The following is a 143239-nucleotide window of genomic DNA, read 5'->3' on the forward strand; positions in this document are numbered from 1 at the left end:
CCCGCTCCCGTGGGGAAGGGGGAGCGGGGCCGGCCGGAGGAGGGGGCTCGCCACGGCACGAGCAGGGCCGGGCGGGCTCCGCGGGGCTGCGCGGAGCGGCAGCGCCGCGGGAACCGGCGCAGAGCGGGGTGCAGCGCCATGAAGCCGCCGTGATGATCGAGGGCTGCGCGGCGGCTGGCGGAGGCTTTGCCGCGATGCTCCGCGGGCGCGGTGGCGCGGAACGGGCCTGCCCGCGGGGCAGGGGCCGCTCCGCACCTCGACGCGGACGGAGCTCCCCAAAACTTCACCGCCTACTCCGCTGGCGGCTGCTCCAACACTGGATTTATTTATTTATATTTTCTTTATTTTTTTTAGTTTTTGCACGGAAGCGCCGAAAGCGTTTCGGGAACCGGCGGGTCACCTCCCCGGTACCGAGTTGGGGGCGGCCCCGGGGGCTGCGGAGGTTGCGCGGGAGCCACCGCCGGGCTCCTGCGGGGCAGCGCCGGGGAGGGAACCGGCCCCGCTCCGCTCCGAGCCCCCTCCGCGCACATACACGCACTGACACACTGCCTCACACACCTCCTCCTCTCTCTTCCTTTTTGCTCCACGCAGCGATCCTATATTCTCCCGGCTTGTCTCTTTTATTCTTTTGTACTCAGGCGTGTTGTCCTGGCCAGCAGTGTGAACGGGGGCTTTGTAAAACGGGACAGATAAAAATGAGCAACATCATATTGTTTGACAGAATGATCCAAAATGATAAAGTGCCTTCTCCGGAGGGGGTGAAAATGGTGAATTCCTAAAAAACAAGAGCGTCGTTTCTCTCCTCTGCCTCCCTGCGCTGCTCGCAGTAGCCTAAAGGGATCTGCCGCCTGCACCCGCCCGGATCACGTCCAGCCACTCTTTTCAATGGGAAATCCTCTTTTTAAAAGCTTTCATTTATTTATTTCTAAATAAATAAAGGGGGGGGGGGGGGGGAGCGGCTTCGGCTCGGGACCCCCCGTTCTCCTCGCGGGGAATGAAAAGCACGATTTTCGAGAGAAAGGCTCGTTTTGATTAAATCTGACATGCTGCTGATAACTCCATGCTAATGTGAAATAATTAACATAATAGCCATAATTAAAAGCACGCTAACAATGCCATAAATTTATCACACAATTTTACTAGCTTTCTGCCCCTAACTGCTCTCTCATCGTTAATTAAACGTGTTGCCTTTTACAGAATGGATGTTTATACATTTCCAATACAAATAAATCCGAAACCATTTTGGAAACATGACCAATTTCGTTTTGCACTGAGGTCTGCCGATTTTACAGGCAGTTTATTACAATTAAAAACAAACAAACAAACAAACAAAAAAAGGTGCAAATAGACGCCTTAAAATTTAATAACTATAATGTTAAAAAATTAGGTATATTCGGAAATCTGTATCTTTAGCGCAAAGCCCGGCCGGGGGGTCCAGGCCCCGGTGTCCCCGGCCGCTAGCCCCGCTCCGGCCGCGGCCAGGGGATGTTTGTGCGTCCCCCCCGCCTTGGACGTGTTTATTTTACAGAGATTTCTCCTCTGTAGCCCCTCTCCTGCGAGCCCCGTTAGCCCCACACATTTATAACGAACCACAATGCAAGTTTAATCCAGGTCAGGTCAACGATTTATATAACTCATTAGTGAAAGTAATAGGCTTAAGTAGATGAAAGGGGACACCTTTGGTTTCTCCTTCCTTTAAAACGATTACAGAAGCAGAAATTGCCCCAGCCCTTGCCTTTCCTCCTCAATCCTCCCCACCCCCGAGGCTCAGCCTCCGGATTTATTTTTAACTCACCTCGCAGCCAAGATCTTGCTTTGCTATATTAGAATCAAATTGAGTTGTAATTAATTTCTCCCTCTCTGTCATAACTAACTCCATCCTCCCTTTCCCCGGTGCTTGCCGTGTCTCTATTTGACTCCGTATCGATCCGGACGATACAGTTTGTTTTTCTCCTGTTGCTAAATCTATCTGTCTATATGGGCGCCCACTTTCTATTTCTGGCGGTGTCATTATTGTGGGTTTTCGCCTCCGCATACTACGCTTTAATTATTTTATTGTTTTGCAGGGCGTAGGTCCTGCTCACGTTCAGCCCTTGAACTTCGGTGGGTTCGGGGGCTCCCGAATAAAGTTTCCTGATTTTTAGAAAAGGTTTCTTCCCCTCTCCACTCCGCCCGGGTGGCCTCCTAAATACGTTCAAGGGTGGGCTCCCAAATACTTTCCTAAACTTCGCCACCTGAACCCCTAGGAGCCCCAGCAGCGCCCCCGGCCTGCGGAGAGGCGCGGAAAGGGGCCGCTTCGCCGGGCCGGTCCGCTCCGTCGGCAGCAGGGATTGAACAAGGGATTAGCACAATAGAGCCCTAATCGAGGGGAAACGTTTCTTTTCACGCTAAGCACCGTAATTAATGGTATGAATCAATTAATTTGACTTTTATTGTGCCGAAGAAAAGCGCAACAAATGAAACAGGGGGCTGCGGAGTTGTTGGGTTTTTTTTTTCCTCCCTTTTTCCTGGGAGACAGTGCGGAGCGCGGGGAGGACAGCGGGAGTGTGTGAGTGTGCATATAGGTGTGTGAGAGTGTATCTGTGAGCGGCTGCGCGGGTGCGGACCGCCCCCCCGCCCCGCTCAGGGTAGCCAGGGTCACGGTCCGCGGGGCGCTGAGATCCGCCGGGAAACGCGTAAAAACGGAGCGAGGAAGGGAAACCCGCAGGGTGCCGGCTCCACGGCCGCGCAGGGAGGCAACCGGCCCTGCTGCCCCGCGGGACGATCCCCACATCCTCCCCGCGGCCCTTTCCGCGGGGGACCGGCCCGGCCCGCCCGAAGGCTCTGCGGCCGGAGCGGCCCGTCGGGCCGGGCTGAGGTTCTCGGGGCGGCCGGGGCACCGACAATTCCGAGGGTCCCATGGGGACTAGGGAACTATTTGCCTTTCCTAAACCAGAACCGCTCGTGGGAATTGTTTCCCTCCTGGCGTATTTTCCTCATTTAATTGTATTCACCGAAATCTGACAACACGTGCGAGAACTACAAGGGTATCAGCCGTACGAATTAGAAAGCAAAGCCCCGTGAGCCACCCGCGGCCGAGGTCCCGGGTGGGGATTTCTTCTCCTGGGCGCAACGGGACAGGGGTGGGTGGGCGGCCGGGCCGGGTCCCCTCCCGCCCCGCCGGGCGCCTCTCCCCGGGTCGGGGCTTACCTGGGGCCGCGTCAATACGGTCCTCACATTCACACACACTCCCTCATTTCCTACTTTTTCATATGCTAACGCCCGCAATGATTAAGTCGTTAACACCTCTGGAAAAAAAAAATAAAAAAGAAAGAGAGAACAAAAACAAAAAGAAAAAAAAAGAAAAAGAAAAAAAGAGAGAAAAAAAGGAACTGGCTAAAAGCTTATTTATTTATAGTTTCCCTTTGTTATTTTACGTCTTTTTTATTTCTCCCTGCTACTAACCTAATAGATTAATCAATAGCCATTCTCCGATCTTCCGTTACCAGCTGGTGCTGCTGTTAAGAAAAAAAAAAAAAAAAAAAAAGGAAAAAGAAAACGATGGAAAAGTGATTTCAGAGCCCAAACTTGGTGGGTTGAAGCGCTATTGCGGCGACGCATCCGCTGAGCCTGCGCTCGGCCGGGGCGGCCGCTGCCGAGCGCATCGCGGCGGCCTCCGGGCCCTTCGCACCGAGAGCGGCGGCAGCAGCAGTAGCAGCAGCAAGAAACCCCCGGTGCCGCAACTTTTCCGCGCCGGGCCGACGGGTCGCGGTGCCCGCGGGTCCCAGGGGCGGCGGGGGCCCGACGGGGCGGGCGGGCCGAGCGGAGCCGCCGCTGCTCTTTGTTGACAGTCCATGAAACAACTCGAGTTTTGCATGACTTCACAGCGGGGCGCCTGACGTCACGCGGTCACGTGGCGCCGCCTCCGAGTATATCTTTAACGGGAAAGTAATCTATCAGGCAGTCCGGACCGCCGCGCTTCCAAAGTGGCGAGCGAGGCCCCGCGACGCCCCGGCCTCCTGCCCCCGCCCCGCCCGGCCGCCGGGAGCTCCGTCCCCTCCCTCCGCCAAGGGGAGGAAAAAAAAAACACCAAACCACAACAAGAAAGAGGAGAAAAGAAAAAAAAAAAAAAGCCAAGGGCGGCGGAGCGGTGCGCGGCGGAGCCGCGGCCGCGGAGCGGAGCGGAGCGGTGGAGCGGCGGGTGCCCGCGGAGCCGCGGCGGCCCCATGCCCGGCGCCCGCGGGCGCCCATCGCAGCGGGCGGGAACCAGCGTCGCCGCCTGATCCCCGATGCCCGGCGGCGGGAGCAGGGCGCGCAGCCGGAGGTGACCGGGCGGCCAGGGCAGCCCCGCGCCGCGGGACGCCGCGGACGGGAGAGGAGCGGGAGCGGCCGCCCCATGCCCCGCGGGGACGGGGCCGCGGGGGGCAGCCAGGCCGCTCGGGTCTAGCCCCAGGGGCCGGTCGGAGGAGCGGCGGGAGGGGGGCACGGGGGGAGCCCGCCGCGCCGCCGGGTGCGGGCGGGAGGCCCCGCCGCCGCGCCCTGTCCGCCGAGCGGGGATGACCCTATCGGGCGGCGGCAGCGCCAGCGACATGTCCGGCCCCACCGTCCCGGCGGCCGAGGATGTGGATATCGACGTGGTGGGTGAAGGCGACGACGGGCTGGGCAAGGACAGCGACGGCGAGGTCGGCAGCCCCGCCGCTCTGCCGCGCCTGCCGCTGGACGAGGCGGCGGAGCTGGCGCTGCCCGCGGAGGCGGGCGCGGGCGCGGAGAGCGGCAGCAGCAGCAGCGGCAGCCCGGCCCAGGCGGCCCTCGGCGGCGCGGCCGAAGGCGGCAAGGGGGGCGGCGAGGAGGGGGCGAGCGGCGGCGGCGGCGGGGCATCGGCGGGACAGAGCAAGCCCAAGAGCAGCCTGGTGAAGCCGCCCTACTCGTACATCGCCCTGATCACCATGGCCATCCTGCAGAGTCCGCAGAAGAAGCTGACGCTCAGCGGCATCTGCGAGTTCATCAGCAATCGCTTCCCGTACTACCGGGAGAAGTTCCCCGCCTGGCAGAACAGCATCCGCCACAACCTCTCCCTCAACGACTGCTTCGTCAAGATCCCTCGGGAACCTGGCAACCCGGGCAAGGGCAACTACTGGACGCTGGACCCGCAGTCCGAGGACATGTTCGACAACGGCAGCTTCCTCCGCCGCAGGAAGCGCTTCAAGCGGCACCAGCAGGAGCACTTGCGGGACCAGACGGCGCTGATGATGCAGGGCTTCGGCGCCTACGGCCTCGCCGGCCCCTATGGCCGCCCCTACGGGCTGCACCCGGGCGCCTACACGCACCCCGCGGCCGCCGCGGCCGCGCTGCAGTACCCCTACATCCCTCCCGTGGGGCCCATGCTGCCGCCGGCGGTACCGCTGCTGCCGTCCAGCGAGCTCAGCCGCAAAGCCTTCAACTCCCAGCTCAGCCCCAGCCTCCAGCTGCAGCTCAACAGCCTGGGGGCCGCCGGCTCCATCGTCAAGTCAGAGCCTAGCAGCCGCCCCTCCTTCAGCATCGAGAACATCATCGGTGTCCCGGCAGCCAGCTCGGCCGCCAGCGCCCAGACTTTCCTGCGGCCACCCGTCACCGTGCAGTCGGCCCTGATGGCCCACCAGCCGCTGGCGCTGGCCAGGACCACCGCTGCCATCGCCCCCATCCTCAGCGTGCCTACCAACATCATCGCGGGGCAGTTCCTGCAGCCCGCAGCCCCCGCCGCCGCCGTGCAGGCCAAGTGGCCGGCGCAGTAGCCCCGGCTAAGTAGCCCCAGGCGAGTTCCTGCAGCCACCGCCGGCCGCCCCCTCGGGGGCTTCGCGGCCGCCCTCACTCGGGCTTGGAGCAGCGGGCATCGCCCCCCCCCCCCGCCGCTTGTACATATTTGTATCAAAAATCACTGACGTTGCTTTCGGGGGTTTTTATTTTTCTAAAGAGGCGAAATGATAGTCGCGATTAGGAGCTGCGAACTTTCACTTTTTTTGAAGGTTCCGACGCTCTGAGCGGTTTTATCCGAAATAAACGAACAAACAAACAAACAAAAAAAGTATCAAAAATAAGCGGGGAAGATTTTAAATATTAAACGAACTACGAACAAAACAAAGAATTTTTGAGAAAAAAAATAACAAAGGAGGAAAACGCTGTCATTCTATTATAGAAGTCTGTTTATATATGAATGAATATATGTATTCTAAATGTTATCCCTTCGTGTTGTACACAACTTTGTAAATAAATTTTTAAACTGCTCTGCCCGTCTTTGTGTGAGAAGCGTATCTTTGCGCACCCACCCGAAGGACGAGCTGCGGGGCCCGCGGATGCTGGAGAAGCGACGGGGTGAGCAGAGCGGTCTCGGAGATCGGGGTTCCGCCAGTCTCGGTGCGGTGCGGACGGGTCTCCCACGGCGGGCCGGCCCCGCGCGTACCTTCTGCCGCTTCGTGATGCTCCATCCGCGGCCGCGCAACGGCAACGATCGGCCTCGCTCGTTCCCGGGGCGGCCGCCGTGACGGGAGCAGCATCAAAGCGATTCCTTCAAAATTAAACCTTCCCCGGCAGATCCGAGTTTCCATCAACCGTGCCGTGATTTTTCCCTAAACACGTTTATTTTATTTTCTTACGGTGATTTCAGCTCTGCAGCCCGGCGCTGTGGGATCCTGCCCCTTCCCGGCCGGAATAGGTACGCTTTGGGTTGGCTTTCGTGGCTAATTATAAGGGAAATTGTTTTAAATAAAAAACGTTGGGGCGATCTAAGTAACGTTTACTATTTATTTTGCTGGGTGGGAAAGATAACTGAAGCCGCGCCAGTGCGGTGTCCGAGCGCGGATCTCTCGTTCAGATCGGGAAAATAATTGGTGTTAAAGAAGCGGCTCCGTTCCCATGCAAAGGGAACGGCCTTTACCAGCTAATTCCTAATAACCAAGTTTTAAGGGCAGCTGTCAAAATATGTACATTTGTGTGCATTTTCGGGCTAAAATAAAGAGACTGCCAGGATGAAAAAAAAAAAAAAATCTGTAGCGCGTTACAATATTTTAAACCCTGCTTTGGGGGTTTAGCCTGGCGAGATCTCGGGCATTCAGTCTCTCCTGTTCACTGACGGTGGTTGGTACTTTTTTCCTTTTTTCTCTCCCTCGCAAAACATTGAATTTTGGTCGCCTTTGGAAACCTTCGTGGATTTTGCTTTTCTGCCCAAATAATGCGCTGTCTTTGTTAGGAAAACCGGCGGCGTGAAATGCAGGCGGGATGCAGCAGGCACCGGGTTTCGCATCGGGAGGAGCTGGACGAGGCGCTTATTTCACCTCTAACACCTGCTGGGAACAGCGGATTAAAAAAAAATAGTAATAAATAAAAGTGTCCTTGCCTTCCCGGTAAGCAGTAAATATTATTTTTTCCTAAGTAAATATTTATACCTCCGCATACATGGACTAAAATAAAACAAGCAGCTTAGTGATGAGATAGTTTGAACTTTATAAATAAGGACTCGCTAATCATCTGACACTAAAAGGGAGAACGGGCACCTGAAGCGAGCGGGCATTCGGTGTCAGGCAGGGCCCTACATGGACACCCGGAGAAACCCAGCGGATCTAAATTTGTTTGTACGTGGCGGCTATAAAAGTAACAAGTTGTTTCACAGTTGTGTCTGGCTAATCGGTTTTACACAAACAGCAAATGGTAGGTGATTTGTACAACACGCGCGGAGGTTATTTCTATATTTAGCGGATACCCCTGGGAAAGAGAAAGGAGCCTCTGCTTGAATTCACTTCTAGGCTCAAGAAGCTGCTGATCCAGGGCTTCCAGAGGACACCGGATAACAGGAGCTCATTCCATTCCCCAGCCTTTGTTACTTATAAAATTACTCGCTCATATTTCCCCACATAGCAGCAATACCTCGGGCTCGGCATCTGCGCGCCGGCGGCGGTGGAACCGGCAACTTTCCTACCCGCCGCCTCCCTCCGCCGCGGCCCCGGGAAGCGCTTCTCCCCCGGTTACTTCCGTCCTCTATTTCTCTCCCCCGGTTTCTCCCCGATCGCCGAGGAGAGCGGCCGGCTGGACCCTGCGGTGCCGGAGACACCTTTCTCGGGGAAGGCGCGGCGGCGGCTCCCGGGACCGGGCAGCACCGGGAGGCCGCGGGGCTCGAGAAGGTCCGCGGCGGCGAGCTCACCGTCTGGCCGCTGCCTCCCCGCAGGAGCCACTGGGGCCGCCGGGTCGGGAGCGGCAGCGGGGCCCTGCGGGCAGGTGAGAGCTCCCGGTGGCAGCGGCGGCGGCGGAGCTGCAGTGGCGCACCGGTGCCTGCAGGGGGCGCGGCGGCTCCCATTGCACCCGCGGGGAACGGGCGCGCCCCCCGGGGGCCGGGAGCACCCAGGGGCACCGGGAGCATCCCCGGTGCCCGGAGCCGGCGGGATGGGACCGCGCTGGGCGCGCTTTTGCAGTGGGTCGCCCGAAGGAGCGCCCCGGCGGGTCGCGCAAAGCTACCGGCAGGGCTCGGAAGTCCGGGGGTACAAGAAATTGGTCCCTAAACGGGGGAGGGTTTGCAGTCAGCCGGCGAGCAGCTCTCACCGCATGGTGCTGCCCCGCTGAGAGCGGCGGCGGGCTGGGGACAGCCGGGGACACCATCTCCCGGCGAAGTTTCCGCAGCCGCTCGCTTTAGCCAAACAACAGAAAGTCTTTTTCTACTTCTTTCTCTTCTTTTCCTTCCACAAACTTGTCGGACGCATATGGCAAAACTTGACACGCTCGGTGACAGATGCCTATTAGTATAAGACGTGTCATGTCGGTCCCTGGAGTGTATTGAAAGTAACTGGATCCTAAGCACCGGGAAAATGACCGTCCTCGCAGCCTGGAGAGTTTACCCAGAGTCATCCCCCCCCGACTCCCCCCGCGACCCCTCATTATTTATTACGATTGCGGACCCGCTGCTCTCTCCGCCTGGGGAAGGTGCCGGAGGATGTACAATAGGGTGGAGATACGATCTGGCCCTAATCCTCTTAACCAGCACGTTGCTTGAAAAAGGGATGAGATGGGCTCATCAGGACCATTTCCTCGGCTGATGAGAGTCTCCCGGGGAACCCTCTCGCTTTCGCAGCCGGCAGGGCCGAGCGCTGCGCGGCCGCGGGAGTTGCGCTCCCTCCGCGCTAACTGCTCTCAACGCCGCCTATTTATAGCATAATTGATCTCTCCCCGGACACAGAGCGGGGCTGAAAGTTACAGGCTAATGGCTGTTGAAAGACAGCGGCGAGCATTTGAAAAGGCAGGAAAATGTCTTTTGCAGTTATTTTAAAATGTATATTTATCGCTTGTGGACGTTGTTGCTCAGGCAAGAGTTCCAGCCGAGGCAGCACCGGGGCCGATGATCGTGTCCCCAGGGGGTGAGGCAGCGTGGAGCTCCGGGGGACAACTGGAGACCCCGCTCCGGAGCCGCGGCAGGGCAGAGCTGAGGCCGGGAGTGCCGGTGTCAGGGGAGGAACCGGTCTACCGGAAGCGTCCTGGAGGGCTACGGCGGGGAAAGGCCCCTCAGAGACCTTTCCCTCCGGGTGCTCCGACACTGTCTGTCCCGCGGAGAGGTGGCCGGAGGAAATAATCCACTAGTGACACCAGAAACCTTTGGGACGCGGGCAGCGTTTGAGGATGGCCCGAACTTCGAGGATGTACCTGGCGGGTACCGGCTGGGGTCCACGCCAGCAGTACCGGGGGAATTTTGCCCGGGTAATCGCGCACCGATCCGCAAATCCCCAGCGCCCCCAGAACTGGGCTCCTCGCCGCCGGGCCGCTCCGGTTCCCCCCTGTCCCCACCTCGCCGTCCCGGGCTCCATGTCCTGGGCCAGAAACAAAGGAAGGGAGACATGGATTTCAGTTTGGGAAAAGGCCATCCCTTGCACTTCGCGGGGCCCTCTTAAGTCTCCCACGCCGGGAAAAATGCCACAGGGATTTGCTTTACGAGAATAGGGGTTTTTCTTCCCCCGCTACGGGTGTGGGGCAAGGCGGCTGTTCTCGGGGGACTGGGGAATTCAACAGGATTTTGCCTCCCGTGGCTTCTCGGGCAGTTTTGCAGGAGGTCCCTCGTGTCTGAGATGTGCTGGAGGCCCGTCCTCGCCGCTCCGGGGAGCTCAGCATGGTCCGGGGAGGCGGAAAACCAACCTGGTCGTTTTGGATGAGTACAAGTGATTCGGAAAGGCAGCGGCTGAGGGAACACAGGGAGCACAGCGCACAAGTTACGCCGCCCAAGCTCGCGGCTCCGTGGCTGCGGACAGGGCTCAGCTGGCCTTCAGCGCATCCCCCGGGGCTGCGTTTGATACGCACCCGCTTAAACCTCCGCGGATACACCGTCCGGAGCCGTGCGCACCCCTGTCATCCCTGTAGCCTCCCTGCCCTTGATAGCACCTAGCCGGGAATCCGTGCAATTGGCCAGACACTCGCCATCCAGTTTTCTTGAGAGCCAACACTTGTATTCCAGGGACTTTTGTTGAATTACGTTTTACTAGTCCTAAACCATTAAGCGTTATGTACTTAAAAGATACAAAGCATAGGTATTACACCCACAGAAAGTATTGTAGTCAGTGAATGTTCAATGTAGCAGGTAGAGATGAACTTAGCACGTCTTCCAGACTGAACTGGGAACAGACTTTCAGCCATAAAATGCACTTAACAGTCTATTTAATAGTGGCGAGGTCCTTGAAAATGCAATATCCATGCTAATCTTGCCTTTTTCTAAATCAGGAATGAAAAATAGGTCAGTAAGGTAAACCTACCACTTCCATTTAAAATGTGACATTTAATCTATTTAAATAACTAAGTAAACTTTATTAATTCAGGGTTTGGTAAGCAAGCTGAGTAAGTAGGCACCTCGCAACTTTATTGAGACGATGAAATGTGAGAGGGAGCCTCCCTGAACTTCAGGATTTATAAAATCCCCGTTTCCTTGAGCTTCAGTAAAATGAGAAAAGCCGGGACAGGCGAAATGCGCTCCGCCTCTCGTCTGCAGTAAAGAATGAAACGTTTTCCGGAGGACTCGGAGCATGGCAGGAATTCAGGAAAATAAACCCAAACCTCCCGCCTTTCTAATTACTTTATTAAGTGCTAGTATTTCAGGAGAAGAAAAGGGGGGAAACACACAAACAAACAAACCCACACAATTTCCCTGCAGGTTGTGGTGGTGGCTTCGAGCACATTTAGTTCTGCTCCTGCTTTGGAAAGCAAGATGCGATAGCGCAGGGTTTCACAGCCCGGCTGTCCGGCCGCACTCGCACCTCCCGCCTCCCCCAGCCCGACAAAAGTGCCCGCTGAATTCCGGGCGATTTTGGAGTGTCGGGAACCCAGGAAAAGGTCAGATGGTGAATCTACAGTCGAAAAAGGCTCTGGAGTTTGTTTCCACATCACGGCTCAGCTCAGAAACGAAATCCTAAATGAGTTTGGAAAGCAACTTTCGCCTCTGCCAGGGCTCCCATCCTCCTTTCTCGTTAACTTTCTCGTTAACCTGACCGCGTTTCTCTTCAGATGTATGGAATACCCGGGAGATATGTGCCTTCCCAGCGTTCGGCTTTCCATCAACCCTCCGAGCCGGGCTGGGGGAGAAGAGCCAGATCTGCTGAAGCCTCGCGAGAACGCCAAGGGTTAAGAAAAGCCGTTTATCTGCTCATTATCGGCTTCTCTTCACTACCGAGCACCAAAACCAAGCCCCGCTTGTCTCCAACCCCGCCGTATCAATGTGTCCTTAATGCCTTTTCCAGTCATTGATCTGGTCAAAGTCACCGCAGAAATACTAGTGACAGGGACTCAATTCCAGGCGACGTGACCAATGCAAGGATTTAGAAAGCATTCAATAAAAAAGCTTTCCCGGGGAGTGAATGATTTCACCTTGCAACACAGAACGCTCAGCTAATTGAAATAATGCACTTGAATGTGCAGCCGTGCACATTCCACACCGGCTCCAGGGCTAAATTATCAATAACCTGCAAGGTAAAACCTAAAAAAAACCTAAAAACTCAAGAGTCAGGAGCCGGCTTTAGGGAATTCCGGGCATGGAAAATCCTGGAGTAAAGAGTAGGAGAAAAGAAGAGAGAGAGTGGGAGAGGAGAAATGAAAATAGGGACATTATCGCTCAGGCCTGGGCTGGGAATTCATTTTGAATCACACATTTCCAGTGTCTATGCCACAGCCCGGTGGGGTCCGGGACGTGTAACTCCTCCTACCTTCTAATTTCCTTTGTAGTTGATGGATTTTTTAGGACTATGCTTATTTTACAGACTTGTCTTCTCCAGAGATCCCTTAGAATCTTAATATCCTAAAATGGAAGCATTTTCTTTAGCAGCAATATGATTGAATATAACAGATTTTGGTAAAACAGGTAACATTTGATTATAACAATCCACCATTTTGAATAGAATGATGGCTCCAAACACCACGACGGGCCAGCAGACTAGTGAGATTTTTACATTTACCTACGTAAGACTAGAAACTTCCAGTCTTTTCATGCCCTCCTGCCTGAGGTAACACAGGTGACAGTTGCTGAGAGCACTGAAATCATGGCAGGTGTGAGAGGGATCACGATGTCCAAGTGATTTGCACTAAATTGAAAAATGGTTGGGATAGAGGAAATCAGTATTCTATATGGTACTAGACTAGAACTTTAAGGAAGAAAAGCCATCTCTGGTGGTATGAAACACCGTATGTTGCCTAATATTTAGGTATTTTGAAAAGAACCCACACATCAAAAAAAAAAGAAATGAAGAATTTTGTTTTTCTATCACCTCTGTTTACTTTGACATTTCTATTGTAAGTGATCAGATACTTTGTGACTGTACTTCCATTTTGCAGCAGTTGGGTTTAAAGCCTTTACAGCTTTCAGTTCTGGGATTCCAGCCCAAGGTAAGAACCATCTGGAAGGCCCACAAAAACCTCAGTAGGTGGGTTTAGTTTTAAAAATCATCCCTTTTCTACTTAGTTTCATAGGCCAACCTCAGTTAGACACACAACCAGAAGAAAACCACAGTCATCAGACAGAGACTGTACTTTTAAATATCAGCAAGGGTTTTATAAAGATGATCTAGGATCATTTATGTTATGCTATATACTTTGTCAAGTCCTTAATCACAGAGGGTGAAACTGAAGGGCTGTAAGAGAGGCCCACGGTGCCCAAGATCCTTCTTCTCCAGGTTGGTTCCCAGATATTGTCTCCCAGGCATAAAGAGTGAGGAGCTGCTTCCCAGTTCTCTGGTGCAGTTGGACAATGAGTCTTCCAGCTGCTTCCTTCCTTCTGGAAAAACAAACAAACAAACAAAAAGCCCACAAACAAACAAACACCCCCCCCCCCCCCCAAACAAAAGGTTAATTTGTAGCCTGAATAAACAGCCAGTTTTTCTGTGTGTCAAGACTACACTTTTCAGCAATAATACCTCAATATTATACCTCCTCACTTTCCTTAACTGCTGCGATAGAGACAGAAGCATGACCCTAAGGGATGCATGTGAGCAGGGTAAATTAAAAAAACATCGAATCACAGATTGTTAGAAATTGGAATGAACCTCAAAAGATCATCCAGTCCAATCCCCTCACTGGAGCAGGAACACTTAGATGAGGTCACACAAGAATGTGTCCAGGCAAGTTTAAATATCTCCAGAGTAGGAGACTCCACAACCCCCCTGGGCAGCCTGTTCCAGGCTCTGTCACCCTCACTGAGAAGAAGTTTCTTCTCAAATTTAAGTGGAACCTCCTGTGTTCCAGTTTGGACCCACTGTTCCTTGTCTTACCGTTGGTTGTCACTGAGAAGAGCCTGGCTCCATCCTCCTGACACTCACCCTTTACATATTTATAAACATTAATGAGGTCACCCCTCAGTCTTCTCCAAGCTCCAGAGCCCCAGCTCCCTCAGCCTTTCCTCACATGGGAGATGCTCCACTCCCTTCAGTATCTTTGTTGCCCTGCGCTGGACTCTCTCCAGCAGTTCCCTGTCCTTCTGGAACCAAGGGGCCCAGAACTGGACACAATATTCCAGATGCGGTCTCACCAGGGCAGAGTAGAGGGGAAGGAGAACCTCTCTCGACCTGCGGACCACCCCCTCCTAATACACCCCATGCAGAGCATCCGGTTCTGACAGCACCAGCGGGGTGAAGCTGAGCCCGGAGCTGGCGCCGTCCGCTGAAGCTAAAGCTCCTCGTTAAGCTCTCATTCCCCACACCCCGAGCGGGTTCTCTCTCCGACCCGCGCCCAGCCCGTTATCCCCGCAGGGCCGGTGTCCGGGATACCCCCGCGGCGGCCGCAGCCGCGCAGCCGCAGCCACGCCCCCTCACGCATGCGCGTTGCGCCGACTCACGGGGCGGGAGGCCGGAAGCCTCTTTCAAGGCGGAAGCGCGTGCGCGGCGGTTGTGTCCAGTAAGGAGCCGCGGGCTCGCGCCGTGGCGGGGCGGGAAGGGGTGCGTGGCGGGCAGGGAGGCGCCGCCCGTCCCCTCAGGACTCGGCTCCTGTCCCGTTCCCGCTGCCGTGCCCCAGGGTGACCGGGAGCCTCGCCAGTGTCGGTGCGCGGGGCGGGTGTACCGAGCCGCCCTTTCGTGGCTTCTCTGCGGGTGCGGTTGTGGGCTGAGTGAATCCTCCGAGGCTGAGGGGAGGCCCGGTGGCCGCGGGCGGTGAGGGCGGCTCGGCTGTGTGAGCGGCTCGGCCCGAGCGCCAGACCCTCCCCAGCTCCGCAGCCTTGTGTCCCTCTCTGAGGCGGCGGGAAACAGGGGGTGGGTGAATTAGGAAACTTGAGGAATAAATACGCCTTCTGAAGAGGAGTGGGGGAACAGTAGGGTTATAGAGCGGGTATTCGGCAAATGCAATTCTTAGTTTAGTATTGGTGTTTTTGAGGAAGGAAAGGATGCTGTGAGCTGTGTGCTGACATCTCTTTTAAAATGAGTTATACGTGACTGAGTTATGTGAGTTTCCCCTTGGTAAGGAGTGGGTGGTTTGTATTGGAGCTATTTATCTGGATCTATCTAGTAGGCAGTGTGAAAGGATAATTTTTTTTTTTTTTTGAGCTGTGATTTTCACCCTGTGCTTATAGGTGGCAACTTCCTTGAGAGACCCTCTAGTGTTGCCCATACAGAGGCAGAAGGTAAAAAGTTTGAGACTGACCAAACCAGCTTTATCATTTCCTGAAAAGTCTTATTTGTTTAACATTGTTACCCGTGGGATGGCAAACATTAGAGATCTGTGCTTTAGCATCTAACAAAACCATGGCTTTTGCTTCAGGAGGTATGGAATAATTATTAAAGATAAAAAAGAAGTAGGAAAGACTATTTATGAACCACCTTTGAGAGAAAGAAGAAACTCAAGACCCCAGAAAATGATGTTTACTCCAGATGTAGGGAATGGCAGAAGTGGGAGGAACAGAGATGGAGGAGTCTGTCTGTAGCTGAAATTGGTGTTACATAGGAGTTAAGAAGATATAATTAATTAAGACTTATTCTAATTGGAGATAAAAAGGGAGAGCAGATGTGGGAATTTTCTAGAATGGAAAGGCTGCGTTTGTGACACTTGATTTTGGAAGTCACACAGGACTGGTCTTGTTGGGCCCAAGTTTAGGAAGCATGAGAGTTCACTTAGGGTAAAATGATCTACAGAATCAGCCTCGGTGTGTTTTATTTAGATAAATGTGCACATCCTGTGGTTTAGGCACAGGTGTAGCTTTGAAAGCATGAAAATATCAATGATCACGTTTCTACTTATAGATGATGATCAACTGCTGTCAGAGATGTATATTATTAAAGTAGCTTTTTTTCCCTTGGTGGTGGTGTTGTGTCATACCTTTCTGTGAACAGTAAATAAATGTGGACTTAATTTGAACAGAATAACCTAAACATGTCTTAGATGTTACTTGTCTTACTAAACCAGCAGTGCAGTACTGCTGCAGTGTGGGATTTCTGTGCCTATTTTTTTCTCCTTTGGCAGTGGCAAGTGTATTAAACTCACTAACTCACTTAAATCAGATGATGCCTCTTCTGCAAGGAAAGTCTTTGGCAGTTGTACCAGGCTCATCTGTTCCTCTGTAATGTGTCTGTTGCTGACTCTGGAGGGAATGGTGCTGCTACTGCTGATTTGGCAGAACGGTCTTGAGATTTACTGCTGTCTGTCACTGTCAAGACTCAAGTAGTTACTACTTTGATTTTTTTTTTTAACTTGGACTAAAATATTTTTGATCCTCTGGGTCAAAGTTTGCGTATTCTATCATTAGTGGGTTTTTTTTGCATAAGGCAACATCGTTATTTTCCTGTTTGTTGATTTTGGAATTTGATGCATGAGGCCTTTAATTTGGCAGATCTAGCAACATTTCTTATTGTTATTATGTCCTTATGATGGTCAAACAGGCTTGGTGGGAGATCAGTCCCCCAGCCTTTTTGGGTAGAAGGACAGAGAAGATCTCTTGAGCCTGGTAGGTTTTTCTGGTGGATCCTGTAGAGAAAGGCAGCTGATGGATTGTGTGGTTATGCTTGGGAAGAAAGAGGTAGAATTTCAAGCCCCTTTTTGAATATTGAGGAGACTGAAGTAAGATTTGGGTCAAGGATGTGTCATCATTAATGCCATGTTTGCATTCCTAGGTCAGTGGTAGGCATTAAATTTTTGATTGTGTACTGGCTCTTGACTTTATTCCAGAGGAATTGGTTAGAATACATGATAGAGAGTTTATGATGGACTTTATGCTTTTATGGTGGCTACAGGAGAACAAACCTGCTCCAGCATAAGACCTGCCAGTACATAGTTAACTTTTAAATAATTTTTGAGTATGTTTAAACCATCAGAGAAGCCAGATCTGCACTTTGGATTATTTGACTGTGGCATTCTTAATCAAGAAAATAAATTTGTGTAGACTTCTTTCAAGAAGTTTTTCTTGTTTAGTGGCAAATAGTAGTTTGTGAGCTGCTTAACATACACGACTGGCATGAGTATTTTGTCTGCTGCTACAATATTCTCTACTGCTCTCTTGTAGAACCTTATCTTGTCACTTAGAGATAAAACATGCTACGTGTTTGTGTAACAAATTGTGTGGAGCTTATTAAGGTGATGCTTAAGGATGGATGTGTATGTACAGCGCAGTGTCGATCTAGTATCTGAATTCTCTTAAGTTGTTTGAAATTTTTTACCTTCTTGCTGTTGCTTTTATGCATTTTCTCAGATGCCTTTTCAGCGTCTAGCTCACAAGTGGGAGAAATTGCTTCTGGGCAGCCTTTGGCTTCGTGATTAGAAATTCTTGAGTACTGCAAACCCCTCCTGGTTGGAGCATGCTTCCAGACACAGGGCAGGAACAGAATGATGCTGGTTGGGGGGAAATCCGGAACTGTCAGTAGTGCCGTTAAATGCCTAAGGAATAAAATCATGGACATTGTTGGAGTGATGTTTATGGTGTTTTTTTCAGGTACCTTTTGGCTTATTACAAAGACCAGCTATGGAGAAGTGGAGCTTAATGACAATTACTGTTTTACTAGCACTTATTGTACGCTGGACTGTATCGCTTGGTTCTTATTCAGGTAATACATGTGCACGGTCCATAAAACAACCACATGAAGGTGAATTATGCAGCTTGTGATAAATTAAAATAAACTTGCATGTAAAATCATAAATAGGAAGCAATGTGTTGTTTCAAGTATTGTCAATTTTAGTGCCTGTTTCCATAAGGTTCTTGTAATACCTTGTTCATATTTTTCTGAAGTGTGCGATGATTAATGTCACAGCCGCTTGGAACAAAATTCTGAAAAAACCCACCACAACTTTTTTTTTGGCTGTTGGGGGGTGATAGTCAGTAATATTTTAGGAGGAGCCAAAGAACAGCTGGCAGTTCACATCTGTGTCTTTGTTGTTTCAGTAGCTGCAGAATATTACTGCAGTCCAATTGTACATTTTAAAAAATCTTGTCCTTTAAGTTCCATAACAGATATAGCCTTGATTTATATTTAGATAAAACTGTACTGGTGATAATGAAGATGGTATAAAAGTGATGTGCAGTGAGTGATTATGCTCTGTGTTGTAGCAATACTTCCTTCAGGTTGTTTACAGTGTGAGCTAGAGCTATATTCTTTTAATAAGATGAGTTTTTCTCCTCCCTGTCTCATAATGCTTGCAAAGAACTAGGAAGTTTTTTCCAAACTTCTCAATGCCATTCCTACAGTTAGCATAAGTTTTCACAAAGCTTGCTCTCTGCAATTCTTTTTTTTTTAATGAGTCATTACTTTCAGTTCCCATCAGCTGAAAGAATCATAAGCTCAGTCAAATTCAGCTCTGATTTTCTGTGAAGGCAATTGGGAACCTCATCCCCTGAGTCGCTGGAGCTGCTCAGTAGTATTCTAGGGATTTTAAACTGGTAACTCCTGGGTTTCATTTACTTGCAGGAATTTGCTTGCCAACAAGTTGCATGCATACCTTCTTACACAGCTGTCTTATTTTGAATTTGCTTTCTGAAAATGCCATCATAAGAGACCTGTTCTATAGGTAACCGAGGCTCTCTTCTATCTATCTACAGGCAGAAAAACAAACACCATGTCTCTTGTCACACAATCCTAAATTTCTGTTGCAGTGCAAGTATTTACAATTACCTTGCTAACTAGACTTTTTAAAAAGTTGATTTAATTTCTAACCAATCAATATTTTGAAAGAGAGTCTTAAAAAAATACCCGAACTAAAATAACATTTTTAAAATCTTGTTTCATACAGAACAATCATGTAACTTCTTTTGGAATAGCAAAAGCTCAGTCTGATCCAACCCAGCAAATTATTAAAGCGTGTGCTTAACTTCGAGCACTGGCTGGTTGGGAAAAAAAGAAAACCTGAATGTTAAGAAGAGCTGTCAAGTGCATAGGTACACTGGAAACTTTTTATGCTTTGATTTCCTTCAGATGTAATAAACCTTTAATGACAGGAGCAAGAAAAAAAAAATGGGACAGGGTAATATTTAAACTGACACAGTCCTGTTTTCTGCGTTCACTGCTGCTCCATGAGATAGAATTGAGCAAAGGATTAGAAGTAGTTGTCATTCTCTGAAGCAGAGCCTGGTAGAAATGCTCAGTCATCACAGCCTGAAACCATGCATGGTGTGGATGGCCAGAAGTGAGGGGGTTAATTTTGCCCCCGCGGACTGTGCAGTGTTGATTTGCTCTGTAGTTTCAATTCTGTTGCTTGCCATCTAGCACGCTTTTGGATCTGCCTCTGGGATTACGGTCATGATGGTGAGAAAGCAGATAACTAATTCCTAGTTTTGGAAGTTTACCATTTACGATGGCCTTAGATTAGTTGGTCTCGGAGAATTATTGGGGAAAAATTAGACTTCATAGATTAATGCATAATTTTTTTAAATGCATGGTCAAATTCCTGTTTAATGAGTAGAAGATAAATACCTGTGTTGAAAGGCAGCTTCAGGCCCTTAAAGATGTCTGTTTCTAGGTAACAATAAAACTGAATAAGACCACTTTAAAGTATTTGTGACACTTTAAAAATATTATACTCCACTTTTATTGATTCTGAATTGTTTGGCTGTATATTTGATGCTTACCATAGATGTAAATTAAATATGCTTATTCAAACTGATGTGTCATCAGTCTCTGCATTTGGCTTGATGTAATCAAACCTTTGGATTAAGATCTCTTTTGGCCATTCTGAAGCCAATTGATATAATTTTCTTTTTTCTTTTTTTTTTTTTTTAAGGGGAGAATCTGAAATATGTGTTTATATATTAATATATATATGTGTACATACACACACGTATAGCACATTCTAAAACTGGAATAACACCTATTTTTGTATTTATGTAATCCTATGACAGGTTCTTTGTTCCGCTAGATTTATAGCTACAGGATGGATACTGATATGACTCTGATTCTCAAGTGACCTCAATTATTTGGGAAACTTTTAGTGTGTCGTATAGCGGAGATAATCTACTCTCTGTGCTACCTGGGAATAAATTAGTGGAGATAATCTGTTCTCTCCACTACCCAGGGATAAATAGTACATATCTGAGCTTGTGTGACTCCCACAAGCATAGATCATGTGAAAAAGTTATAGATGGCTTTCCTATATTTTAAAGAAACTCTTAAATCTCTGTCTGACTAGTGTCAATATTTTACTGGAGGTACTATCAGTTCAGTTTCTGTTCTCAATAAGTGCAGATTAGTAGAAGTAAATAATCTCTGATAAAGATACTTAACATACTACCTAGATCAGAGTTGGGCTTATGTTGAGGGAATTGTTTATGAGTTGACACCTGAAATATTTGCATTGATAAAGCTTTTATTTTTTTTTCTGTGAATTAAAAAAAAAAATCCCCAAGAGACTGATGTATGCATGTGTGAAATGTGTCCTTTAACATAATTCACTTTGCAGAACTGCTATATAACACAGAGTTGAAAAATGTGTGAGAGAATTCCTGTAAACCGAAATGGAGCAGTTATTACTTAGAAGGCTTTGTAGATTACAAGAAAAAATTCTGCTAAATCTATTCTGTGTACTGAATGGCCCGGTTTAGTAAATACCTTATCTTAACTCTTTATGAAGCATCGTGGGGAAAGGGACAGATGCAGTGTCCTTGCTAGTGTTGCAAAGCAGGCAACAGAGGAAAGGGAGAGGGACTGGGGGACTTTGAGCAGGTCTGAGGTCGAAGTATATTAAAAAATAAGGCTGGTTTTTAATTTTAATAGCAAGATACAACAACATGGCTGAAACACAAGTGAGAACATTGTGAATTATTATATACTAAGGAAGTGTAGTAGTTCACGTGAAATCAGGATAAGATGTACATTTTCTTATTTCGGAGAAAGTGCCACATTTTTCATCTGCACTTGGAAATGATTTTTTTTCTGTCAGTTGAGGAAGCAATTCTTCACAGTGGAATATCTTGATAAATGCTTATTGCAGAAATATCCAGAAAGCCAAAAGAATGCATAGCTTTTTTTTTTTTCCCCCTTTTAGACTGCATCGCAGATGAGGTTTCTATTTTGTTTTCAAATATCACAGAGGAATGGAGAGTGAAATAAGTAATATATTAATATGCAAATACAGATCTGGAGAAAAAGAAATCTGCATAAACAGAATAAATTCATTAATACTCTGTCATCTCTTTTTAGGTGCAGGAAAGCCACCTATGTATGGAGACTATGAAGCTCAGAGACACTGGCAAGAAGTTACTTACAATTTACCCATCAGGCAGTGGTACGTAGTGCAGTTGTAGTTCAGGTTACAAAGGGGTAAATGTAAAGAAACTTTGCTTTGTGTGTTACTTTAGTATACCTTTAAGCTCTCTGCAATATTATCTACTGTTTTCTGAACTATTCTCAGAACCTTTTTGTAGTAATATAGTGTCACCCTGTTTTTAGGCTGAGGTAGCATTTTCTTTGCAAAAAAGAAAAAAAACCCTAAAATTTGGAAGTGCAACTTGCTAGCTGTGAGCTTGTATAACAAAATGCCTGGTAGATCTCTCTGTTGTGAGGCTCTGGCTTTGTTCTGAATTGACTGGAAAGATCAAGAATCAATTTTTTAGCAGACTTATATGAGAGATCATAGAAAAGCTTGTTCTCCTGGTATCGAGAAAAAAAATCAGCTTCCTGAGTTCCAATTCTGCAATGCATGAAACCTCTTATGATTATCAGCACTGACAAAATCAAAATGAACTCTGCTGATCTTCTCTAAACTAAAACACAGGGTCATTCCAGTAAGTGCAAAGACTTTAATTCTTGTGCTGGAGGCACTGGTTGTTTTTTACACCTGCAAGTTCATTGTACACACTCATGTTCTTAATATAGATTTTGAAACGTGGGTGTCTGGAATCTATATGTAGGATAGTGGACTTGATTTGTACAGATCACTTAAAACACTAGGAAAATTATTCCAAATGTTTTATTTATTTCTATGTCATTCCTAATATTCCTTAGAGTTTGCATGGAACAGTAAAAATTATATAGTCCATATATGTGCTACAACACAAATTAGAATATATGGGAACTCCAAGTCATCTTCCAATGGGCATGGTGGCATTCTGTTTGTCTGTTGGGGAACAGACTGATATGACAGAATAAAATATGAATTCAGTTGTGTTTCTGTAAATAGATGTGGGGCAAATTCTAAAAGTATAGTGCTCTGGGGAACTTGCAGATGACTCTCTATTGTGACTTCAGATCATCCCATTGTATCCGTATTATAATTTCTCTTCTGCATTTTTCTGGGATATCCAAACGCCTCATTGTGCCAGAGTTGCGATAATGCAGAGCTGACATAAAAATAGAGTTGGCAGCTTTGATCCACTCCGCTATGCGGAACTATATGTACTTAAAATGAAGAGTTACGATAGTCATATTTGGGTGTATCCAGGGGCCAGATGAAACTGTATTGCAGGGTGGGTTTAGTCTGCAGGCTGCCAGTTGGGCATCTCGGTTGTCTTGTATTTGCTCTTCATTTTCTTTACAACAGAAGTTTTTTGAATCGGATCTGCTTTGAGAATTGACTTTCTCGTACAGTGAAGTCATATGCAGTCTTGGGCGTTTGGAAAAGAACATCCCAGCAGACACGCAAGGGATTACATTCTGGATACTGAACTGTCTTTTCCTTTCTGTACTATAGAAATACACAGTGTGGAAAGATGTTATGCTCCAGTATGTGAAAATAGTGTTCAAATATGAAGTTGAGATTCTAATAATCTCTAGTGCTGTTATTTGTTTAGTGTTTAGAAAAGCTGTCTGTGCAACAAGCTGCTAATTTGTCCAGGTAAATACAGAGAATAGCTCTTTGAGGACATAGTCTTGTAAGATTGCTTTATCTTTTCAGACTCAGTTGTCAATGTTCACAGGCACGTATGAGTAATGCAGCTGCATTCTTCATGCTTATTTTCTCTGATCCAAACCAAAGATTTATTAAAAAAAAAACCCAGAAAACAAAAACCCCCACAAACAAAAAAACCCCAACAACCCCCCCCAAAAATCGAAACACCCCTTCTGCAGTGAACGGTGGTATGGTTTGTACTTAGTTTCCTTGTGTGAGATTTCTCTGAGCCAGAAACCAGAATTTATTTATTTATTTATTTATTTATTTATTTATTTATTTATTTTTATATTATTCTTTAGAGCCTTGACATTAATTATTTAAGGCTACTTTCTTATTATACTGCTAATTAAAACTGAAGGCCTTTTTGCTAAATATTACTGGGTATAGGTATTTTTTTTTTTTTTCTGTTGAAACTATGAGTTTGTGGAAGGTAAACATTAAAGGAACAAACAAACAAAACTGGAAAGTTTACTACTAAGTTGCAGTTTATTATAGTCTGCACAAAGAATCTGAACTGCCTTGGCATGAACAATCTTGAATTGCAAGATAAGAAGCAGAGATGCAACTGAAAGAAATATGATTCATCATCAGTTCATAAGATACTTCAGGCAGCTCATAAGGAATTCAAGAAATATCATTTACTGTAATAAATGTCAAAAATTGGCTGCCTTTGAAGAGTGGACCTGGAAAAGCCAAGAGCTTGCCCCTTGGCAGTTAGAATAGACTACAGCCAGTCTGATTCACTCTAAGATATAAAGGGTCTGATGCCTTATTTTTGTAACTTCTGTTTTCCTTGGATAAAGCCTTTTGTCTCTTATTTGGAAGAGGTGACTTAGTTTTAACAGCTGCCAGCCTTCCATAGAAATACCAGTGCAATGTAATTACAAATGGGAAAATCCTTTTCCTTCTCTCCCATGGTCTGCCTGAGTTTTGAGGTAGAACCAGGTGAAGTGTTTGTGGCTGATGTGTCTGATTGAGGTTTGTGACCTTGTGTTGACTATTTAGGGGGTGTTGCTCTGCTAACTTGGTCTTGCCTTCTAAGGAACTTTTTAGCCCTGACTCCTACATTTGTGCCATCACAATTTTACAGGGACGCCTGCTGTGGCAGTTTTCTTCCAGCCCTCTGCTGCTTTTTGTTTGTCTGCGTAATATCTTTATGCCACCCTTTTCCATGCCAGTTGCTTCCCAGCAGTATGACTTCAACTGATGGTTTTTCAGAACTTTCATATCAAGGTCTGTTAAGAAGCAATTCACAACTTTCCTACATTACAGTCTAAAAGAGTAGCAGATATAGTTTAACTCTTTAGAAGTCATTGTCAAATATTGAACGGGCTGTCGAAGTCCAGAAAAAAGAAATCTAGGATTAATATAAGGAAAATAATTTCTTTTGAAATTTCCTTTTAGTTGCATTGTTCTTATTTATTTTGTTTGGCAAATTGGCTGCTATCTTCTGGAATAATTGACATGCATGAAAAATGTAGGTTGGGTTTGTAGAGGGAGGTGAGGACCTGCAAAGCCTACCTTGTAAACAAATCCAGAGCCACAGCAGATGTGTAGAGCATTTTTGTGCAGGCTTTGTCTTAGTATTTGGGGTTTTGTCCAGTTCTGTTCACATCCAGAATTATTCCTCTCCAGGTAAGTAAGCACTAGCAGCTGCTTTTAATATGTTTTGCAAACACAAGTGAGTGTATCCTGAATCAATTTTGCTTTTGTTTTGTTGCTTGAGTTCTTTTCGTGTGGAGTAAAATAAAACAGATACAGAAGTTGCTAACTTCTATATTGGATTTTGAATATATTGATAAAAATATTTGGTTTAATATTCAGTCTTTTCCTTGGTCTGAAACAAAGCTGGAAGTGTAGATCCTTCTTTATTGTTGTTATTATTCTTTTTTTAGGTACTTCAATACGAGCGATAATAACCTACTGTACTGGGGACTTGATTATCCACCTCTTACTGCCTATCATAGTCTTCTGTGTGCTTACATGTAAGTTAATTATTTTAAATATTTACAAATACAAACCACCAAATTCACCTTTTTTTTTTTTTTTTTTTTGGCAGCTGATGAAGTGGAAAGTATTGTTTGCTACTTAAAGCTAGGGAAATAGATTTTATTTTTATCCCTATTGCTTAAAACTAACACTCTTATTTTTCTGTCTTGTAAGTATTGCAAGGGGGATCAAAGGGATACATTCTACTTTTTGCCAGGTCCTTAAAGTTTTGCAGATTTAGCTGTGACTTAGATGTTTAACTTTGTCTATAAGCCAGTGTTGGCTCAGTGATGTGCAGAGAAATGTGCTGTAGGAATTGGGTGCATTGCATTGGGAACCTCTCTTGTATTGAGAGCCCAAGTGACATTTGATGACTGGATATCATGTAAATAGAATTCTGTTATTGGAATACTTTTTCCACAAGGGCTTTACTGCTGTTGGAATGGGACTTATGGAATAAGAATGTAGGTTAAAGTGCACAGGCAGAGTTATGTGGGGCATCTATGTGAACTGTAAATGGTTTATATTTAATACTTGAGTATGAAAGGTATTTACAATTGTTTTTTTTAAAGTCAGTGGAACTAGACTGAAGGTGGTTATCTTATCCTAATAAATATTGTATTCCATTTTTACTGTTTTCAAATATAGTTTTTGTTTGTTTTTTTTTTTCTTAATTGTGAAATAGCAGCTGAAGTCTATAATGTAAGTTGATCTAGTGGTGAGGAAAATCTTTCATTGATCACTATTGCTCTTTGAAATATTTCTTCCATTCATCTTAATTCTTGGAATATGCTCCTGTGCATGTCATCTTTATTGCTGAGAGGAGTGTAAAGGGAAATGAGAACTGTCTACATTTTGATGTGTCTGTACTTTGTTTTACAGCGCAAAGTTAATAAATCCTGATTGGATTGCTCTGCACACATCTCAGGGGTATGAGAGTCAGCCGCATAAGTTATTTATGCGTACAACAGGTAGGAAAATTATATTTCCTTAGCATGATAGTACAGATTTGTCTTGCTTGCTAATTTCGCTTGTTTAATATCAAGCAGCTTCTCTGTCTTCACCAGTTTATTCTCAGTTCTTTGACTGGGGTAGCTTTGCAGGTCCACTTGTGAACCAAACTCCCGTGTTCTTCTTTCTTCTGCCATTATTTGTGATGCTGATAAATATAAAATATACAAAGAAGTTTTCAACCCATTTGACCCAGTAAAAACTCTAAAACAAAGCTACTTTTTTTTTTTTTTTTTTTTAGCATAGACCCATTTTTTAATTTCAAAAGTACTGTGGTCTTCCCTTCCCTTTTGATAAATATGCTTTTCATTTTCAGCTTAGCTTGGTTTTTATTGTAAAATTGTTTTGCACGTAGACTGGCATTTACTGACTTCAACAGCCTTTTGAGGTCTCAGGGATCTTTATTGTGAGCTGTATACTTTATCTGAAAGGGGGAGATACTTGATATCTTAAAGATGTCCCTTTCCTTTCAAATGGTCACCACATTCTAGAGATAAACTTACGTTAACAAAAAAATAAAAGTGTATTTTACCACTTTTATACTAAATTCATCTTCCTGTGATCACCCTTCTGACTATTTGATTATTTTCAACTGCCTCTGCAACGAAAAGGATAAAACAAAAAATTGTAGATAATTTAGTTCAGTAGCTGCATCAGTAGGACAGCAAATAATGTGGTCCGTGAACTCTTTAGGCAATGGCAGATGCCATATTAACCTTTTTTCATTCTTTTCATTTTTTTCATTTTAAATCTATCTTTTGCTTTTCAGAACAGTAGAGTTCCACAAAATGCTTTCTGATTGCAACAGCAGAATTTGTTGTTCATCAATAGCTTTTCTGTACTTCGCAAACCTCACAGTCTGGTCTCTAGTAATTGATTGAATTGAAAAAAAAATCACTAGAACTTAATTACCCTTGTAATGTTCTTTATTAATTTTGAAATTAACTCACTTGACAAACCACCAATGGATCTAGGAGAACTGATAAACTTTCTAACAACAGCCATTAGAAGAATGCATTAAAATAATTCAGAATGGTCAATGTCAGCAGTTGATATTACACCTTTATTTTCAGTGTCAGTGTATTTGTTTTGCTAACGCCTTGGGTATATTTGGCTTAAGCCTGCAAAATGATTTCTTGCTGAATAACTGATGTCTTTGAGTGTTTTCTTCCAAAACCCATGACATCCAAAGCATATTTTCCCTTTTGGAATAATCGCACATTTTCTGAAAGTGGTTTATAGAAACAATCTGAGATTTTTCTCAGACTCTTAAGATGGGCTCAAGAATAATTTACCTGGTAGTTTTAGCACGAGTGGGAGTTGACATAATTCTGTGCAGGTGAACCTGCCGGTTCTGTGTTCTTATCGACCCTCTTCCATGTATTTGCTGTAGGAAGATGATCAGAGCCAAAGAACTAGTTTGAGTCTATTTATCCACATCACTAGTAATTCACACAGATACACTGGAGATCGTTCTAATCTAGAGCTTCTTAATTACTTGTGTCTTCAGACTATCTGTTCCATCAAACAACTTGACTGGATCTAGTCATAGTTGATTTCTTTTGAGAATTAAGAATGCCTTCTCTCCTTTCGGCATGCGAGGAACTAGAGAGTGCTCCCTTCTTGACTGAGGCTGTGCCAGAAGCCAAAACAGCTGAACATGTGGAAGCAGCAGCTTTGGGACATCAGAAATGATAGCATTAGAAACATTAACAAGATCAAATTCTGTAGACCTCTTTCTTTTTGTCCTTTGAAGTGGAACTACCCAGTTTATTCTAATGAAGGACTTTCTGATATTTTCATGTTTATTTGCCTGTCCAATTGAAAAAAAACTATCTTGGGTGTAACTGCCAAAGCTGAGCTACCTCTAAAACAATGAAACATACTGTAGTGCAATGTAAGACAATAGAAAATCACGTTCAACTGAAACTACAGTCAAGTTCAGTTGAGTTGAATGATTAAAGTGAAGGTTTCAGTGGGGCTGCAGATGCAATATTCAAAATATACAGATGCATATTCAAAATGTAGGCAACTAGTCTTGCTCTAACGCTGGGTAGTTACTATCATCCTAGGTTTTTTACACCAAATACAACCAAGATGTGGAGCATTAAGAAGTTAAAACTGTAAGCAGAGTCTAAGATTCATCATCCAGATGAAACTATGCAACTTGAGTAGCATTAAAATGAGGTATGTGGGAGAAGCCTAACGTAAAGTTGATTTTTATTTTTCAGTGTTTGTTGCTGATTTGCTGGTTTATATTCCTGCAGTTATTTTCTATTGTTTTTCCTTGAAAGAAACATCTACTAAAAAGAAGGCAAGTATCTGGTGTGTGTGTAAATTAAAAAAAACCAAAGAAAACGTACTATTAAAACAGGGTAGAAATGTAACAGAATGAGAGTTAATTAATGTATGGAACACCACAGTGGCTTCAATTGACTTACAACTAATGACAGTCAGTATCTCGTATTAAAGGCTTTTTAGTTAAAAAGATTTTAAAAGCCATTAACTTAGAGCAATTATTGTAATGCTTTCAATGACAATAACAAGACTCTCTGAAGTTTAGTAGCTATGAACTCCTGAATTTCAGTTATTTCTGAATTTATTATTTGGATAGTAAACCACAGATTTGTACTGTAATGTGGGGGAATTTAGGAACTGCTTTGCACACACTCCTAATGGGAGAACCAAAACATTTTGGAATGATAAGTCTTCTGATTTTTGGATTGGTTCCAAGCTTTAAGATGGGTGTGTGTGGTCTTTGAGCTGGTTGGCAAAGGGCAGGCTGGTCTCCATTAAATATTTTCTTATTTATGGAAAGTCTTTATCCTTTTTTATTCCTCAAAATATTACCGTCAGAATATTACTTGTAAAGTAGATTCCTAAGTGTAGGATGCACCATGGAGGGGCATTTTTTTGTACTGGAGTAGTAGTGGAAGTTCCTCTGTCTGGTATCTAACTTAGAAATAATAATTTTCTCCTCTTTTTTTTTTTTGGTCCTTCTTTCCAGGTTTCCAGTGCTCTCTGTATACTGCTTTATCCAGGCCTCATTCTTATTGACCATGGGCACTTCCAGTATCCTTGTTCTGCAGTGAAATGAGTTTTTAATTTACGAACACTGTTGTTTTGTACTTGTCTTTAGCTGGGCAGAATGTTACTTTTGTATACAAAGTCATCTGAGGGGCTTCTGCCTGCCCCAAAGCAGAGATATTAGAGAAAACCATAAGTCTGAAATATATTGGAGAGAAATAGTTGATATTGGGACAAGTCAATCCATAGATGAACAGCATTTTTTTCCGTGCCTCAGACTCATATTTCTGTCAGTTGCTTTATTGTAGAAAACGTCAATGGTGCTATGACAGTGAAAAGAAGGATGGCTTGTGCCCCTGTGATTTGTGTTTGGAGAGAGAATCACATCAGATCTTGAGATGGCAGAGGAGCATGTCAAGTGTAGTTGTGTAGAATGCTCAGTTGTATAAAATGTGCCATTGTGTCGTGCATTTACAAGTACTTGAGAATGGATTCACTTCCGTTAATGCCAAACCATTTAAAAGCTAGGCATTTAATATGAGTTAGGCCGTCAGAGTTTACTAGTCAATATTGGTGGCAGATACCTTCACAGGTATTTTTTAATAAGATTTCTGGTTTTATACTTGTTTTGCACATGAAAAAGCAGATGCTGTTAGTTGACTACTCCAGGCTGTGCTGCTCAGTGCTGTTGAACCAGAGGGACGCGACCCTGGAGTTGTGATAAATATAGATATTTAAATATTCCAAGGAGATATTAAATCTCAGCATCTACTAAATCAAGCTTTGACAATCTATTTGCTAACTTGTGGTTTTCTTCCAAGAGTGTGCACGGTGAACTTGCAAGATGATATATCTTGGAAGGCAGATTTTGAAGGAAAAAATATCATGGTGCTATTGGATATTTGAGTTAGAGTTCAGGAATTCTGAAATTCTATTTTTGGCCTGACTCTTTAAAGATGTAGATCATCTGGAGACATCACTTATAAAAATGGGGAATGAGAATGAATGCAATTCATCTCAGGTGGTCAGAAGAAGGCACAGAGTTACAGTTTTCTAATATGTAAGAGATGTATAAAGAGGAAGGTAATAATGTGTTCTATGTGTCCTGTGTTGGATAGCGTAAGAAGTAATGGCTCTGAAGTTACCATACGGCGTATTTATTAAAGAAAAAAGAAAGGAAAAGTCTTTTGAACCTTAATTACCGTGAAATGCTGGAATAGACTGTCTGTGGATGTTGTGGAATCTGCAGCATCAAGATCTTTAAGAAAGGTTCAGCAAACCTCATGGCAGGAATGACACAGATGTTGAAGCAGACAGATGTTCTGCATAGTCTCCTGTGACTCTTAACATGAATAGCTTCACTATCTGTGACCAGCTCCCGAGAAGTCAATAGATTTACTTAACCTTAACTGCTGCTGCACATCTCTGCAAGATCCCAGCCCTTTGGTAGAACAGCTTGTTGATGAGATTTCAAATATATGTGGTGATTTTGAGTAGGAAATTTGAGTGGACTAAAAACAACATAGGCAATCTGAATGTGTATTTTTATTGTCAAAGAGAAACCAAAATATTGTGAAATTTCTGACAGTGCAAGTGTCTCTTATTTGGTTTCTCTCATTGTGTAAAAATAACAGTAAAAGACAAAGCTAATCTTCTGTTGCTATTTAATAGTAAGTGTAGCTTAGTCTCTTCAAACTCTACTGAGTTGGGAACCTGTAAGTCATAAGGAGGTAACATTGCTTTCAGTAACTTATTCATTGTTTGTACAGTATTAGCAGCTAAGGGGCCTGGCATGTATGAGAGCGCATTGCAAGTATAACAGAATCACAAAATCCCCTGGAGTCCTTGAACTAAATAATATAGAATTTAAATACTGATGTATCTGAGTATCCTGCACATATAATTTTGGAGGAGAGACTCTTGAAAGGTTTATCCTAAATCATGTAAATACCAAGAAATAAAATGTTTACCCTGATGTATCTTACTGTCACCAAAAGCTCGGTTGACTCAATATACATGACATGTATAATTAACACACGCTATTTGTCCGCAGATTTGTCTGTGCAAGCTTTGAATCAAGCCTTGGAAATATAAAAATTACACTTCAAATAGAAGTAAATTTATTTCCGTCTCTGAACAGTGTAGTCACAATTAGCAGCGTGTTTTTCAAACTAATGTGAACAAACCTCTTTTGCGTGCTCTTTTATGCTTGTCCCTCAGGGCATTCGTTGCTGACTTCCACTACTAAGATGTGCATCTTGTCCTTGACATAAAAAAACATATACAACTCAGTGAGCCTTGGCTTTGCCTTGTGGGGTGTCCTTGCTTTGTCTTATGACTGGGACCTTTTGGGGTCAGTGGCGTTTTGCTTGGCCTTAAATTATAAGCAGATGGAACTCTACCATTCTCTGCCCTTTTTTTGCTATTTACTTGGAAAGTGCTTCAAGAAGGGACTGAAAGGAAAGGGGTAAGTGACTTTAAACCATTTTATCTTTCTCAAGAATACAGCGCGGCAGCCTGGCATTGAGAATGGGATTCTCTTTGTTTGCACATGGGCGTTTTTGAATTAGTTTCTAGTGGAAGATACTTATCTTGTTGTAATGTATTCCTCTCCTGCAAAATAAATATTTCTTGTTGAGATTTACACTAAATATTTCCACTGAACAGACAGCAAAATTGGTTAAGGTGTCCTTTCTCAGCGCTCTTCGTCCTGTAAGCTAAATTAAATATGGGCTGCTGTGGGCAACTGGATTTGATTGACAGCAGTAGCTCTGTGGTTCTCATGGATTTGTTCTCACTAATCTGGGGATGACAAACTTTGATACTGGCAGCTCTTTCTGTTTAGATTTGTTGCCTTTGATGCTGTATCTTTTAAAAAAAAGGTTTATACTATAAACTAAGAACTGCCTTTTGTTACCAACATTTTTGTTACATCTTTTCTGACATAAGCTTTTTCTCTTGATTGCAGGTTAGTATTGTTAATTAAAATAACAGGAACGGTGGTGATTTCCTTTGCCGTGTGCTGGCTCCCGTTCTGTACCGACATGGAACAAATCATGCAAGTACTCAGAAGACTCTTTCCCATTGACCGAGGCTTGTTTGAGGCATGCATGTTTTCTTCTCCCCCGCCCTGCTGTACATGTTCTGTATTCTTAGATCCCTTGAGAAACCTTCATTGTGACCTTTAGAGATTTCATGTGGGAGACACACCACAGAACTAGTAATTTGAGATGGCTTCTTCAGCAGTCATTTCTTGCCAGTTATTTAATCCAGTATTTAACCCCAGCTCAGCTGGCATCTTCCAGGATATTATATGAGTAGACAACACTTATCCCATCATCAAACCCATACTTCAATCCATACATTTTTCCATTGAAATAGATTCCATAGTAATTGACAGTGTCAGAAGATGTAACCCTTAAAGTTAACAGCCTCAGTCTCTGTCTTTGGTTCTGCTCAGCTTATTTTCAACAGGATTAATTATGAAAAAAAAAAAAAAATTAAAATAGTATTTTGGGTGTAGCCTAGAACTTCCGTTTTGACCCACCTTGTATTTTCAGTGCAAGTTTCTGCAATATTTTCCAGAAGCCTTAGGCCAGTTCTGCTTTTACTTTTGCTCAAGCTATCAACATTTGCACGCTGCAAGGTGCTGAGTGCCGCAGCATTGATCCAGCAGAGCAATTCCTCATTTACCTAATGCTATCGCCACGGGAGTCTCGCTGGTAAACCAAAGGGTGCTCATTTCCCAAGTAACAGTGAGTTGTTGCTGTTATTTTGCTTAATTAGGACAGGAGTCTTAATAGTACACTTTTACAAGCAAATTCTCAACTTCAAAATTAAAGTACAAACCCTCAAACAAACAAACAGAAACAAAAACCCCCATCCTTCCTTCTCTCCCCCCGTCCAAACCCCCCCAGTTACCCTATTCCTTGGGAATTCCCTGGAATTTATAAACAGTTTTGATCACCACACTTTATTCAGTACCAAGTTTAAAAATTAAATCTGTAAATAACAATAACCAATGAGTCCGAAAGTACTTAAGGATTTTAGTCTAATATTAGCCCAGATATTTTCTGAGTTGATCAGGGGAGTGACTTGCTGGATGCTAATCTAGATAAAACAAGAAATTGTCCACGTAAGCAATGTACAGTAAATGTATATCGGGCTGCATGGAACAGGTTCTTTGAATTGGTTCCCATTTCCAGCAGCAGTAACAAATGCTGATGGTTGTAAAATCGTATTGACTATTAAGGAGGCGTCCTGGGTGTTTGCTGGTGCTGCCAGCCCCTCTGTTGGCCTGTAATCCTCAGCAGGTTTGAAGCGCATACTCCGTATTGCTGGTGAGCACGTGAGGAAGATGGCTCAGTTGTTGGTGCTGGTGGCTTTCTCGCTGTTCTGTCTACACAGCTGTGATTCCAGCAGCTGCTCGGGGATGAGTTTCAAGAGCATGATAGCTGTAGTTACAAATTTAATTTTGAAAGTGATCCTAGCACAACTGCTAATGTCTTTAGACTTCTTGATTTATTAGAGGTTAACTCTGTCATTGCTAGCAAGCAGTAAGCACAGCTAAATACATTCGGGGATGTAATGAAATGTGACAGTATACCCAATGCCTTTACATTTGAAAAAAAGATTTATATATGCTAGCATTTAGTCAGGGACAGAGAGTTTCTGAGCCTTATTTTCACAAAATGTGTGATTTCACAAGTTCAGGACTAGTCTCTTGTGCTGAAGAACCATTTTGTGGTTATTTTAGAACATGTTTTATTTGAGTCCCTTGAAACGTTTCATTTTTGAGGATCAGAATAATTTTAAGTACATCTAAGAATATGATGTGTATCTACAGGTGTCTTTTTGCAGTATCATGGTAAAAACCCACCAATCCCCCACCTCCCAAGCCCCACCGTTATCAAAAACGTAAATTTAATTGAATGTAATTAACACTAATTACCTTTTTCCTTTTTTTTTTTTTTTCCCAGGATAAAGTAGCCAATATTTGGTGCAGTCTCAGTGTCCTTATAAAGATAAAGAACATAATATCACCTCAAACTCAACTAAAACTCAGGTAAGACAACTGAAGTGTTTTAGGTAGCTTTTTATCTTCATTATATTTTTGCAAAATGAGTAATTTTTGTCAAAGCTTTATGAAAAGTGGTGTTTAAAAAATGTTTTCTTTCCTGTACTGTACTTTTCTCCCAAATGATAGAAGTTTCCCCAAGTACTGCTAGCAATATTTATGACTGAAAAAATTCCTGCTTATTTATATAGTGATTTAAGCTTGCTTTGTTAAAACTGAGTTAAAATTTGCATGCTTTCCTCTTGAGAGAATTACCCCTTTTAGTGCTCTGAGAAGTCAGAGGTCACACTTCTGTTTTTTGAGTACGTGAACAATTCCAGTTGAGGTTTACAGGGTCTGAAATATTAATGGAAATGCTTTATTCCTTTGCCAAAAGCACTTCTGTCAGTGAGGACTGTTCAGTGCTCTTGTGATTGAGTCTCCTTGAGTGTTTTTATACTTCTGCATATTACAAGTGAATTCCTAACTTAGATAGTTTTCAAAAGTGATTATATGATATCATGGATGTAGTTGCACATGTATTAAAACTGCGTTGTGTTTTGTTTTTACAAAATTCTTTAGTTTTGCGGTAACGTTCCTGAGCCTCCTTCCTACCTGTATAAAACTGACTGTCCAGCCTTCTCTCCGAGGGTTTAAATTTGCTTTGGTAAATGTACATTTTTAATTACTCCTTGTTTTATATCCACTTGCCGTTGCTGCAGCGTGCAGAGCTGCATGTGCCACTAAATGCCGTTCTGTTTCTGCTGAAAAGATGAGATAAAAAGTGCGTTGCTATCACATATCCAAGGGATATTCCGGCTTTTAAATCCAGACTTTTCCCTTAGCCTGAGTTTTCTTTCATTAATGCTGTATTTTTATGATCTTGCTCTGAAGAGTCTTGAGAAGATTCTGTCCACATTAAAACCTCACATAGAGTTGGAATTTCTCCTCTTTTAGTTTAGCTTCCAAAGTGCTACTTTTTCTTACTGCACTGGCTGCAAAATTCAATGAAAAAGTCCCAAGATGGACATTGTAATCTCATTAGCAGTGGGAAGAGACAGTGATACTATTTTCCCAAATATTTGCCTTATCTTAGTCATATTATACAATTGCATTTAAGCACATTAACCTGACTTAGATGCAAAAATCAGTTTTCCTTGAAATCAAAATTATATGGAGCTGGTCCTAAGGTTTCAAGAGTTAAAAGATAATTTCTATTTTTAATTTTATGTGAGTACTGTTTGAGAGTTTATTGCAACATTGCTTAAAACTAACATTTATCCTTTCTAAGAACTGGCTTGTATTTTGCAGTGTGTTTTTATTTGGTGGGGAAAAAGGACAGTTTGGTTACTTTGGTGTGTGGGCTGCTCATGATGATGATGAGCAAAATATTATGTCAAAAAGGTGGGTAGTTCTCACCAGGACCAAACTTTGCCAGGGCTTATGTATGTGAATATTGTGTTTATTTGGTAGGGATACTCTTGTCAGTAAAGTTAAGCAAGAGTGAGGGCTCTTTATGTAAAGTGTTTTCTGAATAATTCTGTGTAAACTCTCAAACAATGTATTTTTTGCATGCGTGGCTGGTTACAGAGGCAGCTCTGTGTAGCTGTAAATTGCACTGGAGTAAATGTAGCAGTTAATTAGAAAAATCAGATCATTTAGCTCATATATTAATGTAAAGTTAATGCCAGCAGAGAAACTAAAATGGTGCTTTGCATTGCAGTCAGATGTACTAATATACCTCTGATTTCCTTTTCTAAGGTTAGTTGTGCATTGTCATTTTTCCTGTTCTCCTTTCAAGTCCATGAAAAATCTATTCTTCTAGTGTCAGTGTAAGTAAATGATTTTTCTGTGGATATATTTTGATCTTCTTTTCCTCATCTTGTTATCACATGCTGCTTTCTCACTTAGATATATATCTGATTTTAAAGCCTCTGTACGTTTGCTTTTCTGAATAACTTATGAATGACAGTATATTATACCATCCAGACGTGTGGGGCTGTGCTGCTTCACTCAGCTTGGTGTTGTGGCTGCACGTCCTGGAGCACGGTGTTAAACTGGGTGACTGCAGCACCAACCATTAAGCTCTGTTTTCCCATCCCCTGCCCCAAAGGAGGTGAGGGCAGCGCAAATCTCACACGTGCCTGAAATAATGTTTGGTAAGGGAGGATTTGGAGGGGCAGCCCTCTGAACACGTTCGTGCCTGACAGAGAGGCTCAGCTGGTGGTTGGAGAGCTTCTGTTATCTCTGGTAGTTCCTGCTGCAGCCCGGTGTGGGGCAGAACATTTGCACGCCGGGGCTCAGTGGGGTGCGGGCTTTGGTTCCCGGGGTTTTGTTCTGCCCAGCCCCTGACAGGTGGGAGGGCAGCATCCATCTGCAAGGCGGAGGGGACAAAGTGCTGTTGCTGCCGTGTTTGCAGACCTGCTTTTCCTCTTTTCATTCCAGACCAGTCTGCTTAATCATAAATGAAATCCCTTTTATGGCTACGTGGTTTTTACTTGTATCAACTTTCAGGTGAGTCGGACACTACAACCATTATTTTAAAACCACATTTTCCCCAATTCTAGTAAAGAAATGTATTATTTTTCCTCTTCTCTTTACATTTTTTGGCGTGTAACTCAGAACGTGCACTCACTTCTGCGGCTAATCCTGTTTTAACAGTATGTTGCCCCTTCTCCTGAAGGACGGGCTGCTGCTGGCCTATGCGGTGACAACGCCAGCGTTCCTGTTGCTCTGCGGGGCTTCCTTCTCCATATTGGACAAGACTTCAGCTGAGGACCTGCAGCTGAAACCGTTCTCCCTTTCCATGAAGGGATATGTTTCTTGGTTTAAATCACTTCCCAAGATTGTCAGGACTCTGGTAAGCAGTTTTAATTTGTATAACTCATTACTTGCAGCTATTCGTGCTACTGAAGCATCTGCATAAACCAGTTTTATGTCTATAACTGTGTATAATGCCCCAAACAGGGAAAGAGGGAAAGCCACACTATCTGTGTAGAGGTGCACTATAATGCGATATATATATATATATATATAAAATGCAATGTCATCTATGTATAGGTTGAAGAACACAGAGCACCCAAGTAAAGCTTATTTGTTTGAGGTGTTAAATCACCATTAGCTAATATGCCATTCCTTATCTTACAGTTTCTTCTTTCCGTAACCCTGATGGGCATCCTGTCTCTTGTGTGTGCTGCAGCGCATCCGCCACAGAGGTTACCAGATTTATTCCCTGTATCCGTATCTGTTATTTCTTGCGTACACTTTTTATTATTTTTGGTGTATTTTAATGTTGTTGTACTCTGGGACTCAAAGAATAGTAGAAGTCAGAAGAAAATCAGTTAATCAACCTGTGAAGATCAAGGACTAAACTGAAAAGACGGAGTATTTTCAGTGACCAGTGTCTGGCGTTGCAGGTAAACCTATTTGTGATGTAATACAAGTCCTGTAACCTAATGAAAATCAGGAAACATGCATATTTAAACTCAAGATAATGCAAGACTGTTTTAAAGGAGAAGTATTTTGAAGAGCACTTGGAAAAGTGCTCTAGTGTGTTTTTTCAGATGTGTAATACTTTTGTTACCATTTGTGAACTGAAAATACCTAATAAAGGACCAAATTTTGATTTAATGCTAAAACCTTGTCGTATCAGCAAAACAGCAAATTGTTTTGTTAGCATTAAGTTTAGATTTCCCAGCATGAAAAGCACAAGCAAGTGCAGTCGTGGAGGTGAAGTGAAGCTCTTGAGTGGCAGCTCTTGTCTTGCTGAAATGTTTTGTGACACCAACTGTCCCGTGTAGTCACTGTCACCCATCATTGTTTCATACAACAGCAACTCTGCAGCAGCTTCAGTTCCCCCACAGCCTTTTGCTTTCCTTCTAACATGTGACATTTTCCAAACCAGAAACACCGGAAGAATTGCGTCAGCCGCAGAGATACGCAGAGCTGGAGGTTGTGATGTCTGGGAAGGTTCTTGCGGGTGCGGTGGGTTGGAGAACATTTTGTTCTTTGCTGCAGATCAGTAGCTATTATTTGGTTTTAATGCTGGTGCATCTTGTGACTCTCAACAACTGTTTCTGGTGAGGTTGAAAAGCCAAAAAAATCTTAGTTCTACTGAAATAATTGTGCACATACCAGGCTCTTCGAAGAAAAAAAGAGAAACACCTCAAAACCCACCACTTATTGCACAGTAATTTGCAAATGTATAAACTGAGGTAAGTTGCAGTTTCTCCCTCTGCACAGTGCAGCCTCCAATGCCAACAGTTCAGAGAATATAAATTGATTGAATACATACATAACAAAGCATGTAGCAGATCATGAAGCAATTCATGGTGCTGTAGTTTAATTAGGAGTCAGTCTTTTTTTTTCATTCTGCTCTCCCCCTATAGATATGTGTGTGTGTGTGTGTGTGTGTATATATATATATATATATATAAATAAATAAAAGCAAAGCCATGACTGTTTGAAGCCGTGTCTCCTGACCTGACCACGCTCTCACATACCAAACTCGTGGCCATTCGCACATTCTGGGGCTCTGCAGCGTTGGTTGTGTGTGAATCAGCTGTTCGGGAACTTCCAACTGTGAGTTATGAATCCTGCACATGAAGTCTCTACACACTGAGTGTATTAATTCAGTTTTTCCAGCTTTATTTGTTGTGGAAAAAGTAACCACAGCTGACATTGCACCCACAGCAGCTACGACAAAATAAAAAGGTGCTCCTGGATATTAATGGTGACATTATCAGGAGTGAGTACAGTTTAGCAGTTCACCTACACTGTAACAGTTAACTATAAAGCAACAAAACTTAAATATTTTCACAAGTTTAGGATTTTTCTGTGGGTGTGACTCCAATGGAGGCATGCAAGAGCTCTGCCCACAGCGTGGCCTTGCTTTTGACAAGTGTGGGCTGAATGGCGTTGATGTGTATCAGGACACATAAATAGGAATCTTTGTCTCCAGAGGCTGTGAAAGCCAAACCCTCCGGTGTTTTCTCTGAGAGGAGCTGTGGCAGCTTGAGAACATTTACTGCCAGTGAAATAACGGGTGAAACAGCAAATTAAGATCAAAGGAAGCAGAACAGCTTCGGGTTCTAATTACCCATTCCTCATGAGGTGGTGGTGCAATCCCTCCCCCCATATAAAACACGAGTTTTGGGGGTCTCCTGTGTCCTTTGTCCTTGAGTGGCTGCAGGGGTGATGAAGTGAGAGTCCTGGGATCCACTCGCTGTGGAACTGGAAATGGTTCTAACAGACCAGCTGCTTCTGAAAGGCAAACACCTGGTACACCCAGAGGTCAAACAAACTGTGCTTAAATAGCAAAGGCATGAATGAGGAGCATTTGCAGCTAAATCTTACTGTATTACTTTGTATTTCCCTAAAAAATTATTATATACCAATTTTAATGGTATTTAATAATTGCCACAGTGTGTAACTCAGTGTTGTCCATCATCACATTTAATGATACTTCCACAGAAAGTTTTGTTTTTCTAAGACTACACCGAACAGCTTGGTTTAGACTGGGGCTGAGTTCCTTTGCAGATTCATAATTATTTAATGTCCAGCTCCAGCCGTTACAATCAGGTTCTATAAACTCCTGCTGCTTCAGGCTCACCTGCCCTTGTCACCCAAAGTCATCAGCTGGGGAACCGGGTACGGACAACAAACCCAACAGGCCAGACAGCTCCCGAGAGGCTGCGGGAGATGGGAAATAGGAACCAAACACTTACTGACATTTTTTCCAATCAGATTGCACAGGTATTAAAGCGCAAAACCATTTTTATTAATTAGTAATTAATTAATAACTCCCAGTCAATATTAATAACTCACAAGGCTTGAGTGTGCATATGTTTAACCACACACTGGAACACATTTGTCACTTTGGTTCTCAAAATTTTAGTTGTAAAAATGTGTTTATCTGTTTGAGTAACAATTCTTGGCAGTGGGGGAAAGGATGTTCAGGTGTGTGAGTTCACATTGAACTTGTTTTCTCTGGCAAAAAAAACCCCAATCAAACCCCAGACATTTGACTGCACTCTTTCAACACGAGAGGCTGCGCCCCACTCACTGATTTGAGACATGGGGTGTTCGCCAAGTTGTAGAGGTGGCTAAGAGGAGAATAGAAAAGAAACTGGTTTATAACAACTCTCCTCATACATCATTAAGTACCAAAACTAAACCAAAATGTTGACCTAAAAAGCGGATGTTGTTAGAGCCGTGTGTTTAATGCTGTGGACTTGAAGCCGACAGCTTTCTGTGGTGTGTGGTGGGTTGTGGATGACAAAAGGTCCCCACCTGTGGCAAGTGAAATGTGTTCAGCGCTCGGACCAATTCCCGCCCCACAAGCTGCCTCTTCTTTTGAGCCCAATTGTCATTAGAAAAATAATTTTTTTGGGGGGGGCTGTCACAAAACTAGATGCTTTCATTGAAATTATGATTTGCTAGCTTGGGGGGGATAATTAATTCATTAAATGAGAGTGTGCACCCCCTGGGCCCACCCCAGCGGGACACATCCCACTGGACACCTGGGATCCAAAGTTCATCTTTTAACATGATGATGTCCCAGGCAGTTCTTGCAGGGAGGGTTACTTTACCTTTTTTAAAAAAATGAAAACAAAAACAACACAAAAAACCAAAACCCACAAAACACCTCCCCCCCTGCAACATGGGAACATAATCGATACATTTGCAGGAAGAACGTACAGAAAATATAGTTTATTTTCTACACAGCAGTGAGTCTAGACCAGCACTTCGTACACGTGCTTGCATAAACCAACCATGATGTATTATTTACATTGAGATTATCTGGTTGTGCACATTGTTAAGTTTAAATAGATGCCAGAAATTTTATCTAGATGTGCACCTGCCTGGCGCAACGAGCAATCCCAAACTGGTATTTGCTGGGGAGATTGGTTTACAGACATTTCTTCTCTCCTTTTAAGTCCAGTCAAGCAGATGTAGAAGTTTGGGCTGATGAGGAATGCATTTTTCACATAATGCCTGTGTGGAGATAAGGAATGACTAAAATAAATAGCAATTAGGCAACAGCATCATCATGCATGTGATCTGCGCAGCACTGTCTGTCTGTCCTCTGGCCAGTACCAACCTCACTGCTTTAAAGAAAAAACACACACAGACGGTCTCCCTGGAACCACAGTAACATCTTAAGATGTTTTACGGAAATGCTGTAGTTTTTAGCTGTACAAAAAATTGAAAAATAGTTGCTAAAAATCATTTAGCTATCACAACCGTATTTTTTTTATACAAAAGGAATGCAAAAGGCTGGACAGTCTTGGTCATGCTTGGGAAGGGATAGAGAACCAGAAGTAAATGTGGGTTTTTTTTGACTTATGGCACAAACACACTATTCACTGACTACACGATACCCTCCAGCTATAAGAACATGAACTAATCGAGATGTGAGTGAACTAACATCAAATTGAAGCCTCAGACTTGTGGGCAGTGTGAGTTTAGCTGAAGCTAAGAAGCCACTGCAAAACCGAAACTGGTTATTGGATAATCCACAGAAAGGCCACTCTGCTTTCTGCAGGACACAGAAATTATGAATGGAGAAAACGAGCTGCTAATGAGGACACACTGCTCTCCTGTCCCATCATTACTCTGTTCCAGCCTTTGGTGTGGTCACTGGTTTGGGATGAGTAAGGGGTAGAAAGCATCTCTGGCCTAAGCAGCTGATGATACCAGAGGAACATGAGCTTGTGGGCAATCAGGGCTTAAAGCTTTTCTTCTTTTTGCTACTGGGTTACTTGTGATTACAAAATATAATTTAACCTTCATTGAGAAGCAAAATGCCTGTGCCTGAGCTCCCCCTGCACTAACTCAGTTATAAAAGCTGTAGATCTGCTTTTCCATGTTCTTCAATTACAGGATAGAACACTTGAGCTTTCCAAAGGAGAGAGCTTCTCACACTATACAGGGAATTAATATAACCTGCAGATATTCTCGTCTTTAGAAACTTCTTTTTCTCACTGGAAAAATATGAGCAACCAGTTTTCTCATGCACCACATGCAATACATGATGACGGACATTAGTGGCTAATTGGGCTTCTCCTTATAACACTGGAACAAAGACCAATAGCTAAAGGAGGAAGAATGTAAAAATCCATTAATAGCATCTTAAAGTGTCCTGTTAGGATATTGTCTCATGCTTTCTGCTGCGGGAACACTAAGCGAGCTGATGTGGACCCCACAGCCCCCTCGCCCAATTCCAGCACATAGTCAGGCACTTCAGAAGGTCCAATCTGAAGTACACAGATTTGCTTGCTTTTCTAACACGTAATTACAGCTGAATTGCTATTCCTGAAAAAATACCCAGTTAGAAACTGGAGGAAAAATGCTATCGGGGGTTTTAGATTGGAACAGTGTTTCTATAGATTCAATTTGTTATTTTGTTTAACAAGCCAGTAACAGGCAATGCCACATGCAGAGTAAACACCTGCTTTCCCATCAAGCTTTACAGACAAGTGCAGGCCCACATGCCGCTCACTCTGCAAATGCTTTAAACCCAGGTGCCCAGCCCGTGTGGTGACACTACCTGTGCGTGGCAGCGGTGCAGGGACCAGGGGCGGCTCATCGCAGCCACGGAGCGACTTCAGGAACACGGAGCTGCTGCCGGTCTGAACGTACTCTGTGGAGAATCACAGAACCGTTCTGGTTGGAAAAGACCTTTTAAGATCATCAAGTCCTGCCCTTAACCCAACACTATCAAGTTGACCTCCAACTCATGTCCCTGAGAACCACCTCCCTAAGAAACATCAGTTTTGATAAACAGAACAATGGTGTTACTATAGAATTTGTGAAAACATGAGTTAAATAAGTTATTGCAGTGGTTAACAAAATCCCTTTTACTTCTACAGTAATTTAGGAGAAGGGCTTAAGCATTTGTGAGTATGCACACATGTGTTACATTATTACCAACAATGACAAAGCAGAACAAAATGTATCATGAGCATTAGAAGCTGGTCCTTCTTTTTTTTTTTTTCCTATTAATAATAAAAGAATAAATAAAATTCCATGAGGACCATATCAGCAGATTCAGCAGAATCCAATCAAGGACTGATTGCCTAAGAAGAACAACCTGTGAAGGGATGGCAAAAGAGAGACAACCCCACCTGAGCCCGCACTGGAGCAGGGCAGGGGGAGGCTGAGCAGGTGGCTGGAGGAGCAGGGGACAAAGGAACTCCGGGAATGAGAACACCCGGGACAAGGGGCCGGCAGCAGGTGCGCCCCAGGCCCGGCCTTTCCAAATGGCTTTTCTGCAGCAGAGGAGCAGCACTGGTCTCTGAACCCCTAGTGTCTCCTAATGGTTCCTATTGTGTTTTGATTCCACCACCGCAAATGGGTGAAGAGATTTCAGAATTATTTACTCTAAACATACCAAGAACAATATTTACAGTGGCTTATAGCTGAGAAGATTCCTACTCTGAGGAAAGGGGCTGCACAGAAACCCAGACAGAGAGAGGCACCCAAGCCATGGGTTGCGGTGGGGAAGATTCTCCTCAGTCCTCATTTGTCACGCTGTGATTTCATCGGTGTCACAAGCTCCTGTTCAGGATGTGACGCACAAGCCCTGCCTGTGGATCTGACACGAGGCAGAGCTGACCCAGGTCGCACCAGCAATCCTGTTCTGAGATGGGTCTCATTCGGTTACTCCAGAAAACAGGCACCCAGTTCAACTTCGCCTCAGGTACAACTTTTCAGCATTATACCTAATAAACACCATTTGTTTACATGAATTATCATAAAAAAATACCACTAACTATTGCTTCAAATAGGACACTATCTAGTCTTGTATCACCAGTAACAGAGAAAGTCTGAGATTTAATTACAACTTGGTTTCTTTGTCCTAAATGCAACTTCCTAATTCGGTCTTCACGAACCTCTTCATCACTGACCTTCATTCTGACTACGCAGTACTTGGAGAACTTGTACGTGCCAAAGTGACCGTGCCAAGGTCTGCATCTCACTCTGAGAAGCTGTCTTAAAAAACATAAACTGCCCAGATTCACATAAAACAGCTTTAAGTCAAGCCAGCTTTCTTTCCAAGCATGCATCATTATAGCACCTTTAGACAAAACAGCCCTATTTACAGTAATATTTATATAGATGGCATTAAAATTTAAATATTCAAGTAAACAAATAATATGATTTACTACTCATATGCTCCAAAAACTTAAAATGCTTGTTGTAGCACTTCAAGCTTTTTGTTTAGTTTTGTGGGTTGGCAGCAGAATCGTCCCAAGTTTCTTTCCCCCTCCTTTTCCACCGCCGTTCTTTTCCAAGTTGGAACCGCTCTAAAACATTTACAGATCTAAAAAGCTGAGAGGAAAAAAATGTTCACCTGTCAGGTGATATAAAACCAATCTTCTACTAAATGTGCCAGAATAATTTTTCTCCACCTCAACCACAGTTAAAACCTTCAGTCTATTCATTACTGTCTTTTTATAGTATTTTTATTTAATAAAACCTATTAAGACTACCATACAAATCTCTTTACTTATGCTTTTATCTTTTAACTGATCAATTTTTATATTGCTGACATCCCTTCTTCACCATTTGCTCATTTAAAAATTCATAGTATATGAGCTATGTCTCTGGAGAAAACGTCTATAAAATTTGTTACAGCTGGCAAATGTGTATGAGTCAGTGATAGCACATGACTAAATGCTTCACAGAAAATAAAATTTGTTTCTGTAGTAAGCAGAACTGTTTAAATGTTATTTATTTTTATGTTTCAAAGAAAATATATTGTGAAGTGCTGCATTGATTTAATACGCAACAATGTCTGTGTACACGCTGTACAAGGAAAATTTATGAAACCTTTGCACAACTCCTTTAATTGAATTTTCCAAATCTCTCACCACACACAAATAATCAATATCTTCTGCAGAGAAAACCAGTCAGAATTATTACAGTCTTTCTTTTCAATTTTGTTGTCATCAGCACATACAGAGCACCTGGATATTTGTAATGTCTGGATAGCAAGTTATTTACACCTCTTAAACATATAATTGCTACTGAGTCCAAACTAATGTTTTTTTTCTTCTTTCTTATTTAAAATAATTATATTCATGGGAGAACACAGTATTTATTCTCATGGAAGAGTTGCTACATGTAACTGTTGAAAGAACTACAATTCTTTTTAATTTTTCATTAAGCTTAATACTCCGAAGTCTAGAATCACCAGAATTAAAAACTAATAGCTATTGCATCTGTACAAAGGTGCATAGGAAAACAGAGTATAAAACACAAGTGTGAAATTCATTAATAAATGTGGCTGACACCTACATACAAAACGCAGGTTGACAGTTCTATATGTATATACATCTGAGGCCTACAGTCGTACGTCTCATGTGCATTTCTGTATCTGCCACAGAAGTTAATAGCTTAATATTTCATCTACATAGCGGAGGATGTTAAATCACTGGAGAGGTTTGTGATTTGCCCCCTTCATTCCATCCAAAAAGCTCATCATGTCAGTGACCTCAGACCCAGACACTTCTCGAATCTCAGGTTGTGTTTGGAAACACACACTCTGAAGGTGCAGGTACAACCCTACAGAACAGGGACCTGCTGGGGAAGAGCACGTGGGTCAAACAGAAACCCAGCCCCAGCTCCTTCACCTTTCTGTAGCCAACTTGTCCGGGGAAATCACCGGCACTGCAGCTTTTGGATACCAGGCTGAGTGGTTTTTGTCACCTCTTCCAGACTGTGAAGGGCTCTGCAGGGTTCCCAACTAAAACAAGACCCTCTTGCACGCAATGAGAGAAGACGGACAGGCAAACTTAGCCTGAGCAACAACAGTTTAAATCCACACAATACAAATTAGAATACAACACGCTCCTTCTCTAGGTGTGCTTCGGGGAAATCTCACAATTAGCTGTGACTAAATGCAGGAGGGCAGGATCGCTTCTCTGGGTTTCTGCATAGGAACATTCAAAATAACGGGGGGTTGCACTAAGTCCTTGTGCGCACTCGCACACTCAGCATTCAAGGGTCTTAATTCAAGGGTGAGAACAATCGCCCACTGGAATGATCTCCCCGGGGAAGTGGTGGATTCCCCAACATCAGACGCTTTTCAGATTGAGCTGAACAGGGTGCTGGCCCAGCTTGTCTAGACCGGGTTTGTGCCAAGAAAGGTGGGACCAGATGGTCCTTGAGGTCCCTTCAACCTGGGATCTGTAATTCAGTTTTGCTTCATGCAGTCCCATTTGCAAGTGCTCACACCCAGGTATAAAGTAACTGAGATTATCTTTTCCCCATGTCCAGTGGTAGAAAAGCCTTATGAGCAAAAATACTGTTCTTAAGAAAGAGGCAAAAAGGCCTTTTGCAATAACCAGGTCCAGCCCCTGCGTCCACCTCGTCACCTCCCTGCCAAGTGAGTGTTTGCTGTAAGCACAGGCAACCATGGTGTTTGTTCCATTTGCTCTCAAGGAACGGAAACTGTGGAAAGAAACTCATTTTCTGAATAAATTTACTTGTGAGTTCATTCAGTTCACTTAATATATTTCTGATTAGCCAGTTCACAAGACTTACTTTTCCCAGCAAAGGTATAATGACTTCCCTGCAAGTGAACACAAAGTTGGGCTAAGAAATAAAACTATGTTTCTTATGTTAAGCTTTTACAGTCAGAAAAATCCACAGATATGTTCCAGAAAATATACATCTGAAGTCTGATGTACTCCCCTTTTTCACAGAAGATCCCAAAGGAGGAGGAAGAGGAAGGATAAGCGGGAGGCAGACACCCAGCTATGTCTAAAGGTTTATTTGAGAATGAGGTAGAAATATCTTGTAAACTTGATTTAAATGGTGGAATATTGTACTGTTACCATTTCATCTGTATGGGAAGGAACTCTGCTTATTGTGTCTCTATTTTGCAGTGTTTCTGAAATGGGATTTTATGTTTCACCGTACACAGTCTTGAATAAAACTGAGGAGGTGAGTGCGAGCTCAGTATTACTTGGTCATTAACCTGCCCAGCTTTGCTTTCATTAGTAAATGGTGTTAAATGAAAATCCATCTGGTTAACCCTGCCCCAGTCCCTTGGAAAGCCAGTGCTACTGCTGCAAACAGCACAAACTTCGGTCAAAATGAAATGTTTAGAACTGAACAGAATAAGGGTGACCGTAGTGGGCCAGGGCCTTGGCAAGATGAACAACACCATAGAAAATAAAGTAATTTTTATTTCATTGCAAGCTAGAGTCTGAAAATAGTTTTCCTTAACACTGCAAGTATTCCGGCTTCTCTAACACTCTCTCGTTTCTTACTTGGACAGCAGACAGTCATGGACACGATTTATGGCAGTGTTTTTATTTTTAAGAAGCAAAGTATTAGTATAATTTGTAATATTCCCTTTTAGAACATTAACTTCACTCCTTGCAACTCTGAACCTATTAACTTTTCCTTTAAAATATGCATATCGCAACCTACACATTCATTCTCAGCACACACAGGCATATTTTGGACGGCAACATACCAACTAGATTTCATCTCTTGGCAGCTGCTTTACAGTTTGCTTACATTCTATTAAAAAACATTTTGTTTACTGGAAATGCTAGTCATGGACACACAATGGCGCCATTTTTTATGCTGGTCACACAAAATGATATACTGAGTTCTACATAATGCCGCCCATTGAGCAAGGAATGTTTTGTATTAAGTTGTTTTAAGTAGAGGTTGTTTACGTAAAGTAAATAAATTTCATGCCTCACCATGTGATGATAATGTGACATTCCCTCTGTATCAAGCCACAGAGCAGTCATAAGTTTTAAGTCTTGAGCATAACTAATTAAAAATAATTATGAAAAAAACACACGCAAAGCTAAAAGGCAAAGTAAAACATCTCCGAGTGCTTTTCTTTTATCACATACTTCTTCGCCTCTCCTACTACTGTATTTTCAAGACTGTAAAATTGAATTTATTCTTTATTAAAGCACAATTGACATCGAAACTCCATCAAAATTGCTCTGCTTAAACTCATAATTCTATTTTCTATCCTACTTTCACAAAATATCTCATTTCTCACCTAACAAGACTGATCACTAGATATATGTTTAGCGTTGGGGGTAGTTTCTAGAGCAAAGATGGAACTATAAACGGATATCGTGGTGAGCATTACCAAGCAGCGCACAAAGGCAGCACTGGCTGTTTCAGCCTGCAATGGCCCATGGCGCTCAGCATTAGCCGCGCCAGGCGGGGGCTGCGATCGCTCCGACAGGACACGGGGAGCTGTAAATCACAAAGAGCACATTGCACAAATGAGCCAAATTCCTTAAAAACCGATGGCACTCCTTTTCATTTTGTGGTAATCTGCTGGAGCCGAGGAAACTTAAGTTGGATCCATTTTCTTTCCTTTAAGAGAATTCCCCACAGCAGAAAGACGTTAGGCCCACGTGAAATCAGACGCAAGTAAAACCAAAGAGCTGCTTGTGACACGAAGGGACAGCAGCAGAGATGCCATCACGGATTTTAATTCTGATTTTGCTCTGTTTTAAAGCAGAATGCATGAACATAACAGAAACATCAGAACATCCGTGGTGAATGTTTGTTGATTTTACTGGGTGTGAGAGGACAAATAAATCCTGTGTGTGTCCTCCTGCCACCTTCCCAGCCAGACAAGGCACTCAAGTGGCTGTGGGGGCCATACCACATTACATGCCACCAACTTCAAATATTTTCATAGCACTAATTATGAAGAAACCTAATAGTTAGGCCTCCCCAGTCCCCCAGTGTGCTAAATACCCCACAACACATAGAAGGTGGAAAAGGTTTTGCTGCAAAGGCTGCAAGCTACTGGGCTTATACACTGAAAATGCAGAGGGAGGGAGAAGAGTGAGGAAGAACGAGGATAACAGGCACAAAAAAAATGTAGGTAAACTCTCTAGGACTTGATTTTACTTATTTCTAGACCATGGTTCAAGTGCAAGACCATTGATGATTTCTTCTCCTTGCCATGTTTTATGGAGGAATACCCATTACAATGAAAATAGCAGAATAGATGAAATTTACATTTGAGTAGAGCAAAAGTTTTCAGAAGAAACACATTTGATTATCATAATTTCCACCTACTAAAGTTACTCAAGTTATTTCAAGTGAAAAGAACTAAGAAGGAATCATCTAAAAGGACTCATCAAAACCCAAGAGTTATAAAAAGCTTCTTACCTCTTGCAGGAAGTTTTCCATGGTTTCTTTTCAACAGCTGCAGTTCTTCTGCTTGACTCACTAGTGAAGAAATAAATCTGAAATTAATCAACGCAGTCCTAGAGATTTCAAGGAGAATACTACCTATGTCTCTGTTTTCGCTTTCAAAATATTTGGATCTTTCTTCAAGTCATGGCAAAAAATCCATTTACTTACATAGTTGTGCTCAAAAAAATTAACAAAACATTTTCAAAATGAACATAAGTTTGAGAAGCTGCGCTTACGAGTCTCATACCACGTTTTGTTCCCATTTCTGTCTTCTTGTGCTGACACGGGGCTTTGTTCCTAATTCAGAGATGGGGAAAGAGGATTCTTTCCCATTTTGAAGGCACCAAGAAGTGAACACAACAGAAGATAGGTCTGAGGTGATTTGGACAGTCACTGCCCTATCCACAGTGTAGGGTAGTAACGTAAACACAGCCTGTTTTCAGGAAACTTCATTTTGGATAAGAAAGCATCTGGTTATATGCATTACAGTGGGAACCAGTACAGTGTATACACATGCAAAATGAAAACGGAACGAGCATTGGTATACAAATTAGGAAAGAAGCGGTAATTTAAACAACAGTAGTCGCTGGAATTGTGTGGTGCATAAATTCCAGTGCTGGTACTCATGGTCTAATGCTTTGGAGGAGTCACAGCGCATTTTGGGAAGAAAAATTCTCTCGCACCTGTGGCTTTACAGCCCACCTGTTTCCAGCTGCGAACAAAGAACCAGTCCCAGAGCTGGTTCCACTGTTTTACACTCTGCAGAAAACAGAGCAACCAGAGAGGTTGTAGAACAAGGTCAGCCAGCAGAACATCACATTTGCTGCAGGTTAAGAAACTGTTTTATCATCTTCGTATGCTTGTCCAGAGACTGGACCCAGGGACTATGTATATGCATATTTATTCATGTTCCGTGCTCAGCTGGAAACTAGAGGCTGGGCTGAAAAGTCTACAAGAACAATGTTATTACGCAAACCTTTGAGGAGAAGTGGTGGTAGGTAAATGCAGTCTTAGACACATGCCTGTACTGAAATGTATCATGTAGGTACAGATAAAAGGGGTTGCTGTTGTGAAAACAAATGAACAAACTGTTGTGAAGCATAAAGACTGGTGCCTACACTCATCCCCTTTAACTCTGAAAGGAATGACCTGGAAAGGCAGATCTTTATTTCTTGTCCCTGAAAGCAAGTGGTGGTTGTGGTTTGGTTTGTTTGTTTGTTTTTCTTTTCCTGCTATTATCCACGCCGTAAGTTTTTTGCATTAGAATATTTCCCCATCAAGTTGCAGAGGCAGTTGGGAAGAGAAGTACGAATGTAGTTTTCACTGCTAAGGCTTCTCATGTCCCAAGAACCTCTGACATGGATTAAGGATTAAAAATTTCCTCAAGTGGACACATATAAATTAAAATCTTCGGCTTTCTTGGTGCTTTGGAAAAATATTACAGATGTGCCATCTGTAAAGTGCCCTAATCCCAACACAATAAGCATCTGGTATGTCCATCATTTAAAGACACATGAATAACAATTTTTAAAGCCTGGAAAGCTCTATGCAGCCTAATCCTCCTAACAGGCAAACAAACAAAACAACTTCCTTGCAAAAAGAGAAGAAAGGCAACGCAATCAAAGTGCAAACGTTTAGCCTAATCGCTAGCTAACTACCCACTAAGTATCTAACTATTTACATAAGAAAAGGTGTTGCTCTTGCACGTTTTTCCTCCCCATCTGTGCCTGTGAGCTGGAAGGTCGGGCTGTTGGGGTTTCCTTTCTTTTATGTCCCCGGCTGGATACACAAGGACATTTTAAGGTGCATTTGTCTTGAAAAAAGAACTCACAGGTCAGAGTCCTGGTGTATAACACTCCGTTAAAACACAGAGTGGGGTATAACTCTAGGAAACGTTTGGAGTGATCATCGTTAAATTGTTATATAGGGGATAAATATTATTGAAAATCCTCCTTACTTAGCACTTGCGTTTTCTGCACTTCAGCCCTCAAGTCGCAAGACGAGTTGGAGACACCAATAATATTTTCAAGCTCTCTACTGCCCTCTAAAGCCTGGAAAAAAACCATAATTAAAGACATGGTTAAATCTCATTCCCAAACTACCTGCTTAGATGTCTACAACTTATTTTAAAACATCCGAAAGAAAGAACTTTTGGAATTTTTATCAAGCTCTAAACGGTGCATGAGCCTCCACCTCACAGAAGGTCAAAGGACTAAAAATTTGAGGGGTGCAAGAGCACACGCTGCTCTTGAAAACGGCATCGGGTGCCTCGGAGTGTTACTTAAAAATCTCCCGTTATTTACGCTTCATTCCTAAGTCTTCAGCTGTTTAAACAGATTAGCACTTGATCCCCAGAAAAGCAATTTGGGCACATGTGCAAGCTTGCTAGAATATGTTAGTAAAATCTGCGAGCGTGTAAGATTGTATTGAACGCACTCCTCAGCATCTCATCATAGACCTAAAAACATACACTATCAGTCTCATGAGAAACAGAAAAGATTTTTCAATAGATTTTTCTAAATAAACATTTCAATTAAAATATTTTGAATTAGTATCAGTGCTTTTTGTAAATAAAACATTGTCAAACCACACATGCAAGTAAAACAAATCAATACACTTTGAGTACACTGAATTATTTCTCAGATATTGATATACAGCAATGAACCTTGTGCTAAACTTATCCAGGAAACAAAATGTGAATAAAAGAGCAAAGTGATTTGCATTTTAGCGTGTATTAAACAGGCTACTAAATGATAATACATTAGTGGGAAATTAAATAATGCAATCACTTTAACACAACTGGATATTTAATCTTCAAAGACATAAACATCTATGAGGTAATAATTCATATTTCAGCTATAAATAATAGTTGATACCTACTTCATATGCTTTTATTTGTGTACAAGATGAGGAGCGATACAAATTACAAAATGGTGTACTTGGAAAAGCAACTCCTCTAGTTTAAAAAAGTAAATCTACTAAGTTCTGGGGTTTTTTTTTGTTTCATTTTCTGGATTTCCAAGTCAAACCTGCCTGGTTTCAAGTATTTTATTTGCTTCCCTATTCCTTAATACTCAGATGTTTCATGTAAGATTTTAATTTTTATTTCAAATCCTGTATTACAAGTAGATTATCAAAAGTAAATCAGTGTAAACCAGACCTGTAGGTTTGTCAGCTTTGCTCTTATCTTCAGAATTCTAACCAATGAACTTTTCACTTTGGACTGCAATTCCACAAACCTACGTAAAAAGTTAAACAATTGCAATTAGCCACATCACCACTTGCTGAAAATCAATGTTTACAACATTTCCCAGAGTTTTTTCCCATCTGTGAACAGATGGGCTGTGCAACCTGGTTGTGTCATATAACACCAAACATAACTTGCCTTTGCTTAGGATTTATATACAAACTACCAAAAATACATGTATTTTTACACAATTTTCAGGAGAGGGACTCAGGTTCAGCAGGATTAGAAGATTTTCTTGTGATCCTGCAAGAAGACAATGGTAAAACCAGGAATTTAACTAATTTGTTGCTAAGAACAGGAATTTAATCAAAAGGGCTCCTCAAACCCACAGACTATAGGACCGTACAAGGAATCATGTTATTTGTTCACCTTTGTTGTACTATCTCCCCTTTTAAGCCACAAATGTATTTTGCTACCAGTGTAAGGATAGTCAGCTTACAGTTTTTAATGTGTTTTGCAATGAAACTTAATATACAATCAGATTAGATCTAAAAGGCAGGCTTTAATGCATGATTAAGGATTTCCACTGAATATGTGTTGAAAAATGAATGTTTAGGCTGTTTTCTCTTTGAACCATTTAAACATGCAAATCAAGTGGAGACAACAAAGAAATGATCTATTTACTGCTTCCTCCCACACAAGGGAGAATCATCCTTCTAAGAAACCTCCCAAATTTAAGAATAGAGCTACAGTATGAGAAAACCTTCCTACTGTTATATTTGAACACGGGAACAGAAGGCCATGCAGAAAAGAAAATGCTAAAGTCAGTGTACTGTACAATATGCTTTCCACCTCTAAAAATAAAGTGTAAGGAAGTTCACACAAATATTACTGTGTAGGTGTTAATTTATAAATGTGTTCTACTGACATGTTACTAACTGCTAGTCCTCTGCAAATCTTGCCATTTAAAAAAACTGCATTGAATTATCAAATGCAAACATTTACGTGTCAATGAAGACTACGATTACTCAAATTGTTCTGCAATTCAAGGTTAATGTCATTAAGAAATGAGTCTATATGTGTTGACCAAGCGATTTAGTGAACCACAAAAATCCCTCAATCAGTTGACAGCTTTCCACTGGTATAACTTTAAGATTTTATTTTTTACTATCTAAAAATGCCATCCCAATTCTACTGTCTGTCCAGCTCCATCACTTAGAAGACACTACACTGTCCTACTCTGAAGAAATTTCAAGCTAATGGTGAGGGAAAGCATCCATTACAAGAAAAAAACAAAACCACAAACACATTCAGAGCTACAACTTCAAACATAAGAAACATCTTTCGTTGAATAAATGTCACAAATACTATTTTTTAGTCAAAAATAAATGCATGCATAAAATATTTAGCCCCAAGAGAATATTCATCTGGGACACCAGATACAACGGTGATACAAATATTTAATACATACAACAAAATACACGAGTAACAATCAACATATACTTAAGCAGGACAAGTTGAAGGATGAGCTAAAAAAGCAGGACAGCACAACAGGATAGTAAGATTTCAAGAACAAAAATAGAGCCAGTGTTGAAGAATGAGAATAAATTTTTGGCGCAGAAAATTTCAGTTCACTTTTCAGCTGAGATCTGGCAATGTTATAAACAATTAAATACATTTTTTGTAACAGAAAAGATCAAACAAAATAAGACATTAGCAGCCTTACTACTAACACATTTTATCACTTCTCCTACTCGTGTCTGTTAAATTTAGGAAAACAGTTTATCAGATACTTCATCTGAAACATTTAAGTGCTTTACTAACTGCGGACTGCCCAAAGTCCAATAACGTCAGGGAGTTTATAGCTTAAAATAAGATTGTGGTAGAAAATACAAGAATTTAAAATATTTTACGAAGCAAACACGCCTGTGGAATTACAAATTTTTTTTTAATCATTATTAATTTCTGTATGAAATATTAACCTTTCATAAGTGAAAATCACGGCATTCACAACGCACTTAGTACACTTACGCATCCTGCTCTGTTTGAGGCTGCCCTCTTCTGGGTAATCCGCTCTCTGAATCGTTCTCCTCAGTTTTATCTCCTAGGAGGTTCACAAGAAAGAAAAGAAACAATAAAGATGAAAATAAGATATCAAGTATTTGAAGCACATGAAAAAGGTCTAAGTATGAACCCCGACTGTTCAATGATCTTTTAGGAAGAGGAAAAAAATCCCAAAACTCAAGTACAAATCAGGACAGATTCCCTTGTAATGAAACTCACTTAGTTCACTACAATTTACTCTTTTGTAATTTGACCTCTTATCAATTCACATTATATTAATATTTGTGGAAACCTTAGGATTATAGTATTAATAACTGGAAGTTAGTATAATAATTCTGACACATAGTTACTGTGTTCTACGCAGATTTTTGTTTTAAATGCTGTTAACTGCCTAAACACAGTGTATTAGCACAGAGCATTATCAAGAAAATACTCTAACGACGGAGCAATGAAACCTCCATTTTCCTTTAATAAAAAGTCCTTGGCCCCCAAGTCCATCTTGTAAACAACTACAAAGAGATACTGCAAATTACTTCCAAAGGCTCTGACATGCTATATTGACAATATAATATTCTAGCTCATCATATCATGGGGTGTAATAAATCATATGCCAGTTGCCATTATTCTGCATGGTGAGTCATATTTCTCCATCAGTGCACTGATATTTTGAGCAGTTGCCCGTTTCTGTGAAGGAACAGGAATAGGATATTACCACAAAACTCCATTCCCATGGATTTGTTAATAAAAACAAGGCTCACATGTGGGGTTGGTAATTTGGTGTCACTGTAGGTTGGACATTCTTAGATGACCAGATTCCAAGATGAGTATCTAACACAGATGCTTTCCGAAAGCAGGTGGACAGGGGGATGTTTTTGGTGACGCCGATCAGGTTAAGAAAATTAGTGCTGCATTGAAATAACATCTTTGGCTCACTGTCATTTACTTGAGATTGTCAAACAGTCACTTAAAAAGCCCTCCTTACATGTGGTGTTATGTATAGCAATATACCCCTAATCACAAGACTTTCTGAATTTACATCTGTTCACACAACCTATCACGGCCTATACGATTCAGATAGAAATAATATTGGAAAAAAACAGATTAAAATTTTATGTTGTGTATCAGTTACTACTATTTTTAAAGTCAGTACACCCTCCGACTAGTGTATCAGGAGGGTGATGTGCCGGTAGAGACTGCATCCCTCCTAAGAATTTCCCCCTCAATGGTCACATTCTCAGTCTCTCCTTTGCTGCTGCTCCCTTTTCTTGACACAGTTCTATTCTCCTGTGCCATGGATTTCTTTTGGACCTGAGACTCTAATTAAAGATACAATGGTGGAGGTGATGGCATACATACAAAGAGGGAGATAATGGTTTTGCCCTTAAACAATGAGATCATTAGTGCATTTGACAATTAACAACTTAAAATTGCATACCAGTAATTCTGTACTTGTAGCCAGACTCTACTCGTCTATCCAAAACCCAAGAAAAATCTTATTTTTTCTGTCACCAAGTTTACAAGGTGCTTTAATTTAGTTCTTATCTACTGTCCTTCCAACAGATATAGACACATTCTTACAAACACTTCATACCAAACAGCTGTTAGCTTAAGGTGAAATTCACCTTTAAGTGAAATATTTGGAGGAAACTACAACAGGTCTTCACTGTGGCCTTAACAAATGCATTGATCCTAGAACAGACCCTCAGCAATGAGGCACTTTGTACATCTCACTGTAAGACGCCTCCTTTCTGACATCAGACTAAAAAAAAAGAGAGGCTACACTAAGCATTAAACACTTTGATTTCTTCTTGCTAGATATAAATTATTACATACAACTATCAGCACTCAAGGATAGATTAACATTTAATTTTAATATTTTGTAAAACATTTAAAAATGTCTCAGAATGACAAGGTGCTATAAAAGTTTAAGCTGTTCCACTACAGCAGCTAAAGGTTAAGACCCCAAAAGATTTCATTTTAAAACCAAATACTCATAGAACTTGCACTTTAATCAGTCATCAATTATCAAACAGATACTACTTTTAGATCAGTACTATGGAATGGCAGCACCCTGGATTGATTTGAATAAAAATAAATCAATTTAAAGTAGATGTTCAAAATGTTAGCCAACAATGATGAGAAACTAGTGAAGATTTAGTATTGTTATTTTAGAAATTTATGTCATAAAAGGGTTGTGAGATTTTTGGGTAGCTGGCAGTATGTGAATTATCAGGCTGCCCAATAGGACATATATATAGGACAGCATCATAAGGACACACTATCTTGTGATTGGGTTGGTTCATGTCTTCTCCTAAAATAAACATCACTTTTGAATAACCTTAGCATTCTGTAGGTATTTAGTCTTTTGTGAGGCGCTCCTTCACACTGTTATTCAAAAGAAAGTCATGTTCACAAGACAGGTAGTTTCCATCTGTCCCCCCAGAGATAAATGCCTGCAAGTTTGTGTACTTCACACAATGTGGAATAAGTTTTCATAGCTCATGGTATGGATTTTGTAATAATTTTCATTCAGTTGTTTTCTCACATATTGGTCTAAGAAAAATAGAATCTAGATTATACTCTAACAGGTGATATGCATAATCTATTAAAACACTACAACACTTAAAATAGAAGTGTCTTTTCAGAAGAAGAGAAATTGTGTGTTTAAAAGGATGACCTGAAACCTGTGATCTAAGAGGAAGTCTTATATATTATACCACCATCTTGTAGCTACATGAACACAGGGAAAAAAAGGATGGCTAGTACTATATTACTGAATAATTATCCATCTAAATGTCAGCCAGGATCACGTGATCAGTCTTTTTATAGGCAAAAAGAATGTTCCCCGATGTCCATACTTAATATCAGTATGGAAATACAGTACGTGCTCACCTTTCCCATTGCCATCCCACCAGACAAGCATTTTAATACAAGACATTTTGCCCCCTTTCCTCTTTCACCTCGGAGATAAGGCATGTCATGCAAATGCTGAACGTGTTTTAAAACTCGTAGTAGATCTTGAAACGTTTGTGTATTATCATGTGTTGTGTCACCAAAGTGGCATTGAATAAAACTAAAGGGAAAAGGTCATTAAAGCAGGTAATTACAAACAGTAATGCTCTGAAATTGGGTCCATCTTCAAACACCCTGTACTTTGAAGCCCTGATAAAATGTCACTGAAGATTTCTGGATGTGAGCTAAGTGGAAGCGTGGAGATACACACTGTGCCAAATAATCACCTTTTTAGGAGTCAAGAGGAAAGAAACCATTAGTTTTGAGAGGAGGAATTGTTCACAAGACAGGGCAGGTACTGCAGCTGATCATGAATTTCTGGCAGACAGAGGCTTGCTCCCTCCATCCCAAACCAGGAAGCACATAACCCAGGCCTTTGGCTGCAAATCTCAACACAGTTCCCAAAAGGCCACAAAATTAAATACCCATCAACAGCCTATATATTAAATTTTGTGAAGGCAAGGGTGTTCTAAAATACAGATCCTTTCAAGAGAGCAGGTTTGCACAACTAGTTGAGATGCTATCAGTCGCTGAAAGAATGGGGAGAAATCCGTCTAATTCTTCCTGCAAATGCTTCTTGGAATGTCAATAGTTGAAACAATCATTTTCGTACTGGTTCCAGTGGTAAACGCCCAATTCAAAAGCATTACACTGGTGTAGAACAACAGCCATTCTGGGGAGAACTGGAGTCAGCACAGAGCTTGCCAGGAAAGTTGTGAATGTTTCGACTGGCAGCGAGTGCTCATGAAAAACAAGACTGTGTTAAAACTATTGGACAAACAGGTGATGAGGACACAAAGCCGGGTCATAATGAAGATGGGCAGCACAATAGAGAATCAGGATATAGCAGCTTCTGTTTCTTTTCCTAGCATGACTACTAATTAGAAAAAACAAACCAAAGCCCCTGCACACAGGCCTGTAACTATGTGTAGCTATGCTGCCACCAAAACACCTGACACTGCCGTGCTTCCTCCAGTTCTCTGATACTTTTAATGAGGAAAAAGGATGTCAGGCTCAGATTGTAGTATTTTCAGCATGAAGCCTTCCAGTAATTTCCATTTTTAGTTCCTCCAGTTTCGACAGAATCCCAAAATTTCATTATAACATTCTTTTAAAACAAAACAAAAATCCCATTTTTCCTAGAGGAAAAAGCCACTTTTTCAGATCCCTCATGAGAGCATATGGTGCAATAGCTACTGCAAAATCTGCAGACATCTAGATAAATTTCAAACAGTGGTTATTCTATCCTGCTCAGAATATTTCTACTCATCATAATTCATGAATGTTAGTGAGGCCTCAATTACTGCACATAAATTCCAAAATATATGGGGCATAAGAAGCACTTTAACCCAACAAAAAGGCAGAACAAGAACTGACGGCTCAAAATTAAAGCCAGACAAATTCAAAATCAGACAGGAGATTTTTTTTTTTAATAGCAAAGGTAACTGAACAAGGCATTTGCTAACAAGGGAAGTGATGGATTTTTATTGTTATTATTATTATTGTTGTTTTTTACATAATTTGAAGTCTTCAAATCAAGACTTAAACAGCTTTCTAGGACTTGTACTGCAAAGAAATAAAAGATCTTGGGCTCTATATGGGAAAGATAACAAGAAAGCCTCTTTGTAGTATTTTTTTTTTTAATATGAAAAAGTCACAGCAGATGACCAAATGGTTCCTTAACACTTAAAAAGACCACAACCTATACAGTCATAAAAGTGGATCAGCCTACTGAAAATATACTTCTTGAGCAGTCACAGATTGCCTCAAAAACTGTGACTGTGTAACTAAGTGGCCATATATCCTAAAGTAAACTAGAAATAATATAATTATCAGAAGGCATATTTTTTAGAGCTAATGACATTTGGTGTTACATTAGCTAAATGAAAAATTGCCCTCAAGGGCCTTACTATGAAAAACAATTAAAAAAAATATGCAAAAGAATGCAAAGCTTCCCTTTTAGCTTTGATTTGATAAAATCTATGTAACTTTCAATATTTATAGAGAAAGGCTCAGAGCTGAGAAATGCTCTGTGTATGTATGAATGCATGCACGCATTTATTTTACTGGCAAGAATGGCTAAGCCTGTCCGTCCACTGGAAACCTGGAAGCACATAAACCAGGACTTGCATTGCAAAACTCAGTTCTCAAAGGGCCACAAAATTAAACATGCCTCAGCTGCACACATTTTTTCTTTCCAGCTTTCCTGACCAGGAGATAGTCCAGACCTCAGCTGCGGATTATAAAATCTGCCTTGGAAGTGTAAACTAGGACTGCCTTGCAATAATCTGAAGTGGCACACAGCAACCTCAGAACAACTCCACCTATAATCCAAAGAAGAACAAAGTCACTGTCAAATAGTATGTACCAGTCCTGCTGATGAAAGGTGGGATTTAGAAAGCAAGTAAAGGACATTGTTAGCATAAACATGCCTAATTTGTGGGATTAATGCAATTATTGACAAATATGCCAGTGTAGGGGTGCTTTTTTGCTGAGCCAAAGTCAAGCATTTTTAAATATTGATCAACAGAAAGCAAAACTTGTTTCATAAACATCCCCAAGATTTATAATAAAAATACTCAAGTTTTAAAAATCAACATTGGCTTTTCCAAAAGACATGAAAATTCCTTAAAAGGAAAAAGAAATTGAACATACCACAAGAGACATAAGTTACTAAATCAAGCCAGTAACCAGAAAAATATTGCAGTAAGAAAGACAATGTTCAACTAACCATTTGATGGGTGATTTGTGAGATTTTGTGCATTATGGCTCGTGGGAGACGAAAATGGACTCATTTGGCATGTTCCTGTTGTTGGTGAGTAAGACTTCAGATTTTTCTTTTTGGTCTTCAAAGGTGTTGCATCAGGTGGCTAAAACGTAGCAAAAGAGAAAGAATCTAGATTAATATTGGCAAAAGTTAAATTACCTACGTCCATTTCAACCTACAACAGTTGCAAATTTCCCTTCTGGAAACTAAACACACACTGCCTTCTACCTTTCCTATCAGCAAAGTTACATATTGCACCCCAGAAGAACCAGCTGGCAATTCCAAAATCTTAACTGGGATTATCTGGGGCACAGTTCACTCTCTAGATTGGATGCTGAATTGAAAGTCTGAGAAACTGGGACTTCACTGCACTGCTAATATACAGAAAAAAAAACCCAAACAAAACAACAAACCAAAACCACATTTTCTTTGCACATAAAGGGCTTCTGCTCTAGTAACAACTTGATTCCAACTGAGAAGAATAATTATTACTGTCAAAAAGAAGATGTACACAGAAATAGGACACTTAAAGGAGACTCTATTGGCACCAGTTGCGCCCTAAAGTCATCTCACACTCTTAGAAACCACCGATTATGTGGCTACAGGATTTTCCAGGTAGCTGAATTTGAAGTTTTAAGCAATATGCTTATTAGAAGACTGACAGTACTTCACTGTTACTTAACCAGCTGATCCAGTAATTAAACAAAAGATCAGAATGTACACCGGGTAGCGAGCTGGAAAACACAGCTTCAGATTGCTGGGTTTCCTATTCCTGCCTAGATTTGGTTTCAAGGAGATAAAGTCACTTGGCTGCTTCCAAAGCAGACTGGCCACCTCTAGAGAGGAGAACGCGATCAGTGCACAACTGATTTCATTGTATTAACATGTAAAGAAAGAAAAGACATTCTGGGCAAAACTACTTTTTCCAGCCCCTTTCAAAATTTTCTTGAGAGCTGAAAGGGCTGTGTAAATGCAGTGAAACAGCCTTATTTTTCCTAGTTTAGTGATTTTTTTTCCCCCACCCTTGGAAACATAGTATCATCAAAGCAAATCTTCAGTGTCTTGTCACTAGTATTTTGCCACAAACAGGTTAAATAAATGCTTCAAATAATCTTTAAATTAAATACTAATTAAAGTAAAGTATCAATGCTACTTTAGGCATTTAAATGTCATCAAATCTCCTTTGAAAAAGAATCTCCAATCTGCTTACACTTTCAGGATAATTTTCCTGCTTGAACAGCAGTCACCTTGGCCACCATATTTTTGGATATGAACTAAGACCCCTGGGAGCACTTAGCTGGAAAAAGTTACTGTAGTACTTAAAAGGCCAGTATTTATTTGGCAGCAAGAATTTATCTTCCAGGAAGAAGAGTCTCAGTCCTATTATGCAATTTTTAATTGGTACACTTTAAATCTTTGACATGCACCTGTTAGAGGCATTGTATGAACTAAAAATCACAGTATAAACCTCTGTTACTGAGATTCCAGTGAAAGCTTTATCATTCAGATGGGCTTTTGTTAGGCTTTTGGCTGCACAAGGACCTGAACGCAGGTTACCATCAAGTAAATCTTTATTTTCATCTTACGGGGAGGGGGCAGGGAAGGAGGAGCTTTCAGGCAGAAAAAGAATTGTATGTCATTTCAGCTGGACCACTCATCTACAAAAACATCCCTACAGCCCAAGAAACAGATGCAAAATTACAGTCACAGCTGCATTCTGAGCAGAACAAGTTGGGTAATGGTACACTAAGCCGCTAATTAAATTGCTAATGATTTTTTTTTTAGTGCCACTGTGGTATTTTGCTACCTTTGTTTAAATTTCAAAAAGCAAACCAAAAAACTACATAGAAAATTCTTAAAATGGCACATTTCTATTTTGCTAAATACCAGTGAGACCTCCAAATATACGCTGCATATAAACACATCTCTTCAAAAGGCCGCAGACATGGAGATTTATTTGGAGCTCATTTGCTGGCCAGCTATTTCGCCCTATGTACTTTTCTAATTTTTCCTTCCTTTAAACACTGCCATCCTCACAGCTCCTCTGTCTTGATGTCTGCAGCACCACCCACTGTTGGTAAGAGCAGATAATAAACTGACATATGTCATGACATGCTGGTACTGGGAGGATACTATAGCTGCATTTACAGAAAATAATAGCAACAGTACAATTTTATTTTTATTGTGATAACTGTGGTGAAATTTATAGCAGTGTTAGTACTTTATTGTTTCATTATGCCAGATTAGCTGAGGGAGGTAATTATGTCCTTGACATGAAAATGCCTTTAATGTTTTCATTTCAATTTTGCAGTTTATAATATGCAGATTACAGCATTATCGTAATTCCATATTGTTACACATACAATTACAGGGCAGAACATTTGCTTCCAGGATGATGGAGCTAATTTCTAATAAATGATTTCACCACGGATCTTAGCTCATTCAGCACTTGGGTAAATAGTGATGGCACTAAAAATATGCATATTTCTCCACTAATTTTCAAGTGATTCATGTAGATATACATTACTTAAAGCCAGGCAGTTTTATGACAAACGGAATACAATAAGTTGTATACTAATATAATGTTTATATACATATGTGCATATAGATAGATGTACACACACATATAGACGGCCCAGATAATTCCATACACCAAAAAATACTTACATTATCATTTCTAACAGTGTCCAGCTTTAATGCTCTCTTAACTCTGCAAGAGAAAAACATGGACAAGTTTTATGGTCATCAGGAGACAAAGACTTCTGGTAGTAAGGTCTATAATCTGCAATTTTAAAGATATTTTCCTTTCTTATGCTTCACATTTTTTCATACTACACAAGAAAACTAATCGCATTCAAAGCAAATACACTAACTCATTAAAATACAGTGTAATACTGCGTAACAAAAATGTTGCCTGTTTACAAGGACAAAGTGTTTGGATATGAAAATCCAATTCTCCATTTTATACTAGAGATAAAAATCAAGACACTGAAGCGAAATCGCACTGTATATTTGTCTCTTTCTCAAAGATGATTAACAATGAAAAAATGCAAAAGTATTATCGTTTACATACCTTCTGAGCAAGGGCTGAAATTATTTTGCCATTAGTAGGAATAACGCATTAGGCATTGAAAGCACAGGTACAGCCAAGGTGAAAAAAGTAGTTCTTCCCATCATTTCAGCTCTTAACATGATTCAGTGCTACCAGACTATGACTTAACTGGGGAACAGATGCTCTATGTCTTTACAGGTCCCCAAACCATAAGAAACTATTTTTTAGTCTTCTTCCCTATACGGATTGAGGAACACGCCAAGCTCTCTCTGCGAAATCTGCTCTGCTGAACTGGATGCCCAGCTGTTAATGGCAACGCTAGAAGAGGAAAGCTGAATATTTATAATACTTTATATCGTACAGCTGTCTTCTAAAGAGCAGTCATCAAAATTTTATTGAATGCAGACTAAATACTCAAAGGAAAGAAAGGTCAACATAAATTAAGACTATTTTTCCCAGAGACACCCGAAACTTTTAAAGTACATTCCTAAATCTTAACAATAGCTTAAAGCATGATATAAAACAATGAGGAAAAAATTTAAAATCTTCATAAGAACAATCCCCAAGAAACATATGTATTATATCAAATTAAATAAGATTTAGAAAATAAATCATATTTCAAGAACTTAGTTCACAGTTTCCATCTTGAAAAAGAATGTTTTGACTTGTAAGGGATTAAGATGACTTAATTCCCTTAAAAATTTATGTTACTATTCCAAAACCATAAATTTAAGTTTTGGAAAAATAGAATGAAAGCACATCTTTGAAACATAACTCAGGTAATGGTCTTAGATGAATAGCGTTTCACAACTGTCTCTATTAATAAAAGGAGAATACAAGCATTCTATCTTTAAAAAGCCAGTAAACAGGTAACATTTAAATTAAAAAAGCATCTGAAATTCTTGCCAAAATGCAGTCAAAGCTTTCAGAGTTTGATGGAATTCTTTACAGTGTATTTATCTTTTAACTAGAACCCCATACTGCTTAAGGAATGCAGACTCCATTATATCTTCCACCCCAGTGGCAGCAGAGAAACATTATATTTATTAATACATCTACTCTGAAAGGATGCTCTAGGGGGCAATGCATTTGCATGTTATACTAAGGCATATTACGATGGAAGCTTTTATGATAGACTTCAAAAGAAGCTGGAAGCCAAAGTAAAGCAGAATCTGGACTCAAGGTAGCTGTAGGATGAAGATAAATGAGAAACCACATGAAAATCCCACTAAATTATATACATTTAGAAGATTTCTTAGGGAGAAGGTTGTGGACTGGTCAAGGCTATGCTCTGTGAAGTCCGTCAAGTATTGTGTACAGGAACAGAGTCGCAACCAGCCTGAATTTCTCTCTGCTGGCCTAGAAAATCTCTGCAAACATCCCAAGCCTCGCTCCAGGTGAGCACCTCAATGTTGGAAGGAGCTGCATAGACAGTTTTGGCTTTAGGAGCTCAACTTTGCCTTGTTTTTCCCAATTGATCCTAGCCAGCAGCCTGGTTTGCTTCTGGATTTCTTTTTTTTAGTGATTGTCTTTCTGATGGCACAATGTGAGAAGGTAAATTAGGACCACTGAAACAAAAGTTAGCCAGACATCTAACATGAAGAACCAGTTGGACAAAGTGTCTTCTCTCAGGTCTTTCAAAAGATGAACATAGAGAAAAACCAATACACGCATCTAGGTGCAAAGAAAATGCCTAAAGTATTTTAGGAAACAGCATGGAGGAAGAGCACCGGCTCCGGTTCTGTTCATCTTTTTTATATGGCTGGACAAGCCTTGCTTTGGCTATGGTGTAGAATCAAATGTTAAAGCATGAACAAGAACATGAGATTGAAAGACAAGGCATATGAAATGACAGTACACAAAAACTCATTTACCCGAGTTTCATACCCTGGAATTGGTTAAAAATTCCCTGACAAGGCTTAATTTATTTTCTTAACTATGCAGAGTATGATGGCCCGTGTTTATAGCTAACTGTTCAACCTGCAATGATTATTTTGCCCATAATATTTATCAGATTAAAGAACTACATATTACTGCTATAGCATATTGTTCATTTATCATTCCAGGTCATATTGTCAGCTCCTTGCTAATACCAGGAGACCTTTACTCACTTGAATAGTGCTTCGATGAAACCACTTATATGAGGAACTGCTTAACAGCGAGAGTCTAGATATGCAGTTTAACTTCCTATAAAGAAATTGGGTTTTTTTTATACTGTTTTTAATTCCACATGCACTTAACTTTCTGTCCTTCACAATTCATTTATGAATCAATGCAATGGTAACAGATATAATGCACAAAAAAGAACATACAGAATCAGGTACTTGATTATATTATTTCATTAAAAATACCCTAGAGAGTGTTGTAGTGAATTTTGAAGCCATTTCAGTCAGCTTCCTCTTAAGTTTCTTCTTTCCCTGGGGAAAAAAGAAAACTCCTCTATGCTATTTACACACTGCTTCATCTTCAAAACCTGCCAGCAAAAATGACTTATTAATTGAAAAAGCAGAAATAATGGACGATCATTTTCTATGTTCAGCTTAAATGGTAGTTAAGCTTACTGTACAACCTGTGAGAAACAGACTTAAACTCCCCAAAAAACCCAAAGCATGTTTATTGATGTTTGCTTTTTCTTGCTATTGTCTGGCATGATTACTTCAACTTCCAGTGGTCAAGAGAAAGCCTTGCATAAGTTGGAACCTATGTTAGCTCTAACATAAGCTATCTTTGAAATCACATAAAGAGCTGTAAACTTGGACAATATCTGAGGCCTATATATAGGTATCCTCAGTCTCATGGCCTCACCTTACTGCTTTTGAAGTTAACAACATCCTATGCATTTTCTTTATTGTTCTTTAGAAGCCCACAATTAGCAAAGATACACAAGATATTTTTTTTTATGCTGAGGGTGGTGAGAGCCTGGCCCAGGTTGGCCAGAGAGGTGGTGGATGCCCCATCCCTGGAGACATCCCAGGCCAGGCTGGATGGGGCTCTGAGCAACCTGAGCTGGTGAAGATGTCCCTGCTCATGGCAGGGCTGGCACTGGGGGAGCTGGGAAGGTCCCTCCAACCCAAATCATCCTGTGATTCTGTGATTCCATGATGCTAAGAATGGCATCAGACTTACATGACTACTGCTTGATGAATTTCAAAGAACAGGAGTAATATGAACAGGACTTATTCCTATTGGAGACCACAGGAACTATCTGAAAGGAGGCTGTTGGTCTCTTTTTCCAAGTAGCAAGTGATAGGACAAGAGGAAATGGTCTCAAGTTGCTCCAGGGGAGGTTTAGATCGGATATTAGAAAAAATTCTTCCTGGGAAGGGCTGTCAGGCATTGGAACAGGCTGCCCAGGGCAGTGGTGGAGTCACCATACCTGGAGGGGTTTAAAAGGCATTTAGATGAGGTTCCTATGGACATGGTTCAGTGCTAGAGTTAGGGTATGGTTGGACTCCATTATCTCAAAGGTCTCTTCCAACTAAAATTATTCTAAGAGATACAGCCTGATGGAAAATGGACATGGAACACCTTATCACCACAGGCCTGCAAGACCTTCCCACAGTAGCACAAAGCCCAGGAGTCACTCAGCACAACCCGTCCATGCCATGGCTCCTGTTGCTCTTCCACCCTCTACCACAGAGTCTCACAGGATTTATTTACAGGGTGAGCAGAGATAAATAAACTCCCCTCATCTGGGGAAGCTGGGAGCAGACACAGAATCATTTTGGTTGGAAGAGATCCTTAGGAACATCTAGTCCAACCATAACCTAACTCTGGCACTAACCCATGTCTCTAAGAACCTCATCTCCGCATCTTTTAAACACCTCCAGGGATGGTGACTCCACCTGGGCAGTCTGTTCCAATGCCTGTCAGCTCTTTCCAGGAAAAAATTGTTCCCAAGATCCAACCTCAACCTCCCCTGGCGCAACTTGAGACCATTTCCTCTGGTCCTGGCACTTGTTCCTGGGGAGCAGAGCCCGACCCCCCTGGCTCCAAGCTCCTTTCAGGCAGTTCAGAGATCAGAAGGTCTCCCCTCAGCTCCTGTTCTCCAGCTGAGCCCCCCAGGTCCCTCAGCTGCTCCCATCACATTGTGCTCCAGCCCCTTTCCCTTCTCTCAACTCACTCCAGCACCTCAAGGGCTTTCCCGTAGCGAACATACAGAAAGTACCACCCATACCGGTAGGCATCACCCACCCAATCACCCTCCGGGTAACGGCTCTGCCCCAAGGCGCCACCATCTTAAATATTTCCCATCCAACCGTTGAAAAGACAGAGCTACAAACAAAACCCGCCCTTCCCCACGCACCGGCGTGCTCCTCCTCCCCCGGGATAACGCGAGGAGCACAATTCTCCTCAGATAACAAGATTCCTGCCGTATGAGAAGCCTGCAGGGCGCCGGGGATCAGCGCTCGCCTCGCAGCTTCCCCCGCGGGCCCTCCCGCCCCAACGGCTGCCGGAGCCTCAGGGGCCGCCCCGCTGCGGAGAGCGGTGGCTGAAGCCGAACTCAACCCGAGCTCGACCCGCTCTCCCACCCGTGCCCGATACCTACGACATTGTGGAGCTCCCGCCTTCTTTTGCAGATCTCCCGCGTCGCTCCGCCGCCGTGCACCGGCCAAATACCGCCGTCTGGAAACGGCGCTGAGAGGGCGGGACGCGGCCGCAGCGGGGCGGGCTGAGGGCGGCGAGCGGGGGCCTGCGGGGACCGGGCGGCTTCTCGGTCCCGCTGTCGGTGCTATTCTGCGATAAGAGCCGGGCTGGGGGCGGCTTCGCCCCCTGGGGGGGATTTGTGCGAGGCCGGCTTGGGTGGGAGGTGAAATGCGCCGAACCCGCCCCTCACGGCTGCTGGGGTCGCTAGGAGGGCGGGAGCGTTGATTCCCCTCCGGTGGGCTGAGGGAGGTGGATTATAATGTCTTTTGCACGAGGGTGCGCGGTAAATTTTGCCGAAGGACACCCCTGCGCTCACCAGAGAGGGAGGTAATGAGGTTCGTGTGGTAAAAGTTTCCGAATTTCAGGTGATTGAGGCCTGAGCGCTTGGCAGCTGAAGAAGCAGCAGCGCGAAGCTTCTCTGGTGTTTTTTGCTGTGGACGGTGCTGAACGTCGGCCTCAGGCCCACGGCGGGAAAGGTCAGTATTGACAACAAGAGAATGCCTTAATTCCTGCTTGAAAGACCTTTTATTATTTATTAGAATCATAGCAACTAAACTTGAAAGTAATAGGCTGTGTTGTCCTCCCACTTCAGCGGAGGCTGGATTGCTCCCTTTTGACTTTTTTGTTTAGAAGTATCATTTGTCCAGTAAGAACACCCTGAGCTCTGGGGCTGCTGGCTGCTGTCGCTGAGCTGTTGCTCACTGGATTTCTTAGCGATGTATTGGCAGAACTGTGGCCCATGTAAGAAATATCTTGGTCATGGGAAGTCTAAGGAGTATAAACGAGAGTTCACATTTTATAAACTAGTTACTGGAAAATTAACATTTATTCTTCCCTTCCTCCTTGACTTTAAGCCACTTCCATTTTGTGTGTGTAACACTGGTGCTTAATTATAGTGACACCCGTTTGCAGTAACCAGACTATCACAGTGTCCCTATGGGGTCCTTCTAATGCCAGTGTAATATTAAAGTGTCAGGCAGGCGGCCTGTGTGTTATAAATAGGGTACTTCATCCATGATAAGCGATTATTATCTTTCTTTCCCCAGTGTAAAAGACCTATATAACTCAAGAAGGTGTGAGTGATTTAGGCCTCCTGAGTAAGAATCCAGTGAGTCCTGAAGGGGACCCTATGATTTCGTTGTCGTGTTGCTGAACTTGAGATATTCAATTTATTATACTGGAATATATTTTGTGAAGTCAACATTGGGTAAAATAATATGAGAGGCTCTTAGTCCAACAATACAACACGATTTAGTGTCACTCTGTGATGGCCTTCTGAAAACCTTAATCACCCTTGGTAAAAGCAGGAAGCTGCTGCTGAAGTTTACTGGCCATTGGTAAGCAAACAGTATTAGTTAGTGTTTTGAATTGCTTTAATAATTTAGAGAAAATGCATTTCATGTTTTTTCGCATTCTTTTACAATTATATGGGTAGAGTTCTTGTACTTAAAAGGCCTAAGTTACACAAAGTTTTATGTACATTCCTAGCTTCAGACTTACTTATTTCTAATATTTAGATAACTCTTAAAAGTAGAATTAGGTGTGTTTAACATCGCATACTTGAAGGCTTAAGTGTTATAATTTTGACCTGTTTTACTATTAGCCATATGTTTGATTAAGTTATAACTGTAAAAACAGAAAACAAAAGCCCATTCTAATGTGGGTTGGCACCAGAAAAAAATGTAGTTGATTGAATAATTATTTTGTCAGTATTTTAACACTGAATGTTGTATGGTGTTTACAACATCACACAGTGTCTCTGCTGAAGCTGTGTAAACTACGCAGTTTCCCAGCTAAATGAGTCTTGGAAACGTGAAAGTGAACTTTTGAGTGAAGGAGAAAATACTGACAAATGTGCAGTTCAATATAAAGGCGCTCACCTGTAGTTTTCACTGGAGGACAAGGGGATTTGCCATTATCACCAAGAAATATAACTGGGAGCCCCACATGGCATGAGTGGATCCTGACTGCGCAGCCACAGAGCTCTCTCCAATGAGATAAGTTTTTATCGCTGATAACTTGAAAATTTGGCATTCTGCTTTCAAATAACGTGACTATATAATAATTCAGATATAAAATGTCTGGAATTAAAATAAAATATAATAAAATATTTCCTGCCAAGAAGAAATTGTGAATAGTGAGTGGAGCTCAAGCTGTTTGTGTTTGCAGATCTCGTGGTGCTTACCTACAAGTATAGGTAAGTATTCCCATCCCACATTTAGAGAGTAGCAAACATATGACCTAGATGTTACGATAATATGTGCTAGTTTGTGTTTCAGAAGGCAAAGCAGAGACATTATTAAACAGGCAAAAGAGTAACAGATTCTAACTGTAATTGTGTTCTTCACAGAATGGCCAGCAGTCCTGAGAATAACGCGTCCCTCTCCGTTCAGAAAGTCACACGCTCAGAAAGTTCCCAAGCAAAGAAGTCTCAGCATGCAGAAGAAGCAATCTTTTACATGAACTGCCGAGCAGCTTACCTAACTGTTTTAAAAAGCAGTTTAGAAAATATTAAATCAAAAGAACAACTCAGTTTAGGTAATGATTACTTTTTTCCCCTATAACTGTTGTGTATGATGATTGCAGTGGGTAGTTTACAAACAGCAGTCGGCAGTGCAGTCTTGAGAGTATCCCAGTGTACAAACTCAGTAACTGTTTAAGGAATATACAGTAGACTTCAATAGGGTTAAGACTTCAAGTGTTGGTGGCTGTATCTTTGAAGTCATTTTCATCATTTCCCTGTTATAAAATACGTCACGTGGTGACTTTTTGAAGTTTATAGAAACTACCATTCTTCAATGTTTTTCATTTTCCTTAAATCTTTAATCTTTGTTGCTAGGTGTTGGATGACTCGTGGAAGTGGGAATTGTATACAGAGCTTTTCATCTGTAAATCACCAGTATAAATGGGCAAAAGTCAATACCAGCTTACTGGGGATTTGAGTTGTTTAACACCACCAAGTGTGATGGTAGCATTGGTGCTCACTTGAAGTGGGCCTAGGTGCTGCTTTTTTACTATGACATTTCTGCAATAAATGTTTTCCTATCCCTGAGAAATGATTAAGTTCAGTTTACAGTGGGCAGTTGCCCTGCCACAGGAAATTGCCATGATAACTGGCATTAATTGGCACAGAGGTTTGCAGACTCATAGGAGAGGTTGTTACTGGAGGTGTGGGTGTGGTAATTTACCCCTACAGTTAGTCTCACAGATCAGTTATAAGCAGCTTTGTCCAAGTAATATGTGAAAATATTGCCTTTACCAACTTCATGTGATCAAATGGGCTGTCTTGGACACTGGTGTTTTGCAAGAATTCTTATCTAAACTCCTCCTGAATTAAAATGTTCCCATAGACTAAAATCAAAAGTTTTCATATTTTCATCCGTATTACATTTGTATATTAGTGGTATTTCTGTCGGTGGTACAACAGGAAAAAACTGTATCTCTGAATGCTTCAGCTGTACCAAAGAAAGGTGTTAGCAGATAGTTCGTTAAGCTTCACAGCTTTCAGTCTGTTTAGAAAACCTATGGAATTTCAAAGTTCATTGCATGGAATTATTAGGGAAATTACAAAAGTTTACCTAAAAATGGTAGTTAGGATTGTGTGTTGGAAATTGATTTCTTTATAATTTAGTGACTGAGTAAATAAGGAAGAAGTAAGATAAGACTGAGTAAAAACCTATTTCAGTTGTGAAATAGGTTTCACTAGGCCCAATAAAATTTCTCAAGCAAGTATCAACTTTGCTATGTCTTGGAGCTGTAGGATTGTGTGCTATGCCTTGCCATGGTTGGGTTTTGGTTTTTGTTTTTCTTTCTTAGAGCAGTTTTGTCCTTTTGTGAGAAAGTCATGTGGTTTTGTCGTATGTAATAGCAGGAATTGTGTTAGGGAACTGATAAGTGTCTTTCAGTCCTGTTTTTTACTGAGTTTCATGATTATGTGAAATTCTTAGCTTGCTTTATTGGAAAAAATGTTTCTAGCTCACATGGTTGATAAAGAAAGCATGGGTACATAAGCCTTCAGTGAGGTAAAGAGAACTGGAATGTGTAATTTCAAAACTAAACAGATCTATTTTGTGTTTTTTGTGGTGCAGCTCAGAATGCACTTAGGCTTGGTGGTAGTATAGGTTGCTCTTGCAAGTCTTCCTCACAGATGATGATGCCAGTAAAAAGTATGTGTATTATGGCATTGCAGTTGTTTGTAATAAAAAAAACCCCAAACAAACAGCGAAAGGCAAAACCATGCTATGCTATCACATAATTTAGTTATCATTCTAGTGACGTTATTTTTTTCTGCATATGTGAGGAAATTGATTTCTCACTAATGGCTGCATTGCCCATGCCTAAAATACATGAGCTCTTCACATAGAAACCACCACTGTCAAAGCTGAGTGTACTTTTCTGATGCACGGATTGTTTGTAGCTTCTTTCCCTATACCAGGACATGAAATTGTACGCATTAGCGACCACATTCTTTAAGCATGTGACTTAGTGTTATCCAGGCCTTCTCAGCTGTAATAAAAGTGCCTTTATAACATCCTAATGATAGTTTTGGATAATCTGGATTTCAAGATAGGAGTGGTGTGAACAAATGTCATCTCTTCTAGATATATTTTGGCTTTCATCTCTATCCACGCCACTTCACTACATGGCAAGTGTTTGGGTGTTTTAGTTTCAAGGTTAACTCATAAAGGACAATTAATTTCCTGTGGTATAATATTACTTAAGGTATTTAGCAGAATCAGTCTGTAAAGGGGTAATAAATAAAAGGTGCGGTCTAATTGAACTTTCAAAAATACAAACTTGGGAGGTATGTAGGGTATGGCAAGTGCTGATCTCCCTGGATGTATAAAAACACAGAATTGTTGTATATTTGAAAGATACTCTGTTAAATGTAAGTTAATACTGTGCTATATTGATATTCCAAGAACTCAGCTATCTACGTAAACAAGCACAGAGTAACTGCCCTGCCTTTGTTGACCTTGAAATCCTTAAACAATTGCTATGTGCCTAAGCGTTGCATGGATAAATATGTAAGCTTTGCTGTATTCTCTGGACTCTGCTTGTGGAGGTGACAGGGCAGAAATCTTTATTTAGTCCTTGGCATTCAATCAGAGATTACCAGCAAAGGTATCTGGTGGTGTTTGTTTTTATGGTGACACAGTTGCCTACTGAGAATTGTAATGATTCCACTACCTCATTTCACAGATGCTCCTGAACTGTTCTCAGCTCGTATAGACTTGGTCATTGGTCAGCTGGCTAAAAATCAAACTGCCAGCCTGCGCAGAGATGGAGGATGTCTTGTGTTTCCTTCAAAACCTGATTATATGGGAAGATGTAAAAGCATCCCTCCAGTTTCAGATAGACTGTGCATTATAATTTAATTTCAATTTAACACAATACCTTCTTCACACTGGAAACTGTTGAAAGGATGTTTTCAGTAAAGACTTTAGGAGGCTAACTAGATCCAGCAAACTCATGGTGAAGAATGCCAGGTGTAGGGACTGGTTGCATGTATCTGTTGGCTGTTGGCCTTAGCAATGTATGTCTGTTAGTATAATTTTTCCTTTACATTTGAAATTCATGTTGTGTAATTTGAATTGATAAGTTCAAATGTATAGCTGTGACATAAGTGTTCAGGCTAAATTCTGCACTAGATCTCAGTTCTTTGCAAAGTAAATGGAAGGACTTATGTGGATCTCTGTAGAAACAGGTTCTAGTAATGTGCGAACTTAGGAATAATAGGTTCCTGATATTAAGACTGGGAATTTAGGCACTGGGCTGGATTTTACACTTGTCACTTGAGAAGATTGTCTTTGAATTCATGGATATTTGCTTAATTAATGGTTTGAACCTATTAACTTTCTTTAAGGAAGACATCCCATTGAGTTCATGACAGTAGTTGCTACTCCTACATTTATACAGTCCTAAAGTTACATTTGGCCCTTTGAAGGCAACCACGAGGCTGATGTGGCCGCAGTTGAAAATGAGTTTGACATCCATGGTTTAGGAGAACAGTGCACATGAGTAAGTGGAAGCTGTAGATCAGAGCCTGTAAGCAAAATAATTCCTGTGATATTGTTGTGTTATAAAAAGTCACAGACTGCTCTCCAGTTTCTTCCCTCTGTAGAAGACAGTGGGTGTGATTCTCAGCACGTGTGTCGTCTCTGTGCTGGATCATAGTTCATGAGGGATGATGTAGGATGCCAGGCACTACCTGTTTGATGACTGCACTCAAAAAGATCTGCAAGCAAGCTCATCTGGCCCTGAGGCTGCTTGAACCTCTCTGGTACAGACCACAGAGTTCAAGGGCAGGGAAGGTCACAGTCAGTCTGGATCAGTAGAGGACAGGATTGCAACTATAAGCAAAACTGTCCTTCAGACCCCATTCTTCCCTTGGATTGATTTGGCTTAAAAAAAAGAAAGAGCATGAACATGGAAAGTGATTAAAGGATGTTTTAAGAAAACTCCTTTACTGATAGCTGGAATATATAGTTAATATTGTGTTTTATTGTTCAGTACTTCAACAGGCTGGAAGAAATCCATCTCAGAAGACAGTTAATAAATATTGGACTTCACAAACAACTACACTGAATTTTGACGATTTTTGTACTATTTTAAGAAAAGAAAAACCAGCTACAAAAACTGAACTGCTTAAAGCATTCGGAAAAATAGACACAGATAACACTGGATATATTTTACATGATGAACTTTATAAAATTCTTACAACAGTAAGTATCAGTAGCTATTTAATTATCCATCTTTAACTGTTAGTAGAGATTTTGGAAACTATTCTGAATGTGTAAACACATATTCCTGATCAAAAGAATTGATAACTGATTAATGTGCGGTTTTTTCAATTTTAACTCTGGTTTTCTGTGGTTATCTATGATCTTTTTTCCATATTTTCCCCTCTCAGTCTTGCAGTTGATAATGCATCAGTCTCTTTCAGGAATTGTTCCTTGAAAGTGGAAGCTGGCAGAGAAAATATATTTAATACTTTCACAGAATGTTTTGCTGAACTCTGTCTAAATGGCAGCAGAGCAACAGAAGGGGATGCACATGTTTCTCTCTTGGTTCTGTTAGTACAAATCCCTCTATTCTCTGCAGGGCCCCCCTGCAGCCTTTTGAGGTTATGAACTTTTACCAAGAGAGTTGATGACACACTTTTGCTGTTCTTCCCTCTCAAGTTGTCTGTGTGTGTTCAGATACAGAGTTAAAATGTAACATTTATCCAAGTTATACATAAAATGTCATGGTCGGTGTTTTAGTTTTATCACAGCTATGATGTGCTGTCACACCAGTGACTTCACTGCATCTTATTTTTAGTTCAGTGGGGATCTTAGGATGAACTGTGCTGGGGTAGGTTGATACTTTGATCAGAAATTATGCATTATCAACCCAAGCATGCAAATGTCATAAGGTTTCCCTATACGTATCATTAATGTTACTTAAAATAATGACATGAAAATGTATCTGGAACTTGCTTATTTAGCTGCTGAACTGCCACCATATTTCATATATTTCATATATTTCATCATATAATGTGAAAAGATAGAAAATAAGATTTTTTTTAAAATAGCAGCCAAGATTTTTTTTATGATGAGACTGTAGGAGATGGAACTTAAAAACAAAAACATTAGCAAGAGTATGGTAGAATGACGAGTGGTGACAAGGTTAAAATCCAGGTCCTCTGCAGATCTGCAAAGCAAGCAAACAAAACCCCTGAAAAAACCCAGTCTTCCAAGTTGGTGTAGAGCTGATACTCTGACTTTAAACTACATAGATGTACGTCACAGATTATTACAATGATTTTTTTTCTCTGTCAGGTTTTTTGCTCTGTACAGCCAAAAACCCCCTTCATTGTAAAAGCCAATCATCTTGGAAAGCGTAAACACTGGGGAGCAACAACTGTTAAAATGGACTAGTAGTAGAATTCTGGTAGAGTGCTCAAAAGTGAGAATAAAACAATTTTAAGGAAATGTAGAGGAGAGTAAACTGGGACAGAAAGGACAAACAATTGAAATACAGTATATTGTATTTGACCTGATAAAACAAAATTATTCTTGATTAGGAACCCAAACTGAGTTGTTTTTTATTGCAGAGAGGTGAAAAAATGACTCGGGATGAAGTCAGTGCTATTATTAAACAAGCTGATTGTAACTGCAGTGGCAAACTTGACTACAACAAGGTATTGCAAACATTGATATTATTTATTCTTGTGTTACTGGCAGTATTGGCATTATCAAATATAACACATCCCACCTCTGTGTGTTGGCCCACTGATGACCTTGCCCTGGCCTCCCAGCTGCCTACGTACTGGAACACGGGCTGGTGGACATTTCTGTTTCCTGCACTTTATCTGGTTATCCTAGAAAAGGTCACTTGCTGCAAGTGAGCTTAATGTCTTAGGCAGAGCCTAATAGTAAGCACAAAACCTAACAGCATGTGTGAAGAGTTAAAGGAATTGCAGGGTAAAGATGGCAATTGACAGCAAGCTTTGGAAACAATGAGAGTTGCTATGTCTGTGCTATTTCATACTTTTCATTTTCACAATGCAACACCTTATCAGCTTTTTTGACATAATCTCTAAGCAATGACTAACTTTTGAACTTAATAAACAGTCCAGTTTCATAGAAGAACAACGTCCTCCTCTTAAGAATCTTATGTTAAACAAAAATTAGTCTGCAAATATCTAGAAAGAAATATAAATCACCTCTTGGGTTGAAAGTCGCACTTAATTTTGATTCAACATTTAGACCTCTGTGTTGAATCATGGCTCCATTTTACTGTGTCCCTTGAGTGGTTGCTCTGATTCATGAGAATGAAAATTTATATTGTGTTTTAAGAGAAAGAGCATTACATCTGTTGACCTGTTCTTCCCTTACTGATGTTGCATTTTAATCCTTAAAACTGTGAGAAATAATGTTTCATTTACCAGATTACTTCTCTTTGTCTAAAGTTTTGTGAATTATACATGACAACCAGTGAGCAGTGCTGCAAGACTGCGCGAGATAAACTGGAAGTTGACAGTCGATTGAGGCAACAGCAGTTTGGAAGTCAAGCTGAAACTTCCTCTGAAGGGATCACACCGCCGGTGTCAAAACCATCACCGAGAATCTCAAGGAAAACTGACCACAAACAAGCACCAACAAAAGGTACTTTTATTTCATATTGGGAGTTTTCATTCCATTGGAGTTCATAGTTGAGTATTTATTTAATTTTTCTCATATTAGCGAGGATGTTACTAATTAATTTTTTGTTGTGGCAATCACATAAATGTCTCAGTAGTCTGACCCCCATATTTAAATGGACTTTGGCTATATCTGTGCTCTGAAGCTCTCACATTCTTAAGGGTGAATTTCATTGACTCTCAGGTGACAACAGTGCACAGGGAAAAGAGAAAACGAGTGCTCAGATGTTGCAACATAGCAAGTTGTTTATTTCCTTCCTAGATAGGAGGTGAAACCTTAAACATTTATCAATAAGCAGTTTGTTTGTTTCAGTTATCGAGAGTGCTTTTCAAGCACAATCATTATGAGAGTTTAATGTTCTTCCTAAAGTTACAAAGATACTTAAAAATCTTCCCAAGCTGCAAAGGTACCATGTGTGAAATATTCACATGTACTTTAAGTTGCTTCAATTCTAGGCAATACCGAAGAGGCACAAAGATGACAAAACAGCGATGAAGACAGAATTTATGTAGCTAAATCAACAATTGTACTAGCAGTTGCCCCAACATAAGGAACCAGAAAGTAAAGGCTTGGAAGTAATTGCATGGGGCAGCTGTGCAGAAGTGCTGTACTGTCTGGCAGGGAAACTGCATTGTCCTGAAAAGAAAGAACTTAAATGAGAAGCAGGTTAAACCTTTCCACTTAGGACAGATTTTTTTTTTTTTACCTCGATTCTAAGGTAAATGGAATAATGTGGTAACAATTTCTTTTCCTTCAGGCAGATTTGGATTCCAGGATTCTGCCATTCATATGCCTGTTCACCTGAGATGTACAGTCAGGGAAGTTAAAGGTGTTTGGCTAATGAATTATTAGATGCTCTATAATTATAAGGCAAGTTAGCTTATCTGAAAGAAGTTATTTTCATCTGTTTTTTCCCCATATGCCTATAAACATAAGGCTTTCTGATGAGGAGTACTAGGAGTGGGTTGAAATAACGTAATTGTCACTCAGAATTTCTGTTTATAGGTGACAGCAAAACTCCTTCAAGACCCTCGTCAGCTCAGAGTTGCAAAGGATCCATGTCAGCCACTATCAGCGTGGGTGCCAGTAGCAACAGAAACACAATTGAGCCAGACACAATGAAGGTATCACGTAAACCCGTCCTATTGAAATTATGCTGTTTTCCTCCGGGCACATATGTTATTCCATTTTAAATGAGAAAGTATTTCTCTGTGATTTTTAGCTTATGTTTTATTAATAGTTTGTCAAGGGCAGCTATAAACTAGCGCAAGGTTTCTTGGTACATATTATTATTAACATTTTTATATACTGTTGGTTTTGCTGACATCTAGTTATTGGATATAATTTTTCAGGTGTGAAGGTTTAATAGAACAAAGTGTGTTTTTTATAAATGAAACCACTCTTGGATAAAACGTTTAATGACTTTTTGAGAAATTTAAAATTTAATAATTTATTAGGTTGGTGAGAACTTTAAATGCTTAAGTAGTCTGAAAGATTGTGTGTCATAAACCTTTATATGAAAGGTAATTGGAAATAAATAACAGATCTGTGAGCATATTCAGTTCATTGGGCATTAATTCATAAGTATATGCTGTAGCCTGAAAATATTGATTTTTAGTTAGACTAATATGTCCTATCAGTATTTTCTTTTAAATAAATCACTCATTCAATATAAATTCCTGTGGGAGAAAGACAACAAAGTCACTTTGCTAAGTCAATATTTGTAGAGTGTTAATATTGATCTTTTTCCTTTGTTTTCCCTTTCTTGACTGAACCTTTACTAGTTTTCTTTCAACAGAAAATAATAGCTGTAGAAATATAAAACATTAACTGGAAACTGCTCGGATACATTAAAAATGTGCACCTTGAGACTCCTGTATAAAAGAGAAAAAATGATTATGACCACATAGTGTAACTGCTGCTAGAAAACTGAACTGATTGTTCTCATGAGTTACATTTTTGTTTCAAATAACAACTCTGTATTTGTTATTGAACTCTGAAGTCCTTTATATCTTCGACATTGCTATACAGTGACATTTGTTCTATATTAAAATTTAAAAACATAATCTCAAAGGAATTTTTTGCAGTCTGTTTAGGTATCTGGACCTCCACGCAATTTAACCTGCAATTTCACCTTGTTCATATGTGATATGTAGTATATAAAACCATCGCACAGTTTCTCAATGTTGGATTCCTTTTTCTTTGTACAAGCCAGTAAGAACTGACCGAAAAAAACAGCTGCAGATACAAATTGCTATTGATTAGCATCATGTAAAAACTGAAATCACTCAATAAACATGAAAAGGTGTAAGTAGAACTACTAGTTTTTTTAAACTGTAACTCTGAAGGGCACAATACAAACTCTGTTATAATCAATGAATAGATATAGCGTGATTCACTTGTGGTGTGGATCAGAATCTAGCTCACCAAAATATCTTCTTATTTATCTTATATTCAGAAATACTTTTTTTTCTCTGCACTTCACGTGTCTTTTTGGGACAGTAGACAAAATATTGCCCTTGTGAAGTTGGACAAATGCCAATTTTACATTTCTGACAGAAGAAACGAGTAGAAAACAGGAGAAGTAAAAACATGATGAATGTCGAAATTAGGAAACATGGAATGTATTCACAGTACATTCTCCTCTGTGGTTTCTTTTTGTCAGTGGAGTTTTTTGACATGTTTAAAGACATAAATAACTTGGAGAGAAAAAAAATTAGTTACAGAAGTGCTACAGATGAGCATAAGCAACATGCTGACCTGTTGGGCTTCAGCTGGAGCTGAATTACAATTAAGTAAAAGATGGCTAATGGAGACCTTAAATTTCTGCAAAATATTATTTGTGTTGATTTTAGTCAAGATTGAAACACATTAACAAAAAAAAGCAAGCAGTGTATCATGTTCCAAACCTTCTCTCTTGTTGGGTAGCTAAATTCCGCCTTCTAAGGAGTCTCACTTGTGCATTTTGCTCTACTGAAGTCAGCAAAAGACCTGTACACACAATGGGTACCAAAAGAAATACTTGAAAAAAATAATCTTCTTGCCACAGTTACATGCGCCCACTCGTGTGGTGAGTCAGACTCAATGCAATGGAACTAGAGAGACTTTTTGGTGCATATGTGCCTATGGTTTTGTACAAGACAAAGTGTTGAACTGAAGTTCTTTGCTTTAATCATAGGAACAATTTCTCTCACAAATATTGGGTTTGGGGTTTAATTCTGTGTGTGTGTGTGAACTATTCAACAACAACTTAAATAGTCATAGGAGCATTTCTTTATGATTAACATTTCTCACACAATAGCCAACATAGTGGGAAATGTTTATTTGACAGCTTTTGTTATGCTTGGAAGTGACATGCTTAAATCAAACCAGAAAATAATCTTTTAGCTTCCCAAATGTACACACCTGTTCGTAATTTGACCTGGATAATTCAGAGAGTATAGCACCACCGTATGCTCTTTGCAAGGATAACAGTTTAGTATTTGATTCGTAAAGCTTTGTCAAACTTCTGCTTACTGTTGCTCACATCTTAACCTGCACATTGTGCCTTGAAATACTTTCCCTTCTTACTTGGATCGTTTGATATCCCTGTTGTAAAAATGTCCATCTGACTGTCAAAACTGCATAGTAAGGAAGGGAGAGTAAACTGTGGCTGTACACAGTTGTACATGAAAAATTGTCACAGTATCTTTTTTAATAACTACAGCACGCTTGGACTACTGTTTAAACTTATGTAATGCTCTTTTATCTCTCAAAGAACAGCCACGTGGCTTCATTAGCAGATCTTTTGGCTTAGATATTTTTGAGAAGTCAGTAGTTTTTCAAACGGTTTTGTAAGGTATTGAACTTAGAGACTAAATGAGCTAATGGCTGGTTATCTCAGCTATGTCAGGTTCTCAAGGCATACAGTATATCTATAAGGACTTGATTTTTATTTTGCTAAAAGATTTGAAATTGGAAATTGGGACCTACTTTAAAACAAACAAACAAACAAAAACCAAACAACTAAAAAAATCCAAGCACAAAGCTGTTTTATTAATAGCATCTCAGCAAAATCATGGTGTCTCTAGGACCCATGTTATTCACAAATACAGCAGTTTTCAGTTTGTCTTTCCCAGAGCTTTGACAGAAGTCAAGACGAACCACTTAATTTGACCAGTACTTATGTCTGTGTTTGTCTGAGCAAGTAACTCCTCATTGTTCAGCTGATCTATTATGTTCTTTGCTTGATTGGCCTGATGGAACTAATGTAGCAAAATTCCAGCCTTTCAGTGGTAAATCACAGTTCGGAGAATTTAATGAGTTCTGTTTGTTTCTTCATTTCTTGTATTCGAGCATTGGGGTAATCTGTATTGTTTTTCAAGCATTTTCACATGCGAGGCAATGTTACTAACTGCTCTGCAAAAATTGATTACAAAAACAAGTGTTTGAGAAAATTAATTTTAAAAAGAGAGTAGCAGATCAATGCCGTATCTTGTGGTGTATTTTATAAAGGATTTATTAAATCAAATTAATGTATTTCAGCGAAGGTGCTTTTAACTTGATCAGAGATCAAGGCAATATCTAATATTTGCTTGGTTTCCAGGAATGGCCCTGTGCACAATCTAAAGGATGCTTCTACTTAGAAGACGATGGTGAAATTATTAGCCACAAGTACAAGTTGCACTTACCTCAGAGGTCTACAGTATGTATTACCATCAAGCCCTTAAACATTCGTCAAGTAGAAGGTAAGTGTATTTGTATTTTTTTTTGAGAATTTTTTTATTAAAGGTATTTTCTCTTCTGTTGATACATCTCTTCCTTTCTCACTTGCAATACTTTACAATATTGCAATATAGCAATACTTAGTTGACAGAGTCCTATTAAAAATATAACTTAACTTGTCACACTGTATTTTCTGCTTACTCATTTTGTGCGCGCTGCCTGGATAGTGAAAATCAGCAAAGTCTGTTATCTTTGTCCCTTTAGGCAGCCAACCTCTTGGAGTATTTTTGGCCATAGATTTGTGAAGTTTCTTATTCACAAAATTCAAATGTTGGCACTGTTCGCAGTATCTCTTTTTAAGATTTTGATGTACTTTGTGGTAAACAACAATACAAAACTTAGTGAATACTGTATTCTTCACCTCAAATGCTTCTGTAAATACTTAAAATAGGTTGTAGCTTTTTATGGCAGTATGGTATCTTGATGTTTTGATTATGAATCTTGTCAAGGGATTTATAGCTTAGTTTGCCTATTTTAATTTTAATCTTGAAAAGAGTGAAGCCCACATTAGAGATCAGTGAGCCTTTGTGCTCCTTTTGTCCAAGTGCTATTGGTTTTGTTCTCTCCAGCAATTTAGCAAAGAGCTTTATCTAGTTGCCTCATTGGAATTATTAATATTTTTCCCACAAGTAGATTATTTCCTCTTTGATCCTGTGAAACAGGAGCCATTAGATTACAAATATGTTTTAGAGTTATCTGGACTGGCTGTTGTGCTGCAGGTTGGTAATTGATCCTGATCGAGGTTGATAATAAAAACTTCACTGCAAATCACTGACAGAAAGTAGTTGTTTTCCAGTTAGAACCAGGCTGAAATGGGAAGCTGATCAACGGGTCCCGTAATAAGATTTGAGTAACAGAATGTCTCATAACTTTCATTTTTTCAGGTACTACCTCCTTAAACTGTGCCTTAGAGTAGTTCTGCTGCAGGATTGTCCAGACATTCTGTGTAACCAAGAGTACTTGCCTGCCTTTTGCACATTGTCCTGCATATAGAAATGCCTTCATGGTTTGCTGTGAACAGGAAAGGGTAATATACTGGCATGTAAGGAAAGGATTCATCTAACAGCAGAGCAAATACCTTTTTATGAGAACTCAAAAATATCTTCAAATTTTTAACAAAGTTGCGTGATGTGTAGCCACTCTTTAGTATCATTAACTTCTAACTGTAGAAAAACTAAGCCCCTGCATTCACTGTTTTGCTGTGGTCTGATTAACTTATCCAACCTTAGACCAACAAACAACAGCTAGTGTTGCCATGTAGAGGGATCTTGCTATTTAAATCTTAAAAACAATTACACTTCCGAGATTTATATCTTCTGGTACCCCTAGCTTTTGCACATTATCTAGGTTTCCATTCATGGTGAGTTTAGCAATATTTTACAGAACTTCACAAGAGAATATGACACAATTTTTTAAAGATCCTTAATTGGAAAAGAAAAAGTAATAACTATTAATGTTCTAGTAATGGTAGAAAATAATTGAAATAGCTTCCTTAACTACCAAAGGTTTTAATAGTAGAACTATTAATAGTAATCATTATCTGTAAGACAATCACAAGACTTAAAACAATTTATCTGATCAGCCTAAATAGGAAGGAAATCCCAATGGCCTATAATAGATTCTTTTTATGCACCTTACATTAACAGGGATCAATATAATAAATGCTATAGATATATCTACTTTGGGGTTGGAAGAAAACCAGTTTTGTGCCATTATTAAGCACATGTGTTTGGAATGTTTTTCTTTTTAGGAAAACCTTGTCATTGGTTGTCAGTGGATACAGTTTTGTATATCCTGAAGGAAAATGAAACCCAGGAAAATCTACAGCTTGTGAGCTTTACTGATCAACAAAACAAAGAGGTTGGCTAGTTCTGATGTGTTCCTATTTTAGTTGTTATATCTTTAGTGTCTGTGTTAATGCTTCGTGGGTGGGTTCCCATGTGTTTGGAAGGAATTCAAACTGTACCTAATCAGACTAGAGAAGAACCTCTTGTTCTCTGCATGTTCCCTTTCAAAACTGGCAGAACTTATGCAAGGTAAGATGTAATTGTATCTTAGTTACACCCTTTGGATGGGCTGAATTGCAAGCCACTCGAATGCTAGTTTTATGAAATTCCTGTGAGGACCATATTATCATCTGGTGTGTTGGTAAGTACGGGCGAGTTTCTGGTTATCTGTGTAGATACTCTCTGGAAACTCACTTGTTTTTGAAGGTGACGGAATACAAAACTTCAAAGGTAAAATTTGAAAAAAAAATTCCTTTTCTTTCTCCTGGATTTTGAACTTCATAGTGCACAGAATATTTTTACCCCCTGGCAGAAATAAGGGAGGAGAAATGATAGCGCTAAGTTACTTCCCCCTTCCAAGCCACAGGGAACTCAGCTTGCTTCTTAAACCCTCAGTTGCTTGTGACTTCTTTACATAGGAAGTTTTTGTTAGTAGTTTGAGAAAAGCTAATGAATTGGAGGGAAAATCAAAAACTCAGTGAGTTCTGCCAGCCTGCTTCTGGCTGCTTTCGTTTTCAAGTTTAACAAGTACAGTGTTGCGTATCTGGAAAATGATAGGACTGTTATTAGATATTTCTAGTAATGCCTGTTCTCCTGTCATCTCTGGTCCTTCACATTTTTCTAACTTTTATTATAACTAAGAGATTCACTAGTTTTTGTGTCTCTAAAATGGTATCACACAGCATCTCACTGTAGACATGTTTAAGGAAAGAACTACTTTTGTATGAATATTACTAGTAATAATAGAAAGGTATCATTGGAGAAGCAACTCACAAATTTGTCTCTCTTCCTTTAAGAGCAGACGTTTGGATGGAGAGGGGAGCTTGGATCAGGCATTTACTGGCTACTCCCATTCACAACAGGCTGTAGGTTGAAGAAGGCAAAAGCACAAATTACTAGAGAAGCAAAACTGGTGTATAGAGGTGAAGATGGAGAACTAGCTCTGACCAAAGAGTTCCGGTGAGTCATATTCCCAAATAGTCATGGTAACTATTATAAATGTGTTCCAAGTAATGTCTATTTTTTTTAAAGCTGTGCATTACTAAAATATTGTTTGCACGGAATATTCTCAAATAGACTGAATAGCTGTCGACAATATTGAGACAGTAAAGGAAAGAGAAGTACTTGGAAATAGTTCTGCCATTTTCATCTTTTAGAGCCACTTTATTGGATATATTTGAAACAATTGATTTGGATGGAAATGGCCTTCTGAGTTTGGAGGAATACAATTTCTTTGAGCTGAGAACTAGTGGTGAGAAATGTGATGAGGAAGCGTGGGCTGTATGTAAGGGTAAGTTCATTGCTGTGCTTGATACAACTAATTAGGTCTATCAATCTACTTGCAAGCTGTCATGTATAGCATCCTACTATGTATAGTATAGAAGAGATGAGTATTTTGTAGCCTATGCCACAGAACATATGGAGATATAGTTCTCTTCTCACTTTTTCTTTTTTCCCTTTTCCAGTCTCCTGTCCTTTGTTTTGCTTAGTTCTGGTTCATGTACCACTGACTTTCTGCTGAGAAAATTCCTCCCATTGCTAATTGCAAAGTTTTGTAGGTGAAAGATTTTATAGCTGCCAAAAGCTACAGGTTTTCTAATCATGGATCATATGGTGAATTAAACTGTAACAGGTATTCATTTAATCAGTCTCCTTTCTGCAGATTACGCTGGTTTCATATCTCAAAGTGTTGAGAGGGACATTTAATTAGTATGTATATGATGCTTTAAAAATGGCATTTAGAGCTTCTGTCTGTTTAGAAAATTATACATTAGAAAATACCTATTGTAACTGTATGTTTTCTTGAGATATAAGTAGTTTTTTGTTAAGAATCTGTCTTTTGAAGGCTCATATATGTTTTATCAGTTTGTTCATATTGTGCTATGACCACTGTGGGATTCTGAGACTTCTGGGAGTGCGATGAGGAAGCCGACAGTTAAGACTGTTCCAGCTGTGCTTTGTTCTCTGTCTGCCGATATATCTTGTCAACATTCCTTGACGTCTTGCCAGCTTGCAGGAGCAGGGTTGTGCCACAAATGTCAATTTTGAACAAAAAATGAATGTTGTGGCATTGCTTTAAGCTTGCAAAGGCCTTGAGAATGCACATTTTTACCTCAGAGCAGGGCTAGGAGAACACAGTCACCAGTGACTTCATCGGCAGTTCAGCTGCAGTGAGTGCACAAACTGGAAATTTAGAAGCTGTTGTATGAAAATTAAAGTTTCTGTAAGAAATACAGCTTTTCTGCAAATCATGTCTGACATGCCAGTATGGCATATCATATATCAGCACGTCATGTTTGATGTAATTCCTTTGTAGGCTATGACACGTTGCTTAATTTGGGCCAAAATACTTTAAATCTGGCAAGTCCTACTAACTATTTCTCCCTAAAACGCTCAAAGATATTGGACTTTTACCTAAATGATGGAAAGCTCATGCAAAAGTACTTTTCTATAGATGAGTTAGTTTCTTGTCCCTTTCATCCCTGTACGTGTTTTTTTCCACACTTCATCACCCTGTCAGTGTTAGGCCTCCCTGCACTAGTCTTGACGTGAGGACCAGGGGTGTGCGTGTGTGTGTATGAAGTGTAGGAGAGGAAAGGGGAGAATATGGTGAATGTTTTACCAGGTCATTAATCAGCTGAAGGGTTCAGACGAATATAATAAATCTTGACACCAAAGTTCAAGCCATTTATTATAGCATCTGTACCCTTAGATAGATTTATTAAATTGGTAATCCCTTTTTAATAATAAATAGTAAAGATTTAGCATTGTTATGAAGATGAGAGAACCATTTTTAAAAATCTCTGACACAAGGACATTTCAATTATGTGTTTGCTGACATTAGAGTGCTTGTTCTAAGGTATTCTATCACGAGAGGCGTGTTAGGATTAGTGGCATTTTATTGCTTTTTAGGAACTAAGTAAATCAATTCTATATCAAGAACCTCAAGCCCTAAGGTTGCTGCCCCAGCAGACTTTCATTTCCCATTCTCGATATCCCCATTCTGCAAATCTCAACCACAATAAATACTGCTAGCAAAACAACAACAAAGAAATCTATGTGAACTCTTTCTGTTTTGAAATCTCCCCCTCTTTCAGGCTATATGAGGGGCCAGCTGTTTCTAGTCATTATCTAAAATCCGTGGGGAAGCGCTGCAAAGAGCACATATCTAGTCAAGGACATGCCTTCCCAAATTATATTGGAGAGCCTGAGGCTGCAGCATGGCTCTGTCTTTTAAAGCTCGTTAACATAAGCGGGAATTTGGCTTTGGAAGAATAAAGGGTGTTTGCAGACAGCACACATGTTTAAGTGTTACCTTATATTTCTTTTTAAACAGAGAATTTTGATATGAAGAAGAATGAACTAACAAGACAAGGATTTATGGATTTGAATCTCATGGAAGCCAACGACCGTGAAGGGGATCCTACTGACCTTTGGGTCACTTTGTTGTCTCTGGGCTACAATAAAGCGTTAGAAATGACAGAGGTACGACAGCCCTATAGCAAAAAAAATAACTGCTCCGCATACAACTCGCTGCACGTGTTTAATTGCAGTACTGTTTCTGTCTGTCATAAATTGATTTCAGTAGGTCAGTGATCCAGTGCAAACACTATTAATACAGGGTTTACACTGACTTTCAGTCATTATGGTATTTTGTTTCTTAGGATAGCACTGATGTTGTTGAAAGAAGGAATTTGTCTTTTGCTTTAGAAAAAGCCAGTATTTTGTGGGATTGCAGAGGAGGGAATCTTGGGTTACACCTGTGGAAAGAATTCATGCACCTTGCTGGTAGGAAGTGGTAGGATGGTAGAGATGGTAAACTGTGACCTGCCAGCAGACCTACAGAATGCAGGGCTTGCTCTGCTTAAAGAAGTCACTTTCGTGGCCCAAGCTGCAACAGAAGGAGTGAATAAGGAGAAGATAACATTTTCCTCAGGTGATTCAGAATTCATAATTTTCAGACGTGGCTATTTCTGTTTCCATTGCCTGTCACAATGGTGTCTGAAGGCGTTCAACATAAATTTTTAATTAAAAGGCTTCTGGTGGCACGTTGTTTCCTTTACAGGTCCAGGGTTTATTTCTCTGTTTCTGTGTGCTTATAGATTTTTTTCTTTGGAATTTTACAGAAACAGTACCGGTGTTGCTATTTCTCCCTGAAGTAAGAGAATATTTTTAATGAAGAGAAAAAATATGAAAAATTAAAACATTAAATGTGCAGATTATTTAATCATTTACATTTAATTCCCAAGAAAAACTGCTTTTTAAAAAACCATAGTCTGATTAAATTATTTCTTTAACTTTTTTAAACTTAAACACATCAGTGTAGTCACCATATAAAATATATGTGTGTAAAATAAATACATACAGACCCAGAAATACTCGGTATGGTCAAGAGACATCAATTGTCTCTTGGTGAAAATACTGAGATCATGGTGAATGATTTCGTAATGAGCAGCACTTCGTCCTTTTGCTCTGAGTATGGTCAGCAGAGCAACTACGAAACTATCCTTCTGCATTGTAGACGTAAGAGGGAGCTCTCCTCTAAGAAAGAACATTTGGGGGAGGTTTCTGTCAAGTTAGAAATTTCTTCCAGGTATTTTGTGCCTTAAACTGGCTGTGGCTTATGGCTGATGTCTTTGCTTTACAAAGGACAACACAGCTCTCCGAATGCTTTAGTTATTCTTCTGAAAACGTAAATCTATTTGTGTCTGTAACTTAACCCTTTCAGATGCTTTAAAAGATTGGTATTTCAGGAACATTGAGCATAACAAAGACAGAACTGAGAAATCCTAGTGAGTTCCAACAGCCGTTTGAAAGAAATCGAGGTACTTCTACTGAGTCTATGGAAATGCAAACTCCTGACTGTTACATGCACTAATCTTAGCCAAGATACTGTAAAAGCTGAGTGCTTAATACAAAACTGTGGATATTTTAAGTCTGTAGGAAGTGGCACAAATACCAAGAGTGTGACAGGTAAAGGAGACAGGTTTATTGCAGATGCTGAAATGCATTAAAACTTAATTCCTGTATGTCTTGCTACCCAACAAAGGGTTTGCCAAGTTGGAGCCAAATGCACTGAACTGCATATTGAGTGTGCTGTGACTGGCATGAAAAATGTTCATTTGTCCTGAGCTTTCATTTGGTTTAAAAGATCACCACAGCCCTCAGGTTTTGAATAGTTTACATTCAGCGGCATACTTCTACTTGGGTAACTACTTCAGAGCATTTTTGAGAATACTTAGCAGCTGTGGATGAAAATCTGAGTGGGAAAACGACAGATGAAGTGAGGATAACTCATTTTCTCCATTGCAGGCGTGCCCCTTTGTCATTGACATCTACGCAGAAAAATGCAAACCCAGAATTAAAGCCATGTATCTAGAGGCAGGGAGCTGGCAACTCAACAGGGCTGTTTGCAAGTCTGTTATTAATAAAGGAGAGGCCAAAGTCGTGGATGGCTGTGAAAACGTAACCGTCTATACCTACAAAGCGGGCAGGAGAATCACTTCTGTTATTGAAAATAAGGTATGGCGTGAGACTTCTGTAAGGTACTTTGGGTTAATGTCTAGTATTATTGTTCTTCTTCCATCCTTGTGCCGTTTTTGAGACTTCCATTTTCTGATATCAGGTTTCTGTAGTTAGTTAATTTAAAAAAACATGCCTGATGCAAAGCTCATTTTGACATATAACTCAGACTTCAAAGGAGTCTGGATCAGTGTTCTTGGAAGGGACAGCTTATTATGAGTTTTAAGTATCATACAGAATCTGAATATTTGTTTCTATTCACATTCCAGTTTTTCAATATTTTGATAATTATTGGAGACATATGTTCATAAAACCAGCAAACAAATACCAAGAACAAGAAATACAACTAGAGAAGGAGCAAAGACTACAGCCTTTACACTATTTAATATTTTCAGTGTGTGTGAGAAAGAGAGAGCAGTAATTTGTGTTGCTGTGTTTTAGAAGGATATTATGGACGAATTGTTAACTGGTTAATCTTACAGGTCTACTTTATTACTAATCCAAGCTGAGGATTGTAAATCCAAGCAAAAGTGGTTAGCGAGAAGCAGGGATTTTAAACCTTTTTGCATAGTTTGTAATGAATGTGCTGTTCATTCTCAGTTTCATTTATATTGGGAACTGTGTGTAAATAAATACAGTGCAGTAAGATGCTAAACTTAAAATGCTTTAAATCTTAAAATTGCAGTAAGAAGTATATTTTTAAATGGGCAAACATGCAGAAGGAGGTGGGTTGGTGGACTAATATTAGGACTGAATGCTGAGGCTCCTTGGAACTACAGGTTTAGATCTGCACTTCGCCCTTTAGGGTAGATATACTGGAGTTATTTTTGTGTTTGGGGATATGTCAGAGAAGGAGCTGAGGTCTGTACTGCGGCAACTGGATGCTGTCTGATTAAAATCACTGACCACTGCTATTTATGCCATTTGGGTTCCATAAATACCACTGTTCTGCTGTGAAGCAAATAGTTGCACTTCCCTGAAAATCTCATTAGAATCTGTAAGCATGAGACTTCTTTTTTGTATTGTAAATATCTGGAAAGAAATAATAAAAAGGCAATTCTGTGCATCTGTCTTCTAAGCTTCTGCAGTGCAAGCAGTCTGATTATATCTGCAGATATTGTACTGATGATTTCAATTGAAATAATTCTTTCTTTGTTATTTCTGTAAATTAAGGAACTATGCTAGTTCCGGAAGGATTCTGTTTTAGTCTTGCATATGCATTTAATTAGTGGGTAGAGAAAGATGTCTTGTCTTCTAATCCTCCCTAGTCAGGCTCTGAGCTGGGGACATTAAAAGACCTTGCGCACAGAGCTTCAGATTTCTCCGAGAGTAAGCCGTACCCAATCTATTGTCTACCCATTTATGTGCCAAAAAAAAAATAGTTAATGAGACATTTCCTATCATCCAAAACACAAACTTACTATAATACACCCTCTGTGCTACGTCAGTCTCTGTAACCTTCTTCCTGTTACAGGAAGATACTTACGGCACAGATAATTCTTCTATTCGCCTTTATCTCACTGCCCTGTAGAAACAAGGGCTTCACCGAAGTGATGCCAGAGCAGACAGATCCAAGCCATAAGCAGCTTAATGCTAGATTGTGTTTATATTTCTGCAACAATACCATATTTCTAGAATTACCATATTAACACTTTGCTGTCCACAAACCCTTTGTGCTGTGAAGACCAGAGAGAACTTTTTTTATCAGTCCTTACCAGTCTAGTAGTAGCTTCTTTCCTGTGTAAGGCCGATTCTGTAGAGTAACTCTTTCTATTCCATTTCTCAATAAAAAGAGAACGTTGGATAACATTGTCTAAGAATCAAACGTTTCCTGATGTCTCTTCTCAAACTGAAATTTATCTAGAGATAGCTGAATAACAGTGTATGTAGCATGGCCTCAGGTCTTGTGTCTGAGTGTGGCCAGGGATAAACTCGTTGTTAATGAATTTTCCATTACCCAAGCTTTCAGTTTTACATCTTGGATCCTTCTTGAAAGCACTTGCACAGCAAGAACATCTGTTCTTTAAGTGATTATACTTACTTTAATTTTCTCAAGTATTTTTTAAACATCTCTGTTAGGGCTTGCTATTTTTTTCAAGACACTGTTTGAACCAAACAACGTACAGCAGATTGGGATAGGTCACATCTTGATGAGTGTCTCTTACAAACACCTTTGGGAGATGTATCTTTGATTGGTGGCAGTGAGGAATCCTGGTTATTTATTGTGAAAGGAAACTAAAGATGAAGGATGCTTCTATGCTAACATTGGGCATTTAACTTCAGTTGTTAGGAGCCTAGTCTCCACTGAACCCCTACATAGTTGGTGAGAAAAGAACATACAATACAAATTCCTGAGGAAATGGACTTCTGCTGGAGTGAGAGGATTTTTGGAAAACCAAAAGGCTGTGTGATGTCAGATAAAGATTCTTCTAGGGCCGTATCTTGCCTCCATAAATGGCCCGTAGGAGACGTTGCAAGTACAAAAACTAGGCAGGCATCCAGTGACGCTTCTCCAGCTCGCTGTCCTAGCCTATGGTGATTTGCAGTTCGAGGACTATTTGAATCAGAAATATTGTCTTTGCATCTAAAATCTCTTAATATATTTTTCTACAATTAGTTTGTCCAGTCACCTTTCAAAACTATGTAAACCATTAGCATCACTAATATTCTGTGGCATATAGTTTTCTCACTCAATGGTGTTCCCAAGTTGTATCTTTGCAAGTGCTTAAGTTATTTCAATGAGTCTTAAATGACTTTTGATGATGAATCTGTGCTCTGATGATGCTAAGGTACATTTGAAATTGTTGCTCTTCAAAGAGAATAGACATCAGCATCCTTATGCAAAATAGTGAAGTCTGAGGAAGTAAGAGGAATGTGTAGTTGTTACATAAAGAACAACCACTTAACCATAAAGACTAATGTGTTCTTTTTTGTTTTTCAACTTGCAGTCTGAAAACAAAGTGATTATTCATGTCAACAATGAGCAGAGTAAGAACTGCCTAAGTAACAGGGGGCTTACTGTTTTTGCTGTAGAAGTGGCACCAAAGTCCACGATGGTAAGATTTTTATTGTTTAGCCAGCTTAAAATCTAAACAAAAAGAAGAATATCATGGGACATCTTTACAGTTTCCTTTTGAAAGCCTTTTATTGTGATAATGAGCATGGTAATAGTGGCATCTTCATCACAGTACAGGTCAGATACAGTTCTTGATATTTCAAAGCTGAACATGTACTTGATGTATCCATGTGCAGCTTGCTGTAAAAATCCACAGCTGTTCAGTTTTACATACATGTGCCTGTTTCAGTTGTCCATTCAATACATCTACCATTTACTATTTTTTTTAAAGGCGGTATTTTTTTTAATGTGGCATATTTTAATTAGATATATGTGTGTCTCTGAAAAACAGACCAAGCTAGTCAGAAACAGAAATATATCTCTTGCACTCCGTATGCACAATGTGATTTGCAGATGGCCAATTTTTGTTAAACTTGATTTATAGATAATGTTCAATGACAAGGGAATTTGATGTGCTGGTCCCTGTCCCAGAGCTGGGCAGGCTTTAGTGAAAACTCTGAGGGTTCTAAGGGATAAAATGAAATTGAAAACTCATTACAAATGCAGATAGTTTTCTTCATTCATTTATGAAGAAAATCCAGTTTTTATTATTCTAGAAGTGTGGTTTCCGTCCTGAAAAGAAGAGGCATCAGAACTATTTCATATTTCACAGGCACAGTCTTGTGACATGGGCAGGGTTGTGGTCTATTCTAATATTGCTGCTGGCACTTCAGATATCTATAGCCTGATCCTGTAGGGTGTTTTATTTATTTTAATTTTGGATTCATTCAGTATAAACTGTAGGCTCAGTGTCCCTTATGGCTGTTTTGCTGTCATGCAAATGAATTTAATAGTAAGTTTTGAGTACCAGCTGTCATTACAGATGCTGAATGTTCATCAATTAACGTTAGTGATGTAAGTACTGAAACAGTTCATTCAGGTAACATACACGCAGTTCTCCAATGAACAACTATTTCACCTCTGGTTTTCTCTCTGCTATGCAGATTTCTCAGCACGTGATGCCGCTGAACGAGCAGGAAGAATGGCTTTATAATTGTGTGCATTCCCTCGTACGTTAAACGTTCCAGTTGGAGAGCCGTTTCTCAGTAGCCTTCAGACTAAACCAGGATTTTTTTGGCAATTTCTACCGAATTTATAGTCTTGTCCTTAAAAAGCTTGCATATATTTATGCTTCTCAGAGTTTGATTTGTTAAAGCCAATGAATCACATCAGTACTTACTTCTTGTATCACACTTCTACTAATGGCTTTTAAGAAACATATAACGATAACAAAGGGATGGAATAACTGTAAGTTTGTAAAATCCTTTGACAGAATATTCATCACATTTGTTCTAATGAAATATTTTGGCATGAAAACACTGAAACATGGTACAAATTAGTTCTGTTCAGTAATATAGCTGACAGTTGTAATATAATTGTGTTTTGTAAAGGCTAATTTGTTTTATAAAGGCTGATATGCTCTTGTTTTCTATAACATGTAATGTAGTTTCATCAGGTGCTGGCACTGTTTTGCTGAGGAGAAACTTGCTTTGTTAAATTGGTCTGATGGGTTCCTAATTAAACATTCTTGTGGTTTTGCCATGAGAAGTCTAAAGGGGTGGGGTTTGTGATTTTATTTTGCTACCTGATAAAGGATTTGGTTCTTTCCCTTATGATGATACTCATCTTACACTTGTTCTGAATAATTACTGACTGTTTTTATACTGTTATATAAAATAAAGTCCATCTTTTCATATGTGATAAGGAAATAACATCTGAGGAAAATGGAGGTTTTGTCTTGGGCTCTTGACTCTTAACAGCAATTAATTATTTCCAGGATAGCTGAAATCAGAAAACTGAAGTCCACCGAGTTTAAGCTGCAAAAGCAATGAAAACCAACTTTGAGGTACTAAATATATTAAGCGTGTTATGTTTTTCTAGTTTCCCTAAATGTCTGTTAATGTGGAAAAAAAAAATTATGACCCTGCTCACTGGATGCTTAAAAAGTGTCTGAGTTTAAAATGGACACTAAATGTATGTGACCTCATCTGTAAGGGCAGCAGGCAGTCCTGAAAAGCTATATTTATCTGCCTGCAGCTCCTGCGCTCTGCTGTTCCTCCGCTGTAATCTTATACCCGGCGAGTAAATGTCAGGTACGAAATGAGAGAGGCTGGCTCTGATTTACATGCTGCACCAATTGGTGCTCAGGCAGGTTTACTGGTGATCTTTTCCTTTTTTTTTTTTTTTTTTAGCAGGTACAGCAGATACATTTTCATTTTCAGAATGGTCTAAAAGAAGCAGAAGTTGTATTAAGAGGCCCCACAAATATTTGGTGCTTTCTAGCAATTGAGCTCTGTAAGCACTGCCTCAGGTGAGTTGTGGACATATCAGAAATTCCAAATCACATCTCCAAGGAGGAGCTGGGAAATAATGAGAAACCCTCTGTGTACAGGAGACAGTACAAAGCCAGCACTCCATTATTTGCATTTCTTTTGTTTGTAAAATCAGTCTTGTTAGATGTGGCAGGTATCCATATGCTACTTTTTCTACATTTTAGGAAAAGGTACGGTTAAAACTGGAAGAAGTGCTTGGCTGAGAAATCATTGCACGTGAAAAGACTTGGGTTTGCTGCAGGTAGGACCCAGTAAAACCTGACTCAGCAATACAGAGTAGAATAGTATCTTCCGATCCTCTTGCTTTTAGGAAGAGCTTCATTATCTAACTTTTTAGGTGGGCACACAGGCTAGCTCTCTGTGGTAGGTTCTACCTTCCCTGCCCTGCAGGAGATGAGAACAGAGACCTTGGTTCTATCTGCAGAGTCATTTCCAGTTTGCTTTAAGTCCAGGTACCACCAAGACAGAAAAACATTGTAGATTCTGTTTTAAGGCTGAACATAGGTACTAGCATTTTCAATGGGAGATATTTAGGAGAAAGCATTTCTGGAATGTCATCTTGCTTTTGAGCACTAGAGCTATAGTAACAAAATGTGGTTTGCCAACCCTGGCCTTCCAGACCACCCTTCTGGGGGCACTGGCCGGGTCTCCCACTTGTGTTGAGTGGTCACTTGAGGCCTGGGGTGCCAGTCAGGGCCTGTGGTGACATCCTGCTGGTGGCCACAGGCCTGTGGGTAGGAGCTGTGCAGCCAGCCAGGACTGACCCCCCCCATCTCCCTCTTCCCACCCAGCGCAGCACCGGCCTCTGACGGCTCCAGGCGCAGAGATCCGCGGCGCGGCAGGAACACTGTCATCTCTTTACCGCCGGTACGAGGCTGGGAACGAAGTACGAGAGGATTCCCCCCCTCTCCCCGGGGCTCGCGGTTCCTTTAAGGGGCGGGCGGCGGGGCGGGAGCGCTGGCGGGGCCGCTCCGGCGGGTGCTCCCCCCGCCCCAGCCGCGGCCGCCCGGAACTCGCAGCGGCTGCCGGCCATGGTGCACATCGCCACCGTGAAGACCAAGCCCTACGGCGACCAGAAACCCGGCACCAGCGGGCTGCGCAAGCGGGTGGCGGTCTTCCAGAGCAATGCCCACTACACCGAGAACTTCATCCAGAGCATCCTGGCCACCGTGCCGCCCACCGAACGGCAAGAGGCCACGCTGGTGGTGGGGGGTGACGGCCGCTTCTACATGAAGGACGCCATCCAGCTCATCGTCCGCATTGCCGCCGCCAACGGGGTAAGGCTGCGGGATGGGGGGCGCTGGGCTGCGCTCCCTGGCGTTCACCGGCAGCCCTCGGCCGGGAAAAAGGATCGGGCCGGGCCGGGGCTGGTCCCGCTCCACGGGGGCAGGAAATTGCTGGCGCTCGGCGTGTGCGTGGCGTGGAAGTAAAGGGGTGAATGACACACGAGCCGAGGAAGCTCTGCTCGCCTCTCCCGCACGGAAAATTGCCTGGTAGTTTTACCTCCCTTTGATACGGGTTTCCGCAAGTGCAGAAGTGGGAAAGTGTGAGTAGTGTACCTCTTAGTGCTTTTTCTTGCTTTGGGCAGTCGTGTTTTCTGGCTAACAGCACAAACCAGTGGTTCACCATGCCAGTGGGGATGTGTGCTGCATGTGGAGCAGTGTTTCATTCTGCACTGGATAGAGTCATAGAACTGTTTTGGTTGAAAAGAGACCCTCAAGATCATTGAGTCCAACTGTAAACCCAACACTGGCACTATACAATGTCCCTCAGAATCTCATCTCTGCATCTTTTAAACCCCTTCGGGGATGGTGACTCCACCACTGCCCTGGGCAGCCTGTTCCAATGCCTGACAACCATTTCCAGGAAAAAAAAAATCCTGATATCCAATCTGAACCTCCCATGGTACAACTTGAGGCCATTTCCTTGTCCTGTCACTTGCTGCTTGTGAGAAGACACCAACACCTTGCATGTTCCAACCTCCTTTCAGGCAGTTGCAGAAATCACAAGGCCTTCCCTCAGCCTCCTGTTCTCCAGGCTGAACCCCCCAGGTCCCTCAGCCGCTCCTCATAAGACTTGTTCTCTAGACCCTTCACCAGCTTTGTTGTTCTCTGAACTTTCTCCAGTCCAGCTGCTGGAGACCACATCCCTGTTGATTGGTCCTGTCACTTGGTCAACGCAAAAGAAGCCCAGCAGGGAATGTGATGTAGGGACAACTGAGCTGAAGCTGAACTTACCAAGGAAGGCTTTTCCCTCCAGTTCATCTTTTCCAAATCAAAAACATCCCCTTCTCCAGAGACACCTGACTCCTCCTCAGCAGCAGCAAACTTTCTTCCTTGTAGACCGACAAGGAGAGATTGGGCTGGCGATTAGGGTTGGACATTAAGGTAAAACCTTAGAGGTACCTGTTTCAGCTTCTCAGTGGCAATTGGGTGCCTCAATGCCTTTAAATGTCTGACTTCTTAAGAAAAAAATAAAATTGATTTGAGATTGCTGCCTTCTTATGGCATAAAGAAGCAAATAATTGTTTCTTTTTAAGCTACATAGAAATTTGTCTTTTGTGATTTGTCGTAGCTGTTCAGTTTTAAGTCCTTCACAGCTCTGGCCTTGCTGTGTGCACCTGTGGAGGTGATGGATAATGCAGCCTTCCCTGATGGGAAAAGCAGCAGCCACTGGCTTGTTTATGTGTTCTCAGAAGGGGCTGGAGCTGAAACGTGCAGCGTTCATGCTCGATTTCATGCACAGACAGCACCTTGGTTCCCTGTGAATAAGCAGACTGAGAGGTTTGTTCCCTGGTTTGTTCGGGTTTTTGGATGTGCACCCAGGGCCTGTTGGGATGCGGCAACCTCGAGGAGTTCTCTGTCATGTGCAGCTTGGCTCGATCCCAGACATAAGCAAGGCTGTGAAGGAAAAACCTCGCTTTGGGCCTGGGGAGGTGGCTTCTTGGGAGGGGGTCAAGGGCCAGTCACTGCTCAAATCCTCCACCCCATGGTGCAGATACTCGTGTACGTGCGTATTCCAGCACTGAGCTTTCTGCCGAGTAGCAGAAGCAGGTCTCGAGGGGTGCGCTTGCTAACAGACATTCGCCTTGTGGTATTTTGTCGGTGTGAATTCAAAGCGCTAGGACAGAATTGGCTTTAAAGTCAAAAAAATGTTCTGGAGAGGCAAGAAAGGAAATGGGGTAAAGGAAGAAAACAAGTGGAAGACTATGTGGGTTAAGAGCCAAGATGCTATATATAAAGTGAGATGTTTTGCTTTAAAAGCTTTTCATTCTGAATCATTAATTTATAAAGACAAAGGCTGTGGCCTGAGGCAAAGTAGACTATTTTAAGCAATATTGCAGCATTACCAGTTATCTACTGATGCAGGTTCTCTGTAGTTTTGTTGTAGCAGAACAGAGGTAGGGGATAGGCTTGCCAGAGTGCTGTAGGGAGCCATGAAATTACCCCTTGGCCCCCACCCTGGAGATTCAAAGAGAACTGGCAGGTCAAAAGCACTGCAAAATTGCACTTTAAAAGTTTATTTAGGAAATGCAAAATGCTAGTTCATAATAAATTTCTATGTATCATATCTGCTTTCCTATGTGGGAATGCTTGCTTCATATTTTTTCTCTGTAATGCTAAGTACTAGTTCCCTGATAGTTATCACAGTGCAGTTGAGTGAGGTCCTTCATAAAAAATGTGAAGTAGCTGGAAGTCCCCCACCCTTGAAAGAGAAGGATGAACAACTTCTGCCAACCTGTAAGAAAAGTTTACTGCAGAACAGGCAACTGGTTCCTATAGATTGTGTTTTCATCCAAGTGCTGGGGTCTCCTGATTCCAGCAGCCAGGTCTCAGAGAAAGGCTCAGTAATGGAGAGGTGATTATTACGGAGCGTGGTAGGAGGGACTAGTATAACAGTTATAGCATGGATGTGGTAGAACTGAAAATGAGATGTAAGGAGTACAGATAAAATGAATGCAAGTTTAGGCTACAGTCTTTTCTAACATAGCTCTTCTGATTGCTTGATTGACAAGATGTGTTATACCAGGTAATACGTTATACCAGGCTGTATTCACTCATCTGAAGTCAGCCAGTCTGCCACCTGTCCCAAAGCAAGTGCTGGGAAAGTGTATTTCTGGTCCTAGGGAGTAAAAGGCCATTGGATGAATAATTTAAAATCGTGTGATTTTTAAGATCTGGTTGAGTCGTCTTCTCGAGTCACAGGAGAAACCTGAGGACCGCAGTTTGATTGTTAGTTTTATAATGTCAACAGAAAGGGTGCTAAGGTGAGCTTTAGTTTTGTGTCTGTCTGGACTGGTTAATACACAATTACATGCTCATATTTGACTAGCAACAACTCAATTTGTAGTTGCATGATTAAGGGGTGTTTATCCTACATATAAGTTTGCATTTATGTAAATAAACTGAAATAGAGATTGTTGGTTTTACCGTTCTCAGTTGGCATCCAGTGTAGTCCAACTGCTTTGTTTTGGTCTGTTGTGCCATGTTTCCTTGATGATATTCCCACATAGTTTGTGAGTCTGACTCTTTAATTATGTGAAAAAAAGCTTAGAAGCTTTTGTCTGACCAGCACTTATCAGAGTAGAACTGGAGCTGTACAATAGCTTTATATCAAAAGCATGCAAAAATTACAGAATTGAAGCTATAAATCTAGATTTTATCGTATAGCTAGCACCAGATTGATTCACTAACATTGTCACCTGCTATTCAACACATTTACTGTGACCCTGGCTCCTTCTTACATAAACAGATTTCTAAGTGCTGCAAAGTAGCTATATTAAAGCAAATTGCTTGAAGGTGTTTTGAATACCAGGCACCACTTTGCATGTTAAACACTTGCCTGGTTTTGTTTTACTGCTGCAGGACAAACAGTGCTTTTGTTAGAAAATACTGCTCTCTGCCCTAGAAAATTTGGTTTCCTTGTTTGGTTGCTATTAACCATTTTCCCCACTCAATTATCCCAGGGAAACCAAGTGTTTAAACTCTGTTGCCCAGCAGCTCTGGTTTTGCCACTGCTTTAATTCTGTAGCTCTGCTCCCTTTTTCTCTGTGCTGTTCTGCCATGGGCTCCAGACCAGTTCTCTTTCTGACAGTGCCGCTGAGCCCATAATAACTAGTATGGTGTGGTGCAGGCTTGGAGAGCTGCGTCCTGGTCCAGACCCACGTTCCCGGCCTCAGCATCAGCATAGTGGGACCGACACGTCTGGCATCTGCTTTGGCTCTACCGATGGGAAGTGTTCGTTATTGCTCACCCCTATCTCAGCCTTACTCATTTTTCTTACCTAGCTTTTAAGAAACCTGTTACCGACATCTCTTCTGCTCCTTCCTGTCTCTGCACAATACTGTGCAGTCAGCATCAGCCTTCTTGGTTTAGAGACCTTAATCCATTCAGCAGTTGGCACCATTATCCTGAAGAACAGACTCCCTCAGTCCTCAGGGCCAGATCTTCCCTTCAAGTATTAAAAACATCAAACTAAAGTGATTGTAAAGAAAGTTCTTCCAAAAAGCAAGTCCTGTCTACCAGAGTTAGATGCAGTGATGCTAGTTCCTACAGGCCATTAAGAAAAACCTCTATTTCTGGTCTTTCTTAAATTACAGTTTTTCTCAGAAGGGGAAATGGCGATGTGAGATCTGAAGTAAGGAAATAGATACCAATTGTGCTGTGAGTATTCCCCTGCAGATACCTCCTGGCTTCACATTACGGTGGGTTTTAGAAGACAAGCATGCACGCAGCAGCTCTTGCAGCTTGGAGACTGCTTTTACACTGATTTAGCTTCTCTTTGCCTGTAAAGTTAATTGGCTTATATCAGTTTACAGTTGAAGGTTATTAAGGCAGTGGTCAGGTTGTCCAGTTTCAATGCCTTTTTGGAATTTGAAACTCTACAATAATGAAACTCCAGCTCAAAGGAAGAGCTAAGGTGCTTTGCAGTTAATCTCTGCAAATCCAGCAGACAGAGTTGAAATTCATACTAATGGGTTTAACTGTAATCTCCTGGAACAATGACTCTGGATAACCAGAAACCTCAGCTCTGGCTGTGCTGGTAGGGCAGCAGGATGGAGTCTAATGCCTTCTCTTTGTCAAGGAACATTTGGGATAGGTGAGCTGGACTGAATAGGTACTAACCGTATGTCTTATGCCAAGACTGAGCTGCATCAGGGTAAAGAAATGCGCTGCGGTGGGTCCTTGCTGTCCTGTCGTCATTCTCTCTGAGCCAGCCAATATCTTGATCAATATTTCAAATGATGAACCGGAACATAGCTTAGAAATAAACAGAATTAACATCAGATATTAGTAAGAAGAAGGATGCATAGACAGAAGTAATACAACATTAATATAATACATACATTTGTAATCATGGTAACATACTAAGCATCAGATCTGATGAGTAGACCACAAAGGCTGTTGCAGTACAATCCTGTTATCCGGAAAAACATGTCATTCCTAGGTTTTTAAATAAGTCTGTTGTAAGTGAAACCCAAGAAATAATGTATGTCTCAGGAAGAACAGTGTATGTCTCCTCTTCTATTCATGCTATTCCTTCCCTCACGGTCACATATATATACTGTGGGTACCAGGCAGCAGCCTGACTCTGTACACCTCAGACCAAAGCTTCTCGTCCTGTTGGGGCCTGGCAAGGTTTAACCAGATATTTCTTTGTTCCTCATGCTGCTCCTCTGGCCCACAACGTTGTCTGCATTTTGTGATTCTAGTTTTTTTGGGTTCGGGTACTGGTTTCTAAGAGGATCCAGGGACAAGGGTTATCTCCTCGTGGGCTGGGGCCAGAAATCCTGGAGCATTCCTACAACTGCTCAAGGTAAACGAGCCGGCATCCCTCTCCTGTTCCTCAGAGCAGGTTCAAGGCAGCAAAGGCCAGGGCAGCCCAAGGTAACATTGCATGTTTGGGTGTGCTTTCAAGAGCTGACCGTTGAACAGGAGATTTCTCAATCTTGGTTGCTGACGTGTACTTCTCTCCTGGCAAAGGGAGGATCAGCCGCTACCGCTGGGGCAAACCTGGAGCCTGTTGCAGTGTCTGTCACAGCCGTACAGGTGGTGATTTCTTCCCTGGCCCTGTGGAGCCCTTTCTCTGCCACCCATCCAGCTTGTCTCTTAATTTTAATTGGGGTGCAAAGCAAGTACAGAACAATGTGTCTTAATTCTGTGGTGACTTGTGTGTATGTGATTGTATCTACGTGCACTTGTATTGTCAAGGCCATATTTTACCTCCTAGAACCTCTAGAGCAACTTCAAAACCCAGATTTTTAATTCTTATGGAAGCAGAGTTTTGCCGTTGAAGCAACACTCCTTGCATGACTGATAGCCTTGCAGTTGGTCTATTTATTTTGCTTTGGCTCCATTTGTCTTGGCATCGCCAAATGTCATGCACAGCAGTGGCTGCCTGGACTGGAGTTGTACTCGGGTGGAAAGTGCAAGGTTTTGGCAGCTGAACAGCCGGGCTGCTCAGGGTCCCTGGCACGCTCTGACGGCAAGTGTGCACCCAGCAACACAGGGACTAGAACTTTTCTGTGAGCAGGAGTTAGGGAAATGCGATTTCTGTCTTAAAGTCACAAAATAAGTGTAAAAGGAGAAGGGCTGCTCATGGAGGAGAACTCATCCTGGATCTTGGAGAAGCCTGACCCAAGAGCGTTTGCAGGGGATGAGAAGAGAGAATTCCTGTTCAGCCTGGCTTCTGCACAGTGGATTCACACCACGACTATTTTCCTTGCCTGAATGTTGAAATATAAGGTGGTAGCTGGGAGGAAGCCTGTGCTGAGGATGGCTGAGAGGAACCAGCAGTATCGAGCCAAGGGAGGACCCACATGTGCTGCAACGTTTTACTGAAGTCCTCTGGAAATAGAAAATAGTCTTGTTTGTCTTTTTATCATTAACCAAGGTCAACAGTTAGTTCATAGTTTTCACTCTGTTCTTGCATGTCTGAAGTGCAAGATAGTAAAAGGGGACTTAAGCTAACAGATGTCCCTGCCTACTGTAGTTTGGGTGTTTGGAAGGGGAAACACCCACAGCAGGCTCTGACTGCCATGAGGAATGAGATACCTGGGAAATAGGACCACAAGGAAAAGCTGAGGACATTGGGGTTATTTACTATAGCAAAGAGGGGGCGTGCTGAGTCTATATGCTAAAGGATTTTTTTTTAATGTGTGAGAACCTGTCAGGAAGAGGATTATGATCAATTTATTTTCTGTGTCAGCTCAGGAGGACTTAAACCACAGGAAGGAAGATGTACAGCAGATTGTAGGAAAACACTTGTAACTGCAAGGCTAATTGTGCACTGGCACAGCTTACCTGGTGAAAAAGATTTCAAGAACAAGTTGTATCAACTTTCTGGAGGATGCCCCAGGTGTATTTGAGCCTGCAGCAGTTCTGGGGATGGAACAGATTACCTGCTGAATTCCAGTCTTGAAGTGACCTGTAATGCTCACAGTCATCTGAGCAAAGCCTCCCAGATCAAATGACCTTTCATTTCATGTACATAAGCATGGCACTAATGACCAAGACTTTCCTGCCCAGCTTAATTTAGTTTGATTCCTCTGTCCAGTACATGTGCACTTAATTACAACACAAATCCCTAACCCTCCAGAGGCCTTTTCCTTGCCAGTAAGTCCATGTGCATCTCTGTGCAGCTGCAGGAGCTGGTAGGTGGCCTCTGCCCTCTTCCTGTCACTTAATGCAGCGACATTTCACAGGACAGTAAGTTTATCTTGCTGGGAACAAGAAGGGAAAGAGCTTGCTTAGGCCTTTTCCTGCCAGGAGACTGTCTAGTGCGAGGCTCCTTGTAACTAATTTTGGGAACTGGATTTTGTTTTCTGTGCCGCTAGAGGGAAGCCTGTACCTTTGCATGAAAATAGAAGGGCACCTCAGCTGCAGGATGCTGAAAGAGCATGGATGTATAAAATGCAAAGCACTTGCTTGTAACTGCATACCCCGGGCAATCTGGCTGTTAGTGTAGAATACGTGTTGCCCTAATCCTGCAGTGCATGTGCTTCAGTGTGGTTTGGTGGGGAAAAGAGGGGAATTAAGGAATCAGATTCTGAGCCCATGCAAAATAAATGACTTTTGGGACACTAAGGCAAAAGAGCTCTGGGTGGATCAGGTAGCTCAGTTCACATGTGGCGTGTTCAGGCCAGAGCTTTGGTCTAGGGCAGTGCTCACCCCTTGGACAAGCCTGGGTAGGTGGCTGCCTGGGGCAGCATCGTTCAGGGTTCCTGCAGATGGCTGGAATAGCTTTGCTTTCTGAGAAAAAACTCGAATTAAATTCCCCTTCCTTGGGAACTGAATCCCCTCCGTAAGGAAGCTCGCCTGGTTCCTTGTCTGCCTTGGGGGACCCAGTTGACACATTTGCAGGTCAGGTAGAACCTTCGTCTCTGAAAGTGTTTTTCTGCCTTCAGTCATGAGGTTTCCCCTCAGTCTCACAGAAATTATCCAGCTCAGTTTTAATGTACTGATGAATATAACAGGATCTCTTTATGCCTTGGAAGAAAATCTGTCAGTTTTTGCAGCAATGACAGAATCAGCACCTCAGGAAACAGTCCCAGGAGTGTCTTTGTAAATTGCCACAATTCAGCTGTGAACACACCTCCATTTTCCCCAGCTCTTTAATAATGGGACAAACTGAGTCATTACAAAGTGTATGTTCTTTAATTGCTCCAGTAATATCTATAAATTGTTTCCAGCAGCTTGGACAGAGGACTCTGTGTTATTAAAGAGGTTTGGAGGAAACTCTGATCCAATCTAGCATTCAAATTTACCTTCCCCATGTTCAGAAAAATGATGCTTCATAAAAGTTTCTTGGCTATCTGAGGCTCTTCTCTATGGGTTTAAAGTGCTCCAACATGAATAGCGTTATCAGATGCAGTTTCCAAAGGATTTGATTTTTTTTTTAATAACTTCAGGTGCATATATCGCCCTCGGTGAGACTTTTGTGGGTATTCAGTTGAAATCTTTACTCTCGTGGCTTTTTAGCTACTCTGGGTTTTTCTTAGTCAAACAAAGGTTGACCCACCATTCACCGTGGGTAACGTCCCTGCGTTTGAGAGGGAGCCATGGAGAAATCAGATTGTCAAAGCAATGAGCAAACCGTAGGTAACAGATCTGTTGCCTTCCATTTTAAGAGTGACCTTTAACTCATCAGACTTTGCAAAATAGCTCCCGCCGAGCGCTGCCGTGCCCGCTGGAGGCTTATGTCCTGGGGAACAGCGTGACGGCGGCCCCGGCCCGGCCCTGCCTCGCAGATCTGCTGGGCTGGCGAAAACGCTTGGGCTTTGCGCCGAGGCAGCATCTGAGCTGCTCCCCTTGCGCCCCTGCCCTCAGGGAGGACTCAGATCGGTCGCCAGTGTTGGGCTCTGGTGGGTGATAGCACAGAATGGCAAGGAGCTGTACCTCTGGGGAACAGAGGATGATAAAGAAAACAAAAATCTCCTTTTCCCAGCTGTTCCAGTGAGGGACAGCAGCGTGGAATTGTGTGTTCTCCGTGACATTGATCCTCCACCGCAAGTGCAAGAAAACGTCTTCAGTTACAGAAACCACATTCAGCTCAAGGTTCAAGGAGCTATTTTTGGGTGCTCAACAGCTTCGCTGAACTTCTGTCTAATAGGTGGGCCATTGCTGGTGTCAAGATTGGTTTTTGTATTTTGTCATAATTTACCTTTTAAATGCATTTGCATGAAAAAAGAACATGGAAGACGCTCCGCTGCCTCTGTTGACCATGCCAACAGCTCCTTACAGCGACCAGAAACCAGGAACCAGTGGATTACGGAAGAAGACCTTTTATTTTGAATCCAAGACGAACTATTTGCAGAATTTTATCCAGAGTATATTTTTTTCCATAGACTTAAGAGATCGACAAGGATCTTCTATGGTAGTTGGAGGTGATGGGAGATACTTTAATAAGTCTGCAGTGGAACTGATAGTCCAAATGGCTGCTGCCAATGGGGTTGGTAAATGTTAAATGACTAAATTCCTATAATAGTCTAGCTGATGAATACAGAAAACCATGATAGTCACTATGAGATTTAATTTCTCCAGTCTTTATTCAACTGCTAATAATTAACTTTCTAATGGAAAATCAGTTTGGTAGTACAGAAATTGCTGGTTTTTCGCTTTCAAGTGATGCAGTCGGATAGAAATATGCAGGAATACACACGCAGCAAAGAAGATAAATACTGCTGGGTTTTTGTGTGTTCTTGGTTTGTGTTTTGAAATGCCACAAGCTATTGGCACCTGTGGATTTCATAGTCTGTCCATCAGATCATAACCCTTACGATTGTTGAGTGGAGGAGCGGGAGAGCCCTGGCTCTCAGTGCCAGCTCGGCACAAGCTCTTTCAGCATCAGTCTGAGCTGATCAGCAAAGGAAAAGGCAAAACATGGTGGTTTCTTTCTCAACGGGTCTAAGTTGTGGCTATGTGATAAATACTCTGGGAGCCTTTGAAAATTGAAATAATGTGAAAGTTAGCAAGTGAGTGGCAACCTTTACAGTGATCTCTGTACTGGGAATCTGTATTTTGGGAGCAGAACAGGCGGCTTGTCCGTTTGCAGCAGAGCCTGGTTCATGCACTGCAAGGCTCTGGGCACTGGGTTTTTTGCTTTGGTTCTTTTTGGTTTTTAAGAAGAAAAGCCTCTGTCCTGGATCTCCTAGTGCAGAGCAAAACTTTGTGCTGAGAGACTTGGCTCTTATGAATTTGTTTGGTAGAAAATCTTATCTGATCACAGGAGGGTAGTTAGTAGCGAATGGGAGAATAGGAGGAGTAAACTTTTGGTTTGGTTTTAAATCAACATATTATCCACCTTGGGGGTGGGACATTGCTTTGGCAATGCAACTTAATGTATTCCTCTTAAGTCAGTGTAAGGGCTGAGCAGAAGAGCTGGAAGATGTACCCAAAGAGCCAGGCCTGCTGCTTGGACAGCTTGACACTAGAACCGAGTTTCTGCTGCTAAAGATGAGGTTAGAGTGACTTTCACCCGCTGACATTTTTCTCGTGCATTTCTTTCCAGCAGTGTGGTGCATGTCTGGCTAAAATCTAGTTTCACTGCTTGTTTTTATATTTTTCATTGACTGTTTTTCTACAGTCTGACTAACACTTGTGACTATCAACATCATGCTTATCTTGCTCTATAGAATAGAAGGGATGAGCCCAAGGATGTTTTCAAATGTAAGAATGAGTATTGTGTTTTGAGTGTGCAAAAATCTCTTTGTCGGTGTGTGGCAGAGACAGGGATTGTTACCTCTACAAAAGCAGGTCAATGGGATTTCCAAATAGTGCCAAACACACTTGCTGTGTTGCTACCATCACATTGCGTGTTTTGAAGTGATGATTATTTGGCTGAAGGAAATGACCAGGGTTGTTCCTTCACTTAACCTGACTTGTGTAAATAGAAGTGTTTCTGTTCAGAGACTGTAACCAAGGCACAGGGTGTGGGGTTGGTGAGGTTATTCCTATGAGGCATCTCTTGTACAGAAGGAGAACTGGAAGGACGTGCTGATGACACTATGGAGCTGTAGCCACCAGCTTCCTTGCCCTGGAAAACATGTTTTTGTTGTGAAAAGCATCAGCCTGTGCTGCTGGGGTAAGGAAGGGGACCGTGGGAGGTCTTCTTTATTGCCCATGTGCATCTTAGTGGGGCTTTCAGTCAAATCAGGGTGGTGGAAGTGTTGTTGGGCTTGCTTCGAAGTGCTGGAGCCCAAAATCGCTGCACAAAGGGGGTCTGTTTCTGAACAGGTCTGCGTGGAGCGTTCTGTGAAAGGTATTTTGTTACCATCCGTAGATTTTCCTCATGAGAAATTTCAGAGAATTAAAAAAGATAAAGTGTAAATTGCTCAGCACGCTGCTACACTGAGTAACCTTGTTCAGTGGTTACCACAAAGGATTTAGGATTGGACAGGTGGGGAATGACAGCTGGAAACTTCTGACAGCCAAAGAGGAGCCCAAATCAAAGAGCAGCTTGTATGGGGACAGGGTTTTGCTGCTTTTCCTTCCTTGCTATGGGAGCAGCAATGCAGGTGTGTAAGCTGCAGTTCAGGTGCGCAGGGAGCAGGGAGGACGGGCTGGGTAAGAACAGTGACCTCACCCAACTCTCTGGCAGCTGCTGCATTGTTCTGGGGAGAAACTCCCTTGTTTTGGCAGTTCTTCGCAGCATCCCTTGAGCTGTACGTGAGGCCTGGCAGGGCACTGATGTGGAAGGGCGGTGTGGATATGACCCTCAAAGGGAAGATGGGAAACCCGAGATGAAGTTTTAGAGAGGAGATTCCTGAAGACTGCATTGATTCTCAATGAAACTGAAGGAGTAAGACGGGAAGGCTGGAGTAAAATGTGAGACAAGCTGTGCTGGCTTGAGGCTGAGAATGAGGGGAAAAGCAAAACCAGAATAGACTGTGCTACTCCAAATTAAGCATATGGTGTGTAATAAACTAGTGCGGTCAGCCTGGTAGATGGGCACTGTGAGGGCTGCAGTGTTAGCTGCTGTGACCAGCTAAGAGAAGGGCATTTACTTTGGGTTTATAAACTGCTCTTTCACATTTCTGCTCGTTGTCTGCTAGATGTGCAGGTCCTTTAGCAAGGTCCTAACCTCACTGGCCCAGCCAGTCTGTGACAGCTGTAGCACGTAATAACCCATCAGCAGCGAAGCTGGGGCTTAGCACCAGCACGAGGAATCACAGTCATCCAGTGCCTGGGGCTTAGCACCGAATGTGGACCTGGAGTCTGGGAACACTGCCTTTTGTTTCCTGGTTTATCTTGCGTTTGAATGAAATTCCTCCTATTTTCTCAGTCATGTATAGGGTCTAATCTCCTTGGTTGATGCAGAGTGGTCTGGTGTTTTTTTAAATCTCTGTCACCTCATCTGGGGGCTGTGGTAAGGGGAACGTTCTTCCAGAAGAATGTTCATCTTCTACTTTATTACGTGAACTCCAGCAAGCGGATCCTGATTGCCTTGTATTGCGTAACACATTGGTCTGGATTTAGTCTCTGTGATGTTACTGAATTTATGGAAAGAAGGTGCGTTACCTGCTGTAAGAGAATCCGCAGCTGGTGCTATGGCAGTAGTGATGATGTTTGATTTTTATTTGGGCTTCTCTCAGCCTCATTGTGTCTTCTGAAAGCAAAGTTCGAGACCATAACCAGAGGAATGTGGTGGGTTTTTTTTGGTTGTTTAGATGCCTCGAGAAATCTCAGTTCTTTAGGATTTGGGGCTCACAGTCATTTGTTTTGCTCTTTAATTTTCAGATCGGTCGTTTGGTTATCGGGCAGAACGGCATTCTCTCCACCCCAGCGGTGTCCTGCATCATCAGGAAAATCAAAGCCATCGGTGGCATCATTCTGACAGCCAGCCACAACCCTGGTGGGCCCAATGGAGATTTTGGCATTAAATTCAACATTGCCAATGGAGGTAAGGTTGCTTGATTTGTTTCAATTTGCTTTCTTTCTGTTTGGCTGTTTTTGTGTTGACCACAAGGAACCTAATTTAAATGTCTTAATAATATCACAGGTATTTAGTGCACTGAGCAGTGGGTTTCCCTAAACAGAGCAAGTGATTGATCTGCTCCCCTCATAGCCTGATATTCCTCTCTTAGGCAGGTATTCGCAGCCACAGCTCTTTTCCTGTACTTCTGAAGTACACTCCTCTGGCACTCGGATTCTTTAACGTCTTCCCCCTGGCCCATTTTATCTTGCAGGTCCGGCCCCTGAAGGTATCACAGATAAAATTTTCCAAATTAGCAAGAAAATTGAGGAGTATGCGATCTGCCCAGATCTCCAGGTGGACCTGAGCACCATTGGGAAACAGCAGTTTGACTTGGAGAACAAGTTTAAACCATTTACAGGTAAAACAGCTGTTCTTCCTCTTGGAAAGTTTCCTTTCAAGTGGAGTCAGCATGGACCTGCCATGAATGGGCAAGGACATTGTGTGTTTCTGAAGGATTCATCAGATTTCACTAAATCAGAGACTGTTTGTCTGTAATGCCACCATTAACTTGTACTTGCAAAACAGAGAACTCTGCCGTTACAGTGTGTTTTCCTGATTAAAAATCATGGTGTTAGTGTTTAATCTTTGTAACTGACTTTTTTCCATGGTTTAAAACAAAAAAGCAGTCTCTGTGAGTGGGAAAACCATTAAATTTCACATGTGACTTTTGTCAGTCAGCAGTGAAATATGAAAATGCATTTAAAAAAGGCTTTTGAGGAACACTTACTGCAAGTATTTTTTTACCATCTCCTGGTGACCTGTGCTTGTAATTAAACGCAAAAAATAATAAAACATTACAAAAGTTGGAATTTCTGTTAGTCCCCATTTGTCTATAGTGGGATTTTAATGTTAATGAGATTTTCATGGCTCAGGCTTTATGTTGCCTGTTAGTTGCAAAGGTGCAACTTTTTCAGACTATTAGGTGCACAATTCCCATTGACTTTGGAAATTGGAGATCTGTTTTTACATATATATATATGTGTATATATATAGATTTTTTTTTTTCCTTTAATCCCACTCTCCGGGTAAGTGGAGTAGGACTGAACCCTCTTGAAATAAGTCCGGGGAGCTGTAGCTGAAACAGTGTTTGTCATAAGGATTTTTTTGGTCCGTTTGGTCTGTAACCCGATTAGCAGCGACAGCCTGTAATTAAATTCTTAATATAGGACCATTATTATTGTCTTTATTAAATTATTCTGTGGGACGTTTAATGGCTTTATGCAGAGCCCTGGCCCTTTGCACTACGGACTGTCAGCACAGTGCTGTGTGTACCAAAATTAATTTTCTACAGAGACTTCAGACTGTAAGAGTTGCTCTCTATTTACCTTTTTTTTTTCCAGTGGAAATTGTGGACTCGGTAGAAGCTTATGCAAATATGCTGAGGAACATCTTTGATTTCAGTGCATTAAAGGAGCTGCTTTCAGGGAAGAACCATCTGAAAATTCGCATCGATGCCATGCACGGAGGTACGGCTGGGCTTGGGTTTGGGGCATTGTGGGGGCGCAGTGTCCCCACAACTTCACCACCTGCTTCAGAGAAAAAGCTTTTTTCTTGAATTTATGTCCATCACTTCTACATTTTTGTTTGTTTGTTTGTTTTGTACCATATTGCATTTTTCTTCTTGCAGGCAAACTTTTTATGGCTTTATATTATTTTCTTTTGTGAAAAGTTTGGATTGGGCATTGACCAAGAGCAGAGATATCAGTGGGGTTGGGGGGAATGCTGTGTGGTTCACATATATCGATCCCCATTGAGGTACAGAGGAGGTTAGTGCTGATAACTGTCATAACAGCTGCCCTGGTAGACTTCATCTCAGCCAGTGTCCCATGGAGGTCACTGCATTTAGGCAAAGATCTGCCCACAGATATTTGATCACAAAAATGGGAACATTAGACAGTTTTTAAAAATTTAATATATAAGCCAAGCTTGTGAGTCTCTTTCAATAAACATTTTCAGAAGCACCCTTGCTTTCTTAGCATATTGTTTCTCTTGTCTCTGGTACATTCCCATTCCTATGCTCACTTATTTTTTTATTGTCTCCATCATAAGTGTTTGAGAGCAGTAAATCCCACTGTACTGCTGGATATCATGACTCACATTTGCATTTTGTTCTGTTCTATGTGGCTGTCGTACTAACACCTCCATGCACAAGCCCTTCACAAGTGGGGTCCTGGCTCACATGCTGAGCCCCTGCCATAGCCTCATCCTCACTTCATAGAATCAGAGTAGTTTGTGTTGAAGGGACCTTCCCAGCTCCCCCAGTGCCAGCCCTGCCATGAGCAGGGACATCTTCACCAGCTCAGGTTGCTCAGAGCCCCGTCCAGCCTGGCCTGGGATGTCTCCAGGGATGGTTCATCCACCACCTCTCTGGCCAACCTGGGCCAGGCTCTCACCACCCTCAGGGGCAACAATTTCTGAACCCACGAGTGGTTTCACTTATTTAGTGGGACAACCCCTCAGCTGAAAGGTTGGCTTTGGCAAGAGCTTGTGTGCCTGGATGGGTCAGGCTCACACACACCTGTGTGCTGCTTGAGGCTTTTGATGTCAGCACTTGTGCGTTAGCACAATAAACCGTATAAACTGACCTAAGCCGAGCAGACCAGAAGCCTGGCTGGTTATAGGGCAGGGGCAGAGCCTGACTTGTTTCCTTTCCATGTTTTGCCATGATAGTTGTGGGCCCATATGTAAAAAAGATCCTGTGTGAGGAACTCGGAGCCCCTGCAAATTCAGCTGTGAACTGCACCCCCCTAGAGGACTTTGGTGGCCACCATCCCGACCCCAACTTGACCTACGCTGCTGACCTGGTCCAGACCATGAAGACGGGAGAATACGACTTTGGAGCTGCCTTTGATGGAGATGGGGTAATTGGGCTGTTCTGCATTCACCTTTTTTCCCTCTAGAGAACTGGGGGGGACTGACTGCTCAGTTGCTTTTAAGGAGAGGAGAAGGAAGGCAAAGAGCTGGGTTTTTTTTCTCCCTCTCTCCCTTCCATAATCATGAGTGGAAGTGAACCATTGGCTGCAGTGTGCCACCGCGGCAATAGTTGGCTACTGTGTTAATAATGAAGTCCAAACTGTATTTAAGTAGCTTTAAAGGCTGTGAAAAATCAGCAGGGAGGTGAAATATTATGCAGGTGTTGCTATTTAACTTCTTCAAAACTGTATTTATTTTAGTGCAGTCAAAAACCTCTGTGAGCTGTTGGGTTTATAGGCTGTGCCTGCCAAGTTGAACAACTTAGAATCATAGAATCGTAGAACTTAGCTCATTGCAGCCTTTTTGCACTAAGCGGGGATGAGAGCTGTTCCTCTCTTGTCTTCACCAGGATCGCAACATGATTCTTGGGAAACATGGCTTCTTTGTGAACCCCTCCGACTCCGTGGCCGTCATTGCTGCCAATATTTTCAGTATCCCTTATTTCCAGCAGACGGGAGTGCGGGGCTTTGCGCGGAGCATGCCCACCAGCGGGGCTCTTGACAGGTAGCATCTGCCTCTGTGCGGGGTGGGAGAGGGGAAGGAGCCCTGCCAAGGAAGGGACGGTCCCCTTTTTGTGGTTTAATGCATGTGAGTGAGTGCAAGGTCCGTCTGAAGGGTGAAGCGGTGCCAGGGCTGCCGCGGGCTGGCGGCCAGGGGAGGCACTGAGGTTTCATGAATTAAATCCCGTTTGGACACATGGCAGAGCTGGGCTACTCTTGGCTCTTTCTCTTCTCTACAGATACGTCCAAATAAATGAGCCTTCCCACCCTTATTTTTTTAATTTGATAGTGATACTTTCTTTGTTAAAAGCTTTGAGATCTACAACTTAAAGTTGTTTTAGAAGTGCTTTATGTCTATTCTTTAGTTGCACATCCCACCCATTTCCCAAACATTACACCAGGATGAAATAGAGGATTGCTGTGCAAAGAATTGTTCCTTGTAAAAAACCAAACCAGGGGCAGGACCTGCCTTCAGTGTTGCCCCAGAAGAGATGCTCAGTAGCAACTGAAGCTCCTACTCCAGTATTTCACATGGGAGCGCTAAGAGTCCAGCTGTGATGTGACTTGGCCTTCTTACCTTTGAAGGGTGGCTCACGCTACAAAGATTGCTTTGTATGAAACTCCAACTGGCTGGAAGTTCTTTGGAAACCTGATGGATGCAAACAAACTGTCTCTGTGTGGAGAGGAAAGTTTTGGTACTGGTAAGTCAGCATTGCTGATTTCACCAACGATGCTGTTATTCCTCCTCTTTGTTCTTCATTGTTCTGGGCAGCTTGGGATTTATCTTTCGTGTGTAGCTGTTAATGCTTCTAAAATCATAAAATAAAAAAGAAAAGCTTGCACAAGTTACTAGTTGAAACAAAACAATGCTAAAAATTTTGTCAGGCAAGAGCTAGTTCTCCTTTCAGTTATTTAGGAAGGTATAAGTAGATATGCAGGAAGTTTAAGGGCCTCTCTGCTAGCCCGGTCATTGAGTCTATGGGGATTAAGTGCAGTGTTAAATGTATTTTTCAACTCTTGGTGGCCAGGAAAACCTTCTAAATGTTTTCATTTCTGGAAAGAAATATAGTTTGCAGCATGCAGTTTTATTAGGGAAGGTTTCAGGTCACTATTAAATCTCTGAGCTTAATAGGGCCCTCATTTTCCTGTTCTAAAAACAAGGTATGATTTATAAAGTTTAAATTAACACTTGCCTTTGAACAGTCTGAGCAAGTTATTAGGTTACTGAGAAACAAAGTGAACATCTTAAGGAATTTACTGGGGGTGTGCACGTGACGCCAAACTATTATTTGTGCAGGGAACTTAAAGTGAGCAGATTGTGCGCTACGTCGGAGCAGCGTGCTCAAAACGTGCAGTGTTCCCCAGAGGCCCCGGCTGTTTCTGAGTTCTCGCGTGGTATCTGCCATGTAGTTTTAATGACCTGACTCTGGAAACAGGACCTTCCCTGCATACAGCACCTGATTTGTGCACAAAGGTTGAGTTTTATCTCCCTGCGATTTTATCTCTAAAGGCCTCTGAAGACCACAGGGCAGCTGGTGGGATCTGTGAGACACGGGATCTTGGAGGAATTTAGGCTGGCTGATTTCAGGCTCAAACCTTGCGTGTTTTCATTCCACCACCCCATATTTCAGTAAAACATTTTAGCCTGCACTTGGGTGTCACCTTAAATCCCCAAATGCCTGCAGTTAGGTGCTTTGTGGAACTGGGGTGCACAACTTAACCTGAAAGGATTACCCCAGTGGTCTGTAGCTGAGGGGATGGCATCACAGACTCAGGTTGAAAGCAGTTTGCTGTAGGGCTGAAGAAATATACAGTGGCAATATTTTCACAATCAAATGCTACTCTGATAACAGGATTTGGCCTCAGGTTGAAAGGAAAGGGAATTTTGGAAAGCGTGATATCTCCGTGAAGAAATCTTGAAGTAAATTGTGAGCAAAGAAGCATTTTGGGGTTTTGCCCTGAATGATTTCAGCATGAGTTAAGTTTATGTGCTGGACTTTGGCTGATGAGAGGGCAACAGCATTTCAGTAAATAAATAAAAACAAAAAGCAGTAAGTGATTAATGGAGCTGCTGATAGGAGATGGTCTCTAATGAGCAGCTCTCTAAAATTGTTTCCATCTTGTATTGTGTGAGCAATGAGCTCATAGTTTGTCTACATCCTCCAATAGGTAAGTGACTCTGCATTATAAATAAAAGTGACTGATTCCATTTACAGCAGGGGCTGAAAAAGAGGTTTGAGACTGGCCGTGCAGCATCACGGCTGAGTGATGAGGGACTGAAGCAGATTTAGTGGAGAAAAATTGGCCCAGGAGTGTTGAATTCCCTTCACAAGGCAAAGGGCGTTTGTCCATCTGGCAAATGCACTTTAAGGCATGAAAAAGGGTGAGGAAGGTTGCTTGATAATAAGTTAATGAGGAGTTGTTTGGAGCTGGACAGAGTGTGAGTGCTGAAGGGGAGAGAGGTGGAGGAGCAGCTAAATAGACCCAGTAAAAATTGAAACAAACTGTGACCCAGTGGGACTGGAGTCCAGGAGCAATTAGAGTAATGCAACATGACAGAATTCCTGCTTGCTTGCTTGGGTATTTTATACCAGCAATAAGTTGATACATCACATGGGACTTCTGTTTATTTAGCATTCCTCTCCATCACCTTTGTACAGCTCTCTCTGCTGTAAAGGACCATGAGGATAATTTATCGCTGCGTTCACAATAGTGGGATTTATATAAAGCGCCACGTAACCCGTGTCCCAGCCCCCAGCCTTCTTTCCAGACGGTTCTGCACTCTGGAGGGAGTGAAATGGCAGCTCAGGAGTGCTCTCTGCAGTAGCAGGCGTACCTGGACTCCTTGGGACTACATTAGTACACATTTGGTGGTTTTCCAGGGCACAAATGACAGAACTGCATCTGTGGCACAGCACCCAACTTGCAAGCCAGGAGCGTGGAGCCTGGGTGGGTGTATTCTGGGCTGCCATTTGATCCCTCGTTTAATTTGGGTGTTGGGGGTGCTGTCTAAGTTGTAACACCCTCTCAGGTTTCCTGAGGGTCTGGGTGCTGGGCAGTCCCTGCCATGCTGCTGTCAGCCCCCCCAGCATGCTCCCAGGGCAGGGCAGGGCTGGGCCCTGATGATTTCCTCCTCTCTGTGCAATCCTTGCTTTGGAGGAGCCCTCTTTTACCCAAAACTGCATCTTTCACAGCCTCTTGGTACCCAGCAAGTGGGTGCAGGCGCTTGGTGCTCTCCTGGTTTCCACATGTGAATGAAGCCCCTGCTTGCCGTGCTGTGCGCCATCCAACAACCTGCTCTTGTCTCCATTGCAGCGTGGTTTTGGAGTCATTAGGGTCTGGCTGCCTCAGCGAGGGCTGACATTGTTCTTGGTGCTCAGCCAGAGTATGTGCTGATCAGAGTACGCTGATTTGGCGGGCAGTGCGTGACAGCTGCTTGAAGAGGTTGATGTTAGTATGTTAGTCCTTCCTGAGCTGTTCCTTTGCGTTTGCCTTTATTTTTTTTATTTTTTCTATGACCTTTTTACTGTGCATTCCCCTTACTTCCTTGGGAACAGAATTAAGGATGTGCGAACAATGAGAGAGAGTGTGTGTGCGCGCGCGCGCGTGTGTGTGTGTGTTAAAAGGGGCCGAATGTTTTTGGGCTATAGCTAAAAGCAGATGATATCTTGAACGGTTTTAACAATGCAGCAGGGACTGAGATCATGAAATGCCTTCCATTTGTGAGGTTGTACAGCTGCCAGTTGGGTGGAGGAGAGAAGACAAGGTAGGGCACAGACTCTCACATGAAAGGAGGTAAGAAATGTGTTTATTTTGTGGCTCTGCAGGCTCCGACCACATCCGCGAGAAGGATGGGCTGTGGGCTGTCCTGGCGTGGCTGTCCATCCTCGCCACCCGCAAGCAGAGCGTGGAGGACATCATGAAGGATCACTGGCAGAAATACGGCAGGAACTTTTTCACCAGGTAGGGGGGAAAAAAGCGCTCCTGACGCCTCACACTTATCTCTGCCCAGTGTCCAACCTCCCAAGGTCAGAGCCGCAAGCACTGGTGGCACCAGCCTGTGCTACCGCTGTGCTGTTCCTGCCTCCGACTCTTGCTGTTTCTGTCATGTTGTAGTAATTGCAAACTCCCTGAGCAGTTTGCTGCAGTATACAACATATCTGAGTTGAATTAAACAGCGGCTATTTACCTTAACCTTTTATCATGTCCAGTTTAGGTTTTGTTATTCTGAACATAAATCTAGTTAGTATCAAAGTCTGCAAAGGCTGTACGTTTTATATGTGCACGGTATCTTTTTGCTTTTAATGGAGATTTTTTCTTACAAGACTCCATTTTGCCATTGCAACAGTATGTTTCTTCAGATCACATGTCACGAGTTAATTTGTAGCACCTTTGGCGATGGCGATGTGTTATCAAATGACTGCCCAGCTCCTAGGCTGTTTTTTACCTGGTTAAGTTTCTGTCCAGGCCCAAAATATGCAAATTTAAACTGCACTAGGCATGGAAGATGAAAAGGGAAGGAGCGAGAACCAACCTGCACATAAGCAGAGGTGGGAACGCTGTCTGGAGTGAAAGCATTAGGCAGAAATCTTTCAACTTGGAAGATCTACATGAAAATTCTGTCTCAAATTGCCAAATGAAAGAGCTTGCCTTTTCCTTTTTTTTTTCTTTTTTTTTTTTTCCCCCATACCACAAAGCCAGCATACATCTGAGGCATTTAAACCTGTGGAAAAAATGCCCAAGTCTAGAAGAAAAAGGCAGTCTTTTAGCACCAGAGGTATGTCTGCATAGCGAGCTAAGTGCCGTGGCAGGCACGTTAGCAAGCCTGTGCGTGCAGCGTCTCGCCAGCCGGGCGAATAAAAGCGGCACAAATCACTCTGGCAATCACAGCATGACATCTCAGATACCAATTTGTGCTTCAGCCGCTCTCTGCTGCCTCTTACCTGGGTTAATGAGACCAAAGCTGGCACCGATGTGTTATCTTGTGCTGCAATCGCACCTGCCTTTTGCTGGATGGTGCACACAAGGATGTTCAGGCAAAATTGTTGTCATGAGGAACCTGTCGAGATCCTATCGGCAGAATTAGCATATGTTCATTGCAGTCAGCATTGTTGGAGTGTAGGCCTAGTGCAAGACAGCAAAATTTGCGCTTTCATTTCTCCTGATGGTGAATGCCTGTGGTACACTGCAGCGTAGCTCACAGATTTGTACTGGATCGTAGCGCTACTGCAGCTCACAGATCCTCCTCTTTGTCCTTCCTGTCCTCTCCTCCAGCAAGGGAGTAGAGACTTTCTGTGGGGCAGACATCAGTCTTTAAACAAGAGCATCACAAAACATTGCTTCTCCTTATAGCCTCCCCTTCCTCCTCTTGGTTTTGTGGTGACTGGTTGTAGGTACGACTATGAAGAGGTGGATGCAGATGCGGCTAACAAAATGATGAAGGATTTGGAGACTGTGATGTTTGACCGCTCCTTTGTTGGGAAGCAGTTATCGTGTGGTGATAAAGTCTACACGGTTGAGAAAGCTGATAATTTTGAGTACAACGATCCTGTGGATGGAAGCGTCTCCAGAAACCAGGTGGGCATAACCTTGCCTGGGCTGAACGTGACTTCAGAGAGGTGTCATGCTCTGTATTTTGGGCTTAATCTTTGTTGCATTTGTACCTGTTTTAAGGCCAAACATTGATTTATTTATTTATTTATTTATTTATTTTTTCTCCTTTGGAAAATGTTTTCTGCCCTGTGTTTGCTGGTGTGATCTTGCACTGTGTGAGGGAAGTTGCTGCCTTGGAGAGGGAAGGGTCTGGAGGCTGTGGAGCTTCCCCACAGCCACCGCAGTGGGGATGGAGTGAAAGAGCTGAGCTGAGAGGGATCCTTGGGACATTGGGTCAGCAGCTGAGAAATGGGTTGTGCTGAATTAAGAGTTGAAAAAGGGTTGAATATAAGTCAGCAGTGTGCCAAGGTAGCCAAGGAGGCCACCAGCATCCTGGTGCGGCCAGCAGGCCCAGGGCAGTAACCATCCTCCTTTACTGGTGGGGAGGCCCAACCTCAAATCCTGGGGTCTGTTTTGGGCCCCTCATGCCAAGAAAGCCCTTGAGGTGCTGGAGCGAGTTGAGAGAAGGGAATGGAGCTGGAGAAAGGGCTGGAGCACAAGTGTGATGGGAGTGGCTGAGGGACCTGGGGGGTTCAGCTGGAGAACAGGAGCTGAGGGGAGACCTTCTGATCTCTGAACTGCCTGAAAGGAGCTTGGAGCCAGGGGGGTCGGTCTCTGCACCCAAGGAACAAGTGCCAGGACAGAGGAAACGGCCTCAAGTTGCGCCAGGGGAGGTTGAGGTTGGATCTGGGGAACAATTTCTTCTGCAAAGGGCTGTTGAGCATTGGAACAGGCTGCCCAGGGCAATGGTGGAGTCACCATCCCTGGAGGGATGAGGTTCTTGGGGATGTGGTTTAGAGGTGGATTTGGTAGTGCCAGGTTAGCAGTCGAACTCGATCTTAAAGTTCTTTTCCAACCAAAATGATTCTATGAAACCCCGCTGGAGCATGAGGCACAAACCCTCCCATTCAGGTCTTATTTTCTCTCCAGCACCAGACCCACAGGTTGCTGCAGGCAAACCCTCTCTAGATGTGCTTGTCCCTGAGCTGGTGGCACCCTTGTGCGCCTGGCCGGCAGAGGGCCGGCAGCAGTACAAAGCAGCTGTGATGGGGAGTGAGTTCAGGCTCCATAAGTGACAGAAGTATTAAATATGTAACCTGTCACCAGACATTATTGAAATTAAAATGTCCTGTAGATGGATTGGTTTGACAGTGTAATGTGGAAGTATGTTACGTGGGAAGGAATAATGGAGAAATCCTGCAGGAATGATTGCCTTGCCTGTGGGGTGACAGGAGCATTTTCTTTATGTCCTGTTTTCATGGAAGAGCAGTGGGTTGGTAATATAATAGTTTGGGTTGAAGGGCCCTTCCCAGCTCCCCCAGTGCCACCCCTGCCATGAGCAGGGACATCTTCACCAGCTCACGTTGCTCAGAGCCCCGTCCAGCCTGGCCTGGGATGTCTCCAGGGATGGTTCATCCACCACCTCTCTGGCCAACCTGGGCCAGGCTCTCACCACCCTCAGGGGCAACAGTTTCTTCCTCTTGCTGCATGTGACAGAGAATCAGTCCCTGGCTCTTGTTTTCAAGCAAGTGTTGGGATGAGGGACCTTACAGCAGCAACACGCTTTGCATTCAGGAGCTGTAGCAAGTTCTCCAGAGTGCGTAAGAAGGGACACCAGGAGTGAGGAGAGGATAACAGAGGAGCTTTCTGTGGCTCCCAAAAGGAGGAGCTCAGGGATGGCACAGGTCAGGCACAGCAACACAGAGTCTCATGGAAAATACGTGGGTGCCCAAGAGGCACGTGGCTGATAGGCTCTTCTCCTCCTTTTCTCTCCTACCAGGGCTTGCGGCTCATCTTCTCTGATGGCTCCCGCATCATCTTCAGACTGAGTGGTACTGGCAGTGCTGGAGCAACTGTGCGCTTGTACATCGACAGCTACGAGAAGGATGCTCAGAAGATACATCAAGACCCACAGGTAAGCATGGCATATCAGTCTTGGCACTGCTGGCTCCCAACCTCCCTAAAAAGTTTAAATCTTTGCTTAGCATTGCTTTGCTTAGAGGTATGGGGAGGTGCTAGGTATTTTGAAACCAAGGGCATTGGTGTCTTTAATCCCAGTATAGATAGATTTATTTAAACATAAAGCTCTATGTGGAATGAGTGTTACTTATTCAGAATCCCTCACAGCTGCTCCTGCAATTGTCCCTGAGTTTTCCTGTTTATGTTCCATCTGTGGCTGGTTGCAGGTGTGGGAGGACACTGTTTCAGTCCTGAACGGACCTTCGAGTTGAAATGTTGCATCACTAGGGATAAAATGAGCTCATTCCTATACTGAATTTGGGAAATATTGCTTAAAACAAATACATGGGATAAAAGGATGCAGTTTTTATATAAGATGACGCTGACCGGTTCTGGACTAAGTTTAATACTTACTCTTTGCATCATCATTTAAAAATGCTGTTGACCTCTCTTGTAGGCACGAGAGGAAAAGAATCCTCATTTTATATGCCCCCGCAAACAGTCTTTGAGCTCTTTTTGCATAACTTGCTGTACAGAAAGAGTAACAAAACCCCTGCATTCTGAGAGGCACAAACTAAACTTAGGATTTAACTGTCCTGTGCTGATGGTGCAGCAGAGTTTGGAGTATGGTAGGATGAAGGTGGCAGTGGCAGTACTGGAGCTGTGTTTGGGTTTTCTCTGCAAAGTAACGCTGCATCCCTCACTGTGCTGTCTCTCTCGCTGGTCCCACAGCTCATGTATGAACCCAAAACAGTCCCTTGACCAGCAGGTGCTGAGTTTTGGGTGTCCTGTGCTGACATGTGTGAGGGAAGGGTGGATGCGCCGTGTCCCGCTCTGCTCTGCAGTTCTGAGCTCTCTTTCCTCTCTGCAGGTCATGCTGGCACCTCTCATTTCTATTGCACTGAAACTCTCACAGCTTCACGAAAGAACCGGCCGCACCGGCCCAACCGTCATCACATAAAGGCTTGGTCAGACCCTGTGCTGGAGTGCACACCGAGTGAAGGACGTCAGCCCGTCTCCCCTTTCATTGTCAAATATGTCACTAAAAGAGGAATACTAATTTTATTGCTGTATTTAAGAACACTATTGCACTGCAAAGGATAGACAATAAAACCCAGCCTCTGTCACCACTCTGTGTGCACGTTGCTGTGCTGCTTTTCTGCGTCACACAGCACTGCTGGCAATTTGTGTATGGTGCTCATTAGCACAGCCGTTTGGTTTAGCATATGTACTTTTTTTTTTTTCTTAAACAAAAGGCTCTAGAAATAACAGAGAGACTAAATTCTTCAATAATCCAGAGGCTTTCTTCTATTTTGGAAACTTTCCTGGAAAAGAAGCACAAATGCTTTATGCTTGTTGATACATAGTCTTTTAAATAGGATGTCTCTGAATAAGCAATGGCTGTGTATTAAGGCTGAGTATTTTTCCACTTACGTAGATTTTTCCCTTTAAAAAAAAAATTACGTAAATTGATCTGCATTTGCCTTCTGTATTAGAAAAAACCCACAACAAACCCTCCACAGAGAAATGAGCAATAACAAGCATTGCAGGATATTAAAGTGATATGGGCTACAATTACCATTCAGTGCTCTTTCATTTTCTTACATGGTGATAGGCTCCCTTGTGAAGAATCCAGCATTGTTTTGATGAGCTCTTGTTTGGGTGAATGTGGATAGTAAGATCCTTGAAATAATCAGATTTGCAGGCATTAATGTGCAGTATCTTATCCAAGGGCACAGAGAGGGTCACTTTGGACACAGTTGTAGCTGTTTGATGCTAACGCCTGGAATCCATCCCTGGGGCTGAGCCGTGTTCCCACCCCGACACCCTGGATGCTCCTCATCCATGGAGGCGACACCCTCCAGCAACGGGGAGGACTCTGGAAAATAACATCAGGTAAATCCACACGACCCTGTTGGGCTGTGATGAAACTACCTTCTCTTTGCTCCTACTCTGCAGCACAGAGCTGGGTCACTCTTCCTTTTTTAATTCGCAGAGGAGGTTTGTGATTGTTTTAGCGGAGAACATGTTGAGAGTATTTGGGGTGTAATGAAGGACTCCATTTCCATACCCCAAGTCAGGCATTGTTAGCATGGACACTCCTGTGACTGTTGCCAAGTGAAGCAGTGGAAGCGTGAACCGCGTGGCCAGGAAAGGGCAGATGCAGTCAGCAAGGAAGCTTCCAAATTAATCTGGGGAGTCTCCTGTCTCTTGAAAGACCAAGCCTAAATGTACTTGACAGCTTCTTTTGTAGAGCATGGAAACATTTGATCTCTCAGTCAGCTAATAACAAACTTGAAAACAATGTAAATTGGTGATTATAAAATATGCCAGAAGACAAAAGAAGAATTTACACCATAGAGCTTCAGTCTGATTTGATTATAGAATTGCAAATAATACATTTTGTAAATTGTGTTAGCACTGTAATCGCTGCTCAGTAGAATGATCTAGACCAGTCTTAGGGGAAAGGGAAAAAAGGAGATAATAATAAATGCTAAAAGCTAAGGTAGGAAATGCTACAGCCCCAGGCAGGCTCTGCTAAGCTGCTGTTCTGCAAAGAGCCGTTATGTGCACAGCATCCTCGTGCTGCACCACGGTGGCTGCCAACCCAGGGAAAGCTCCTGCCTGTGTCTGAGAGAGCCACGTTCTCTGTGCCCTGGTCCTAGTCCTGCGAGCCCAGCGCCTCACGTGGCAGGGTAGGGGCTTGGAGGTTTCCACCCCCCTGGCTGCAAAGCACTAAACCAGAAAGCTGGGATTAGTGGGGGAAAAACAATTTGGCTGCTCTAATTTGCCTTTTAAGTGTGGCCTGAACAAGTGACCCTGTAGTTCATGGTTGGCCTCTTTTTAAAGCAGGTCAGTCCTGAGTTCCTTCTACTCAGCTGCGGGTGCTTTTCAGTCAAACTCTGTGTATTCAGACCTTCTCTCTTGCCCGTAATGGTGCTGACGGCTCGGCAGTGGCACGCAGCTTCTTTCTGCTGGGGCTACTGAATTTCAGCATCTTATGAGCTAGAAACCTTCCTGCATTCTCATGGCTTTATCTCAGCTACAGTTCCTTCAGCTGTTCCTTTCCACTGCACCTACATGCAGATCCCAAACTTTTCCCCTTTGTCGATACCCTTCTCTCATGACAAACAATTTGTGCCCACTTGGCTCTTGGCCGTTCAGCTCAGGGGATTTGGAGCCTAGCACAGGAGAAGGATACAGCTACCGGCAAAACGTTGCTCGTGAGGAAGCCCTGGCAGATTTGCCTGCTGGGTCACTGAGTGGGACGTAGCTCTCAGCAGCTGCCTGAGTGCCAGCACATCTCTGAATATACAGCGAATGAAGGGAAAGCGGCTGGTGGCCAAGGATAACTGGTACAGCTCTGAATACGGGAGACTTCCATTCTACATGCCAAGGTTCAGTTAGTCATTATTTTCTCAGGAAATTCACTTTTACGCCTGGGCTGTATTATAGCGGATTCCATCCAAGTCAGTGATGGCGTACAATGACAGAAACACGGTCAGGCCGTACGGCACTGAATGTGGCGACAGAGGTGTGTGCAGAGACTCAGCCCCTCTGCGCAGATGGGTATTCACATGAAAAATTACTCCTGGTCTTTCTTTGCTTCTCTTCAGACTAAAGCTAGAGACTCCTGTCCATCCCAGAGGAGCCCAATTAGATCCAGATGTCTCACTAGCCATCTGCATTTTCATCTTTACCCTGAGTTTACGTAATGCAATATCTGATTTCTGCATGCAGTTTCCACTGCTCAAAATGAAAACGCATCACAAGAGCTCACCAACAAAAGCAGGCACAGCCATATACACAGCAGAAATCAGCCCAACCACTCGGTGATTTCTTGTCCCAATCTGGCAGAGCTACCATTGCTTCTGTAGGATCTGATAATGCTCCATCTGCAGAAGATGGGCCGTTTCTCTCTAGATGGCAGCACTGGTAAAGAGTCTCGGAACAGTCTCCAGCAGGCCCAGGGTCTTGCAACACCACAGTTCAGTGTGATTTTATCTGTAATCTGGGCGTCCACTCAAAATTGCTGCATCTCTGAAGTCCTTAGTGAGCACACAGGCTGCCAAGCTTTCCCCAAGTAGATCTCCTGAGCAGAAGTATTGGCACAAAGCTGAAATTCAGCCTGGTAAAACAAAGGTTCCTTTGAGACTGGCTAAAACAATTCAGGAAAGCGGCCTGTTCCTATGTGACAAATCCAAAGTCTAATCCCTAGATCTTCAGCATGTAGAGTTTGGGGCAAAATTTCCAGTTGCCTTTGAAAAAAAAAATCTGTTTTGGTAGCTTTGCTGTGAAGAGCATGTGTTATTCAGCACATCTCCATCACAGAACTGACAGCTGTGCCCAGGCACAGGCGAGGAAAGTGACCGCAAATGAAAATATCAAGTCAAATAAACCAATTATCTTTTTTTCTCAATGTTTTCCCACATTGCCCAGGCATGCAGGACCTCCAGCATGTCCTGGTGTCTCTGTGTGCTTTCTCCACCATCAGCAGAGCTTCTTTTCATTGCTTTCCTTAGTATTCCCTCACGTTTGCTGCCTTTGTTTTCACAGGTTGTGATTACAAGCCAGAATTAACAGAGATAAGGGCCCTATTCCCTGTTACGGGAAATGGCTTTATGTGCCAGCACAGAACGTGCTGCTGACAGCATCCCACCTGCACTTCAATGCTGTAAACTCAGATTTTTTTTCTCTGTGGCTGAACGCTCAGATACACTCTCATTGAGCTTGGTTACAGGGAACAAATTGAATTTTAATTAGGATGAGGAATCCCAGCATGGATCAACAGTCCTGATCTGCAATTTCATCATCGTGCTCCATGTGAGAGGAGCCAAAGCCGCAGCCATCAAGGTGGGTTCATACAGCATCTGAAGTTGTTATTAAACATCCATCCGCCCTTTTCCAGTGGCACAGGTTGTAATTAGCATCATCTTGATAAACAAATCCCAGCTTATTAGCTTATTTACATGCACAGCAGCCCTTGCATCCACAACAGAAAGGATAGAGAGGGAATAAATGGTAAAGGAAAGTCCTGTGTCACAGTGAGTGCATATGTGAAGCTTTGAATCATTTGACTCCGTGTTTATCCACCGCTCCTGGGAGACGGGGGGAGCTGGAGGGAAGCAGAGGAGTTTAGGAAGTTCGCAAGCAGAGTGCTTGTGTTGTTTCTGGCACAAAATTACCAGTGGTGTGTGTCCCTTCACAATGCCATTAACCCCCCACAGTGAGGCTGGGAGACCTTCAGAAACGACCAGCTCCATACCGTCCATGAAGGATGGCTCAGGCAACAGCAGGAGCTGCCAGCAAGGTGGGGCAGGATCCAGTATCGTGGGATGAATCTGATAAATGTGAGTTAAAACGCTGGAGATGGCTGCTGTTGAAATGAGAAGGTGGATAATTCGGCCGGTCGGTGCTGAAGACCTGCCCTGGCCGGAGCATCCCTCATGCAAGTCCTTTGGGGCACCTGCCTGCATGGACCCTTCCTGAGACAGGAGCTTTCCTGTGTTTAAGATTTATTTCAAGACAAGCATTTTCCTGCTCAGGTCTGAGTGTTGTTCCCTCCCCGAACTGAGTGTATCACTGCAGCCTGGTTGGGCTGTGCTAATGCTACACACTTGCCCAGAAAAAGGAGAAGGAGAGAGAAAGGTTTCTGTATTTTTTCCTTCTGACTGCGCAAAAGTGGATGAAACAGGAGACGGAGACTACAAATCTGTCCTATCCCAGTGTAGCCCAAAGACAAAAGCATTAAAATACTCTGTAATTATAGTCAGCCTCAAAGAAGAAATTTTATGATGGCAGTAATGAGACGCGCAGCTCTTACAATCCACAGCACAAAATGAAAGAATGTGATGTTTTTTTTTAAACAATGCTGGGGTTTAATTTGGCTCAGAAACAGTTTGGAGGTGTTTCTCCCTTCATAAGCAATTTGAACTGTTTGACAGTATGACCACTTGGATGACAGAGAAAAAAAATATGTATATTTAAATGATGTTCTTGTCTCATTCCAAACGCCTACATGTTTTGGGGTGAAGCATAGCCTTTTACAAAGCAAAATGAAGCATCGGTTATGTGCAGCTCAGGCTGAAGAAGATAATTAGTACAGAAGTGTTATTTTAAATAGCTAAATCAGAGTTTATTAGCATGCCTACATTGACATGGCCAGTGAGGTCCTGACCACCTTTGTCAGAAGTACATGAGCTCTGACAATTTTCAGAGCTCAGAGTGTTCTCCATGTTTTCTAGGTTTTAGTTTGAGTGTCGCCCTTGGTCAGCTGTGGAAGGATCTGCTGGAAAGCTTGTTGTTGTTGTTGCTTTTTTTGGTTTATTCCTTCTTCTGTTTATTTTCCTAAGGGAAAAGTTGTGGTGAGGCCTCAGCCCCTGCCTGCTCTGCCCTCGGTGAAAATTGGGGTCACGATGGATGCTGGATGGTGGGAGATTTTTGAGGTGCAAGTATAAATATGGACACAAAGCTGCTGGCTATTGTTACTTGTGCTGTTTGCATCTAGCTTAAAAATATCTTCTGGGATTCTATTGGTTATTAGAATCGTGACACAGAAAGAAACACGGCAAAATACAGCCAAAGCTGCCCTGGCAGGAGCAAAAGGAATCTACAGGGCACAATATCGGTGTTTGGGTTCAGAAATGCACCGGTCTGGTTTGGAACTTGCTCTGTTTATAGCAACATGCTGTTGTGATTCTTATTTTGATTGAGTAAAATGTTTAATGCAAATTGAAGCCATTGAATTTGTAGTTCATTGCAAAGCAAAAAAGTGCTGCAGGTACAGGGCTGCTAATTAGGATCTTGCTTAGGGTGGCAGGTGGGACAGTGGAGCTTCTGGCAACATTTCAAGCATTTATTGTTGATAACATTTATGTCAGCACTAGAAATGTAAGACGTTTGATTTTTCTGCTTTCAGGAAAGAAAAAATAAAAAGAAGGGATGGAATAGATCCATGCAAATTAAACAGCAGCAGAAACAAAACTAGACATTAGTGGTTTCAAATGCCCAGGCTGTACTGGTGAGCTCTCTATCATAGAGGGAATCAACGTCAATTTTTAAGCAGCTATTGTATGTTCTACTTTGAAGTGATTATTGTAAATGTCTTATAAAAAGCAGCTGAGCTGCATTTTTCAATTTTATATACAGGCCCTGAAAACCCACTAAGTAGCTGAATGCCCCCGTGCACGTGTGTTAAACTTATTGTGTGGTAGAAAGACGGTACAGAATATGCCTCAGCTCTTATATAAATAACATATTATTAATTTTTTTCTGCCATTACCGAGTGGAATGATGCTAAACAGCACAGCTGCTTGATGTTTCATAGGAACTTGTTTTTAGATCCAAGGAAGTGCTACCGATTCCTCTCACTATGCACTAATTCCTGCAAAATTACGCACAACGGTTTTGCAGCTCAGTGTTTGCATACTGGGTCTTGGCTTTCATCTCAACTTTTGGAGTTTCTTCTCCTTTTTTCCTTTCTTTGTTTCCAGCTTTTCCTCCTCTTCAGTCTCCTGCACAATCTCCCAACTTTCCATCTTCTCCGTACCTAATATTTTTTTTCCCCTCTAGGTTTCTTTTCTCTTTTGTCGGTGTGTGTGGGATCTTTAACTTCACCATCTGCAAGCCCTGCTCTGCTCTTTCAGCATTGACTAAAATCCCCTTTGTGAAACTTCCAGCATGGGTGTCTGAGAAGCGATTGTGCCGTCAGGTGAGCCTGCAGAAAGGCAGACACTACAGGTTTTGTAACATATATATATATTCCCCCCATTAATAATGATTAACATTATTTTAAATCTGTGTAGAGAGACCTTGAGCGATGGCCAAACAGAAGATGGGGTGGGTGCCAAAACCAGAGAGGATGTATCAGTGGCAGGGAGAAGATGATGACACAGGGAGACATGGGCTGCCTTACAAGATAATTTCCTTAACAGAGGTTTTGCTAAGGGTTATTTGATACAATGTGTGATGGAACACTCCGGACAACATCTCTAACTTTTCTGCTTTAAGCTCTGTAGATTTTAATTTTCATTTAGTCCACAGAAACTAATACAAAGAGTGTTTTAATCAACATCTTTGAGCATAAGTGATACACTAGAAACATGAAAAAATATTAACTATTCAGTTACATCCCAGGGTCCCATTGCTTTTATTCCACATACAATGAAAGGTGTGAGTCCTGAAGCAGTCTGAGAGGTGAAGGTTAAATTATGGATATGTATTCAGCATTTTACAAGTCTGTGGAGCTGTCAAGGTCTGTAGTCCCTTTTCCTTTAAGGGCTTGTCAGCACATGTTGCTGGGATTGGTGGGAGATCTGCAGCTCAGAGGAGACACACAGAGATGGCACGAGCTGAAAGGATAAAGAAGACGACAACTAATAGTGGTCTATAAAACCAATATAAGTTGTATTTGTTCCTTAGTTGTTGCAACACCGTGCCAAAACAGAGGCCAACTGTTAACAGAGGCAAAGCCAACTTCAGCTTTTGCAGCCTGACAAATGGTCATGTTAGTTACCAAATAACCCGAGACCTCAGGATTAAACTTCTCCAATTGTTTTCACATGATGCAACTTTAAATCTCTCTTTTGAACAGTATTAAATTTCCTTTCATTCCCATAAACTTGAGAAAAAGTTGCCTGCTCTCACATTTCAGACTGTGACCCAGCTAACGTGCACTTTTCCCCTCTGCTAGTCTGGAGAACAGAATAATGAAATTCAGACAACAGTGACCAAATGTTGCTTCGTAGAACTTTGCTTTTACAAAACAGATGAATACTCCTGGGCTCCGAAACACTGCAGGGAACAAAACTTGCAAACCTTATGGAAATAAAATAGTAAGCCTATGCAGTGACTTCATCTCCTTTATCAGATCAGAGACATTTTCACTGGAATTGAAATGGATTTGAAAAACCCCCTCTAAACAGAGCAGAAGAATTAAAAAATCCCACTGAAGCCATTATCGAAATACGGCTTTATTTAAAAAACCCCACACCCATGCGAGTGAAAGCTAAATTTCACAGAGCTATAGGGTGAAAAACCCTCCATCATCCTCATCATTTACATAATTCTTGTTGCAGATAGAGGTGCACTTTTATAAGAGCCAGGAAAAGAAATATTTTAGTGTTTGTGATTAATAAGATGATAAGGAAATGTATTGTGTACGCTGATTTGGACAAAGGGCTATAGAAAATGACCATGGCCGCACTGAGCGGAGGTTCAGTTGCTGCAAGGTCTGGAATTTCTCCCTGGAGGTGCTGAGCGCTCTCAGATCTCACAGAAACCCGAACAAGTGAGTCCCCTCAGCATCTTGCCAGATGAGGCCCTATATTTATATAACAAGAAATACCCACTGTGCTGCAGATTTGCTGCTGGTGTGAGTGGAATTGCCTTCACTTAAGCCCATTGCAAATTTAGCCACTAGAGTCAAAATAAAAGGAGCCAAAATATATAAATCCAGCAGACGAAGTTTATGGGGGAACTAAACCAAACATTCAACATCAAGATTTAGTGCAGCCAAATCGTTATAAGTAAACGGGGTACCTTACATCATTTTGTGTCCTAGGGGCATAGTCTCCATTTTAGTGGCGTGCTAAATTCACGCTGATCTCAATAAAAGTTTTACATGCAGAATGAGTGGAAAATACGAGATGTTAGATAGTACGATACAAGTCTATAAACCTGATCCCTAAACCCTGCTATCATGGCTTTGCCAACCCCCCGCTAACTTCCATGCAAATTCCACCGACAGATCTGTAGTTCAGTTTGTCTTAATTGAAAGTCTTAAAGGTGAATTGAAATGTTGTTGGAATAAGAACCTGTTTAAGATGCCAAATCCCTAACAAAATCGCCGCATAGACTTACAAGTAAATAAATTGTAAAGGCAAATGTACAGGCCTTCTTATTAACCTGTCAAGCCACAAATTCTGCAACTTATTTTTCTCCTGCAAAAATTGTGACATTCTTTTTCCTCTAATGACTGAAGTATTTTACTACTTGACATGCCTGGCCACAAAGATGATGTTTTGGAAGGTGGGAGGACTAACTCACTACAGGTTGGTCTGGAGCTACCTGGGAATGGTGTGAAGTCATGGATTAAGACAGTTGAATGTAATATCAGTTGTTTTCCCGACTATTGTCTTAATAATGTCCTCCCTGAATCAGCTCTTTGAGGAATGGGTTAATTGATTCCTTTTAGAAAAAGCAAACAAACTTTGCAAGAGGAGTCATGGCCCTTTTGAAGTTGAGGAGTTTCACCTGAAATTACCTGAGATATTTTGCGAAAGTACAAGCTGGTCATGCCTGAACTAAGCTGTACATCCATTGCCTTCTTTTCAAGACTCAATTCTGGGGCTAATGAGAAAGTCAGAGGTAAAACAACTGCAACTCTTTCCTCCCGAAGGATAACTACAAAGCACAGCATCTGAAATGCAAATAGCCAGCCTGTGTGACTATGTGGAAGCATCACTGTTGAACGCTTCTCCTGCCACCCGTCCTGCTCTGTACCATCCCTGACTGCTAAATTAAAGCTTTGAAAGCGTCCAGAACAATGGATATTAAATTTAATGAAACACTGGGGTGCCAACACACAGTTACAAAAAGAAAGTAATAACAACAACAAAAATAATGCATGAGAAGCACGCCAGTATTTGCATATGTTAAGTAGTTGGTGGTGTTTCTGTCCCATTCTATCACCCTCATTTTTCCAGAAGGGTAACATTACACGTTGTGGAGGTTTGTAATTCCAGGATATAAAGAACAGAGTCCTTCTGCTATATATATATAAAATTCCAGTGTAATACACATATGAAAGGGAGAGAATTGTGGTCTATTTCAAGGCTTCTCCTTTTATCTTTTCCACAGTCTCCTGCCAATTTTCAAAGTGCTCCCAGATCACAGACTGAACTAGATTATCTGAACAAGATTGTACTGAATCTCCTGATACTCCCTCTGTCATTCCCCAGGGCTACAACCTGTCCTCTGACCCCTGACCGTTCTCTGTCTTCCACTGTTCCTGACAGACATCCAGCCCTTTGCTCTCCTCCCAAGACAAAGAAAAAAATTCAGCCTGAGAAGGAGACAGAGCTGTTGCAAAGATTGGCACAAACGCACCTCCTCATGGGCCTAACCTGTTGCCTTCAAAATAAAAAGGAAAAATCGCCTAGCAAGATATATGTCTGTCTTGTACATGCCTAGTCTGTATATAATTGTTGATTTTTTTTGAGAGAGAGAGAATTCATAATACATTCATATCTCCTGTTCCTTTTAAAGAAATGTGTAATTATTTATACTGCACTTGCTCCTGAAAACTCAGCTGCAAGATGAAGGATGCATCAAGTGAGACAACGTCTTCACATACATTAGGCAGAATTCCTATTTTAAAGAATTAGCAGTGTAACAAAAATATATATGCAAATCTCCAGCCTTTAAAAAGTACCAGCAATTGTTGTTTTTCACGTTATGTCAGCATTTAAAAGTCAGCAGTGAAATCAGATTTCTATGCAGTCTTGCTGGGAACCCATGGGCACTCCTTGCCCTGTGTCCAGGTTCCACTCTGGAAGCCTTACCATGCTGGTGTAATTCTAGTTGGATTTCAAATGAGCAAAGGATGATTGATATGGCCTCAAATGACTGAATGAAAAAAAATCTGGTATAGATTAATAGAAGTATTAGTGAGAGATGGAAAGGAAAACAAGGGTTCTTTTATAATGTGACATGATACTTAAGAACACTCATTGTCAGTAACTACAAATGTGTAATGTTCCTCTTTTATTTTGCTGTACTTCTGACACTATTCTCTTACAATACTTTGCTTATCATCCTCTTGTGAGGTTTATTGTACTTACAAATCATTTCCAGACAGTCAGCTTCTTTGCTATCTTTTCATTAAAAAAAAAAAAATCAGTGTAATACATTTTCCCTGCAGGAACTAATTCCACAAAGATATTGACTACAAGCCTTTCGTTGTTTTAAAATATGTAGACATGCATCAAACAGTTGGTTCTTCTCCCTAGACTCACCTTCTGAAGCTTTATCTGCGCATTACATCTCCGAATCATCCTGCAGACCACAGAGGAGAAACTCTCTCTAATTTGTCATCCCAAGCCAGTGCTTATCCTCACCTCAACTACTTTTTGCCATCAGATCATTCCAAATACTCTGTGCTATTAATTTTATGGTGTTTAGGGCTGTGTCCACTCTAGTTCCTTTGTTTAATATTTTTAGTTCTTTCACTGTGGTATGACAGACTGCAGCACGTTAAAGGGAAAGGAAGGAGAATACATGTATTGATTTCAAAATGTTGCAGATTGAGAGCAGATGTACCATGTATTCCCAAAACGTATGTTTTAACTTTCATTTATGTGCTGTGCTGAATGGTCTTCAAGCCAGGAAGTGATTTATATTTGCTAATTGCCTGTGCTTTGGTAGATTTGCAGCTAAAAATAAATGGTTTGTTTTTTATCACAAATTATTTCTCCTTTCACACTGCATGTATCTAACATGTAGAAGCTAACTAAAGATTTGGGGAATCTGCATTTAGTTTCCCCATCTACCAGAGGCTTCTCTTGCATCTTTAGGCACCACCATGGGTTATGCCAAGCTCAGAGGTGTCTGGACCTCACAGACATTTTACTTCATGACACAACAAACAGATTAAGGAAGCACTTTTGTGTTACAGCTCAACAAGTCCAAAGGCAGGGTGCTGCCAAAAGCAGTGGTTCAGCTGCTCGTACCCCAGCCCTGAATGAGGGTCCAACTCGCTTTCACTGGATCTCACAGCCCAGCAGCTGTGGGGGGAGCTGACCCAGCTGGAGGAAACGTTGCTCAAAGTTTTCCATGGGACCAGCTGGCTGAGTGGACTTGCCCAGATGAACATACAGAAAACAAAAAAGTTTTTTTTTTTTTTTAATTGCAGTCAGCTTGCTGTTAGATCAGCTTAGAAATGATTTGAAATGTCACCTTAGAGGGCCAGGGCAGGCAAGTCTGGGCTGGTGCTCCAGAAATCCTACCCCAGCTAGATGGCCTGACCTTCTCCCTGGCATCAGCTCCCCTATTCCTGTATCTGGATGATAAGTGTCAGGCCCCTGAGGGCACTTATAGCTCCTAATCACTGACCAGCCTCATCTGGGACCTCCCACCCTACCCTTGCCCAAGGGCTCTATTTAAGCTCAGCCCTGCCCCCTGCTTAGCCCCTGCCTGAGCTATGTCAGAGGACTAGCTGTCTGCAGCTCTTGCTGCTCTGGATGAGGACACATGGATTGACTTCCCCGCATGACCTCAGACCTGTCTTATTGCTGGGCTGTTTCTCAGTGACCATTGCTGGAACGGAGTCTGATCTGTGGTTGATTCCTCAGCTTGATCTCAGACCCATCTTACCACCAACAACAACTTGCCTGATGATCTAGACTCTCAGCTGGATCTGGCCCTTGCTTGAGGGTAGTGGGACAGGCTCTGGCTGGTGAGACCCCTGTTCTGCTGGCTGTGGCACCTTCAGCTCCCTGTCCCTTGAGGACCAAAGAGCATTTGCTCTGCCCTGGGAAAAAGGTGGTTCTAGGACCTAAACTGGCAGAACTGTCTCCAGTATCTGTCAGCTTAGCTCTTGAACCACCTCAGCTCCTGGTTCTTTGTGTCAGAAACAATGTGCAGGACTGGGAAGACCATGTTGCTGCCTGGGGAAGACAATGATGTGGGTCCTTCCTAACCCTGGCTTTGTGGGTGGCTTAAGCTGGCCTAAGTTCATACTGCTCCTGAAAGGTCAGGTACTGTGGGGCTGTGCAACTACTGGAGCTGACACAAGGAATGTATGGGGAATGTGTAATTGGCAAGGGGGAGGGATGGCGGCAGCATGGCTGCCTTCAGCCACCTGTGAAACTGCATCCTAAGGCTTGCTGGAGCAAGGTGGCAAAAGTTCTGCACCTTTAAAAAGGAGCTACTTTGTCTGATGCTGCAGAAATTAAACCCCACCATGCTGCAAACCCAGGTCCCAGCAGCAGACAGTCCCTTCCGTGTGTCACACCTTGTCACAGCTCTGGCAGTATAAAGCTTGGCTTGCCTCTTCCATTTAATCCGTATTTGTACATTGGTCGCTTCTTACTAGGAAGCAGATAATTCTTGACATTGTCCTCCTCTGTCTGAGGAGGGATATGTGCATGTTTGCGTATGTGAGGAGAAGGTGGTTTCAGACCTCACGTGGCCCGATGCTTATCTGGGTTTGTTCCTCCTCTTGGAACTCTATTAGTGTCTGACAAGAAATACAAGGTTCATATGGCAGAAAGCAAGCCTAAGAGGGGTGGATCTGATCTAGCAGGAAGCCAGGAGGAAATTCCTTTAATCTTGTCCTTGTTTCCACTCTCCTTGTGAACTTTTTATTAAGCAGTTGCCGACTTTTGAAATCCTAAACCTGATCTAAGCATCCCAGGAATGTGATCATTCTCCTGGATGGAAAGTAGTTATTGCTTCTAGTAGCTTTGGCAAACCCGTGCCATCCACTATGGAACCTGCCTGACCACATTACAGCTGTGATAAAATGGACAGTGAAGAGAAGGATTTAAGTGTTGCTCTTGGCATTATGGTCTCAGGCAGTAGCTGCACCTGACTTCTTTTCAGGTAGGCTTTTATTTTTTTGTATAAAAGCAAAACTAGGATAAGCTGAATGTTGATTTCATTTAGGCAGAGGGGGTTGAAAATTATTCCTAAGATGCAAACTGGACTTTTGAGGTCCTGACTGACAGGAAAAATAGAGGTCCAATAAATTGGAAGTGTTGTGAGGGGGAAATGAGAAGCTCTTGACTATCAACCCACATATGAAGAATAGTTGAGAAATCACTTTTTCCACACTGCGAGTTCTCAGTTTCTTTGCTTTGTTTCAGCAAAAGTGATCTTAAAAAGTAGAGCTCAGTGGGATAAACTTCAAATTATGTAAAACTGACCAGCTGCTCTCTCTGCAGCTGTGTCTGGGCAGCAAGCAATGTCCTTCCCAGGGACAGCCAGCCGCTGGTCAGGTACCTCCATCATTCCCACCTCCATTGCTTCGAGCCCTTTGTGTGGGGGCCGGTGTGGGCTGACCTGTGCTTGCAGTTGGGTTGGACACCCTAAGATGGTGATTTCACCACCTCCCTACTGACATGGCGTCCTTCACGTTGTGACTGGGGAGCTTCCTCAGCGAGGTTTGCTGACAAGGTATTCCAGCTCTCATGCGTGACAGAAGACCAGGGAGAGACCTTGGGTGATTAGGAATGGAGGTAACAAGTAACTAAACTAGACTCTGCCTGGAAAAGTGGTTTCCCCCCAGGTGTAATAATCCCACATATTGCGTTTTCTGTATGAGTGGCAGACCCTTGGAAAGCAAAGGGGGGAGGGAAAGGGACGCTAAACACAACTGCTGCCTTCATCCACCTGCTCTGAAAGGAAAGGTGTGAGCTGGGCTGTGAGGAAAGGCGCCTTCCCTCCGCAGGTGAGGGGCGCCGAGCCCATCTGCTGGCTGAGGCGGGGGAAAATGGCGCCGGGCGGGGGGAGGCGAGCGCCCCTCTGCGGCGCGCGGGGCCGTGGGCGGGCGGGACAGTAGGGGGCGCTGCCCGGCCGGACTGCGGCGGGGCCGGGGCTTGGGGGGGCTCGGCCGGGGCCGGGCCGGTCTGTGCGCGGGGCTGGCGGAAAGTGACAAGTGAGGGGCTGAGTGCGGCAGAGGCGGCGGCCGCTTCCCCTCCCGCCGAGAGAGCGCAGCCCCGAGGGCGCGGCGTGGGACGGGTCGGCGGCGCGGGAGGAGGAGGAGGAGACGCGGGCCGGCCCGGGACGCCGGCGCTGCGCGGTGGATGTGGGAGTAGCGGCGGCGCCGGCTCAGGAATGCAGCAGCCGGGCGGCGGGGACGGGAGCCTCTTGCTGCTCCCGCTGCTCCTGCTGCTGCGTGCGGGCAGCCGGGCGGAGCTGGGGGACGCCACACAAGGTAAGGCAGCGTGGGGCCGTGTCCCGGCGGGACGGGGGCGAGACCGGAGCGGGGGTTCTGTGATGGGGGGGACCGGGACCGAGTCTGTCGGTGCCGCCCGTGTGGGGACCGGGGTGGCCATGAGGCGCACCTGGGCGCCCTGCCCGGCTGTGGGGAGCGGAGCGCGGCGCTGCCCGGCTGTGGGGATCGAACCGGGGCTGCCCGGCTGTGGGGATCGAACCGGGGCTGCCCGGCTGTGGGGATCGAACCGGGGCTGCCCGGAGCCGCCGCCCTGCTGGGGCTGCGCGGCCCCTCCGCCCGCTGGGGAGCCCGGCGGCTCCAGCGCTCCCCCACACCCGTTAACGAACTCCAAGTTTTATACTTGATCTGTCTTTAATTGCTTCGTAGAAAACCCCTTCCAAGTGTTCGGCCGAGTTATTAGAGAAGTGTAGCCGTTCCCAGGCAATACCGCTTTTGATACGTGATTTATGGTTCCCGAGGTGGTGTTATCAATGATGACTTGTCCTTTAGCTCCAGCTTTGGGAGCTGTTTTGCCATCTCATCGCCCTCGTAGTCTTCCAATTTTTTTTTTTTTTTTTAAACAATACCCTTAAAGAAAGCCTCTTTGATTTAGCTTTAACGAGTAGTATTTATTTTGCAATCCTTCTGTTTTATTAGGGTTTTGATTTCAGCCGTTTGCAAATGATTTATATGTTTAAAGCATAGCACAGGCATAAAGGGACCTGGCTGGAATTAGGCAAGAAGGACTGATTTCTGAGGCCAAGTCAGTAAAAAGTGAGCAGTGCTTTTGGACTCCTGCATGAGAATTTCAGCAAGAGGTGGATACTCATGAACTGTGTCTCCTTGAAGCTATTTTATGATGGGTACTTAAATCACAATTAACTTCTGAAAAATCCTGCATGATAATATGGATATATTTAGTATTTAAAGAAGGAAAACAGTGATCACTAAAGAGACAAAGATGATGAGTTAAAGTACTTAGCAGTTCAGAACTGAAAAAGCCGTGGTTTTAAAACTTCCAAGTCAAATTACAGATGCTGTAGGATAACTGCCTTTAGAAAGTAAGTTGTAGCTAACAGATACAACGCTCTGGTGTGCCTGAATTTCTCGCCGCGTTTCAGCATGTCTTTAATGATGCCATTACCTGGGACTGTGTGTTCGGTAGTGGAGCCGTTTGAATGACCTCCAGGTATCGCCGTGCGACTCTGTTGGGCACAGGAGGCTCCAGATTCAATGGCTGGATGATGTTCTAGCTTACGGGAGGAATTCTCCATGACATCTCAGTGGGAAAGTTTTCAAATGGTGTTTTCTAGTGTCTCCAGGGAATGCTGTATGTGCTTAACAAATAGCTGGATTTTTAAAAAGGGGGGCTTGGAAGACAGGCCATCTTTTTTCCTGTTTTTCAGATAACTTCAAAACTTTAGGATTATAATGTGAAATTTTGTGGGTTTCCCAGAGTCTGGAGGGGAAAAAAAACCCACAAGCATAAAGCAGCTGCTCATGTTGGGTCCAAAACTGGCCATTTTTTATTTACTGTGAATTCTACTGGGAAGTATCTATATGAATCCACCTTTATGTATGACTATTAATATAGTCATTATGCACAATTACTTTCCACAGTGAAATATTTCCTGTATTTTAAGTAATATCTTTGGCAAAAGCTTACAATGTTGACTCATGGGCAGATCAAGTGATTTATTTTTTTTTTAATAGATAGGCATCTTTCACATATGTTGCAACCATACACTACATTATTCCTCAAACTTGTTAAAGATCTAGGTTTTATGTAAGAATAAGAGAACCTGAACATCTAACACTCTAATTAAACAAATTAACAGACTATTATAAGGAGTTTTACAATTTTTAAGATGACTATAGTGGCTGTGTGAATAGATTTTGATCCATCAGGAACCTAACCAAGCATACAGAACCTTTCAATCCCTACCCTTTTACTGTCACGTTTTTCAAAAAGAGAGAATATGGACTGCTAAATAAGTAAAAGATTTCATTTTTTCCCCCGACATGTCAGATAAGGACTACAATGAAAGTCCATCTCTGGAGGTAGCCTGAGTTCTACAACCAGAAAAGGTGGGGTGGGAGTCCAAAACCTGACTCTGTAACACAATGAAACCACTGAGGAGCAGTTTGGGCTGTTGGCTCCCCAAGGTCCAGGAGGATCAGAGCCTTATTGTGCTGTGCTTGGTCCAAACATCTCTGAAGACACGACTCCCTTTCCAGAGATTTTGCTGCTTTGCTCCAGTAAACGTGTACAGATGTGCACAAACAGCCTCGTGTGAGTAGCAGCTCAGTAGGACGAGTCCGATGTGGATCTGCGTGGGGGCCAGGAACCCGCACAGCTATTGTCACGTCTCTTTCGGCGGGGATTATTACCCAGTTGTCCATTTAGCTGGGATATTGTCAAGTGACTAAAATTGTTCTGCTGCGTTGCCTTCCAAAAGCTCTTTTTTGTCTTTTCGTCTTCACTTTTTCCCCTGTCTCCCGCTGCTTCCTTTTTGTCAATGACCTTTCCTTGTAGAGAGCAAAACAAAACAAAAAGCGCATTTTCCTTTGTACATTCAGGCCGTCTTTAATGCGTGTTCTTCCCAAGGGTGCTCACGGGCTGGCCCAAGTGTTCTGAATAAAACCACAGAGTTAATTGTGAACATAAGTCACAGGAACTCTCTAATTTGGATATTTTTTCATTCGTTGCAGTATCTGACTATGGATGTTACCACTTCAGCTTTATTATTGGGTATCGTGTAACTTTGTGAGGCGTCACAATAGAAGAAGTGTGAATGGTATAAAAGCATAAAGTAAAACCACAGATCTCTAGATTGTGTTTCAGATTATAGGGGGTACTGTTGATTTCTTTGAAAGTTGCCTCTTGTGAGATAAAGTTCCACAGCTCTTGATTAGTCCCTGTGGTTAATTGCTTTGTCCATAGGCTGCTGTTTGAGCCAGTATTCACTTATGAGTTTGCACACAAACAAAATGCATTTGTTGCCATAAGCCTGTAAAAGGATGAGAGTAGCTGTCACTGTTGGACTTACCATGATTGTTGTCTCACATTTCATGACAAAAGTTGCTTGAAGTGTCAGCACATTATCTTCAGAACATAATTTCTTTGTTTCTATAATTAATGTCTACTGAAGCTGTCGTGTTCATTACAGAAACTTTAACTTAAAGCATCGCAAAAGAGATCTAGGCAGGGGAGTGTTGTAAAGCTTGTGTATGGATTTTAAATACAATTACGTAAATACAGGCAAAGCGGGGGGGGTGGGGAAGCAGCTTCCCTGAGGTGTGACACTAGATACCACTCTTTGGAAACACATGTAGAAATGCAGCAGTCTTCTGGGACTCAAAACAGCACCTCTGAGTTGAAAACTCTTTTAAAAGTCTCTAACTAAATGCAGCTGCTTTCCACATTGCAATTGTTTTGCAAGCCAGAAATATCTAGAAAGTTAACTAATACATAATAAAAAGTGTAAACCTTTTCTTCCCCAAGCCCTGGAAGAAAACACAGTCATCCTCAATTGCAAATTTTACGTTCACACAATGGTGCGTGTTTTTTAAATTTTGTATCTTAGGGAACACTTTTTAGTAATCTGCAGTTATTATGGGCTGCAAATTCACGTGTTTTATCTACTGTTCCGGTGTGATGTTCTCATCTTGCTGTGGGTACCCAGGTAACACGTGCTGGTAATTCAGTGGTGAAGTTGCTCCTTGACCTGTATCAAGGAGGCAACTTGTGTCAGGGCTGCCATGGGCACAGCTGGGATGTCCCAAACCAGCCTTGTGCAGGTAGAGGCATCACAGTGATAATGCAGATTACATTTTGATGTATCGAAACACTCAATTGAATATTAAATAAAGTTATTTTATTGTTTACATGCTCTCTTTGATCCAAATTTCTGCTTTCAAAAATGAGCGAACTGGGGCTATTCTCATATTCTCTTGCACTTGAACACAGAGGGAATGTTTATGTGAAATCTGGTTATATGGTGGGAAGCAGTTTCTAGTGGTCAGGGTAGTGCAGTGCTGGGAGGGCTGTGGAACCAATGCCCTAAAGCTGAGCTTAAAGAAATTTTGGGTTGTTTTGGGCTGAGGCAGCAGTCGAATAGTTGAGGGACTTTGAAGGACTTCTTCCATTCTGGTTTCTTTTTCATTCTAACAATGGAGATACTGAAAGTCAACCAATGTACTTATTTATAAATGAAACAATAGTGAAAATAATGAGAGCAATTGTCTATGACTCTTTGGAAATAATAACAAAATACTGGTGTTAGCTGAAGGATGCTTCTGTAGGTTTGGTGATCTTAGTTTTACGTACTTTATGATGAATGAAAAGTGCTCCAAAGCTCCCAAAATTTACGTTTGGTGTAAAATTTGGTCAGGTGCTGCAGAAGAAGTTTTAATTTTTCTGTTTGTTTACAAGCAGAGTCACTGTCCCCCCTCACCAGGATGACGTGACGTATGAGAGGCTTGGTCATGTTTAATGTCTTTTAATTGAGTGAAATGACAGAATGTATAAAAAGGCTGTGAAGTTTGCTAAGGTGAAAAAAATGGAATGTTTTCAGCCTTAATAGATACCTCTAGTGTGTTATGTAATAATAAAGCTTTAAATATTACCGTTATTTAATAGAAAAGTTCTTTTAGGGCCTCTTGGGAATATAATGTAAAATAACATGCATACATTTGGAATCTCATGCAGTGTGATATTGAAAATGGTGCTCGGCCAAAGTCAGACAGCTTGAGAAGAAGAAGTAGCTTTAGAAAGGAACCCGTTAGTGAGGGAAAGCAATAACACAGGCTTCTCAGCGTATTTCCATGCCAGCATCCCGTGGGGAGGAAGATTGCTTTCCCGGATCTCCTCCTGAAGTGGAGACATCACAGTGCCACTGTTTCCAAGTAAATCTGCAGAGCAGCGTATGAAAGGAAACAGCGAATGACTTGTGAAATGAATCCAGTGGTGCATGTTGCTGGGATGGAGACACATTTGAAGGATGATCCATTAGATAAGATTCCTGAAAAATAATGCAGAATGGTCACCAACAGGAACAGAAAGGCGCATGTTGAGGAGGAACTGGCAGGTGGAAATTAATTGTGGAACCTGTACTGGGTTTCAGCAGTGCCGTGTACAATGCCAGGCTTTTTCTAATGTATTCCAGCAAGTCATTAGCTGGAGTTCATGCTGAAAGCATGAAATAGGCTCTAAAGCAGAAGAAAGCCTAGGTCAAGTCTGCTTTGTTAGTTCTACTGCGTTCCATGGCATAATTGTGCTTGATATCCTCTCTTAACGAAATCCCTTCAGAGCTGCCCAGGGGCTCTGGTTGTGTTTGATCAGTGAGGTGCTACCAAGCACCTTCACAGCACATTGAAGAACAACAAAAAATGGTCTGTTGCAGGCAGTATCCTGCGTTGCCAGTGTTGGCAAGGCCTGGGCAGCGTGTCCCCGTCAGCTGGATCGGGAAGATTCCACATTGGTTCAGTAGTGCTGGTCCAGGCTCAACCCAGCCAGGACTTTCTGCTGTCGTGGTGGAGGCCAGAGCCTGGGCATGCTCATGGCACTTGAGAATGTTGAAGGGAAAGCAGATCTGTCTGGCCTTGGTGACCGGGAAAGTTTTAAAAAAATAATAGTTGAGGCAAGTCATTGCATGGAGAGGCAAGACACACTCCTGAAGAGTTTGAGCAAAAGTGCTGGTAACTTTGTGCAGATGTTGCATGTTTTTTATAACTGCTCCCGATGCCCTGTTCTGCGTTGTGTTCCACAAAGGCATGCTTTTACTCAGCAACAGATATCTGGGGCTAGGTTTACGTTAAGACTTAGCCATCCCAATATGCAATGGTAAAGTTTCATAATGAGATGAGTTCTTGAGAAAACAGTTAGTGGAGGCCCTGGTGGAAGCCTGCATTTTATTAAAAGTTTTTTTTCAAACTGGTCAGGTCATATGTTGAAACTGATACTTGGCGATGGCTTCCTGTGACCTCCTGCTCCTTTCCTCCAAGGGGTGTCAGTTGTGCGGGGTCCTGTCCCGTTCCCAGATGCTCCGTTCCGTGTGCAGCAGAGGTCTGAACATCTGCTCCACGCAGACCTGGGAAAGAGCCGGAGCAGGGAAGCGCTGTTGGAGCACAGCAGCAGGCCATGGGAAAGGGAAAGATCAGAGATAACCAAGGAAAAACGTACTGCAACTTTATAACTTCATTGTGCATTCCCTCCAGAGACTGGAAATACAGGAGGGTATGTTTTTCTTCTCCTTAGAACTTAAGATTATCTTTGGAAGGATATACACTTCCAGATTCACAGCTTGAGAGTTCCTCTGAAGAGGGAGCTGGTTTGGGCTCCTCTGAAGGAGGCGGCATGGTCCCCCCACAGATGCTAAGCCAGGCCTTAAAAGGTTGATGTGTAATGTGCTGCCAAAGGGTGTCCACATTGTGGCTGGTCATAATGGTTACTGATTCAGAGAAACTGTGCTTCAGTGCTGAAAATATACGCTGAAGAAGGAGAGATTTTATTATCTATGTGGTTTTATTTTCAAAACTCATGAGGACCTTTAGCTCTGGAGTCACCATCCCTGGAGAGGTTTAAAAGGCATTTAGAGGAGGTTCTTAGGGACATGGGTTAGCGCTAGAGTCAGGTTAGATCATGGTTGGACTCGATCCTGAGGCTCTCTTCCAACCAAAATGATTCCATGATTCTTATCATGTTTCTTTCTCAAAATCTCATCAGAAAGTGCACAGGGTGCAGGTCAGAAGCTTCAGAGGCCTGGTCAGGAGAAGTGAAGCTGCTTCAGATGATGCATCAAGTGAGAAATTTTACTAGAGCCCTTTTAAAATTGTGTCTGGTACTCCTCTTCTTGTTGGGCTCACACCACTTTGAGAAGTGGTCATTGTGTTTGTAGCAGCAGCCAAGTAAAATGTACAAGCCTGTCTTGCCACCTCAGCGTCTGTACCATCTCTACCTCTGAATGTTTGTGGAATACGTAACTTGGAAAAAGGTTTTGTTTTCTTTCTGATGAATTCAGTTTCAGTAATTCTGTCCCCAAAGA

At 42.4% G+C, this 143239-nt stretch overlaps 5 protein-coding genes across 12 annotated transcripts; 4 read left to right on the forward strand and 1 right to left on the reverse strand.

Annotated features, from left to right (window-relative positions):
- Nucleotides 1-2972: 2972 nt before the first annotated feature.
- Nucleotides 2973-5750, forward strand: FOXD3 (forkhead box D3; the record flags this gene model as incomplete). Its single annotated transcript, XM_080349267.1, has 1 exon — nt 2973-5750. Exon 1 carries the CDS (start codon nt 4536-4538, stop codon nt 5748-5750), a length of 1215 nt encoding a protein of 404 aa, XP_080205393.1. The 5' UTR covers nt 2973-4535.
- Nucleotides 5751-17393: 11643 nt separating this feature from the next.
- On the forward strand, nt 17394-37180 carry ALG6 (ALG6 alpha-1,3-glucosyltransferase; the record flags this gene model as incomplete). The annotated part of the gene is made up of 14 exons (XM_080348795.1): nt 17394-17480; nt 21063-21147; nt 24648-24737; nt 25624-25712; nt 27984-28066; nt 28760-28824; nt 31061-31246; nt 31748-31883; nt 33759-33844; nt 34418-34502; nt 35597-35667; nt 36281-36349; nt 36497-36695; nt 36983-37180. The coding sequence occupies exons 1-14, from the start codon at nt 17399-17401 to the stop codon at nt 37178-37180; spliced, it is 1524 nt and encodes a 507-aa protein (XP_080204921.1). The 5' UTR covers nt 17394-17398.
- Nucleotides 37181-40620: 3440 nt separating this feature from the next.
- ITGB3BP (integrin subunit beta 3 binding protein) lies at nt 40621-67755 on the reverse strand. 3 transcript variants are annotated; one of them, XM_080349051.1, is made up of 9 exons: nt 67671-67755; nt 62737-62779; nt 60034-60172; nt 54258-54330; nt 52200-52278; nt 50997-51090; nt 49013-49072; nt 42387-42479; nt 40621-40831 (listed from the first exon to the last, which is right to left on the reverse strand). In XM_080349051.1, the coding sequence occupies exons 1-9, from the start codon at nt 67673-67675 to the stop codon at nt 40821-40823; spliced, it is 597 nt and encodes a 198-aa protein (XP_080205177.1). In that variant the 5' UTR covers nt 67676-67755; the 3' UTR covers nt 40621-40820. The 3 variants fall into 3 exon arrangements, with proteins under 3 accessions (XP_080205177.1, XP_080205176.1, XP_080205178.1); XM_080349050.1 differs by lacking the exons at nt 40621-40831; nt 42387-42479 and adding an exon at nt 47157-48079 and having other exon boundaries at nt 67671-67732; XM_080349052.1 differs by lacking the exons at nt 40621-40831; nt 42387-42479; nt 67671-67755 and adding exons at nt 47157-48079; nt 67428-67524 and having other exon boundaries at nt 54245-54330.
- A 171-nt stretch (nt 67756-67926) lies between these two features.
- EFCAB7 (EF-hand calcium binding domain 7) lies at nt 67927-94843 on the forward strand. 5 transcript variants are annotated; one of them, XM_080349046.1, is made up of 16 exons: nt 68112-68244; nt 70119-70306; nt 74282-74493; nt 75867-75953; nt 76725-76920; nt 77962-78080; nt 81542-81683; nt 83471-83580; nt 84529-84686; nt 84884-85017; nt 87064-87212; nt 89040-89249; nt 92198-92305; nt 93309-93612; nt 94142-94210; nt 94402-94843. In XM_080349046.1, the coding sequence occupies exons 2-14, from the start codon at nt 70120-70122 to the stop codon at nt 93381-93383; spliced, it is 1887 nt and encodes a 628-aa protein (XP_080205172.1). In that variant the 5' UTR covers nt 68112-68244; nt 70119; the 3' UTR covers nt 93384-93612; nt 94142-94210; nt 94402-94843. The 5 variants fall into 5 exon arrangements, with proteins under 5 accessions (XP_080205173.1, XP_080205172.1, XP_080205175.1 ...); XM_080349049.1 differs by having other exon boundaries at nt 93309-93374; XM_080349047.1 differs by lacking the exons at nt 94142-94210; nt 94402-94843 and adding an exon at nt 67927-68051 and having other exon boundaries at nt 68134-68244; nt 93309-94008.
- A 56-nt stretch (nt 94844-94899) lies between these two features.
- On the forward strand, nt 94900-121498 carry PGM1 (phosphoglucomutase 1; the record flags this gene model as incomplete). Of its 2 annotated transcripts, XM_080348522.1 has the most annotated exons (12): nt 94900-94938; nt 95489-95974; nt 108935-109097; nt 109384-109530; nt 110513-110638; nt 111843-112033; nt 112495-112649; nt 113231-113346; nt 116473-116608; nt 118039-118222; nt 120078-120212; nt 121128-121498. In XM_080348522.1, 11 exons carry the CDS (start codon nt 95729-95731, stop codon nt 121215-121217), a joined length of 1689 nt encoding a protein of 562 aa, XP_080204648.1. In that variant the 3' UTR covers nt 121218-121498. The 2 variants fall into 2 exon arrangements, with proteins under 2 accessions (XP_080204648.1, XP_080204649.1); XM_080348523.1 differs by lacking the exons at nt 94900-94938; nt 95489-95974 and adding an exon at nt 105390-105647.
- Between the last annotated feature and the right edge of the window lie 21741 nt (nt 121499-143239).

The sequence above is a fragment of the Nesoenas mayeri genome, assembly GCF_963082525.1.
Source record: "Nesoenas mayeri genome assembly, chromosome: 8".
Lineage (NCBI taxonomy): Eukaryota > Metazoa > Chordata > Aves > Columbiformes > Columbidae > Nesoenas > Nesoenas mayeri.

Bases quoted from the DNA above. Each gene is read 5' to 3' on its own strand.
- ITGB3BP (XM_080349050.1), bottom strand. The intron at 54,331-60,033 runs GTTAGTTGAACA...TGAACCTCCTAG, and splicing joins CACAAATCACCCATCAAATG to GAGATAAAACTGAGGAGAAC. The intron at 51,091-52,199 runs GTCTGGTTTACA...GTTTTTTTCCAG, and splicing joins CAAAGCTGACAAACCTACAG to GCTTTAGAGGGCAGTAGAGA.
- EFCAB7 (XM_080349047.1), top strand. From the start codon at position 70,120: ATGGCCAGCAGTCCTGAGAATAACGCGTCCCTCTCCGTTCAGAAAGTC. The intron at 74,494-75,866 runs GTAAGTATCAGT...TTTTTATTGCAG, and splicing joins TTTATAAAATTCTTACAACA to AGAGGTGAAAAAATGACTCG. The intron at 87,213-89,039 runs GTACGACAGCCC...TCTCCATTGCAG, and splicing joins AAGCGTTAGAAATGACAGAG to GCGTGCCCCTTTGTCATTGA.